Source organism: Anastrepha ludens, chromosome 6 (assembly GCF_028408465.1).
Source record: "Anastrepha ludens isolate Willacy chromosome 6, idAnaLude1.1, whole genome shotgun sequence".
Taxonomy (NCBI): Eukaryota; Metazoa; Arthropoda; class Insecta; order Diptera; family Tephritidae; genus Anastrepha; species Anastrepha ludens.
Genome location: NC_071502.1, coordinates 17868445 through 18012623, shown reverse-complemented (window position 1 = coordinate 18012623; position 144179 = coordinate 17868445). Strand labels below are relative to the sequence as shown.

The window sequence follows — 144179 nt, the reverse complement described above, 5'->3', positions numbered from 1 at the left end:
ATTAATAATAAAAAAAGTTTTCTATCATTTAATGTTTCATACATTAAGTTTTAATTTCATTTTCGACATTAACCTCATAGTAATGTCAAATAAACCAAGATGACTACGAGGGCCGCTAATCCTAAACGTTAAGCCGAGCAAAGATAATCCGCCTCATCAAAGCCCTCTACGAGAACTCCGAACTGGCAGTGCTTCACAAAGGTGATATCAGCGATCCATTCACTAGCAACGCAGGCGTAAGGCAAGGTTGTCCCCTGTCGTCCCTTCTCTTCGCCATCGTCCTTGATGGCGTCATGAGCCAACTGACCCTGCACAAAAAAGGCATCGTATGGAGTTTCACCAGACATCTTGAGGGCCTGGACTCCACCGATGACATCTGCCTCTTCTCCCACAGAGTATCTGACACGCAAGCGAAGGGGAACAAACTAGTCGCTCTAGCACTCACTGTTGGACTGGAGGTCAACATCGCTAAGACAAAGGGTATGAGATGCCCGATGGAATTTGTCGTAAACGGTAGATGGTGGAGCAGATGAAGATGTCAACTGCAGGCTAAACAAAGGAAGAGCGACGTTCGGCCGAATGCATACAGTGTGGGGGAATTCGCACATCTCCAGGCGTTCTAAACTGCGAATATTCAGCTCATGGGTGAAATCCGTATCGCTGTAGAGAAGCGAAACATGGCTGGTTTCTAGCACCATCACACAGAGGCTACAATCCTTCATCAACAAATGCTTCCGCATCAGCTGCAGAATATTCTGACAAACACCATCAGTAACGACGCACTGTGGAGACCAACCAACGAGGAACCCACCCTTAAGCAAATCGAGCACAGAAAGTGGCGATGGATAGGTCACACATTGAGAAAACCACCTGATAGCATCACGAGAGTGGCACTGAACTACTCCCCGCAAGGGAGTAGAGGTCGCGGTCGACCGAAAAATACTTGGAGAAGGTCGATGTTGCGCGAACTAGCCGACATCTCATGGGACGTTGCAAAACCAGCAGCACAGACCCGTGTACGATGGCAGAGTCTTGTTGAGGCCCTCCCGAGAGGAGTGAACAAGAAAAAAAAAAAGCCGAGCCTCGCTGTTGTTGTGTGGATATTAAAAGCGAGTAGTTCATAAGCAATGAAAAAAACACTCGATACTTTGTGATACGAGAATAACTCTACTTTAACTATTTTAAATGTAATTAAAAAATACAATTTTTTAACAAATTCTAAATCGCCTTCCTAAATCAACATTAGGAAAAAATATTGAAAATCAATTGGGATCAACGTACGAGAAGCTTGACACTGTGCTCTTCATAGTTCACTATGCTCTCTGTATTTCTTGCGCAACAACAGAAGCTATTTCAGCAACCGTATCCTACAGAACGACACTGATAATGGGCCAAAAAAGTTACTGGTGGAGTCCCTCAGGGATCGTTCCTGAAGCCAGCACTTTGGAAGGTAATGTACGACGGGATCTTAAAATTGAAACTTCCCGATAAGGTAGAGATCGTAGGATATGCTGATGATATTGTAGACAAGCGGCTAGATCAGCTGGAAGCAAAATGTCACGATGGAGCAGCGACAGTACAGCGATGGCTCGGTAATGCGAGCTTGGAGCTGGCGGCCCAGAAAACAGAGGCAGTGCTTATAAGCGCACGGAAGCAAAAAAGGATTATGAGGATTGGCGAACAAGAAATATTCTCACAGGAAGCGATTAAGTATCTCGGAGTCACACTCGAAGCGAGACTAAGCTGGCGCACTCACAAGAATCCTGCCTAACATAGGTGGCCCGCAAGGAGAGAGGAGACAACTCTTATCGACTGTGCTGGACTCTATCGTATTACATGCAGCGCCGATAAGGGCTGAGGCAAAACATAGCCATATGCGTGAGGTAACTTGCACCCACAGATGCAGCGCACTAAGTACTGCATGCGCTTATAGAACGGTATCAGACGACGCAGTATGCATTGTTACTAGAAAGATACCTATCGCCTATATGGAGTAAAAAGAGTGAAGCCGACGGCAGCAGAAAAGACGCTAGAGAGAACGCGATCGATTGTCGAAGGACAAAAAAGATGGCCGGTGGATTTGCAAACTCATACCAAATCTTGAAGGGTGGATAAATAGAAAGCATGGCGATATTGATTACTACCTAACTCAGATACTCACCGGACATGGCTGCTTCTTTGAATATCTACACAGTTTCCCGCTGGCCGACAGCCCTTCTTGCCCGAGTTGCTCGAATACAGTCGGAAGCGCAGAATATGTGGTCTTTCACTGCAAACGTTTTAGTGAAGAACAAGCAAAGCTGGCGAAGGCATTCGAATACCCGCCATCCCACACTAGATTTGTCAGGGATATGTGGTCGAACATCACTAAATGCGGCGCCGAAAAACGTTCGCGGCTACAATCGTGGCGAGGCTCAACTCATTGAGTGGGAGAGGAAAGCCGAGAAAAGAAAGCAGCAGTTGCAACTGCAGCAACAACAGCGACAGCAGCAGTAGAAGCAGAAAGATAGATTAACAATTAAATATTATTAAAATATTTAATTAATTAGTACTTAATCCAGCTGACTCATAGTTCGGCAGTTTTTAAGAAAAAAGGAAAAGAAAACAAAGAACAATCTTATAAATAATACAGTTTATATATAGTCTATTCGCTTATCAGTAAGATTTTGCACCTTTTCTAATAGGTGGACAGTGGAGATCAACTGTTTTAGACAAACCGACGACAGGTACACAGACGCTTGAGTCAAACACTGACAACCGTACCAAACAGAAGACAAGAAAATAGTTTGTGAGTATCGGGCTATTGCACATTGTCCGATGTTTCAGTTCCTCCACAGTGGCCTGAAATGTCAGGGAGGAGTGAATACTATCGATGGCGCAAAATCTCCATACGCCCACAAGAGCGAAACCTAGACGAAGGAAACTGTTGTGACAATTGACATAGACGCGGCTCCACCTTGAAGATATGTATGTTAACGCGGTCTCTGGGTGGAAATCAACGGAGGAGGAAGAATGTTATTGTGTTAGTGGGAGCTTGCTCCACATACCATTGGTGTGTCGGCATCTTTGATGCTGTTTCTGACATTTTGATTTACACCTCCTGATGAAACAAAAAAAAAAACCAAAACAAAAAAGTGCTCTGTATTAATGAGAGCCATTTTGCAGCACCGACACCTGCAAAACAACCAACTATTTCCTGAAAAGGCCAGACAGAGTGGTAGCAAAATTCTTTCTTAGACAGACGAGCACTGACAAGACTAATTACGAGGTGATTACTAATTACAGTCACCACAGATGGACAGTGCACTGCATACATCTTGTTCGGAGGTCGAAGATGGCACAGAATATTTTCCTTGCCACTGCCTGGTCTTCGCTTTCAGATCGAGTGTATTGAAAATGGATGAGCTGAATTCTCTTTCCCTCGACAAACTGCTAAGGTACATAAAAAATCTGGGAAGTTTCTGGGAAGCAGTGAGTTCTCATTTCAGCTATATTTCATTAGCCTGGAAATCATACTTATAGACACTAAATATAATGGGTAATATTGGCTGAGTGCTCAGAACGTTCCCGCCATCTACAATTCCATATCAGTTCATTCCATAGTTATAATTTTTCTATTAGCTTTTCTTCTGCCCAAAACGCATTTTCAGAAAAAAAAATCTTATATTTTGTGCCGTTTATTTTTCCTTATTCACTCCTCTCGTGAGCATAGGGCCTCGACAAGACTTGTCTTGCGTTGGCTTCGTTAATCTATTTGCTTTCTGAAAGGGTACCGCTACCAGTCCTATGTGGTGGAAATGCCCACCTGTCGTTGCTTACAACGCCTTCTTTACTGCTTAGAGCGCCATCTGGGTTTCACATTTTTCTGCAGAAGGATCGCACAGGGGGTTGAGGACTTCGCTGAATTCCAAGTGTCTGCGCTATTGCCGCGGTTGTCCGGTTCCTCTTACTGGCGCCACTGATGCAAGGTGTAACTGTGTGTTTTTCTTTTTCTTTTGCTTATTTTATAGCAGCCACAATGCAAATAATGCGCTGACTATTGTGCGGGAGTAAGGATGGAAAAGATAAGGTTTTTGGGGTTGAGGAATGAGATTTTTTGTTTTTTTGTTCATTTGTTTAGAAACTGGGAAGGAAGGTAAATTTGGAGAAGTGCGAAGATCGTGTTTTACGTGGGATTCGAACCCACAACTCCTGAGATGGCAGGCTAGTGCACTTAGACTAAACTACCGAGGCCGCTTACAGTGGTGTTATTCCTGGAACAACATTCGGAATGTTTGTTTATCATCGCATGCAGTGAGTATAAATGGGCGTGGCCGAATGCGTTGGTGCGTGACTACCATTCGGGAGAGCATAGGTACGAATCTCTGCGCATGAACATCAATTAATAGCAAAAGCTTGTTCTAATAGCGGTCGCCCCTCGGCAGGCAATTGTAAACCTCCGATTGTATATCTGTCACGAAAAAGCTCTCCATAAAAACCATTCGGATTCGGCTTGAAACTGTAGGTTCCTCCATTTGCAGCACAAATAGGAAAAGAAACTCGGAAAAATACGGACAAATACAATTATTTATTTTATTAATTTTTATACTAATAAGAAACTCCTTTCCAAAGATTACACCTGCTTCCTCACCAATTCCGTTGGTCTATCATTTACTCTAACTTTGAATTAGAATTCAGTTAATCTTTTAGCATTTTCCAGCGTTTCCGACATTTATAACTTATCCCCGCTATTAGTCATTTTAATTAAAGCACTGCTAAAGGCTTTCCATGAACGCAATACGTCTGAGCAACCATAAGGCTACAGCGTGCGATTATTGTCACAACTAAAATAATGTCGTTGCCACATCTTGCGAGTGTTAGTGTAGAGAAATAATGCCAAACGCAAAGTATCAGCGGCAGCAGTGCCAAGAACAGCAAAACCGGCAGCCACAACCCCAAAACAATTCATAGCAAAACAAGCCAAGCCAAACCAAGCCAAGCCGGGTCAGTCAAGCAAAGCCAAGCCGCCAACCCAGGCACTGTGGCGTATACGTAACCTCAGTTTTCTTGTGGAATTTTCGTTGCTGTCACTGACACATGCTTTTGCGTCAAGAAATCTGCCAGCACAAGTGTTCAAGCGCACACATTCAGCCACATACATACATACATACATACATACGTGCGTACATATACATACAATCGCATAGTTGGCGGCAGTAGGCGACCAAAGAAAAACACAACAGACATTCCCTACTTGAGCCGTGAAAGATGAGCAGTTGTGCTGCGCGCCATTTGTTGCAGCTGTCGTTGCTGCGAAAAGCTGTTGCCGTTGTTATTGTGGTTTGCTATTGTGGTACATGTATGTGTGAAACTTTCTTGCGAGTATGTGCGCCAGTATCAGCATGAGGTCATTGGGTCGACCAGAAATGTCATCATACTTGTCACACATGTGTTTTTACATATTCCTACATTTGTATGTACGTCTGTAGATATATGAGATATAAGTATACGTAAAGCAGCATTGTGTGCACATTCATACACTGATAGTCTTTAAAAGTGTCAGCAACAAGGTGCGTGGCTTAACGTCAAACCTGTCTGCAGGGGAGATGAGGTTTTGTTTGGATTTTATGAAGCTGCCGCGAGGCACGCTTGTTGCTCTCTCCTTTGCCTTTACACGCACACTTGCAACTCTCATATTGGCATACTGTGCTTGTTGCTTTTCATTTCATGCTGGATAGTCTTGTTAAAGCCAAAGTGGTGCTTGAACTTGCATAAGATTTAAATTAAATATATTTTGTACGAAAATTCGTTGTGTATTGCGTAGATTATAATGCCGCGATTTAGATATTTTTGATTATCTGATGTGCAAATCAAAATGATTACATTCATAACTGATGATGAAGAATATACAATTTTTTTCGAGCCCCAACGAAATTACTTCTAAGCATTATTATCTACAAGTAGACGTGATGATCGAGCAGCAGAAGGATATTTTTTTTATTTTGCATTCATAAAAAACCCGGAAAAATGCGATCAAATGTTCACAGATCGACATTATTTAAGCTTCTCTTGCAAACCTAACCTCTACTGATGTGCTTATTGTAGCTTCAGGCTCTATAAAGATGCGAAACGAAATGCGTCAGATGAATGCCACTAAAGGTGTGGTTAAAAAAATGGTTTAAATGTCCAAGAACCTATTATGGGGTTAGATGTAGTCAGAGGGCCGAAAAAATTATGATTTTCAATATTTTTTTTTGCTAGTCACTTGCTTTATTTTACAAAAATAAAAACATATCAGCAATACATCAAAATTTCAAAAAAAAAAACAAGTATTATAATAATTGTAAAAGTTATAGCTGTTTGTGTGGAGTCCGTTCCTCCACAAGTCAATCAATCGGACAAGAGAAATTAGTTTTACTAATAGATAATCTTGTGTCTGATCGAAGCTTTTTTTCAAAAGTAACGATATGGCGGCCCCAGGAAATATTTTTCAGATTTTCGAGAAAAAACCCCGAGAATTAATTGTTAAAAAAAATTGAAATTTTGAAAAAAAAAATCCTTCGATCAGACATGAGTTTTTGATGTTTTTCAAAAGCACTATAAATTTTATCCAAATCTACCAAGTAGTTGTTTAAGTTACAGTGATCACCAGTTTAAAAAACATAGTTTTGAGCCAAAGAGCCAAAAGTAAGCTATCGCTTACTGTCGCGGCCGGAGCGCCCGATTGCCCTTTGTTAATTGTTGAGTAACTCGAAAAGTACTTGTCGGATTCACTTCAAATTTTCACACAATATTTTTAGGATATTACACTTTAAAAAAAGCAAAAAAATCTAATTTGTTGAAAATACTGACTACCCCAAACCCCATAAAAACATCGGTATCTCATCAACCAATGACTCCAAGCGAAAATTTGAGAGTGGTTTCAAAAATAGGAATAAATTCTCTGCGATTTGATCATCGCTTTTGGGAAAACAAAAATTTTTTTCATCCTTGCTATGAATTTAAAAAAGGAAGAACAAAAGTGCTTTTGATGATATGTTGGAAATATAATGAGCTGAAATAAAAATAAGTATTGATAACTTAGGCGGCCGCCGTAGCCGAATGGGTTGGTGTGTGATTACCATTCGGAATTCCCAGAGAGGTCATTGGTTCGAATCTCCATGAAAGCAAAATTAATAAAAACATTTTTCTAATAGCGCTCGCCCCTCGGCAGGCAATGGCAAACCTCCGAGTGTATTTCTGCCATGAAAAAGCTCCTCATAAAAATATATGCCGTTCGGAGTCGGCTTGAAACTGTAGGTCCCTCCATTTGTGGAACAACATCAAGACGCACACCACAAATAGGAGGAGGAGCTCGGCCAAACACCTAACGGAAGTGTACGCGTCAATTATTTATTTATTTATTTTATTAATAACTTGAGAAATGTTAAGTAGATTATAGAGAGTTTTAATATGCCTTTTATGTGGACTTTAATGTGCCTACAAAATTCGCACAGAGTTTCGCCTTCAAGCATTCAGAAATTCTGTTGCTTATTTGAACAAATTTTTGAAAAAAATTAAAAATTAAAATTTAAAAATTTCTTACCTTAAACATTTATTTTTTTGGAAAATTTTTGTTTTCTTTTTGAAGTGAAACTTTCCTGGCGCCGTTGGACGAGCGAGAATAGAGAGCAAAAAATTTCAAGACCATGCAAAGGCTTGGGCATTTACGTTCCGCGAGAGAGAAAAAAGATGTAACGTTGAGGAAAAAGAGAGAGAGAGCCATACCTTATATATATCTTAGAAACACTTTAGGCTATTTTTCCTGAGTTTTTTCTTGTGGTTGATAATTTCTAGCGAGAAATAACACTGCTTACTTTGTGGCGCTTGTTTGTTGGTGCAAACTTGTAGGAAATATATTTTTGGTACCTACATTTTGGCGTTATATTTCCTTGGTGCCTACTGTTTGGGGTTTTTTTGGGTCCCAATTTTTTTGGAGTTTTTTTTGGTGCCTACTTTTTGGCGCTTATTTCCGTTTCCTGGCTAGTGGTTGTGCGTACTATAAAGTGCTGTCCATTCCGGCGTCGGATTTATTGGTATTGCCTTGCGGTAATTTGTACCGTTTGCTGCGGTCCTGGAATTGCTGCGTTTGTGTGGGTAATAAACGCTCGGAGTAGTGCGCGTTGTTGCCACGGTTCATGTCCAGCGTTTACCTACACCGGTCGACCCTTCTCAATTTTTTGTAAATCTTGTCTATTTGTATTCTCTGCAAGTGTTGTGAATTTATTGAGATATATTCTCTTTCTCACTCTCTCTCTCTCATTTTCTCTCGGGTCTCTCCCTCTTTCTTTGTCTGCCTTGAAAGTTTCACTTCTGTTATGTGTACTACGCTACACGCACTTTTTTGTAATATAATATATTATTTTTTTATAATATTTTTTTGTAATAGAAAATTTTTTTTTGAATAAACACAATTTCTTAAATAATACATTTTTTTAACATTTCAAAAATAAAAAATAAAAATGCTTAAATAAAACATTGTTTTCCTATTAACTGCAAGAAAAGAAAATAACATTAACGCTCACATTGGAGTAACCCAATGCGTACCACGTAGGGTATGTGGAGAAGCAATTTTTTTGTTTTTTTTTTTTTTGATTAACGCTCCTTGCACATCTTTTAATTTTTTTCTCCATTATTTTTGTAGTGAAATTTAACGAGGCGCAATGTAAGGAATTAACTCCCAAGAAAGGGTAGTTTTACTCCCTTTTTTTTAAATAAAAAAATATTTTATTGAGATATCGCTAGAAGTCTTAAATGTTCTAGAGAATTATTTCCCAGAAAAATCCACATCGGATATTTATTTAAATTTACAATCGATTTCCAAAGAAACTTTACTTTACAGAAACTTAAGTACCAAATTGTTGCCTTAAAAGTAAACAATATAAGAATACAATTAAATAAAACCGTCTTTAATTGACATTTAAATTGGGAATGAACAGAGCTGCTACCTTATTTTATATTAGTTGTTATTTCAAGGAATGCATTTGTTATTTTTTTATTTTATTTAAACGCTCTTCGAATATTTCTTCTGAGAAAACTCGCAATGAAATTTTCCAATGAATAATTCCCTACAATAGTTTTACCCTCTAGCTTGCAGGTCGCTATAAAGCTTTTTTTAGACATTTCCCAAAAAAAATAAAGCGATGAGTGATAAGAAAATGGCTCGCTCTCAAATTTTCTTATAACTATTCTTTCTATTCTTATAACTTCACATGTTCCCCAGGATACAATAGCATCAAGAAGCGCCGACAAATTTGTACCACTAATTTGGTATTCCAAATGCCCAAAATGCATGAAATAATTAACAGTTTTTATTTCTTAGAATTAAAATTATTAAAAATGACGAGACATAGTCAGGAGTTTCTTAAAAATGAAACAAAATTATAATTCGTTTTTTTTTCTTTTTTTTTCTATTACGAAATGCCTGACTGTCCACAGAAACACATCTGTTTATTTTGAAACACACTTACTTAAGGTTTTCCATATCATCTACATCGTCACCACAATAGCCACATCACAAAAATGTTTCCAACAATCTACTGCTGACGGAGATCTCGAATCGTTTATCATTTATTAAAAGAAAACCGTCCAGTTGTCAGTTTAATGAAAAACCGCCTGAATAGCGACCGTGGCATCCATCTGGCAATGCTCATCAAATAATAAAAATAACCTGTAACAACAAATTTTTTCAAAGCACCCAAATCGCTATAAAGTACGAAGAACTAATTTAATTTAAAATCAAGTGATCCGTGGTATATAAAACTTGGTATAGTAGCTTTCAGATTTCAATATAACAGAAGATTGTGTTTTTAGTGTACAAACTCGACTGAAACTCACTACTCGTGGATTGCTAATTAAGGGGGGAAGCCTGATGTAAAAGCCTCAAAATCGATCATTCTTTAAACATATTTTTATATAATTACAATATATTATTTTAAGGCTTTAACACAACTTTATTTAATCTTTCGAGAGTACAAAAAAAATTTTTTTTCAGTTTTTTTTTTCAAAATGGCGGCTCAGGATCATTTCTTGTCCGCTGCCTACAGCGCAAGGTCCCATACTGATCTATTTATTACTCTTAATCTACCGATCTGAAACAAAAAAGTGAAATTGTTTTTTTTATGACATATTAACGGAAAGGATGAAAGTACAAAATTAAAAAACAAGTATAAAATTAATTATAAAATAAGCCTTTGAAAAAAAAAGTCAGAAATTAGGGCTATTTTATTCACATTTTTAACCCTTAAAAAGTGGTTTATCAACGCGAAATATCTGAAATTTTAGATTTATCCTTCCAATAGTAATGTACAGAAAGGCCTCACCAAACTTCAAAAACACGATCGATAACTTTTTGAGTTACAACACGAGCACTTTTTAAAAATACAGTTTCGAGTTAATTCAGTTTAAAGTTTGAGGTACAGGAGCGCGCGGACCGCTCCCTACCTAGTTAGTAGGCTGTAGAAGCTATAATATTGAGAACTTCGGCTTGAAAATTTCACAGTGTATTCTTAAGATACTATATTTTTCTCAGATTCTTGAAGAAAAATCGATTTTTTGAGGTTTCTACATGATTCTCCCCCTTTAATAAAATACTCATGCTTTTTGAACTAGTCTGGGTGAACAACTAGTTGAGTCTATTTTGAGGCTATGAAATAAAAAGAAAATCGATTTTTTCTAATTCTTCCACTCAGCAATCTTCTTAACTCGATTCAACTTGATCTCGCATCAATTCCATTTTATTCATTAGTGCTTAAAAATTATAAATTTATTGTTTCAACTTTCCACGAATATACTTTCGATGAAATTGAAAATCAAGCTTATCAAACTTATTCCCGTTTACTTGTTTTGGACATTGAAATCATGGCATTCACTGCACATCTGAATGTCACGTTGTCACTTAATAAACACTTATGCAGCCAGAATAACTCAAAAGACGCTGCTCACTGTCGACCATAGTTAACTTAGTTACTGCCACAGCATACAACTATCGAAGTGTGCACTGCTTGTTGGAAATATTTATTCTCAATACTTGAAATTTCATCGACCACAGCTGTGGCTGTCAACAATTTGCGACATCTGTCCCCACATCGATGTGACTTGAAACGACTCATTCAGCCCACGGCACACACTTTCAATCACTTCCATGTACAAGTAAATTTACGCTGGGATGGATATTCGCAGCAGTTATGCCCAGCTGTCACCAGACTTTGATTTTCCACATTCTTTTGGCTCACCGCAATGGTAAATCATTGAATGTCAAAGCAATGTTATTGATTGCAAGACTTGCTTCAAAGTTGTTGTTTCTGGGAATTGATTTATTTAATGCCTCTTTTATGCTACAAAAAATCAGTAAAAGCAAATACTTTTAGAGCTATTTTTATTATTCCTATTCTTATTCTTATTCTTATTCTTATTCTTATTCTTATTCTTATTCTTATTCTTATTCTTATTCTTATTCTTATTCTTATTCTTATTCTTATTCTTATTCTTATTCTTATTCTTATTCTTATTCTTATTCTTATTCTTATTCTTATTCTTATTCTTATTCTTATTCTTGTTCTTATTCTTATTCTTATTCTTATTCTTATTCTTATTCTTATTCTTATTCTTATCCTTATCCTTATCCTTATCCTTATCCTTGTCCTTATCCTTATCTTTATCTTTATCTTTATCCTTATCCTTATCCTTTTCCTTATCCTTATCCTTATCCTTATCCTTATCCTTATCCTTATCCTTATCCTTATCCTTATCCTTATCCTTATCCTTATCCTTGTCCTTATTCTTCTTCTTATTTTTATTTCAAATTCGCACTCGTATTTGTATTCCCATTACAACCCATTAACTTTTCTTTGATGAAAATTACCCTCCCTTACTGAAATAAACCCACCACAACTCAACTCTCCTCCAACTCAGAACTTAAGCCGTTTTGGCTTTCTCTTAAAACTAAAATGCCATCCTTAGCGTTGCTAAGTGCCGCCAGTGCCCTTAGCGTTCGCTCGTACAGTGCACACTCCAAATGACCGAAAGCTTAAAAGTCAAAATTGAATGTCAACATGCAAAACATTTTAAAACTTTAACACTTCAGTTGCTGCTAAAAGCAAGAAAAAACACCAAAAACCACGTTGAAAACGAAATCCCGCAAATAAGACCTTTCTCCGCAAAACAGAAAAACCAGCAAAAGTATCAGAAGGTCACAGCGAGTGAAACAAGTGTCTACCATTTTGAAAATTCAAAAGAACTAATCACTTTATTGAAAAGTTTTATTGTTCGAGCATGTCACAAACAAGTTCATAAACAAGCACAAAAACACTCACACATACATGCACCAGGTTATCTTACAAGCGAAGACACAGAGCAGCGTTGAATACCTAAATGAGAAAGGGCGTAAAAATTGAAGCAAAATCAGAGAGTGTGAGTAGAAGCGTGGAGCGTCATGTAGTGCAAAGAATGGAACTGCAATGGATTACAGCAACTGATAAAGAGTACTCGTTCCTGAGTGTAGAGTGCAAAGTGCAAGCAACAACAAACTGCAATTACAATTTTTTTTCTCAGCATACTTTTTTCAGCTCTGCTATATAAAAGTTCAAAGTTTTCTGTGTTTTTATTATCGTGGCTCTTTGTTTTTGTTATTTAGACATACATATCATGCTTGTTTCCTGTTTTTTTTGTTTTTTTTTTTTGGGAAAATATAGTTCAGACTACAGCATAAGCCGTATAAAGCATATCTTCAAATATGGCGTTCTACAAAATTCTCCATATATGAGAGTGGTGGCTGTCTAACAAACCCAACCACCAGCTTAGCGTTACTATGATTGCTGAGAGTACATTAAATACTTGTAGAAATGAGTCTCCCTCTAATTGAGTGAATGCATATTCTCGGATGTAGATAATTTCTTTAACCTTACTTTACGTACCCAACTCCAATGGAAATCGATTTTTGGAAAAATTCTGTCTTTCTCACTTTTTCAGAACAACTCAAAGAGTTAACTGTTGCGCAAAGTTTAGTATGATAATAATATTTACTATAGGCCTACAGAATCGATCCCACACACAGCTCGTGATGACAAAGGAACACGAAAAGAGAGAGTTTTGACAAAAAAAATCTAATGTTAAATGTCGTAGTTCTGAAGCAAGAATGATAGAAATAAGGTTGCGCCACCAGTGTTGCCAACCATTTGCTCTTCGCAATAAATTTTGTGCTTTTATATACCCATAATGCGAAAATTTTTAATTTTGGTGTTTGTTTCTTATTTTTAATTTAAAGCTACCGAAACTGTGAGTTATTAAACAAAAGAAAGTTAAAATATAGTAAGTCACTCTGAGAAGATTTTACTGCTAATGAAAATTTGTTAATTCTTATAAAATTTAATACTTTGAAAGTGGAACTTTATTTTTTTGCTCCTTTTAAGGTTATGCAAGAATATTAAATTTTCTTCTCTCAACTCTTCTTACCATTAGAAACCTTTTTACACATTTTAAAAAGCGTTTGAATTTATTGAATATGGCGTAATCATTTCTTCCGGTCCTTAATTCTTAATAGGACATAGAGCATCAAGAGAGGTATTCATAGTAAAAATAAACAAAAAAATACTGGAGAAACCATAATGACATTTTTACAAAAAGGACCTTCTCTTGTCACATAACCTGAAATATAATTAGTTAAAAAAAAACTCATAAATTAAATTGAACATAAGCATAACACATTTATTAAAAACAAAAACGCACATTCTAAAGACAGTTTGTCACGCATACAGTTTGTCACGCATACAAAGTTCTTTAAGTGCTTCAATAAAAATTTGGTGTTTAATTTTCTTTAAATGGGCATTTAAGTGCGTTTTTATATCCAAAGCTAGGGAACACTGCAGTAGCGAGAGAGAGATTAGACTGCTGAGAGGAGAAGAACACCAACAACACCTGCAAGCGCGGACAATGCCACCAGATGTTAAAAAAAGTAAAGCTAAATAAAACTGAGTGAATTATTTAACTAATTATTGAAAAATGTATATTTTACAAAATTATTAACATTACATTTTAATAAGAACAGGCTAGAAAAATGTCATGAAGAAAGAACTAAAACTCCGAGAGTAAATAACAAAAAAAAGCTAAATCAAAACGGTAATCTGACCATACTGACGCTATTACGACGTCACTCATTGTCAAAATCGCTGAGAGCAAAGCAACGGTACCGCGATAGGCGCCGTCTCATTATTCTTTCCATCATGTGAAATAAAAATTATGTATAAATGATGACTCCAGTCTAAAGAAGCTTATAGAGCAACTAAGACATTCTGGATTATCAATATACATAAACTATGTAAATTGAGAGCGGTGGGAGAATCATAGTACGTTATGTAATTCAATAAGCCTCTAAATTTACTTGGAAACTGAATTGAAACTGCAAAGAAAAAAATGCAAAAATTGTGTGGTCTTCTACATTCAATTTTCAGGAAGGTTAACTTCGACGCCATTTTTAAAATTATTAAAATTAAAAAAAACATTTCATTTTTATATGTAAAAGAAGTGAAACAAAAAGCCTAAAAAATTTAAAAATCGTTTTTCATTTTTTTTATTGTATGATAAAAAGAAATTCCTGAAAATACCCTAAATTTTCGTGTACTAGACAACCGGGAACCCCTAAACGTAGTCTAAACACACTAATTTTCTGATAACGAGGCACTTTTTAACATGCAGATACGTACAGAAGTTAGGCGCGCAGTTACCTGAATTCTGCCGAAACTATCAAGATGAAGCAGAGTAAGAGACTACTGTGTCACTGTCCTGCGCCAGTCAGGCTGTATTCGGACGAAGACTCGTTATTTTACGCAAAGGAAACCAGTGATCATCTAAAACTTTTGATCAGTTTACATAACTTTTCTGCTACTAGAACTCCAGCAAGCAGCCGCAAATTATTTTCCTTCACAATGAAATATATAAAAAGTAATACGAGCAATCGAGTAAATTTCACAAAAACTTTCAAATTTGTTAAAAATCAGTAAAAATATTTATTATTTAAACTAGCGAATACTCCAACTCATTCTAGCATTTAAGATGCTCTCAACACTGGACTGACCCTTTTCAAATGCTCAATCGTCCTTGCCGCAAAAGCCAAAGGCATTGCTTACATTACACGATCTCTCTCCCCATTGCTACTCCCCTGTACTTTCTATACAAACGTACTTTTTGTCATTTACTTGACACACAAAAAACAACAACAAAAAACGCACGACCCAAACAAAACAAAACAAAATGTAGCACTTGCGATAAACACACAAAAGCTTACAAGCATGGGCCAACAAAAGCCCGCGGCTATCGTCATGTTTTGCATTGTTTGTTGGAAACATATTTTTCACTCTGAAAATTAAAACTAACACATGCCGAAGCATACACACACACACACACACACTGGTGGCCACATACGCTGGTCACAGCGCAGCGCAGCGAGATAGGTGCGGAGGTCAATCGAGATAGGAATTTGTGTGTGATTGTGTGTGTGTGGCACGCGTCGATGTGGCACAGCTGATGCTGATGACGGACGTGACAGTTACACAATGAACCGAAATGAAAGCTCAACTTATTGCACCGGCCAACGCAAGCGCCGACAAACCGTCCATCCAGCAGCCGACTGGCTGAATAGTGCGCAAATGCTTTGGAAGTGTGTGCTGCTGTGTGAGCAGCTGATGGCAGGCGAGCGGGAGAGGAACAGTCAGTTGCCAGTGGCAGTTAAACAAATGATTTTATTTAAATGTGACACACTACTTTCGCTGTGTGCGCCGAAAACTATGTTGGCGCGCTAGTGTGCGTGGCTGTGTGCGGCAGCTTCTAGGGGCCTGAAGTAAGTTGGTTGCACATTGCTTTATATTTTCATTTACCGTTAGCTTACTTTGACTGTCCACATTTCACTGTGCTTTCACCGCTGCTGACATTTCGTTATGTTTTGCGAGTTTTTTGTGTTTTTTTTTTTGGTTTTTTTTGTTTATTTGCTCTTGTATGCATAACTTTAGGCGCGTATGCAACACATTTGGCGAAATTTAACTTTTTGCCTGCCACTGCTACACTGGTGTATGGTTTTGTTTGTTTGCAGTCTTTCGTTCTTTGAATATTTTTATTTAATTTTTTTTTCGTATTTTTTTATTATTTTTTTTTATTTTTTGGTGTTTTTATATTTCCCTTTTTTTGTGATTTTTTTTTTTGTTCTGCCCAATGCAAAGACCACAGGTGGTCATGGCGAAATGATGTCAAGAATTACAATTACCGAAAATCAAGACCGTGCAGTGGAAATTAATGAAAACGGCACATGAGCTCACAGCCCATGATTAATGAAAAACCGGCAGCAGTGGGCGGCAAGCAGGCGAGTGTAGTATGTACAGACATATGGGCTTATGGACACATGACAAGTCGTGCAAGGCAAATCAAATTCTTGTTTATAAAGGGCAAACAAAAAAAATGTGGCAAATGTGTGTTTGGGTTTGGCAGCGGCATTTGCCTAATGACATTAAAATATGTTTCGTTAGGTCAGCAGAAGTGGGCAAAAAGTGGGAAAACGTACAAATAACAAAGGCTGTGGCCTTAAGACTCACTACAGCTATTAATTTTACCTGGTTTAGTTTTTTGCGATTTTTTATAATTTTTTTTTTTTTGTTTTTTTTCTTGTACGCTCAGTGCTGCATGACTTTTTAATTGCATGGACTCGCAGTGAGTACATTCAAATGACTTTAATGGCATTTTAAACTGACCAACGAAGTCATTTAATTCTCGTAATGTGTAAAACATTTAAATTTCTTTTTAAACGAGCGCCATCTGTTTGTAGGAAAACTTACAGCGCAATATAGCGTCAGCTGCAGTCGCACATCTAGAATACAGAATTTCCTTTTTATATTTATTTCAAATTTTTTTTTTGTATACGGAGTTGATGCTATTCACCAGGAAATACAAGCCTCCGCCTTTTAAGCTTCCAAGACTAAACAACCAGTGTCTTACACTCGCATCGGCAGTCAGGTATCTTGGTGTAATACTTGACCACAAGCTCCGCTGGAAGCTGCACATAGAAAATCGAGTTAAGAAGGCCTGTAACTCTATGCTCGGCAAAAATGGGGTCTCAAGCCACGTGTCGTACTTTGGATGTACAACTTAGTGGTTCTGCCAATTTTGACATATGGTTGCCTAGTTTGGTGGGTAGCTCTTCAGAAGGACTACAACACCACTAAACTAGAGAGAGTGCAGAGAACTGCATGTGTGGGCATCACTGGTGCTTGTAGAATATGTCCCACTGCTGCGCTCAACGTTATTCTGCACTTACTTCCTGTGGATCTGCAGGTTAAATCCGTTGCTGCTCTGAGCGCTATCAGGTTGAAGGAGCTTGGCCTCGGGAGACAATTTCCTGTAGGACATAGTAGCATTTTGAAGTAGATCTCCCCTTCCTTTTCTGTTCCTCGCACTGATCTCTCCATCCGCAAACTGTGCTTTGAGGGTTGTGCTAGGGCTACGGATATAGCTACCTCTATTTTCACTGACGTATCCAAGATGGAGTATGGAGTGGGAGCGGAGGTTTTCTCTAAATCAGCCAGCATTTTGGTCTCCTTCAAGCTGCCGTGCGCCCTGTCTTAGGAATATTTTATTGTTTCTCCACGCTGAGCGATCACTAATGACCACTTTTAATTTCTTGGAAATTGTAGTTTCCTTTCCATTTGTCGTTAACTGTCAGGCAAGGAGAGTTCCGGATTGAACCCAGAATCCTTACATGTCCTGTAAGATTGTTTTTTTTTTTTGAGATGGAGTAGATTAGGAAGCCTTAGAGTTGCACTGATTGCCATCTCTTTGACTACACGATATAATGGAATGAGTCCAGTGACCATTCTTAAAGCCGCTGTGGGGCATTTTCGCATTGCTCCCGTAACGCTTAGGCAGGCTATTCTGTATACCTTGTTAAGTCGTCTCAGATACTTAAGGGTATTGTTATTTAGGTCATTTCTGATTAGTTTGGTTATATGACATGAGTAGTAGACACACTTGATGCCGCTATTGCAAAAAATCTATACGGCTTTCGTCGTAATCACCCGTTTATTGATTATATCAGTTCGCATCATCGTCGAACAATCTGCCGAGCTCAACGGAAGATGACCTACAAGGTGAAGTCCAAAGTAAACAAAACTGATAACTTCAAGTTTATTTATTCAAAATAGTCGCCTCTGACCTCGATATACTGTTTCGCGCGATCTAAAAGCTTTTCGAGAGAGTGTTTCAAGTCATTGACCGGAATGGCCTTCAGGAGGTAGGTAGAACCCTTTTAAATGGCCTGTACGGGCGCAAAAGGTTTTCCTTTCACGCCCAAAACCAATTTTCCGAATAGGTAGACGTCACAGGGAGCCATTCCAGGCGAATGCGGTGAGTGATTGATGGTTAAAATGTGGTTTCTAATCAACAAATCAGTCACAAGAGGGGATCGATGCGACGGTGCATTATCATGCAATAAGTGCCAGCTTTCTCCCTCACGGTATTCAGGGCGAATTCGATGAATGCGATGCAACAAACGCTCCAAAACGCCAAAATAGAAAATTAAGCTGACGATTTGGCCCGTTGGCACGAACTCTTCGTAAAAACAAATTAGCATCGACTTGATTTTTGATTTCTCCAAACGCGATTTTTGGTTGGGGGCTCGTCTTGGGCCTTCCATTCGGCACTTTGAAGCTTAGTTTCAGGTTCACGTTGGAAACACCACGTAACGGAAGTTCTCGCCTTTTCTCGCCTCTTTAATGAGGTCTTTCGAATGTTGAATTCTGAGCAATTTTTGGTCCTCAGTTAATTTGTGCGGAATGAATCGAGTACAGACCTTTCGTAAGCCCAAATGATCAGTTAAAGTGCGATAAATCGATGTTTTGGAGATGAGTTGAATCTCCGATTTCATGAATTTCAACAATGATTTCGGTTCCTTTTTAATAAATTTACGAACGATTTCGATGGAGTTTTCGGTAATTACTTATTTTGGGCGGCCCGAATGTCATTGTTATTTATGCCCTCACAACCATTTCTGAAACGTGTGAGCGACTCAGGAACTCTGAGACGAGATAACGAGATAGAAAATCGTCGCCGTCAACTTTTTTCATCAATTCAAATGTTTCGGTAATCTTTTAATCTTTGCCCAGCTTGTGAGGAGGAAGATGAGACGGCGGACCACTTCCTGTGTGTCTGCCCAGTCTTCGCTCGAATCAGGTTTGAGGTCTTTGGCACTGATGTGTTAAGAAGCGACCACCTTGGCTCCTTGGCACCACAAGATCTACTCAGATTTCTTCGGAGATCGGGTAGATTTAAAGAAAATTAAAAGGGAATCCAAGTGTAGTACAATGGACTTAATTAATGTCTGAATGCTGCACTTGCTAGTTGTTCTGACAAAAAACAAAATCTTTTGCAGATTATAAAACAAAATTTGATATTAGCTCTTTATTCGAAACTCATTTTCGTACCGATGACTCAAACATACTGACACTTTAGACGCAATAACTTCCCTTCCACAAATGACAATCGAATGTCACCAAACTTTCACTGGAAGTCCGCTCGGGATGTAACTTCCAGCGCGCTAACTCATTAGAAAGATGGCACCATCAAAAACATTTTTATGACACCAGTCCTGTTTATTTTGGACTTCACCTTGTACATCGACTATATTAAAGCCTTTGGTGCGGCAAGGAGAGACGCGTTATGGGCCACACCTGAAGCTCGCAGTATCCAACCAAAGCTAGCTAATATAATGAAAAGCTCATGCAATGGAGCCACCAGTAGGGTACTCCACTCTGGAGAGCTGAGCCAACCCTTTCAGAGAGTTTCCGGTGTTAAGTAGGGCTGCGTGCTTCTTCGTTTTTATCTACTGTCAGTTTCGACATGACCTTCGAAAGTTGCGATTTCGCCAAACGTGATATAGAATAGCAACTAAATGAGAAGCTTAGAAAGTTAGCTTACGCCGACGACGTAATTCTGTTCGCCGCTAACTACAATGAAGTGCAAAGCATATTAAACGCCATATCCGCTGTTTCCCACAAAGTTGGGCTAAAAATCAATATACAGCAATTGAAAACAATGCGCTCTAACACTCAAAATGTGCAACCTTTGCTTATTGATAACGACACTCTTGACGATGTGGAGGACTTCGAGTGTCTAGAAGATACCTCGACGGATGTAAATAACCGGCTTAGCAAGGCAAAGCGGGCTTACGCTTCTCATTCGCATGTATGAATTTTTAATCAAAGGCTATGGGAAATCACGAAGCAAAAATGCATAGATAACGACATTAAGTGCAAGAAATACGGATGGATCGGTCACACCCGGTCGGTACTAGAAGCAGAGGGCGTCGAAAATCTACGTGGAGGTGTACAATTAATAAGGAAACATCCAAATTGTTTAGCGAATTACGATACAAGGCTCGTTACAGAGGAGGCTGGAAATGAGGTTTGATAACTCCTAAAATACTCAGGCTAAACAGCCCATTGCATTTAAAACTCTGGAAAGTGAAAGGGTAGATAGTCAAGGAGGAAAGAAGAGAAGTAGCAGAAGGTAAAAGATATAATAGAATAAAAAAACAGATGTAGTTAGACCTGTGAAAATTTTCCAGATTCGTTGACAAATCTGAAAATATCCTCCAGTTTGATAGAACGAATTTGACTTGTTCGCATTACATAGGAACCCAAAATTCGTAGCCTTGCTCTACCAAAGGCAGAACACTCACAGGGAAAATACTCAGTGCCATCCGCGTCCTCCAAGCAAAACAGGCAAATCGAGTTCTCAATAATTCCAATGGTGGTCATGTGTTGAGCCTATCGATTGGGTACTGTAATAATGCCGACTATCAACCGAATGTCTTCTCTTCCAAGTTTTAGAAGAAAGTTCAACAGTTTTCTGTTCGGGCTTGCCGCAAAGCGTTTTTCAGTCCTGCAGCGTTCAATATCGGATCATCGCTCTTTATGCAAATTGCGTACATAATCGCTGATCCACTTCTTGATTCCTGCAAAACTTATTCCGATTATTGGATCTGGTCGCTGTGGGGGAGCCGCTGATTCACAGTTTGCCAAATCATTAACTTGAACCTCCCAGCGTCCTGGAACCCATATAAGCGTGTGCTTATTCTGTCTTTCAACAGGGGTAAGCTTCTTGTTATATTCTTGAACAATCTTTGAGATTTGCTTTGCGTTATTCAGGGCCTTGTGTAGCCTGACTGTCACTGAAAACTCCAATCTGTTTCCCGCTCCATCTCCTCTGGATTATCGATTCGCGTACTTTCAGAATAACAAAAATTTCCGTTCAAAAAACAGTTGCTACTCCTCCCATAGCACAGGAATACTTATTAATATAGTTTCAGTACCATCCGGCTCCAGACCCTATTTCATTCTTGGACCCATCGGTAAAGAAAATATCCGTCAACCCACCCTGCATGCATTCTGGATTGCTCCATTGCTCACACAATGGAAATCTGACATCAAATTTCCTTCAAAATGAAACTCTGGATATCAGGTCGTGTTTAGGTGCCAAACACAGTGGATACTGCTCAGATAGCAACTTAGAGATTTCTTTGTGTCCCCAAGTTCCATCTTCGTGCCAGGAGCCATATTTATGGAGTCTACACATTGCTTTTATTGCCTCCTGTTGTATCTTAAGATCCAGGGGCGCAAATCAAGCATAGCATTTAGGGCATCACCAGAGGTTGTACACATGGCACCCGTGATGCACAAACATATACTTCTTTGTAGCCTGTATAGTTCCCGAAGTGAGGACCTAACCATAGTCCATCTCCACCAAACCACAGAAGCATAAGTGATGATTGGTCTGATAAGTGCTGGTCTATATCCACCAAACCACAGTTTCAGACCCCAGGTTTTGCGTGCGATGGAATTTGTCTATAAAACACAACAAATAAAGTTTCCTGCATAATTTGCTTATCGAACTTCAGAATAGTCGCCTTTTAACTCTGGTCTAATCCTTTCGTCGACTTCAAAACTGCATTCGACAGTACGAAAAGAAGTTACCTATATGCTGCAATGCTGCATTTGGTATCCTCGCAAAACTAATACGGCTATGCAAGATGACGTTGCTTAATACCAGCAGCGCCATCAGAAGTGGGGAGGACCTCTCCGAGCCGTTTGATACCAAACCAGGTTTCAGACAGGGTGACTCGCTGTCGTGAGACTTCTTTAACCTGATGTTGGAAAAGATCGTGCGCGCTGCAGAATTTAACAACCGCGCTGTTAGTTCTGTCTTTTCTAAACTGGATAAAGAGGCAAAGCGAATGAGTCTGATGGTGAACGAGGACAAACCAAAGTAACTCCTGTCATCAAACCCACGCCACTGTTGACAATTATGATTTCGGGTTTGTAAAAGGCTTCGTTTATTTAGGAGCCAGCATTAGAACCTATAACAATGTCAGCCTTGAAATCCAACGTAGAATCTCTCTTGCCAACAAGTGCTACTTTGAACTAAGTAGGCAATTGAGCAGTAAAGTCCTCTCTCGTCGAACAAAACTAACACTCAACAAGGCTCTCATCATGCCCATCCTAACGTATGGCGCCGAAGCTTGGACGATGACAACATCCGATGAGGCCACGTTTGGAGTGTTTGAGAGAAAGATTCTGCGAAAGATTTTTGAACCTTTGCACGTTGGCGACGGCGAATATCGCAAGCGATGGAACAATGAACTGTATGAGCTTTACGACAACATAGACGTAGCGCAGCGAATAAAGATCCAACGGCTTCATTGGCTGGGTCATGTCGTCCGAATGAATACAAACGCCCCGGCTTTGAAAGTATTCGATGCGGTACCAGCTGATGGTAGTAGAGAAAGAGGAAGAAAGGCCTTCTCTGCGTTAGAAAGATCAGGTGGAGAAGGGATTGGCTTCACGTCGACGACTGGCGCGCTTTGTTAAACTCGACCAAAATCACGTAAGTGGTTATCGAACCAACGTTGAAGATGAAGAAAAACTCTAGTCTAATTCTAAATATTCTAAATATTTTAACTCTACCTACATCAATTGGAACCATACTTGGTAATCCTGCAAAATTAACCCCTGTATTAATTTCACTAATATTGACCGCCATATTCTAATTTTTTTTCTTCAAAATACAGATCAAAAAATCTTTGTGTCTCGCCTTATAACTGAATATAAAGGGTCTTCCAATACCAGGTGTTACAGGTGTATGGATTGCGCTATCAATTTTTTATGGCCTCAATAGGATAGTATTGATCTGGACAACGTTTATTTTCAACAAGACGACGCTACGTGCCACACAAGCAATGAAATCATTGATCTTTTACGGGAAAAGTTTCCGGACTGTGTTATCTCTCGGAGAGGTGATCACAATTGGTCACAGATATCTTGTGATTTAACACCTTGTGACTTTTTTCGTTGGGCCCACGTGAAAGAGAAGGTCTACGCCAACAACCAACAGCCCAGGGTCGATTCAAGATCTCAAAGATGGAATTCGTGAAGCTATCGAGGACACAGGGCAGCCACTTTGCAATTCGGTTATGGAAAATTTCATGAAAAGGATATTGTCTTGTAAGCGTGGTCGTGGTGGTCATTTGCCTGATGTTGTTTTGCACTATTAACGGCAAACCTTCCTCTTTATAATGAAATAAACATGCGGTCATTTAAATTAAAAATTGCATTTTTCTTTGAATATCAAAATAACACCTCTTATTAAAAACCACTTTAGTTATAATGAGTTTCAATAGGAGGTTAGGAGATTTGAGCAGCCTACGTGTCCTGTTACACAGCTGTATGTATGTAAGAGTATGCAATATTATGCAGGGCATATAAGAAGAAAAGTTGTATTTAATTTTTATATCTACCAGCCCATACAAACTACACTAAAACTATTCCATGATATTTCAGTTGGTAGCAGAATTTTTTTCTTTTCTATCTAAATTGATGCCACCAACGTCACACCTTCTCACCTTCACCTCGATTCATAGACAATGGCTACCTCTTCTGTATTTGCTTTCATAGAATTTTCAATTCAAAATTTCAAAATTCCAACAAAATTCGAACTAATCTACGAGTACTATGCCATCTTGCTACTAAATCCACTTACACTTTTTTGCGTAGTTTACCGTATTGAAAAATAACTCATAAGACCAGCTGATAACACATTAAATTCAAATTAGTTTGTGAGCAAAGCAACAAAAACCAATATTTTTTTCTCCATTAGAAAATAGAATAAATATTTGCATATCCTCGTGCAAGTATTTAATAAAAAAAAATTAAAAAAAAAAAATGATTTATGCCTAAACAAAAATTTTTCGAAAAATATGTTTCGGCGCAAAATATGTATGTGGGCGTTAGATGATGCGAAAGTATATGTGCATGTGTGCGTATGTAGTTGCATTTGTTATTTAAACTACCACAAAGCCGATTATTTAGATTGATTACACAATTATTTACGAAATATACTAAATCTGTGAATTTTTCATTGATTTACACAAATACGCAGAGAAAGATGCCTTTGTTCGCCCATAAAAATACAAAAAGAGATCGAAAGTAAAATGTGTGGCTTAAGGGGGGGGTAGGGTTAATTCCACTAAAAATATGCACTTATTTATAAATTTTTTTTGGAAAGATGATTCATGTAAATTTATTTATTCAATTAGTATACTGTAAACTCATATTTCAAAAATATTTTCAAAAATTTTCACAAGAAAATATACAAAATTGAGCCATTGACAGCAGATTTACGCAGACGTCTCGAAAAAAAGGCAATTTGCCGTGGACAGTTTTTCTCAGCATTGGATCATCTGAAATCAAAAAATCAAAGAGTTTTCATTAGGTAATCAATTGTCAATTGTAATTATGTAGAGAAAGTGTGTACAAAATTCCAGGAAGATCGGCCGAGTAGATTCAGAGAAAAAGTGTCCACCGGCTTGAAAAACGTCGTTTTCCAGAAAATCGATTTAAAGTTCGACCATAGCAGGTAGCCGAGTCGGAGCGGCCAACGGTTATAATGCTCTAACTTTGTGAGTTTTGCACCGATTGACTTAAAATTTGGACACAACATTCTTGAAATTATGTACATTCATTTTCTCAAATAAACCAAAATCGATTTTTTTTACCCTAAAAACCCTGCCCCCCCCCCCCCCCCCCTTAAATGATTGGAATTATATTTTTTTTATACATTTTTCTTTTTTTTTACTCTCACAACTAATACCAGATTCTGGATCTGAATAACTAATAAATATAATCACGACAGGTGAATATTCTGAAACAAAAGTTTTCGATGGGCGAGTTTATTAAAATAGAAGTGAACGAACGTTGGAGATATTAGGAAGTATTACTGAACATAATAAGCTATTGTAATATTTAAGACTTTCCGATGGGCAAATTTCTCTGATGGGAGCTAATCTCGATTTTCGGAGTTACTTCTCCCTCAAATAAGTAAAAATTTAGATTATTGAGATATGTGAAAAATTACACCTTTAAATCTCTCATGGCTGTCATTTGAGAATTAAAATTTTCAAGGGTTCTGAAACCGGTGTTGGCTTCTGTTGAAAATGGAGATTGCCTATGCCTGTGTGTAGCAGTCGCCGTAGCCGAATGGGTTGATGCGTAATTATTATTCCTATATTTTTCGAATCTTTTGAAATCGATGAAACACGAAGATAAAGAAAAAGTTTTTTTTAATGGTCGTCCATCGGCAGGCAATGGCAAGCCTCCGAGTGTATTTCTGCCATGAAAAAGCTCCTCATAAAAAAATATCCGCCGCTCGGAGTCGACTTAAAAATGTAGGTTCCTCCATTTGTGGAACAACAACAAGACGCACGCCACAAATAGGAGAAGGAACTCGGCCAAACACTTAAAGAAGGGGGCCAATTATTCCATCAGCCAATAAAAGAAATTATTCGAGTGGTTTCTTCGCTGCAGATGCGGCAATTTTATTTGTTGACAACACCTTCGATAGGATTTGGTGGGAGGTCAAGGTATTATTCCTCCCAAAGGGAGGCAATAGGCTTCCTGAATCTCCCAAATCCTATAGGATAATCAGTCTTACGTCTTTCATGTTGAAAACCATCGGAAAGCTACTGGACTGTTAGCTAAGGGAGGAAGTTATATCTATAATCCAAAGGAGTGGTATTTGCAATTTGCATATCAAAAAGCGAAATCCACAGTTACAGCACTACACACAATTGTTCGCGATATAGAAAAGACCCTTGACCTAAAAGAAATAGCCCTCTGTACTTTTATGGGCATTGAGGGTGCATTTGACAATGTGAACTTTCAAGCAATAGAACTGGAACTCTCCAATAGTGGAGCCGACCCATCAATTGTTAAATAGGTAACCAACATGCTAAACCTAAAGGACAATCACAGCCTGTCTGCGGCAAGTTACCCTCAGTGTTATAGCCGCGAAAGGATGGCCACAAATGGGGGGGTGAGGTGTGGCTACTATCGCCATTGCTCTGGTCTATCCTGACTGACGATTTGGTACAAACCCTTAACAATAAAGGGTATAAAACAATAGGGTATGCAGATGACATTTCTGTAACAATTAAAGGCAACCACGAAAGGACCATAACGGACTTAATGCAGGATGCCTTAAATATTACCTGCAAGCGGTGTAGAAAAGAGGGATATCAATCAACCCTTCCACAATCAGCATGAAGGTTTTGCAAAAAAACTTCTCAATAGAACGTTCAGCTTTTGGTCTACCAATCCTTTTTTATTCTCGGCAGAACCAGTTTCTTGAAGTTTTTCCACCACCCTTGGAATTGCTGCCTCATTTGGATGACAATATCGTCTTGGATCATTACACTCTTACAGCCAAAAAGACGGTGCTATGGTGACTGACATCCCGGGTGTACTTAAATTATGAAGGGAAGACTTCTCGGACCTGTTAAAAAGTAATAGCTGCGCATTTTACAGAGAATGTGAAGATCCCGATACCCCAATCGTTAACGATGGAATTGTCGTTCCGCTGCCCGATCATGACGAGGTGAGAATAACGATAAGACAGCGAAAGAAGAAGCATGGCGACGAAAAGCTGGTAAGGTGTGTGCATCAGTACCTATGCAAAATATGGTCGAACGAATTTAAGTGTGCTCTGCCCAATCCATAAGAGGGGCGATCCTGCAATCTGTGCCAATTACCGCGGGTAACTAGTCTTCTAAATATCGCCTATAAGGTTCTAGCGAGCGTATTGTGTGAAAGGCTGAAGCCCACCGTCAACCAACTGATTGGACCTTATCAGTGTGGCTTCAGACCTGGAAAATCCACAATCGACCAAATATATATCACTATACGCCAAGTCTTGGAAAAGACCTCATGGGTTTAGGGAGAATCGAGACACACCAGATTTTTGTTGATTTTAAAGCTGCATTCGGCAGCACGAAAAGGAGTTGCCTATATGTCGCGTTGTCTGAATTTGGTATCTCCGTAAAACGAATACAGCTCTGCGAAATGTCTTTGCTCAATATTTATACCTAAAGTGAGTGTAAAAATTGTTGAATTGTCAGTTTTTCCACTTCTTTTTGAGTTTTTTACTTAATGAAAATGTTTAATAAGACAGAGTTATGGACGAAAAAACGCTTGTACAAAATTTTAATGCACAGAATATTAATTTTACACTGTTTTGAGTTTACAGAATTTTAAAACTACAGAATCTATATACATATATAAAAGAAAGTCATGATAGTTACACTATTTATAACTCGAGAACGGCTGAACCGATTTGGCTGAAAATTGGTGGAGAGGTAGCTTAGAACCAGGAGACGGGCATAGGATACTTTTTATCCCATTCGAACACGTTTCCGTGAAGTCACTATAAAATGTGGTATAACAAAAACGCATATGATATGGAATAGCAAAACGCAAATGACAGATAAAAGTGATTTTGTCTATGGCTAAGTAGAAAATTTGATAATATAAATTTTGTCAGAAATATATAGTCACAGTAATTTGTATTCTCTTTGAATCATCATTATAAATTCCGCGACCAAGACGATCATATCTTTCCCGACAAAGCCGTAATGCAAAAAGGATACGAAACATTGCGAATGAAACGAAGGAATTGCCCGTGAAGAGCGCCGCGTTAGTACGGCTCGACTTCGTGCTTCTCAATCACAAGAGCAAAGCGAGGCAGCCCGTAAGGCAGTAGATCATTTTCGACGCACAAGAAGAGAATTATCAAGTGCTGATTTGAATCGAGCAGCGTTTCGATATGATTGCAACACTGATTACTGCTTGCATCCTAGCGTTGCATTGGGCCAATGAACGCTGTTTGCGAGTATTTTGGCGTATTGAAGTTTTCCGGAGAAACGCCCGGATTGTGCTGCCATAGTGGAAGAGTGAAATTGCCATTATTGACTTTTTTGGAGGCGCAATGATTTTACTGGCTAGCGACTTCCGTCAAACACTGCCAGTAATTCCAAGATCAACGGCTGCTGACGAAATAAATGCTTGCCTCAAATCATCGAATCTATTGCGCTATGTGAAGAAACTTCAGCTGACAACAAACATGAGAGTTCCATTACTTAATGATACATCTACTGAAGATTTCTCTGAGCAATCACTGACTATCAGTAATGGTCGAGTACCTATCGACGAATCGAGCGGATTGATTTCATTTCCTCAGAATTTCTGTAACTTTGTCTCATCGAAAGACGAACATATCAATAAACTATTCCCAAACATCATTAATAACTACAAAAATAATGAATGGTTGAGTGAGCGAGCAATTTTAGCGGCTAAGAATAAAGATGTATGTAGATGACCTAAACTACATAATTCAAAATGATATCATTGGAAAAATGCACTCTTTCAAATCCATTGACTGTGTAACAAATGAAGATGAAGCCACCAACTATCCAATTGAATTTTTAAACTCCTTGGATGTACTCCTTGGATGTACCATCGCACAATTTACGCCTAAAAGTTGGCTCCGTAGTAATGATGTTTCGAAACATAAGCCCACCAAAACTTTGCAATGGTACGCGTTTGGTGGTAAATAAATTGATGAACAATGTGATTTATGCGACGATACTCAAAGGAAAAATCGAAGGTGAAGAAGTTCTCATTCCGAGGATCCCGATGATCCCAACCGATCTTCCGTTTGAGTTTAAAGACTTCAGTTTCCGAACCGTCTTGCATTCGCCATGACCATTAACGAATCACAAGACCAATCCTTGAAAGTTTTTGGTCTGAATCTAGAAAACAATGTTTCTCACATGGTCAATTATATGTGGCATGTTCACAGGTCGGAAAACCACCTGCGTTGTTTTTCTTGCACCTGATAATAAAACAAAAAATGTCGTGTATCACAAGGTGCTTAACTGAAGAGTGCAATCTATTAAAGCTTCATTGAAATACTTGATTAATAAAAAATTTAGCTTAATAAAATCTAAAATCTGTTTTTTTATTGCCACTAGGGTGGAACATAGATCGCCGAGTCAGCTAGTAATGGAATAAAATAAATTTGTCTACAGAATTTGAATATTAGCAGAATATTAGTTTTACATAGCCCATCGGAATTTGGGCTGTTTAAAACTTGTTTCACATTTTCCAGAATTTTCAGCGAAAAAAATATTGGAATGCAGAACTTAAGAGCACTCCATAATGCGTAGATTTTATGGCATATAGCACCTCTAGGAGCATTGAATTTCACTTTGCATAACCTTTACTTCAAACATTCAATTTTTTTTTCTAAAATTATAGATTGTAAAAATATTTCTGAGACAAACCTTGTACTTCCTACCTGCAAGTCCTTGTAAGCGTAGATTTAACTAAATAAAAGTGATGAAATTAACTGGCCGTTTTACCTTAGAACAATATTTTGAAAGAAAAGTGCCACTTTCTGCCATAACAAGAAAGTGCACTGCGATAAAGAAAACTATAACAGGAGACTGACGTTAATGCAAGAGCAAAAGCGACTGGCCAACATTCAATATTTTCACATATTTTTCTTTAATGGCTTTGTGCGATTTAACCTTCAAATCATTTTGAATGAATTCTCAATTTATCTTGTTTAATGCCATTATTTTCGTTTTATTTTTGCATTTGCACTGACCCACTTTTCTTGCATACCCGACAACACACTTACGTACATGACTGCTTGCATATTTGCACATAGATGTGAATGCGTATTGAACTTTTTGGTGAAATGTTAAATTCCTTTTGCCTTAAAATTTGCCAGATAAATTTGTAGAAAAAAATGTGCAAACGTTTTGTTTTTCGTATGTATATTTTTCTGCTTTTGCTTCATCTCCACTTGTGGGGTGAACTTCATATTTTATGGCAATGTGTGGATTCTAAAATAATGGGGTGCCCATTTGCCGCACTGCAGCCATTACTTTACTGTATGTATATAGCCGTTATGTGTGTGGAGTGGTTAGCTTTGGTATTAAAAATTTTACTAACCTGATGTGCAAAACAAATTCGAACACAAATATTTCACTTCAGTAACCACAAATCGCTTGAGCGGAGAAATTTGGCAGAGTCTATAATGGAAATACATAAATGTTCAACAGTGGCAGCTAAAACTCCAGACTATTAGGTTGAATAAAATTAATGCTGCTAAAGCTATTGTAGATTGGAAAAAACGCAGTTATTGAGAATAAATTTGCTTTTTTTTTCTTTACTGCTTCGGCTGTGGGTGCGTCAAAATAAAATGAAATGTAATTCAGATTAAAGGTAGGAGGAAGAAGAAGACAAGTATATTTATTAGCTTTAACCCTTTCAGACGCTGATGCAGAGTAGAGTTGAGTAGTAAACTTTCTATTTTCAGGTTATTTTTTAATTCAGAATAATAGGAAGAGGAAGAAAAATAAGAATATGTTTTTTAGGCTTTAACCCTTTCACATCCTAATGCATCAATAGAGCTGAATTAGAAAATTTCTGTATTCAGGTATTGTAAATTATAAATTATAAAGATATATAAATAAAAGCCTTGCCTCAAAAATATTTTTAAAAGCTATAATTTTAGAAAAAAATTTATGTATTGGAGGTTGAATTAGTTTTAAAGGTTTTTTTCGAAGATTTGGGGCTTTATTGTGAAAAAACGGTACAAAATATTTTATTCGAAGTATTGGCCATCGCTAGCTACAACTTTCGCCCATCTTTCGGGCAATTTCCGGATGCCGTTTCTCCAAAATTCTGGCCGCTGCTTGGCTATCCATGACTCAACCCATATTTTGGTAGCCTCGTACGAGGAGAACCGCTGGTCCGCCAAATCGAGACTCATATGCCGGAACAAATGATAATCGGAGGGAGCTATGTCTGGACTATACGGCGGGTGGGGTAACACTTCCCAGCCAAGCATTCCAAGGTATTTTTTGACGGGTTGAGCAACATGCGGCCGAGCGTTGTCATGTTGCAAAATAACCTTGTCGTGCCTTTTTACCGTTTCCGGCCGTTTTTCTTTCAATGCCCGGCTTAAACGCATCAATTGCAGTCGGTAACGATCCCCCGTGATTGTTTCGCCCGGTTGGAGCAGCTCAAAATATACGACGCGGACCTGATCCCACCAAATGCAGAGCATGATTTTCTTGCCGTGAATATTCTGCTTGGCCGTCGACGTTGATGCGTGGCCGGGCAAACCCCATAATTTTTTGCGTTTTGGGTTATCGTAGTGGATCCATTTTTCGTCGCCAGTCACCACCCGATGCAAAAAACCCTTCCGATTTTGTCGATAGATCAGCAATTCGCACGTAAAAAATCGCCGTTCGACGTCGCGCAGCTTCAACTCGTACGGGACCCAATGTCCTTGCTTTTGGATCATTCCCATCGCTTTTAGACGCTTGCAAACGGTTGATTTATCAACGCCCAATGATTCAGCAAGCTCTTCTTGGGTTTGGCACGAGTCCTCGTTTACCAATTCCCCCAATTCCGCGTCCTCGAACTTTTTGGGCTGGCCAAGACGCTCCTTGTCTTCGGTGTGAAAATCACCACTTTTGAATCGTCGAAACCAGTACTCACATGTTGAAATCGACGGAGTATGGTCTGGGTAGGCCTCCTGCAGCAATTCACGGGCTTGGGCTGTTTTTTTTTTTCAAATTGAAGCAGAAAAGCAAAGCTTCTCGCAAATTGCGTTTCGACGGCACGAAAGTTGACATACTCGGAGCACGAAAACACTGCGTTGTTTATACTTCAGCGAAATGACAGATACTGATAAACAAAGCCTAGGGATGAGGCTTTGTCATGAATATATATTCAGTATTGCCAACGCGATAAAGTGATAAATAGCGCCATCTGTGTGTCACCTTTAAAACTAATTCAACCTCCAATATAAAAAAAGGGAATGCAAAGTGCAATTCAATGCTCCTGGAGGTACCATAGCGCAAAATGGTAATAGATGCCATAAAAGCTACGCATTATGGAGCCAAGTAGAGTGTTCTTAAGTTCTGCATTCAAATATTATTTTCGCTGAAAATTCTGAAAAAATATGAAACAAGTTCTAAACAGCCTAGATTCCGATGGGCTATATAAAATTCATATTCTGTAATATTCAAATTCAGTGCACAAATTTATTTTAGTCTATAATTGCGTATTTTTAAAACTCTGTGAATACAAGATAATGTAAAATTAGTTTTCTGTGCATTAAAATTCAGTACAAACTTGTTTTCGTTCATAACTCTGTATTATTACAGTACCGTCAAGCAAATATATTTGTTATGTTTTTATTAAAAATTTTGATTAAGTAAAAAACTCAAAAAGAAGTGGAAAAACTGACAATTCAACAATTTTTACACTCACTTTAGGTATAAATATTGAGCAAAGACATTTCGCAGAGCTGTATTCGTTTTACGGAGATACCAAATTCAGACAACGCGACATATAGGCAACTCCTTTTCGTGCTGCCGAATGCAGCTTTAAAATCAACAAAAATCTGGTGTGTCTCGATTCTCCCTAAACCCATGAGGTCTTTTCCAAGACTTGGCGGATAGTGATATATATTTGGTCGATTGTGGATTTTCCAGGTCTAAAGCCACACTGGTAGGGTCCAATCACCTTATAGGTGATATTTAGAAGACTAGTTACCCGCGGTAATTGGCACAAATTGCAGGATCACCCTTCTTATGGATTGAGCAGAGCACACTTAAATTCCTATCGGCAGGCATGCTTTTATCCGACCATATTTTGCATAGGAGCTGATTCATGTACCTTACCAGCTCCTCGCCGCCATGTTTGAATAGCTCAGCCGGCAGTCCGTCGGCGCCCGCGGTTTTGTTGTTATTTAGATGCGCTACCGCTATTCTCATGCGCAGCTGTCACTGTTTAAGGGGGAGCCTGGTTTATAAGGTCAAAAAAATCAATTTTTTTTTTTTTTTTGTTTTAAGCGATTCCTAATATATTTCAGAATATTCACACAAAGTTACAGAGCCTAATTCTCAATATTTCCGTAGACACAAAGCCAAAGGTAGGCGAGCGTTAGGTAGTTACGCTGTGACCGGACAGCTATAGTACAAACTTTTTTCTTCTTTTCTCGACTTTTCATTTTTATGATTTCTTTGAATTGGCGTACATGAATGAAAAAAAACGAATGAACCTTTTGAAATGAATCAATGCTTGTTCCCTTCAGTATTAAATTCTCTTCTATTTGAACTAACAAAATAGATAAAAGAAAATTTTTCAAGATTTTTATACCAAATTGAAGTGAATTTTTTTTATAGAAAGGCATTTTTTTCTTTAAAGCCTCCAAAAAGTTGAAATTTTGGAATTCTCTCAGTTTTCTTAGTTCATCTAGAATAAAAAATCGTGATAATTAGAAATCCATTTGAATTTTTTGCTTTAGATAATAATTACGAGCTGTATCTTGTACGCCAGTTGGAAACTCCAGCGTTGCAGCGCTCTACTAATTGCTATGTTCAACATTTTTTTCAACTTATTTTCACCAGTACAAAAATTTTTTATACTTTTTAAATGTTCATTAAAAGATAGAAAAAACTTTGCAGTGCTAAATTAATTTTTTCCTTAAAAAAAAATCGCAAAGAGATGCAATTTTTAGACCTCATAAAACAGGCTCCCCCCTTAAGAGGTTCCAGAAGTGTTCCCTCCATAATTTAAGTACGCTCTGTACGTCAGTCACCAGTGCACCGTCTTTGTTCTTACAGGAAAACGCCCCGGTCTTAAAACCTTCTGTAAGCTGCCGAGCTTTCTGATAGAATTTTCGGGCATTGTTCCTATTGGCCAGCATCTCAAGCTCCTCGCACTTATGTATTTCGGCCTCTCGTTTCTTCTTTCGGATAATGCGAAAAAAAAGAACACCCTTCACAAAATAGAACTCATTCACTTTCTCTTTAACATACAAAACACAGAAACAATTCATTATAAAAATTAAACCATAAATTCAAAGGTATGCCACTTTAATGATTTATTCGCCCCCCAGCATCAGTAAAACCAACCGAGTGATTAATAGTTTGTGTTTGAACATTTTTATTTTTTTTTTAATTTCTTCTTTCAAATAATTATATTTTATTTATGTAGTGTGAAAAATACAAAAAAAATATAAAACGCACTCTTAATTGTATCAATAAAATCATGAATTATTTAATATTAAATTATGCAATAAAACGAATTAATTTACGCAAAATACATACATACAAACAATAGTTTTGTTCCTTTTGAAGTAGCAAAAATCATTGCTTATCTCATTTATAATTAATAAACAATAAAATTAAATTAAATTCGCGCGTTATGCACGCACACACATACGAATGCCCCTATCGGCTATACAAATACATGCAAATATTATTTATTTAAACAAATTTTTGGCACATAACTATGACTATGATTGATATTTTGTTGAAATTTCGTCAATGATTTTTACAAAAGAATTTATTCACAAATGTTTACAAATTGCAATTCACAAACTCGTGGCATAATTTTTAAAATTACCCAGAATTCATCAGCACAAACACAATAACTTTCGCTGTTTGTTTTAAATTCAAGTATTTTAGCCTTTGCCTAAATTTTTTACATAGTAAAAATGGCAAAGACACGCAAAATGCACAAAACCACCACGCGACTAATGGATGGCATAGATTTTTGGTATGCAGTGATTGGCAATTCTAATTTGGTGCTGCGCATTTTCTGCATACCACAAATACGTGACATTTTTTTCAAGTAAAAAAAATTTGAAAATTCAATTTGCACTTTATTATAGAAGGTGGCGAAAATTAATCATCCATTTTTTTTAATAACTTTCTTATTAAATAACAAAAATATGTATTTGGAGTGATAGACATTTTTATTTTGAACGTCATGCACTCCATTGCATTTCTATTCGCAGAAACGCTTGCCGACTTGGGTGTCAATGGAGAACTCATTCGGTTGGTAATGCCAACTCTGACTAACACTACTGGAAGAGTAGTTGTACAACAAACAGAGCCGAAGCCCTTTAAAATTTCCTGTATCGTAAAGCAAGACAACTCGCTTTCTACAACTGCCTTTAATCTCCTTCTTCCCTATGCGATAAGAAATGAAGACAAGTTTGGCATCCTTCTTAGCCGCTTAGGTCCGCCTATGCGGACAATATCGCAATAGTGGCAAGGCACAAAAGATATCTCTTTGAAACCTGGTGCAACATTGAAAGTCGCGCCATAGCTGAAGGCCTTCGAATAAATGATCATGGCTGAGATTTTGGAAAGATCACTGGCAGTACTCAGTCGCTGCGCTATCACTTGTGGTCAACTCTGACAAAACGGAGCTGGTGCTATTTACCAGAAAATATGAACCTCCGCACTTTCGACTTTCCAAATTAAACATCCACGTTCTCCCGCTCTCATCGGAAATTGGGTATCTTGGAGTGCGACTTGACTCCAAACACCATGGGAAGCAACACATTGAAAATCGGGTAAAGAAGGCCAGTATAGCCTTCTACTCTTGCAAATCTATGTTGGGTAAAAAATGGGAACTCAAGCTAAAGGTCGTGCTGTGGATGTACAACTCAGTGGTTTTGCCAATTTTAACGTATGGATGCCTGGTTTGAAACTGGGGAAACTCTTAGGGAGGGCTATAATATCACTAAACTGGGGAGGGTGCAAAGGACTACATGCATTGGCATCACCGGAGCATCTAAAACTTGCTCCAGTGCTGCCCTGAATGTCGTTTTGCACTTACTTTTCGTCGACTTTTACGTTCTTTCCGTCGCAGCTCAAAGTGCAATCAGGTTAAAGGCAGTTGGTCACTGAAGGCAATCTCTAAAAGGGCATGATAGTATTTTCGGGTAGTTAACATCGTACGCCACCGAGCTTCGGACAGATCCCTCTATCCGCAAACTGGAGTTTGAGGGTCGTGCTAGGGCAATCTTTCCAAATAGGTAGGATTGGATCGAGGGAAAATCTGCACCAAAGCTTGCACCTCTGTTTTCACTGACGGTTCCAAGATGGAATCGGGAACCGGAGCGGGGGTTTTCTCTAAATCAGCCAATTTATCTATCTCATTTAAACTGCCGAATACTGCTAGTGTTTTTCAAGCTGAACTCTTTGCGATCCTGCAGGCATGCAAAATGCTGAGGGAACGCGGAAACGAGAGAGATATTGACATTTTCTCCGGTAGTCAAGCCGCGATCATGGCTCTGACGACGCCATGATGCAGAACGAAACTGTTCAACTTCTGTATAGGAGATCAAATCTCTTGGGTGTACAGGTAACATTTCTCTGATCTGGGTGCCAGGACATAGGAACGTAAAGGGAAATGAAATTGCTGATGAGCTTTCCAGAAAGAGGACTGAATTGGCCTCAGAGACCTCCTATCCGGGTATCAGCATCTCCCTGACAGTTATTAAATGCGAACTGCACAAATTATTTCTCAGAAAAGCGCAGAAAAAATGGAGCTTCATTTCTTCATGTGCTATTTCGAAACCCTTTGGCCCCAGTAAAATAAACAGACATGGGCTCGTCGTCATTCAATTTAGCGATCACTAAACAATCGGCGCACGCGCGGAAAAGCTAGTGTTACCATTGAACCCCCATTGCAGAAGCTGTGGGGACCTTTCAGAGAAGGAGACTGTTGAGCACTTTCTCTGTAAATGTCCGGGTTTGGCAGCTAGACGATTAAAATCACTGGTTGCTCCTTTCTTTTACAACCTGGGGCAGTGCGCCAATCTAAATTCCATCAATCTTCTCCATTATATCGACGGCTCTGGCTGGCTGTAGATATCTACCTATTGGAGGTCTTATAATGGTATCAAAACGGCGCTTTACTGCCACTGGAGGAGTGCCAGACTGGCACTTCAACCATTTCACCTACCTATCTATCTGGACAATGACAAGCAAAGACGCTTGAGAAGCTTAAGAGTATTGGAGCGATATGTGCTCCGAAGAGTGTTTGGCTCCATATGCTGCAACGATGAGTTGCTGAGCTTATGCTGGGGAAAATATGTCGTTAAACACATAAAATCCCAAAGTCTGCAATGGTTAGGACACACTGTTCGCATGAAGGATAGACGCCATCAAAATGCCCTTTTTAACAACATACTCTCTAACGACCCAGGCCCGCGCACGTCCAAGGTTAACCTGGCTTGACCAAGTCAAAACCGACCTGGCAAATGCAACAAGCTAGAAGCTCCAAGTCTATTGCTATGAACCTTGCAGATTGTAAGAGAATTGTGAACGAAGCTGAAGCTCAGACTCAACCGTAATCGCTGATGATAATGACTGCTTGTCTGCGATGATGATAATGACTGCTTGTCTGCTCACAACTGTCTACTTCCCGAGTGTCGAATATGGACGACGTGCGACGCCATTCACACATTGAGAAAACCACCAAATAGCATCACAAATCCGCAAGGGAGCAGAGGTCGCGGTCGACCAAAAAACACTTGGAGATGGTCAATGCTGCGCGAACTAGCAGATGCCAACATCTCATGGGACCGTGCAAGAACGACAAGCACAGAACGGTGTACGATGGAAGAGTCTTGTCGAAACGCAATGCTCTCGCGAGGAGTGAACAAGGAAGCAAAAGACGACGCCATTTGCAAAAATTATAAAACTTCCGTTAGGGTGATTAATTTTGCGCCACCTTGTAATAGCATTTAACAAGCTACAAAAGTGTAAACCAAACATTTTGCTACAAATTCTAGCTGAAAACCGTGAAAGCGGATTTTTTCTAATTTTTGTATAAAATTTCAAATTTAAATTTGTATGGGTTTTTTTATACAATACAATGAGCTCTAACTAAAAAAAAATTATCGAGATTGAAAAAAACACAACACTAAAGCGAAAACTGCTCAAAATTTGGATATGCCATCATTTGTCGCGGGCTGTGTACAAAAACAAAATCACTTCCCACCACCGCCAATTCAATGATTATTTACAATTTTTGTTTAGGTCGTTGCTATTGACGCAAACACGTGCGACACATCACTTACGCTACAACTACAAAACCTTCGCTTACATCTGCAAATCGATGAGGCACGCACGATTGCCTTCACAATGTGTCTGAGTAGAGTTATTCACGGATGATTATATTAACCACCGCCGTCCAACGACCGAAGCGCCAACAACTTAGTTAATCCTTAGAAAAGGAAAAACAAAAAAAAAAAAAAAAAACAAGAAGCTGCCTTAGGCGCTTCAGCGCTCGACGCTCAGCAAACGGCACACAGCTGCAATTCGGTTGCATTCAGCCACTCAGACGAAACTCTCGTGACGCGTCAAATTGAATTTAAAATTACCACCGCTACCGACAATACCTCGCCCAGCAGCAGCAGCACTACCACCACCATTGCCAGCGGCAGTATTGGCCGTAAACATTGTCGCCTCACCACCTCCACCCACGGCCGCCTGCTCATGTTCGTTTGTCTGGGTCATTCCCGTTCCGTTAGCTTGTTGTACCTGCCTTTGCGCCTGTAGCAATTGGCGTGCCAAGGCCGAAATGTCTCTGCTATGGCTACCATCCAAAGACCATTGTTCGCCACCTGCGCCACCACCGCCGCTACCGCCAATAAGCATGGCCTGCCGGAAGAAGGCGGGCACACGATGCTGATCCAACAGTTCAATGCCCAGGCTGGACTCGTGCACCAAATGTGTCAACGTATGCAGAATCGCTTTGATGGTACGCCGCTGGGCGTCGCACTCTGCACGCGAATTGTAACTTTTATAGAATTCCGTTTGGTATGCGGACGTGATGAAATTTATGATGCTGCCGTTGGCCAAGTGACTGTGACACTTCTTGTTCACTGACATATTGTGTAACATCGCAACGATTTGTTCCTATAAAGAAGATAAGGAAAAAAAATTTATAAAAATAAAAGAAAATGGCATGGAATAGAATAAAAACAAAGAAAAGATAAAGTGAAATTAGAATGGGCATAGTATATAATAACAGTGCTGCGAATAAGTAAGCAGACACAAGCGCAAGTAAGTGCAAAAAACCTAAAGCCTCTGCCGGCTAAAAGCATGCCGAATTAAGCTGCGCCGCAAAACAAGATGAACAATTCTATGTTCTGCTAAAAGCGCACCGAAGATTGAAGAAAAATTGCCTTACAAATGCAGAAATAAATTTTGTGCGCTCACTCCAGACTTGGCAACCGGAAGAAAAGAGCCGTCAACAAGGCTCCTTACCACCACCCTCGCATCCGTTATTCATCGCCTTCGCAGCGCTTTTAAGCATTTTGTCGTTTTGCATCTTCACACGCGCACAGCGTAGCTGCTCATCGTTTCGTTTGCCTACGGCCCCGCACGTGGTGTCTGTCTGTCAGCGCTGTCCTTGTCTCTAAATAAAAATTGCGGTTATTTTCTTTGCCCAACCGCTTTGCTTTGATATACCGTTTGAGTTCATATTATTTGAAAAGCTTTCAATAAAATTAGAAATTGCATTTTTAGTAGCGCCTGACAAGTGATTTATGTGCTCGAGTCGACTGCTCCCAACTATTGAACGCCGACCAACTCCTATACTCGCACAATATTCGCACATATTTTCACATGAATGTATGTGGGCTCACAATCAGCTCAATAGTTCATTCATCAGTTGGATGTCCCCCAATCCCAGTTGGCTCCGACTGTTGGTCGGTCTACGATTTTCAATTTTGCTCTTATGTCGTTCCTTATTGTCATAGCTGTTATTTTCTTTCCTCTGCATACATTTTGTTGTCATTCGTATTTTGGGCCTCTTCGCTCAGCCTACCCTTATTAAGTGGCTTATAAAATACATGCACTCTAATAGGAAATTGATTTCATGGACATCCTTCGGCAATTTTATTTATTTTCTTGTTTAGAGTTGTTGTGTTGAGTTATGTATGTATGACGACATTTCCTGTTGAATTGGACGTTGTATTGCGTCACTAGCAAGACACAGCCACTGGGGGACAGTGGTCACGTAGTGATGAATGGAGCAAAGACAGAGGTTTTTTTCCAAGGACAAAAAAAAACTGTTTTATGAGAAAGACGAGGAATGAGCTTAATTGGCAGACCTCTTCAGAACTTGATGAATGACGGACTTTTTAAGCACTTTTTTCTAATCTCAGTAGTGGAACAAAGAGGACAAGGTGACTACACTGCGAGACTAAATAAGGAAGCATATAAGTAAATTCGAAGCATACAACTTCAGTGCTTTGCAACAAATTTGTTCGCTCGCAGAACATTCTTTATAGATGAGTAGACACATGCGGGGATTGAAGAACAAGACTCATGCGACTGTGAATAAGAAGACTCATGCGTACTTCATGTAATAAAGATTTCTTTGCAAAACTTCCCCGAAATAGAGAGGAAACTAAGCTCTCCATTCGCTACAGTCTGTCAAAAGAGCAGAAAATCCAAGGGATTCATAGCTGAAACTTGCAGTGTCACAAGAGCATCCATTCTGGTAAGGTGGGTGAAACATACGGTAGGCATTGGAGCATACACTCATACACTTTCGAAAACGACTATCAAACGGTTCAAGTATTTTGGACACTGTCGTGAATTTTTCTGAAAATTGGTTTAAATATATTATTTATAGGCTTGATAAGAAGTAAACTTGAAAAATTTTGGAAAAAAATGTAAAATAAAAAAAAAGAATTAATAGGACTACGAATAAGTTCGTGCGGTTTTACAACAGATGGCGTAACTTGATTATTATTCCATCGATCCACATTTCCAAACATTCATTGGAGAGCTACTGTCGTAAGGCACAAACGTCAGTATAAGTTTTTTATTTGAAGCGTAAACAACAATATTTTTACCACACTTGAAAATGTCGAATTTCGTGCCAAATAATGTGTTTTTGCGGGGAATTCTTCTTCATTGTTTTAATATGAAGAAAAAAGCAGCCGAAAGTCATCGTATCTTGGTGGAAGTTTATGGTGAGCATGCTCTATCTGAGCGAACGTGCCAGAAGTGGTTTGCACGCTTTAAAAGTGGTGATTTTGGCTTGGAAGACGAAGAACGCGAGGGTGCGCCGCCAAAGTTCATGGATACCGAATTGGAGGAATTGCTCGATCAAGATCCGGCTCAAACGCAAGAAGAGGTTGCAAAAACTTTGGGAGTTGATCAATCAACCATTTCCAAACGTTTAAAAGCCATGGGAATGATCCGAAAGGTAGGCCATTGGGTGCCGTATGAATTGAAGCCAAGAGACGTTGAACGCCGTTTTATGGCATGCGAACAACTGCTTCAACGGCACAAAAGAAAGGGTTTTTTGCATCGAATTGTGACTGGCGATGAAAAGTGGGTCCATTACGACAATCCAAAACGTCGGGCAACGTATGGATACCCTGGCCATGCTTCAACATCGACGTCGGCGCAGAATATTCATGGCCTGAAGGTTATGCTGTGTATCTGGTGGGACCAGCTGGGTGTTGTGTATTATGAGCTACTGAAACCGAATGAAACGATTACGGGGGATGTCTACCGATGACAATTGATGCGTTTGAGCCGAGCACTGCGAGAAAAACGGCCGCAATACGCCGATAGACACGACAAAGTTATTTTGCAACATGACAATGCTCGGCCACATGTTGCACAAGTGGTCAAAACATACTTAGAAACGCTCAAATGGGATGTCCTACCCCACCCGCCGTATAGTCCAGACCTTGCGCCATCCGATTACTATCTCTTCCGATCGATGCAACATGGCCTGGCTGACCAGCACTTCCGTAATTACGATGAAGTCAAAAAATGGATCGATTCGTGGATTGCGGCAAAACCGACCGAATTTTTCACAAAGGGAATCCGTGAATTGCCAGAAAGATGGGAAAAAGTAGTAGTAAGCGATGGACAATATTTTGAATATTAAATTTGTAACCATTTTACGTCAATAAAGTTTCAAATTTCGAAAAAAACCGCACGAACTTATTCATAGTCCCATTATAATTTTGAAATTCATTCAATGTTGAACATTTTGAGATCGACTTTTTTTGAAATCGAATGCTTTTGGTTCTTTTTAAAACTTCTCTCAGTTTTATGAAGTGAAGCTTCTTAGGCGTCGTTGGACGAGCGAGAATGGAGAGTAAAATTGCAAGCCCATGCAACGTTTTGGGCATTTTCGTTCTGCGAGAGAGAAAAAAGATATAACATAGAGGAAAAAGAGAGAGAGAGCTATACCTTATATATATCTTAGATACACTTTAGGCTATTTTTCTTGAGTTCTTCCTTGTAGTTGCTAATTTCTAGCGAGAAATAACACTGCCTACTTTTTGGCGTTGTTTATTGGTGCAAACTTGTAGAAAATATATTTTTGGTGCCTACTTTTTGGCACTTGTTTGTTGGTGCAAACTTGTTGGAAATATATTTTTGGTGCCTACTTTTTGGCGTTATATTTCCTTGGTGCCTACTGTTTGGGACGTTTTTTGGTTCCAACATTTTTGGCGTTTTGTTTTTGTGCCTACTTTTTGGCGCTTATTTCCGTTTGCTGGCGTTTCCGCCGAAGTATACATGATGGTCTTAGGCAGAGATAACAAATTTTCTGCTCCAACCCGATATTGATAGCAAACCTATGACCGATTATGGTAGAATAAATGGTTGCCCAAGTGAAGGGCCCACTTGGACAAAGAATCAAAATTCGTCTATTGTAATGCCATACAGAGGAAAAACCAGAGGCCATAGAACCAAAGAGGAGAAAGGAAGAATCATGAAGAAGAATCGGATTAGAAAATGACGAGCAAATGTTGACATTTGTATTAACCGTTTCAAGCTACTGATGAATCTCACCTGGTGTGATATTTAAACCCTCAGGCGTAGCAAAAAAGTGAGTGAGAAGTCTGAATCTTAGCGCGACGAGAGTAGGACAACTGAAAAGAAGGTGCTGAGAGGATTCCACCCCAGCTTTTGCAAAAAGGACTTGAAACAGTCCCAAGTCGCACCGCATGGATACCTAGCGGATAATTCCCGATAAGGATATCCATCAAATTCGAGAGCTGCGGCTTTGTTGAAGTTTGAAATTTGTAAAAAGCGAGCCAAGAAGCACAGATACGAGTAAATAGTCGAAGAGAAAAGCAGAGAAATGACAGAGAGAAAGGATAGAGACAGAGACAAAGGAAAAGATAGAGACAGAGACAGAGAGAAAGGATAGGATAGAGACAGAGACAGAGACAGAGAGAAAGGATAGGATAGAGACAGAGAAAGAGAAAGACAGAGAGAAAGGATAGGACAGAGACAGAGACAGAGGCAGAGACAGAGAGATAGGATAGGATAGAGACAGAGAGAAAGGATAGGATAGAGACAGAGAGTAAGGATAGGACAGAGACAGAGACAGTTGCAGAGAGAGAGAGAAAGGATAGGATAGAGACAGAGACAGTTGCAGAGACAGAGAGAAAGGATAGGATAGAGACAGAGACAGAGACAGAGAGAAAGGATAGGACAGAGGCAGAGAAAGAGACAGACAGAGAGAAAGGATAGGACAGAGACAGAGACAGAGACAGAGACAGAGACAGAGACAGAGACACAGAGACACAGACAGAGACAGAGACAAAGATAGCTAGTCCTGCGAGAATTTTCCACATTCATTGGTAAATTTAAAAATATCCTCCAGTTTGACAGAACGAATTTTACTAATTCTCATAACATCCGAACCCAAAATTCATAGCCTTGCTCTAGCAAAGTCAGAACACTCACAGAGAAAATGATCAGTGCTAACCGCCTCCTCTAAGCAAGGCAGGCAAATCGAGTCCTCAATGATTCCAATGGTAGTCATATGCTGACCCCATGGGGTGTGCCCTGCAATAATACCGACCATCAACCGAACGTCTTTTCTTCCAAGTTTGAGTAGAAAGTTTGACAGTTTTCTGTTCAGGCTTGTCACAAGTCAATACTTTGCAGCTCTATTTATGTAAATTGCATACATAATTGCTGAGTCAACTCATGATACTTGTAGAATGGATTCCTATTATTGGCTCTGGTCGCTGCGGGGTAACCGATGATCCGCAGTTGGTCAATGTATCGCAATGCAGCATGCGGCATGTTGGCCTTAGAAGTTCCCTCTAGCATCGGGGCGCTGCAGCATGATTTTAAGTAAGATGTGTCCAAAGTCTCTACTGCTTTCTAAATTTTACTTCGAGCTATAGAAAACCACGGCAGACTAATCACCTACCCTGCACGAAACCAGCGCAAGACTGAGTCCTGTCGAGGCTCCCGAGTGGAGTGAGCAAGGAAAAAAAATAGAGTACGACTATACTAAATCTCTCATGCAATCTTATTTCCCCTTGGGAATTCTCAGCCTTGGAATAACCTTAAATATTCAACTTGGCATAAAGGAGTCACTGATTTTTTTTTTTGTGATAAGCATGAGTTATCATCAAGGATAATTCTAAGTCCGTTCTTCATTCTGTTGCCTACTTCAGGAATGCTTCACCAACCGCCCTGCCGACTTTACCCTCTTTGTAGACCCTACACTCGTACTTCTAAATAAAAATCTAACTATATCTTAATATACTCACATATAGAAAAATGGATGCATCTGCTTCACGTCCCTGCACCACTTCGATCAACTTGAATATCGCCTCGTTCGACATTATCGAGTAGTGCGATGTCACCTCGATCCGGCTGAGGTTGTTCAGTGCTGCCGCACACAACAGCAACGTCTGCGCACAAGAAGTGCCCGTGATAAGCTGTGTTAGTCCCTCCACTATGATCTCTGCGCAAGCCTTGAGTCCGTCCACTCGATGTTCTGGTCCGTGCCAGGCTGCAGTGATTTGTGTTAACAACGAGACCGCCTCACGTCGCTCGATATCACCTCGCTTCAGCTCGCCTGTGCGCTCTTTGCCCGGAACCTGCACAATATCGCGTACAATCTCAATGCCACCACAGGCGCCCAACTGCGCAATCGCTGCCGGTGAGCAGCAAATGGTCGCAAGTGCACGCAATGCCAGCGCGCGCACAGATGATAACTTATTCTCGAGGCAAACGACGAGTAAGGCGCGCACTGCTTCGTTCTGCACGAATGCGTCAGTGAGTGAGGCGAAGCCTTCGTAATCGATATTCATCAGCGTAGCTATCATATTAATATTAGCGCGCAGCATCAAATCACATTGACCCTGCTCCACGCTCTGTACAATAATGCGCACCATTTTCTCAAACACTTGCCGCACGCTAATCAATAGGTAGCGCTTCAGCACGTGCACATCATCCAATAGTGACTCCAAATTCATGTAATGCTGACGTTCCAACGAGTAGCGCGTATCCTTTGTAATTATGCGTATCTGCTCGATATTCTCTTGAAAGCGCTTACGATCGAGCCTGGAGTCGTTAAAGAAAACAGCGCGGCGCTCAAGCACCTGCGTAAATTCTATCACATTCTCAACCAACTGTTCGGCGCTGGAAAGCGCTTCGTGTAGTGTGGCTTCTTGTGTGCCCAAGAGTATGCGCTCGACGCGTTCAAAATCCGATTGCGCACAAAGAGCGCGCTGCTGCAGCTGGCGTATTAATTTCGCCACCGTATTTGTGGTGATGGTCAGATTCTTGAAGGCTTCCTGTGCAATGGACTTTGTCTGCAGCGTAGACATCACTTCATGTTCGTATGACGAACGCAAGTCATGTAGCCAATGTTGCAAGTCAGGCGCGTGACCGTTCAATAGCGGATTATCGTACTCATGCGTGCTGCTGCTGTGACGAAAGGATATTTGCGACCAGGGACGCGCATCGCATGTAGAAGTTTTCGGAGTGCTCGTACTAGCCAAGTAACGTTGCTCATCCGTCTTCAACGGCGACATTGTCTCATTCAATTCGTCTAACTTAAGCGTGTTATTGTTGTCGTCCTCAATGACAGCATTTGTAATTTCACCACCGGCGCCCAAAATCACTGTTTCATTGTTGTACGGCTCACTGGCAGCAGTGGGAGTTGTTGTAACGCCTAGATAGACCGTTTCATTATTGTAGGCTGGCACAATGTGCAAACGCGTACGTGAGCGATTACGCTCCGCTGAACGCTCGAGCTCAACAAATGAATTACTTGTCACATCACTACCGGCGTCGCCGCCTTCTTGGTCGCTATTGTCGTCAGTCTCTTCCAGCAATGTGCGCCGCTTTGTGGGCGACAATGGCTTGGTTGGCTGACGAATAATGCGACGGCGACGTTTCGGTTGTTGCTTTTGCGCTTGTTGCGGTGCGGCAATTGCCTGCCCACCACCCGCATTCAAATCATCAAAATTCAATTTCTTCGCAGCGCTCACTGCCTCACTCATCAGCAGCTCGTCAGCAGCAGTCAAGCATTGCTGCATTTGTGTTGGTGAGTCACTTTTTAGATTACTGCCGGCAATGGCGGCATCTAGTGCGACCGTTGTGGCAGGTGAACCGGAAAATGATATGCGACGCGATACGCTCACCAATGGTGAATAGAATTCCGATTTGCCAACGCGTCGGATAACTGTGGGTGGCGTCGCCACCGTCACCGAACGCGCCGAATTCGGTGAACTAACTGCACTGCCTGTCGACTTTGCGCTGGGCGAGCTGGGTTTCGAAGAGCGGCAGCTGTGCGACTCATCATTGTCAGAGAAGCCGGAGTCCTGCAAATTGATTAAAAGGTGTACACACACAAAAGTTAGCAACAATATTCACAGCTTTTGCGGAAAGAATGCAAGCACTCTGAAGCGCAAGACAACAAAAGAATTATTATCGGTCGCCACATTGCATTGTCGCCACACTCACCTGACTACGCAGACTACCAGGACTATCACGTTTGCCCCACAACGATTTGGAATTGTTGTGCTCATCATCGACTTCCTGAATGCGCGACAAATTTCCGACATGCGATCGAAAGCTGCCCGAATCGAGTGAATGATAGCCGCCGCCACTGTGATTCTTGTAGTGAAAACGTTGCGCGTTAAGTTGCTGTTGTGTCAGTTGTGAGAAGTGAGAACCGTAATAGAATCCGCCGCTAGTAAAACTGGTGCCGTTGCCGATAGAGGATGCACCACCAGCCGCTGAGGACAATGCCAGTGATGAGGGTATTTGTTGATTATCGGAACCCCACCATACTTTGCTGTAGCTGCGTTGAAAAGCCATTTTTACTTTGGTATTGTTTGAGTCGAGATGAACGCTGGATAATTAGTGAATTGTCATTTAGCGACTGGGAGAAACCTGTAAGTAAGCGAGTAAAGGAGAGAAATTTAGGATTAGTAAACATGGAAAATAGATGCGCTTACAATATAATTTATTAGTTACATGCATACTTAACATACATATGCAAATTCAACGAATAATACACTGGTAAAACAGTGTAATCATCGCTTTTATTCGAACAAGCAAACAGGTCGAATAAATTGCTATCAGGCTCTTACACCTGAGTGCACGAAGAACTAAGCGAGTAAGAAGGTGCAAGTATAATAGGGTAGCTGCATATTTTTTTATGGTGTGAGGATTTCAGAGCTCTTTAATTCTAAAGTAGAAACTACAAACGAGAAGAAGCAGAGCACGAATGCAAAAGTGATGGAAAGAGTTAATTTCAAGTGTTGAGCTTCTGAGTTAAGCTTCAAGAGTTAATATGTGAGTGAACTACAAAGCAGGAAGCTCGCAGTAGGCTGGTAATTCATCGACGCCCAGTGTCGATAGTAGGTATTGATAATACAGGTCCACATTCCAAGACTACCAAGTAAAAAAAAAAATAAAAATAAATTCTAACGTTTTTCGATAGTTTAACGATGAGAGTCGTTGACTGTCGACCACTAACGATGGCCATTATCAATGATAGTTTCGGGCCTCTAACCGAAACTATCAAGCGCAAATAAATATTGCGTGGATTCTCACCGATTAATAAATAAATTCGAATAACAGACTCTAATTGATTAATGGTGATTCACAACAGGTAGTCTGCATCGATATTAAGGGTCCCCTAAGATGGTCTAGAAATTTCAAAAAAATCGATTTTTTGTTTTTTCGATATTTCGAAAGTATAGGTCCTTAAGAAGGATGGTTCCATGTGTAGAAGTCCACGCAAGTGGGGAAAGTTACTGATCGCCATTCACTTGGGAGTGGCCAGGACGATTCTTCTACATATGGTTCAAGCAGCTCACAACGGCCGGGATTAGCCCACGTATCCTCTGGGTAGCTTCCGAACACCCGTTCGGGAGTGAGCTAACGTGAGAAGGCGAAGCATTCCAGGATAGCTGGTTGTGCGCTGGGTTTGGGACCCGCCACTTAAAAATCCCCCCCAATGAAAAGAATTACAAAGCCTCGGATGAGAACTGCCTTTACTGATGACGACCCCTGCAAACGAAATAAGGAATATGATTTGAGGGCACGCACCTGGAATGTCCGGTCCCTTAATGGGGAAGGTGTCTCGGCCCGACTGGTTGATATCCTCGTGAGAGTAAAGGCTCACACCACTATCACTTAAGAGATGCGATGGACGGGGCAAGGTAAGAAAACCATAGGACCTTGCGACGTCTACTACAGCTGCCATGTAAAGGAGCGCAAATTCGGTGTCGGATTTGTTGTGGGAGAGAGACTTCGTCGCCAAGTACTGTCGTTCACTCCGGTGGACGAGCGTCTCGCAATAATCCGCATCAAAGCGCGTTTTTTTAACATCTCGCTAATTTGCGCCCACGCCCCGACGGAAGAGAAGGACGATGCGACCAAAGATTCCTTCTATGAGCGCTTGGAACGTTCCTATGAGCGCTGCCCCCGCCACGACATAAAAATCGTGCTTGGCGACTTCAACGCCAGGGTGGGCAAGGAGGGAATTTTTGGTCCCACAGTCGGAAAATTCAGCCTGCACAACGAAACATCCGGTAACGGACAGAGGCTGATCGACTTCGCCGGGGCCCGAAACATGGTAGTCTGCAGCACCAGATTCCAGCATAAAAAGATACATCAAGCTACCTGGCTGTCTCCTGATCGAAAAACGCGAAACCAGATCGATCATGTTGTGATAGATGGAAGACACGCTTCTAGTGTATTAGATGTACGTACGATCCGAGGGCCCAACATCGACTCGGATCATTACCTTGTTGCAGCCAAGCTGCGCACCCGCCTCTGTGCAGCAAAAAACGTACATCTACCTACGCAAAGAATGTTCGACATCGAAAAGCTGCAATCACAACAGACAGCCAGAAGATTCGCCACTCGACTCTCACTTCTGCTCTCGGAGAGCACTGCCCAACAAACCGGCATGCGCGAGCAATGGAGCAACATTTCTCGTTCACTACGTACCGCCGCCGAAGAAGAAATCGGATTCCGGCAAGCCCGAAAAAACAATTGGTACGACGAGGAATGTCATGCTGCCGCAGAAAGAAAGGATGCCGCCTATAGAGCCACGCTGCGATCGGGCGCAACGCGAGCCATGTGGGATCGCTACAGAGAGCTGAAAAAGGAAGAGAGACGTATTATCCGACAGAAGAAACGAGAGGCCGAAATACGTGAGTGCGAGGAGCTTGAGATGCTGGCCAACAGGAACAACGCCCGAAAATTTTACCAGAAAGTTCGGCGGCTTACAGAAGGTTTCAAGACCGGGGCGTTTTCCTGTAAGAACAAAGACGGCGATCTGGTGACTGACGTTCAGAGAAATCTTAAATTATGGAGGGAACACTTCTCGAACCTGTTAAACGGTGACAGCTGCGCATGTCATAGAGAATGTGAAGATCCCGATACCCCAATCGTTGACGACGGAATTGTCGTTCCGTTACCCGACCATGACGAGGTGAGAATAGCAATATCACGGCTAAAAAACAACAAAGCCGCGGGCGCCGACGGACTGCCGGCTGAGCTATTCAAACATGGCGGCGAGGAGCTGGTAAGGTGCATGCATCAGCTCCTATGCAAAATATGGTCGGATGAAAGCATGCCTGCCGATTGGAATTTAAGTGTGCTCTGCCCAATCCATAAGAAGGGCGATCCTGCAATTTGTGCCAATTACCGCGGGATTAGTCTTCTAAATATCGCCTATAAGGTTCTAGCGAGCGTATTGTGTGAAAGGCTGAAGCCCACCGTCAACCAACTGATTGGACCTTATCAGTGTGGCTTCAGACCTGGAAAGTCCACCATTGACCAAATATTCTCAATACGCCAAATCCTGGAAAAGACCCATGAAAGGAGAATCGACACACACCATCTTTTCGTCGACTTCAAAGCTGCATTCGACAGTACGGAAAGGAGTTACCTGTATGCCGCGATGTCTGAATTTGGTATCCCCGCAAAACTAATGCGGCTATGTAAGATGACGTTGCTCAACACCAGCAGCGCCGTCAGAATTGGGAAGGACCTCTCCGAGCCGTTTGATACCAAACGAGGTTTCAGACAGGGTGACTCGCTGTCGTGTGACTTCTTTAACCTGATGTTGGAGAGCATCTTACGAGCCGCAGAACTTAATCGCTCAGGCACAATATTTTATAAGAGCGTACAATTGTTGGCGTATGCCGATGATATTGATATCATCGGCCTTAACAACCGCGCTGTTAGTTCTGCCTTCTCCAAACTGGATAAAGAGGCAAAGCGAATGGGTTTGGTGGTGAACGAGGACAAAACGAAGTACCTCCTGTCTTCAAACAAACAGTCGGCGCACTCGCGTATCGGCACCCACGTCACTGTTGACAGTTATAATTTTGAGGTTGTAAAAAATTTCGTTTATTTAGGAACCAGCATTAACACCGATAACAATGTCAGCCTTGAAATCCAACGTAGAATCTCTCTTGCCAACAAGTGCTACTTTGGACTAAGTAGGCAATTGAGCAGTAAAGTCCTCTCTCGACGAACAAAACTAACACTCTACAAGACTCTCATCATGCCCGTCCTAACGTATGGCGCAGAAGCTTGGACGATGACAACATCCGATGAAGCGACGCTTGGAGTGTTCGAGAGAAAGATTCTGCGGAAGATTTTTGGACCTTTGCACGTTGGCAACGGCGAATATCGTAGACGATGGAACGATGAGCTGTATGAGCTTTACGACGACATAGACATAGCGCAGCGAATAAAGATCCAGCGGCTTCGTTGGCTGGGTCATGTCGTCCGAATGGATACAAACGCTCCGGCTTTGAAAGTATTCGATGCGGTACCAGCTGGTGGTAGCAGAGGAAGAGGAAGGCCTCCTCTGCGTTGGAAAGATCAGGTGGAGAAGGACTTGGCTTCACTTGGTGTGTCCAATTGGCGCCGGTTAGCACGAGAGAGAAACGACTGGCGCGCTTTGTTAATCTCGGCCAAAATCGCGTAAGCGGTTATCGCGCCAATTAAGAAGAAGAAGAGGTCCTTAAGAATATACTGTGAAATTTTCATGCTGAAATTCCCAATATCTCAGCTTCTACAGCCCATTAACTAGGTAGAGAGCGGTTCACGCGCTCCTGTACCTCAAATTTTAAACTCATTTATCTCTAAATGACTTTTTTCGACCTGGTGATATCAAAAAAAAAAAACAACTATTCAGCCGATTCATTTGCAGTTTTAATATTTTGTTCATAACATCAATGGCTATCGCCCGCACTACAATCATATTATTATTTCAATTATTTCGTCTTTTTTTTGATTAAAATATTGACAAAAAAAACCGATTTTTAGAGTGTCAAATTCAAAACTGCGCCATTTCTCTCTAGTAACGGGACATACTGATTAATAATTTTTTTGGTTTTTGTGTTTTAGATAAATAGAAGACAAAGTAAAGTAAAGAGAAGTAAATGGACAACGCCGTCCAGGTCCAATTTTTCGGGAGGTGGAACTTCTACGCCATTTTTTAAATTAAAAACATAATTTTTTTTTTTTTGTATGAAAAAGAAGTTAAATAAAAGGCTTAAAAAATTTAAATATCGTTTTTAATTTTTTTTATTGTAAAAAATAAAATTTCTGAAAATACCCTAAATTATCGGGCCCTAGACTACCAGGTCTCCTTAAGCACAGATATTTCGAGCCTGTATTCCCATCAAGTTGAAATGAATGTTTTTTGCAGTATTAGAGCTTTCTAAATAATTTCGAATTTTTTTCGAAGTTGAAGTGAATATTTTTTGCAGTGTAAGGGCTTTCTAAATAAACTCGAATTCAAATTTTTTTCGAAGTTGATATAAACAAATTCGATTTTTTTTTCGATGTTGGAGTGAATATTTTTTGCGGTATAATGACTTTCTATATAAACTCGATTTTTTTTTCGAAGTTGAAGTGAATATTTTTTGCAGTACTTTTTAAATAAACTCGAATATTTTTCGAAGTTGGAGTGAATATTTTTTGCAGTACTTTTTAAATAAATTCGAACTTTTTTCGATGGTGGAGTGAAAACTTTTTGCAGTGTAGGGATTTACTAAGTAAATTCGAACTTTTTTCGAAGTTGGTATAAATAAATTCGATTTTTCTTTGATGTTGGAGTGAATATTTTTTGCAGTGTTAAAATTTACTAAGTAAATTCGAACTTTTTTCGAAGTTGGTATAAATAAATTTGAATTTTTTTCGAAGCTGGAGTGGATATATTTTGCGCTTATAAAGACTTTCTAAATAAATTAGAATGTTTTTCGAAGCTGGAGTGAATATTTTTTACAGTGTAAGGAGTTTCTAAATAAATTCTAAGTGTTTTCGAAGATGGAGTGAATATTTTTTGCAATTTTTCAGCAATTGCAGACCTTTAATCTGAACTAACCGACTTAAATATGTAATTTTTAGTGTATCAGCGCTTAATAATAGCCTCTTTTGATATATCACAAAAACCATCGGTGCCTATCGATAACCATCGATAATTTCGCACTTCTACACGAAATATTTAGCTCAAATAAATAATGTTTGGTTCACAGTGCAGAATAACAAAATTGAAAAACAGTCGATATTTAAGGGGTTAGGGGTAGTCAGAATTTTCAAAAAATCGATTCTTTTTTTTGCATTTTCTTAAAGTATAATGTTTTAAAAATATTGTGTAAAAATTTGAAGTGAATCCGACAAATACTTTTCGAGTTATTCAACAATTAACAAAGGGCGCTCGGCCGCTCCGGAGCCGATAGCAAAACTTTAAATGCGTTTTTCTCAAAACTATGTTTTTCAAACTGGTGAACACTGTAACTTAAAAACCGCTACGTAGATTTCAATAAAATTGATACAGCTTTTGAAAAACATAAAAAACTTTTTTCAAAAATTTCGATTTTTTTTTAACAATTAACTGTTGGTTTTTTTTCTAAAATCTGGAAAAAATTTTCTGAGGCCGCCATTTTGTTCATTTTGAAAAAAACAAAAAGCTTCGATCCGGCTCGAGATTATCTATCAATAAAAATAATTTTTCTCATCCGATTGGTTTTAGATGAATCTGCAAGGACTTGCGATGTTCACCGCAAGGGACTTCTGGAGAAACGGGCTTCACACAAACAGCGATAACTTTTGCAATTATTAATTTTTTTTTTGAAATTTTGGTGAAGTCAAGTTAAAACATGATGTTTTTATGCTATGTTTTTATTTTTGTTAAATAAGTTAATTAAGTAGCAAAAAAAAATTCGTGAAAATCATCATTTTTTCGGGCCTCTGACTACCCCTAACCCCTTAATCGATTCTTGGTAAATAAATATCGGTCACTATCGATGGCCAATATCAGCAGCTGCCGAACACTATCAAGAAAAAAATAAACAAATACAGTAGATTGTGTTTTTATGTGGTTTTTTTATGCGGTTTTGAAATACTGCGTTTTTTTTTTTTAATTAAAAAATTCATGTCGATCTATCGGGAATTGTATAAACAAGATTCTAAACCAGCTAAGCAAAAACTCATCACAGATTACACCAGAAATGCTAACCCCACAAGTATGGAACTGCCTGCATCACCATCCAGATCAGACGTGTACATTTCCTCAAGTGACGAAAGTGATTTTACGCTAAATCCTAAACGAATGCGCAACATGCGGATATTGTCTGATTCTATTTCTGACGATGTAAATTTATTTTTCGATTCTGACGTTTCTTAAATAATTATATAATTTTGAAAAATACAATTTTTTGTGTATGCGATTTTATTTAATTATTTCAGATTTATGCGGTTCTTAGCACTTTTGAAACCTATCTATAGTTTTACTATAGAACTGGTTGCTTTTTTTAAGCAGTTTTCTTTTTATGCTGTTTCTTGTGGAACGTATATACCGCATAAAAACAGAATCTACTGTAAATAATTTTTGGCATCTCACCACTCAATGATCCAAATGACCGCCAATCAGGTCAACTGGTTAACTATCGATAGTCAGTTCGACGATGGGTACAAAATTAGTTATGGAGAGCCAAAGCTGTTATACTTTTTTTTATTTTTATTTTTTATTTATTTATTTATTTTTTTATTTATTTATTTTTTTTTCTTTTTATTTGATGAATTTGATGAATTATCAAAACCGCAAAAATATTATTTTTGGAGTCTCACCACTCAATGATCATCAAACTCGTTTAACCTATTGACTGCCAATCAGGTTAACTGGTTAACTAGCGATAGTTAGTTCAATGATGAGTACAAAAATAGTCATGGAGAGACACAGCTGTTATACTGATTGTCCAGACTTGAATCCTGAATTATCAAAACCGATTATTTTTGGAGTCTCACCATTCAATAAATACATTAGAATAGATTTCGATAGTTTATCGTTAGGCGGGCAAAAGCTAACTAGGAACTATCGATGGTTAGTACCGATAATTACAGGCCTTTAACCTAATGGTATATGAGCGCTCAATAAATACCAATAATAAAATCATTAAACAGCGACTTTAGCAATTTTTTTTTAAATATTACAATAGCATTTATGATAATTGTAGGGCATCTACTTATGCACATACATATATACCTTTGAGAATCTCAAAATTAACTCTATTCGGTATCTGATTTTAGTAATCCAATTAAATTTGAATTATAGGCGCACCCTAATGTTAATGTGTTACACGAATTGTTGCATAGCAATTTTCTTTCTGCTGCGACTAATTTCGTGAATGGCTACCAACTGTCTGAGCCCATTAAATAGGCGAAGAGTTTGCAGTAATTCTTTGTATGGTTTCCCCATTCAAGACATGAAGTGGCTGATTCAATAGGAGCACGACAGAAGAAAGCAATCAAAGGAAGGTGAGGCGAATGTTGGAAGAGCGCTAGGGAAAGCAGACAGCGGTTGCAAAGTAAGTACATATGTAGATATAAATATGTGGCTCACATACACATACACATACTCTTACACATGACTCACATACACATACATATGACTCACATATGTACATACGCACAAATATTGGTTAATACGAGTATGCAGTCATTTTTATGGCTTCGAAACGATATCTTTTCAGAGACGCAAATGAAAACCAGGTTCGTTCTTCTTGATATTTTATGAAAAATAAAATTTAAAAAAAATTGTTGAACTTACTTCCCATAAAGTAAGGCTACTAGGGCTACTAAGGCTAGAATCTACATTTGTTCAGGCGAAAAGAAAGCAACCAGTTTTTTGTTAGCTGGATAGGCCAGCTCGATCGATTTTCGCATTAATATCATGGGCTGGGTAAATATTTAAAATAATTTTTTGAAAAAGCTATCGTTTGAAACCTTAAAGTCCTTAAAAAAGAGGTGGTCTGTAAAGTCGGTTTACTGACGATAGTTTAACGTGATAACGTCATAAGAAAATACTGATTGAATGGTTGCATTTTTCAAAAGAAAATTTTAATTTTATTTGTTTGATAGATATTTTGTATGGATATAGAGAATGAGTTAACATTAACATAACATAAAATACTTTAACATAACATAACATAACACAACACAACACAACATAACACAACATAACATAACATAACATAACATAACATAACATAACAAAACATAACATAACATAACATAACATAACATAACATAACATAACATAACATAACATAACATAACATAACATAACATAACATAACATAACATAACATAACATAACATAACATAACATAACATAACATAACATAACATAACATAACATAACATAACATAACATAACATAACATAACATAACATAACATAACATAACATAACATAACATAACATAACATAACATAACATAACATAACATAACATAACATAACATAACATAACATAACATAACATAACATAACATAACATAACATAACATAACATAACATAACATAACATAACATAACATAACATAACATAGCATAGCATAACATAACATAACATAACATAACATAACATAACATAACATAACATAACATAACATAACATAACATAACATAACATAACATAACATAACATAACATAACATAACATAACATAACATAACATAACAAATTACCACGTATTAAAGCACTTATCAACAGCTTTCATTTGATACCCATATTGTACATACACAACCAAAGGTTACCCGGGTCCACGTTTTGATTTATATCTCGAGACCCCAGTCACGGAGCGGCATGAAAAATACTCTGTACTAAAGCATTCACCAACAGCTTTCATTTGATACCCATATTGTACATACACATCCGAAGGTTACCCGGGTCAACGTTTTGACCTATATCTCAAGACCCTATCTACCAATAGGTATCCAAACTATACGGAAATCATCTTCAATACCTACTTAACAATGTGTGTAAGTTTGGTTTAATTCGGTTCAAAGACACGGCGGGTCCACGTTTTGGCATATATTTCGAGACCCTAGTCATCAATAGGTATGAAAATTACCCCCTATTAAAGCACTTATCAACAGCTTTCATTTGATATCCATATTGTACAAACACATTCTAGGGTCCACGTTTTGGTCCCTATCTCGAGATCCTAGTCACGGAGCGGATGGAAAAACTCTGAACTAAATCATTCACCAACAGCTTCCATTTGATACCCATATCGTACATACACATCCGAAGGTTACCCGGGTCAACGTTTTGACCTATATCTCGAGACCCTATCTACCAATAGGTATTCAAACTATACGGAAATCATCTTCAATACCTACTTAACAATGTGTGTAAGTTTGGTTTAATTCGGTGCAAAGACACGGCGGGTCCACGTTTTGGCATATATTTCCAGACCCTAGTCATCAATAGGTATGAAAATTACCCCGTATTAAAGCACTTATCAACAGCTTTCATTTGATATCCATATTGTACAAACACATTCTAGGGTCCAGGTTTTGGTCTCTATCTCGAGACCCTAGTCACGGAGCGGATGGAAATACTCTGAACTAAAGCATTCACCAACAGCTTCCATTTGATACCCATATTGTACATACACATCCGAAGGTTACCCGGGTCAACGTTTTGACCTATATCTCGAGACCCTATCTACCAATAGGTATTCAAACTATACGGAAATCATCTTCAATACCTACTTAACAATGTGTGTAAGTTTGGTTTAATTCGGTTCAAAGACACGGCGGGTCCACGTTTTGGCATATATTTCGAGACCCTAGTCATCAATAGGTATGAAAATTACCCCGTATTAAAACACTTATCAACAGCTTTCATTTGATATCCATATTGTACAAACACATTCTAGGGTCCACGTTTTGGTCTCTATCTCGAGACCCTAGTCACGGAACGGATTGAAATACTCTGAACTAAAGCATTCACCAACAGCTTCCATTTGATACCCATATTGTACATACACATCCGAAGGTTACCCGGGTCAACGTTTTGACCTATATCTCGAGACCATATCTACCAATAGGTACCCAAACTATACGGAAACCATCTTCAATACCTCCTTAACAATGTGTGGAAGTTTGGTTTAATTCGGTGCAAAGACACGGCGGGTCCACGTTTTGGCATATATTTCCAGACCCTAGTCATCAATAGGTATGAAAATTACCCCGTATTAAAGCACTTATCAACAGCTTTCATTTGATACCCATATTGTACATACACATCCGAAGGTTACCCGGATCCACGTTTTGACCTATATCTCGAGCCCTATTTCCAAAATAAAATATAATCCATGTTACTCGTGATGTAGCTTTCGAATGGTGAAAGAATTTTTAAAATCGGTCCAGTAGTTTTTGAGCCTATTCATTACAACCAAACAAACAAAGTTTTCCTCTTTATAATATTAGTATAGATATGGTAAATATTACCATACATTTTTTCCTTCATATATAATAAAAAAATAATAATAATAACATTAAAACAACAGGTATTATTAACAAACTTGGTTTTATTTTAAATTCTTCAAGTGAATCAAATTAATAATAATCAATAAGAAGGCATATGCAAATACAAATACGTGAATTTATATATGTACATTTGCGCATATACATACATACATATATACGCCCACTTAAGTAGGAGAGAGCAAGATGTCGAACGTTGCCGTTCGTTTGCTTTGTTTGCTTTGTCGTTCGTTCCGCCCTTTCGCTTGCAGTTCATTCAATGCAATGAGCAAGGTAACGACACATTTTTTCGTGCGTGCAGCCTGTTAAATCGAATTATAAGACGTTATCACGTCAAAACTGTAATAGATAAAAAAATTAAAGGCTGAATATGCAAGAAAACTATCTAAAAAAATTCTGTAAGTGCTAAAAGCATTTTGAGTTGTTGTATGTACACGTTCATCTATAGTAACGTAGCACTCAACAACAATACATTTTTGAGAGCAATGTTGTATGCAAATATTCACCTGTGCTAACATAAAACCACAACGCAACATAATTTATAATAACAACTTATTAGTTATTTAATATGAGAAGCAACACTAACATTAACATTAACTTTTTATTGTTTCCGCATGCATTAACAGCAGTAGTGCGCTCTCATATGCGATTCGAAGGTGAGCAGCGCTGTAATGTGTGCGTGTATGTTAGATGCTATAGTAGCATTTCTATCTCGTAAGCGCTAAATTTGATGATTCTAATAAAGGGTGGTTAAGTTTCAAGGGTCGGTGTTAATTTTGAATAAAATAAAATTTTTTTGATGTGAAACATCTATAGGCTCACTTGTAAGCCGAATCGTTGGAGTGGCGACGCTTGCCGTGGTAGTATGAGAAGTGTAGTAGTATGAGAAGTGCTAAGCCAATTTCAAAGGAACAACTCACAAATGATGTGGGTTAAAGTGTGTTAGTATGTGTGCCATGTTAGAGAGACAAATGTAGAGTTGCTAAAGAGCGGCAAGTTGGATGCTCGAGAGTGCTTAGTAAATGTTGGTGCGTTATGTGTTTTTGAATGTGTTCGGTAATTTGCTATGTAGATAATAGGAATTCGATTACAGAGAATTCATGGGAAACTGGAAGGCTGGCTAGAGTGGGCACCTTTGAGGCGCGCTCTCTGTGCGAAGAAATGACGAAGGTCAGTGTTTGAGTTGAAAAATATCAAAAGGTCACAGAAAGCAGAGTCACAGCAGAAAGAAGTTTCATTACTCAATTATTTAAACCAAGTGGAACTATTTTGCAATGCCAAATTTATTGCTTTATTAATTCGAAATGAAAAGTGCAAACTTATTTAATAGCAAATTCGAGATATGCCAGCTCGTAATGAACAAAAGTTGAAATTGAATAAAAAGTTTAAGCCTATGGAGGAAGGGATATCTTAAAGACACATTTTGATTATCATATAAAGTTACACAAAATTAATCATGCTAGCGGATTATTTATATTTTTTACAAATAGTGCAGTACGTCAATCATAATTGAAATTTGTGAAGTGTAGAGCTGCTGTATAAAAACAGACAAGCAATGGCCGGCGTAAAGGTCAAAAGTCATCACTCAATATAATTTCTTTATTTATTAATTTTTTAATTTTATTTAATAATTTTCAAATACAAATCTGGATGATTAATTTTGCGCCACCTGAAAATTCAAAAAATTTCATCACTCAAAGTCATTTTTTTATTTAATTTTTTTCTATTGTAATTTTATTTAATAATTTTCAAATACAAAACTGGATGATTAATTTTGCGCCACCTGAAAATTCAAAAAATTTCATCACTCAAAGTCATTTTTTTATTTAATTTTTTTCTAATTTTATTTAATAATTTTCAAATACAAAACTGGATGATTAATTTTGCGCCACCTGAAAATTCAAAAAATTTCATCACTCAAAGTCATTTTTTTATTTAATTTTTTTCTAATTTTATTTAATAATTTTCAAATACAAAACTGGATGATTAATTTTGCGCCACCTGAAAATTTAAAAAATTTCAGCACTCAAAGCACACTTCAAAAAGAATTTCAATTGCAAATCAACAACAATCCAAGAGAATCTACTACCAAATATGGAACAACAATAGATGCTGTATTTGTGAGATATCTTGATAATATTTCATCCATCGTTGACATTTAGGTGTGGTTTACATTCAACATCGGCCTTTGAACTTTAACCACCCTTTATAATATAATATTTAAGCTATTAAATATCCATAGCTAACAAGCTATTTCAATAAAAGTGAAATTGAAAAATTTAAATTTGTTTATAAAACTTCAGAATTTATTCGTAAATATAAAGCAACATAAAGTCTGCTAAAGTCCAAATTTGTTGATTTATCAAAAACGCACAGTTGTGTATTCCAATATCAAGAAAATTCACTTTCCACTATTATATTTACTTTTCAATGATTGGCTGTAAAAAAATTGTATAGTAGTGTACCATTGAAATTTCAACAAGAAAAGAAGATGAATGTACGAGTAAGTACAAATTCTAGTCAAATAAAAATCGCATCAATTTTTAAGTCGTTTGTGAATTTATTATTTTATTACTATTGCTCACGAAGTACTCCAGAATATTTATATAAAAACAAAAAAATCTTCATTAATGATTACAAATGTGCTTCGCAGCAAATGCAATTCAATTGAAGCATGTGAAATATAACGTAAAGTGTAAAATTTACTACCCTCAATGAGAGTGTATTAACTATACACACAAATGCACATACACATATAGAATTACTCATACAAGCAGATATGTGATTGCGAGTGCGTTGAGTGTATTTACAAATACTGTCATTCCACCTGAATGACGATCTGAACTCTGCCGATAGGTATATATGTATGTATGTATGCATGCACGAGCCACAAGTGGAGACCCCACTTCCACTTCCACGTCCGCATCCGCTTCCACTTCCACTTTTGAAGTTGCAACAGTTTTACAAGCACTCCACACTGCACTCAACTTCAGTTCTACTCGAACTGCAGCAGCAGCAGCAACAGCAGCAGCAGCAGCAAAGCCAATTAAAGTTATTGGTCGAGTATTACTGCAAATATTGGTATTTTATTGGTTTCCCCCCTATACACAGCAACGCTTGCTTGCCTATGATGAGTATGAGCGATGAGGCTATAGGAAAAGAGGAAAATGGGGTGAGTAAAAGTTGATCTCCTTCAATCGCGCAACGCCAATATAACCACTAATGGCTGCGTCAAGCGTCTACATAAGTGTGTTTGAGTTTATGTATGTGTGCGTGTGCATGTGTGTGTGTGTGTGTATGTTCGTAAGAGCTATTTCGAATCGGACGAGCGACGTTGATTGCTGGCATTTACGAGCAGCTAAAATGGGTCAAATGAGGTGTTTGACTTCTAATGATGGAAGGAATGCCTGCAAGTGCATGCAGGAGTTGAAAGAGTTGGAGCACTCTCCAGTAGAATGCCAGTGGCGTGAGGGCTCTTATTGACCAATACAAATATAAGTACATTTTTCTTCGCAATTATAATTTGTTTTATATTTCCTTTTTACAAACATGTATAAGTTAGCTGGCATGCGGAATGCGGAAGTGATGTACTAGGTTGTTCAGCGAGTTTTGCGGTTCGATAAGAAAAATACAGTAGAGGCCAAATCTGATGAATACGGTGGGTGCGCCAAAAATCCGAACTTTAATTTATGGATTTTAGTCATTCTCAAAATGCTCCTATCCTGATGAAAAATTGTTTTTTTTTTTGTTCTTTTGCTAACTGGGTTTTTTGCACGAATTTTTTCCTTCCTAGGTTGTTCAATAGGTTTTGCGTTCCATCACAATAGGAACCAAATCTAGTGAATACGGTGGATAATCTAAAAATTGGTCCTTTAATTAATGGATTTTTGTCATTGTCAAAATGCTCCTGTGCTGATGAAAAACTGTTTTTTTTTTCTTTTGCAAACTGGGTCCTTTTTCACGAGATTTTTCCTTCAGCTACAGGAAAAAACGGTTCCGAATTTATTGTTTTACCAGCTTGCAGGTTCAATTCACAACCAAAACTCCTTTCGCATCCCCCAAATCTGATGCTAAACCCTTCTTTTCCGATTACTGGACACGAACTCGTTTCGGTGCCCAAGAACCAGGTTCAGACCACTCTTGCGCCTCTTGTTTGAATTTAGGATTAGGGTGTTATGCCCAAGTCTTATCCATAGTCATGAATCGATGCACAAAATCCACCTTATGCTTTCACTTAATGCTCTAAATGCTGCTGAGAAAGTCTCATTCGAATGCGTTTTTGTCCCATTGTTAGTTAAGGCGGCACCCATTGTGCACCCTGCTTTCTGAAACCAGATACTTTAGTCAAAATATTTCTCACACTGCCTACTAATTCGCTTCTACTAATTCGCTTTCAGTCACCAGTACGATATCCTGTATTTTTTCTACGATTTCTGGTATTGTTGCTGTGGCTGTTTTTTGGACGTCCTTGACGTGGTTTGTCTTCAAGACTTGTACGACCACGTTTAAATTCGCAACCCACCTTTCTACTTCAAAATTCGTTCATAAATTTGCTTTGCTATTAAACCTTCCAAAAATAACGATTCAGTCACTGTGCGGACTGGACCTACTAGGCTGTTCTCGGCCAAACATTTCACGCATCACTGCAACCCTTAAAGGTCATTGGAAAGTACGGGATCATGCAGCTAGACTCAATCCTATCTGCAGAAGCTGTCGAGCAGAAGGGGAGAAGGAAAGTCTTTTCCACTATTTATGTGAATGTCCGGGGCTAGCCAGGGTACAACTCCGCTCCTTCGGTAAGCCTTTCCTACTGTAAATTAAGGAGATCTCAGACATCGAGATAAAGGATTTGCTCTTATACTTGGACCTCACTAAATGGATCTGACTTCGAAACGAAAAAAAAAAACAAATACATAATCACACGAGATAGTGGCAGTAAAACGGTGCTAGTCACTAATTAGAGTATTTCAGTGGAAATGTTCGACCGCCTCAACAACAACAACAACACTGTACGGTAGTTGATGGATTCACAGGTTGAAATGAAACTTCACATACGTTCGGATGAAGAGTGTACCAAAACAGGTTGTTAGGTTAGGTTATAATGGTTGCCTAGAGAGTGGGCCCACTTGGACGAAAGAAGTTTGGTTCATCCTTTGTGATACCATTGCAAGGGGGGAAAGAGGTAAAGGAAAAAAAGATAGGACGAAAAGGAGAGGGGTAGGGAGGGTTGAGTATTTGTGGACTATGAACGGTGACTAATTTGCGATTGTGTTAGCCGTTTTATGCTGCTGATGAAGTTCATCAGATTTTTAATATCAAAACCTGATATGTCAGCAGGCGCAGAAAAGAAGTTAGAGCGAAGATGCGAGGAGGAGAGAAAGGACTCGAAGTAATTCCGAGTTTCACGGCATGTATACCCCGCGGATAGTGCCCCGTGAGGATGCCCACAAAATTTGAGAGGTAAGATTTTGTCATCTTCAGAATATCCCTCGAATGCCTCTGATCCAAACGTGGCCAGACGGATTTCGCGACCTTACACGTTCGTGTACTTGCCCAGCGCTCGCTGAGTTGGTGCAAAGCCCTTCTTACCAGGAGTAAAGCGCAGGTTGTCAAGGGGATTCCGATCCTCTCCTTTCGCGGGCACACTACCTCACAGGTCCCTTGTCTAGCGAACTCGTCGGTTTCGCAGTTTCCAGGATTGGCACTGTGACCAGCAATCGAAAGCGAGACCATGCATTCCCTGACCAGTTTCGAGTGCACCATAATAGAGCCTAGGGCCCTAATTTGCCGCTTGGCTATCGGAGTTAATATTTACCTTCTTAACGGTTATTAAGCAAGTAAGTAGCCAGTCAGCTGCTTCTTTGATCGCGGCCACCTCTGCTTGGAACACACTGCAGTGATCGGGTAACCTGAATTTAAGTTTGATAGGGAGCTCTTTGCAGAATACTCCTCCTCCAACCCGCCCAACTTCGAGCTATCCGTGAACAGGTTAACCAGGCCCTGTCTTCAGTCCTCCTTGATGAAATATGGGTGGAGAAAGTTCCGCTTGGACTAAGCGAGGGTATACACTGATCCGTCGACGGGGAGATGAACTCAAAGTTTCTGAGTATGCTTGAGTGCCCATTTGTGTGATTGAGCTTATGGCCCAAGCCCCTCAGCCTTGCGGTACGTGCAGCGACAGTTCTGCCTGCGATTTCTATAGGTACCAAATTTAACATTACAATCAGCGCTAATGTAGGAGTAGTTCGAAGCGCCCCACTGATTCCAATGAGTGCAGACCTTTGAACTCTCTTTTAACTGAAGTCATACTCTCCAGTGAATTCCACCCGACAACGACTCCATATAAAAAGATTGGCTTTATTATGGTATTATGGAGCCAAAATACCACTCTAGGCGAAAGGCCCCATCTTTTGCCAATCGCGCCCTTGTATCCATACAAGAGGATTGGTGCTTTCCTTACTCTCTCCTTAATGTTGGGCCTCCACGTTAGTTTGCTGTCAGGGATTAGACCTAGGCACTTCACCTTGTCAGAAAGCACCAACGGAACCTTGCCAGCCTTGGGCACGAAAACACAACCCTCATATCCCTCCAAGATCCCGGTGTCATCAGGACCAGGCGACTTGAAAGGCCCGAGGGAGCCAATGGCCCAAGCCAAGCAGTGTTTAATCAGCAGGCAGCCCCGGTTCTGAAAACAGATTGGTGTACTTCATAACAAACAAAAAATTGAGGCTTGTAGCAAAGATAGATTAATTGGCTGATTTAGAGAAAACCCCTGCTCCGACTCCCAATTCTATCTTGGCACCGTCAGTGAAGAAAGTGGAGCACGCTTCGATGTAGATTTTCCCCTCAAAACAATTCTGCCTATTTGGAAAGATTGCTCTAGCATGACCCTCAAACTCTAGTTTGCGGATAGAGAGATCTGTTCGAAGTTCGGAGAAATACAGCGTTAATGCTACCCGAAAATGCTACCACGTCTTATGAAAGGTTGTCTCCAGAGGCGGGAGGAAGTGCAAAACAACATTCAGGGCAGCACTGAGCCAAGTTTTAAATGCTCCGGTGATGCCAATGCATGCAGTCCTTTGCACTCTCCCCAATTTAGTGATATTATAGCCCTTCCGAAGAGCTCCCTCCAAACTGGGCATCCATACGTTAAAATTGGGAAAACCACTGCGTTCTATGATACATCCACTGCACGACCTGTGGCTTGAGTCCACATTTTTTACCGAACATAGATGTGCAGGAGTAGAAGGCCATACTGGCGATTTTCAATGTGCAGCGTCCAATGGAGTTTGGAGTCAAGTCGCATTCCAAGATACCTAACTTCCGATGAAAGCGAAAGGACACCTCTCTGCGGCGTCCCCCTGTGAACAAATCTCGTGGCCCTAGCCCCTCTTGCGACCGCATTTATTTCCCTGCAGCCAAGCAGGGCCGAGATCCAGAGACTTATAGGTCTTTCCACCTCTAGTCTATCTAACGTAGTGACAATTGATCTACGATATCGTGTAAGGCTCATTCCGTGTTGCGCTGGAGATAATTTGGATTTGATGTGCTCTCTGATATGATAATCAAACATTCTTTCAAACACTTTTAGAATAAATGAGGTAAGACTTATGGACCTAAAGTCGTTGGCCGAGTCGTGACCTCTCCTCTCTGTCTTGGGTATGAAAACAACCAGTTGGCGAGAACGTGATTAAGAGCGATACAAGCCAAGTAGATTTCTTGCAAGACAGGAACCACCGAGGTACTTGTTTTCTGAAGCATCACAGGCAAGATATCGTCAGAACCTGGAGATTTAAAAGGAGAAAAACTATTGTGATTCTGTCAACTGCCAGAATAGATTCCAGGGAAATATCAAGTAGCCCTAGGTGTCGACTCGTGTCGACAATGCCACGTTAGGTAATAGAATTTTGCGGAAAGTGATTATTTACCAGGATAGTAAAATATTCTTCTGCAGATTCATCCCACTCCCCGTCCTCTCTTTTTACAAGAGTTCTACTTGAGTTCTTGCTTAGCCTGGCAGAATCCTTCACGGATTCAATGAAACTTTGTTTGCTTTAATTTAATAATTTTTTTTTTAATTTTTGTTTTTTAATATTATACTCTTTTTTGTTAAGAAATGTTAACAAGAAGTAACCTAATGTTAAATTATTTTTTCCAATACGTTTCAAAAGTTGCATGCAAGTCTTTATGATAATCCCGCTTGAAATCATTTGGCTTAAGTTAAAAATAAAATAATAAATATGTATGTTCACAAAATTTTCCCCATTCACCGAATGATTTTTGTACTCTAGCAAACGTTTCAATTTCCGCAAGCCCGCACACTTTTGTGTATTCAATTTGAGGTTTCAAGCAAAGAGCAAAAAAAAAACCAACAAAAAAATTGAAAAATAATAAATAATAATGCTTCACACCAAGCAATTGCAATATCAAATTTTGTTCTTTTTACACGAGCACATATTTAAATATTTTCCAAGTGTCTAGGCAAAGGGCTTAGCGCATTTTTTCGCAACTCTTCCATTACATGTGCCATCAATATTCTTTTTAATTTGTAGTAGTTTAAACAACATTGAACGCAGCAACGTATAAATGCTCAACCACATACATAAATACACACTGGCCTCCTGTAGGCCTCCTGCAGGCGCACACAAATATGCTACGCTGCTCGGCATAACTCAACTATGTAGGGTCGGTAAGGGATGTAGCAGACTGAAAATGTGAATATTTCGATGAAATGCGAACTAGTTTGGTACCAATTGAATCTTTACCAATAGAAATGATATTAAAATATGTGTATGCTTGTATCATCGCTACAAAAATGAATTTCGAACAAAGAGCTAATATCAAATTTTGTTTTAACATCGGTAAAGCGTTTACCGAAACATTTGAATTGATGAAAAAAGTTAATGGCGATGATTGTCTATCTCGTGCCAGAGATCATGAGTGACTTACACGTTTCAGAGAGGGTTGTGAGGACATGAAAGACAACGAACATGTATGTGGGCCGCCCAAAATCAGTAATAACCGAAAACTCCATCGAAATTGTTCGTAAATTTATCAAAAATGAATCAAAATCATCGTTGAAACTCATGGAATCGGAGTTGAATATCTCCAAAACATCGACTTGTCACATTTTAACTGATTATTTGGGCTTACGAAAGGTCTGTACACATTTCATTCCACACAAGTTAACTGAGGACCAAAAATTGCTCAGAATTTAACATTCGAAAGACCTCATTAAAGAGGCGAGAAAAAATGAGAACTTCCTTTACAACGTGATAAAGCGTGGTGTTTCTAACGTGAACCTGAAACTAAGCGTCAAAGTGTCACAGACGAGCCACCAACGAAAAAATCGCGTTTGGAGAAGTCAAAAATCAAGTCGATGCTCATTTAGTTTTACGATTCCAAGGGAATTGTTCACCAGAAGTTCGTCCCAATGGACCAAACCGTCCATGCAATTTTCTAATTATCTTGGCGTTTTGAGGTGTTTGTTGCATCGCATTCGTCGAATTTGCGCTAAATACCGCGAAGGAGGAAGCTGGCGCTTATTTCATGATAATGCACCGTCTCATCGATTCACTCGTGTGACCGTTTTTTTTTGACTAGAAATCGCATTTTAACCATCACTCACCGTATTCGCCTGATATGGCTCCCCGTGAGTTCTAAATATTCGGAAAATTGCATTTGGCCATGAAAGGAAAACGTTTTGCGTCCGTAGAGGCCATCCAAAAGGCTTGTACCGACATTCTGAAGGACATTCCGGTCAATGACCTGACACACTCTTTCGCTGTTAGATCGCTCAAAACAGTGTTTTGAGGCCAGAGGAACTCGAAGTTATCAGAACAAAGCTCCTGTCGTGTCTATTTTAGCTCAGTCTTGTTTATTTTGGACTTCACCTTGTATTATTGCAGAGAGATAGCGTCGATCCTCTGTAGGACATTGTTCAATAAGGCATTGCTATCAGATATCGGCGCATTTTTTATTTTTGGTATTTTTGTTTCATACATTTTGCCTCTATATCGAGAGGGATTCTGCCTGCTATTACCCGAGCTACTTTATCAGATATGATCCTGTAGCCGCTAGTGGTTCTAATATTGCATAATCTGTACACCCGAGGTTTTTTAAAATTGAGTCTCCTGTCGTTTACCACCCCTAGGTATGTTATGGCATCCGCTGCTGTTTTTGTGACCATCAATCTTTATTTAAAAGTTTTTAACTTTTCGTCGAGAACTTTGTGAGAACGAATTCGGTTTTATGGTCTGCTATTCTTTGCTATTGGAAGACCCTATTCCACATTGACATACAAATTGTAAATACAATGCGCGTGCATCTCATAGTCTACACGCTTTTAATAGGCTTCAAAGCCCACAAACGTTACACAAAAGAGCACACAAGCATACATGAACCCACACATACATGCACACATACATACACACACACTCATACCCACATACATATAGGCAAGCATACAATTGAATATAAAGTGAAAACACAAATATTTATGTTGTATTGTACAACTCGCTGATCGTTGCCATATTGAAATATGATACAATTTTAATTTCCGCAACAAAAAATTAAATTTCCGCATAGTCGGTGCCATTTTTGTGCCTTCTACACATATAATATTAAGCGAATAAATAATAAAAAATTAAAGTGAATGCAATAAATGTGAAAAGTAGTGCATTGTGTGCGTTATAGAGAGAAAGCATTGAACAATGCGCTGAGGCATTATTTATTTTTTTTTTTTTCGTTGACGTCGTCGTGCCCCTTTTATGTGAATGAGAATAATAATTTCATATTTTTTGAAAAGGTTGCACGTGTTCAGTTTTTTTTTTTTTTTTGGTTTTTGTAGTTATTTATTTATTTACAGTCACAATAGCATACACACGTACACTCATGCATTTAAGAGCTCGCGGCCGCAACAGTTAGCCGTTAGTGTGGCAACTATTACATTAAATCTTTTTTTTTTTTTCAAACTATATGCAAACCGCAATACATGCATAGGTCAGCACATGTGCACATATTTTTCAAGGATTTGCTTATTTGCATTTAAGGAAAAATTTTCATGCAAATACAATACAATCACAAATATTTAATTATCATACGTCACGAAAAAAGCTTACTACACTTTTTCTACATTGATGATCTGCAGATTCTATGGGGAAACTTATGGAAAGCCTGATGCTCTTCACGGTCGCTGGGCGCAAAGGAAACAAAAGTGGTAATTTGGAAAAGTAATCAACAATGGTTAAGAAATACTGAAGCGTTTCCATGTCAAGTGATCCTGAATAGCTTGGAAATTGTCGGGAATTTTTCTGAAAATTTGTTTATTTGCAAAATCGAGCGTATTAAGAAGAGAAAGGAAAGGTTAGCTTAGTTGAACTGATTGGCTAGCAATCACGCATAGACCAATTCGGACCATAGCGATACCGAATGGAGTTCATTTGTTATGAGTTTTGAAATAGTCCATCCGCATGGTGCCTGTTTGTATTGCGAATTTAAGGGGGCATTTCCAAGCCAATTTTTGGAAATTTGGATTTTTTTAACGTTTTTAGAATTTTCTTTTAATAATAATACTATTTATTTAAAAAAAAAATAATTTTGGAAAAAAAAATTATTTTTTGGGGAAAATTGAAAAAAAAAATTTTTTTTTAAATCAATTTTTTTTTTGTGGAAAATGTGGAACTTTTCAACATTTAAAATTTTTTTATTTGTTGTAGTATAAAATAAACTTAAAAAAAAATTACCTTTTTTGCGCACAATTTTTGGAAATTTTTTGGATTTTTTTAACGTTTTCAAATTTTCTAATAATTTTATTATTTATTAAAAAAAAAATGTTGGGTAAAATTTAACTTTTTGGTTCAAACATTTTTTTTTTTGGAAAAATTTAATGTTTTTCTGGAAAATTTTGAGGATTTTTTTTTACTTTCGGAACTTATTAACATTTAAATTTTTTTTATGTGTAATACTAATAATAATATACCATGTAAAAAATTTTTTTTTTTTTTTGAAAAATATGTAATATTATAATTTTTAAAAGAAAAGTGTGTTCTGTTTTTTTATTGCAATTTTTATATTTTTTGTTTCTATTTTGTAGCCTAAACCATGATGTATACTTTTTTAAAAATATTACATTTTTTGCCCAAAATGTTTGGAATTTTTTTTTAATGTTTTTAAAATTTTCTTTTAATAATAAAACTATTTATTTAAAAAACATTTTGAAAAAATTTTAATTTTTTTGTTCAAAATTTTTTTTGGGAAAAATTAAATTTTTTTGTTCAAAATTTTTTTTGGAAAAAATTTAGTTTTTTGGAAATAAATTTTTTTTGGAATTTTTGAGTTTTTTGAAAAAACTTGTGAAAACAGGAAAAAAAATTGTTTTTAATTTAATTTTCTTTGAAAATATTTAATTTTTTTGTTCAAAATTATTATATATACTTTTTTTAATTTAATTTTTTTGTTCATTAATTTTTAATTTTTTTGTTGAGAACGGACAGTAGAGCCAACATATGGGGCAGCTAACAAGTCTGCATACGGTTTGATGAAAAAATATCATTTATTTGAAACAGCTGGGCGAAAGCCACTCATTGATGGAGGCATAGAATGCGTTTTCTACTAGATTAATTATGTCCCAGTTGGTGAAATTAAAAAAAAATTAAAAAAGAAATTAAAAGCATGAAATTACTGCCTTTACTTAAACGCTGCTTCACTTTAACGAGAACCCGATGACACTCCGTGTAACGGTTTTTTATAAAAAGAAAAAACAAATCTGTCATGAAGACTTCGAGTAAAGACGAAACTGAAGTCGGCAAACAAAATTCGAAGCCTTATGCTTGCATTATTTAAAATTTGTATTCACCACAAGGAGCTTCCTTATAGTTAGATCCCTTATAGATTAAATTAGGTAAAAATTTATGAGATGGTGTGAAAAAAGTCATTCGGCGGCCACCAATCCCTATTGTGGTGTCCAAGAAAGATTGCTCCAATCCTATCCCTATATGTCTTTACACCCTCTCGATCTTATGGCAAATTCAATGAGCTCTTCCAGCGAAAATATGCCTCAGCTGTGCAGATTTTCAAAGATGTACTGCCACTGAAAAGCGAAGGAAGCATTGAATGGACCCTACCTCTTCAACCTCTCTATGGCTATGTGAAGCTCTGAACCTGGCATCCATGCGCCCAATAGTTGACGTGAGCAGCCGTTGGGTTATTTTTAAAAATTTATTTAGAAAAAATTTTGAGAAAAATTTAAATTTTTGGTTCAAAATTTCTTTTCTGAAAAAAATTTAATTTTTTTCTGCAAAGTTTTGAGGATTTTTTTTTAATATGTATTAAAAAAAATTTTTTTGGAAAAATTTCTGTTTTTACAATCAATTAAAGATGCTGTTTTTTATACAAAATCGACTTTAATATTTACCAGTTGTGTCCAAAGCTTTTCATTTTATTCTAAATCGCTTGCCCAAAATATTTCAAAAATTTGGTTTCACTTCAACATTCTAACACCAAATTGAACAAACACATAAATTCAAAGAATCCAGCATACCTTCACTGCCTAAAATAACGTAAAATATTATATTCAGCCACTTCCAGCTCCAGCAAGCAGCGACGCGCCACTGCGTATACGTAACATTTAGGTAATATGCAATTTAGGATTTGCGATGTTTGTATTAAAAACCGACAAGTCGATGTTATTTTACATCTTGTGCAAATCTACATAAATAAGTCATCGCTACACACACACAGATTCGCATATTTCTAAATAAAACATTTGCACAAAATATATAAAGTTTTAATTTCCTAAATATTTATGTATTTGCCTACACTTATCTTGTTGCGAAGAAAATTTGATGTAGACTTCTGCAAGATATATTGTCTAAACATCTTATTTAATGTTATTATTTATTACAAATATAAAGTAGCCACAAACTCGAGAGGCACTCAATGAATTTAATCTAAGTCGGTGTAAAAAACAATAGTCGGCAAAATCAATATGGCTTACTAGTGGGAAATTTTAGCATAAGAATGTGCTATATATTAGGTGTAACAAATATTTATGTATATGAATGTATGTAAATAAATTTACGAAGGCTGATCGATAAGTCTAAGTGCTGACTCAGACTTTTTCCTTAAGTTGCATGTGGTGAAGAGGGTTGCCGTGGATTTAGTGGGGGGAGAGTTGTAAGTTCCTCGCAGTGAAGAAGCGAGAAAGGCAGGCGAGGTAATCGTTTACCTTGGCGCACAGGCCATCAATATCATTGCCCGACGCTATTATCCAGTCGTCGACGTATGAGACCAGGGAGACTCCCTCTGGTGGCTGGGGGAGTTTCGAGATATAGATATTGAAAAGCAAGGATGAAAAGACACTACCCTGCGGTACTCCTCGCGTGCTGTCTTTCGTCGACTTATCTATAATTGAAACACCCATCCACGAAGTACTTTTCTCTTCAACTTCAAACACAAAAGTTGAGCTTAAGCTGCATCTCAAGGCAAAGTATTTTCTTTTTTTGCTTATTTAAAATTTCTTTTATAGGGTATTTTAAGCTGGGATTTCTCTGTTTGGCAGTGCTTTGTTATGGCAGCTGCACATTTTGAAGTCAGAAAAGAAACTGGAGCTTGAAAGACCATGTATCATCTGGATTTTTTATTTCTTACAGGGTCTGTCAAGTTCGAAACTTTTTTTTGATAGTTAAAAATCTTTTATTCTTTCTGTCATCTGAAATTGTTTTTTTTTAAATTTCTCTGTACATAATAATATCTTATTTGTACAGGGTCTTTCAAGTTCTAGTTTCATTTTCTGGTAGTGTTTTGTTCTACCAGATGCAGAGTCTGAGTTCAGAAGGAAAAATGGAGCTTGAAAAGCCCTGTGTTTTTCAGTCATAAAATTTGTTTCTTACAGGGTCTCTCAAGTTTAAAAGTTTGTTTGTTCTACCAGATGCAGAGTCTAAAAGTTTGTTTGTTCTACCAGATGCAGAGTCTGAGTTCAGAAGGAAAAATGGAGCTTGAAAAGCCCTGTGTTTTTCAGTCATAAAATTTGTTTCTTACAGGGTCTCTCAAGTTTAAAAGTCTTACTCAAGCATTTTTTTTTCAGGCATCTGAAATTTTGTTTTTAATTTTTAAGCTTCATCTCACAATTTCCAACTCAAGTTCGAGCTCAATTCATTATGCATAAAAATCGCTCAAGTATCGGAACTTATTTCAAAAGCTTCACTCCTTTACTTGAGTGGCAGCTTTCAACGAAAGTTATTAGGAACTTGAGCTCAACAATACAAGCAGAGAAATGAGAGTAGACACCATTTTGTGATTCTAGCTACACAGTTTTTTGAGTCAGTATTTCTTAAGGGGGGAGCCTGCTTTAGAGGCTTCCAAAAATCAATTTCTTTTTTTTTTGCATAAATGTCTTCCCAAACTATCCAAGAATGTGTCCTCAAAATTTCAGAAGCAAATTCAAATATATTTATAAATATACGAGCGGCCGGATCGCTCGAAGTGCGATTTCTCGGTTTTTTATTTTTACGATTTTTCCTAATTGGCGGGAAAGATAGGGAAAAAGTTAAACGTCCTATCGAAACGAGATAACATTGATTGAATTCGGAATTAAATTCTCTTCCTGTTGAACCTAAAAAACCTTAAGAAAGCTATGATTAGCCCACTTTTTAAACAATCTAAAGTGAATTTGTTTTTCCAAAAAAATTAGTTTTTTTTTTAATTAGCGAAAAATTGTTGAATTTCTCACTTTTTGTTTAATTTCCTTGGTTTAACTAGAAGCTATATTATACTAAAATAAACATTTTTTTTGGGGGGTTTTTGGTTTCAGATGAAAATTGCGGCCTGCACCTTTCCCGCCGCACGACGCATGCACACTCGAGGCGCCTCGGCAAAATGCTTGTACCAGGCATAATGTGACATATATTTTAATAAAAAAATTGAGAAGACTGTTGAAATATTAAACAATAAAACCTGAAAGTTTCGTTTCAATCGAAAATTTCTTTCCTTACCAAAAAAATCCGAGAAAAAATCGATTTTTTGAAGCCTTTAAAGCAGGCTCCCTCCTTAAGCCAATTTCAAGTAAAAACGGTTGAATATACGAAGATAAAGAAATTAAAGCTATACGAAATTCGACGCGAACGCTTGGAGTGGGAACTTACAATTCTTTAGCGGTTCAACAAAGAAAATGAGTGGAGGAAAAATGAATTATAAGTAATAATTTTTTTTTTTACATAATTCACTGAAAATTCGGTCAAAAAATTGCTTCTAAATTTTTTCTTGCATTGCATTCATTTGCGCTGAAGCTAATTTTCGGTTTGTGATACTTTTTTTTTTTACTTTTCAATAGTTTTTAACGAACACAGCGAAGGTTAAGCAAACGCTTGAACTCAACAGATTGAGCTGTATTTTCCCTCTTCAACTCGGAGCTCAAAGTAATTTTTATGCATGAAATTATACTCGTACAGCCAGCAGAAAGGCAAATACGCTCAGCCCAGGCCAGCACCATCCTCGGTTTACTGAGAGAACTGGGTTTGTACGAGCTTATGTGATGATTAGAGAGCACAAAAGATATTTAGATCGAAGTGAAAACCTTTTTTTTATTTTATTTTCACTTTTCTATGCATCAGACCATCCCCATATCATGTGAAATCTTGCTTGGGACCTCAGACGGACATGCCTTTTACTTCCGGACAGCAATAATCTTGAAGCAGCTGGTAGCTGCTCACTTCTATTTGTTGAAGGTATCCTTTATCTACTCAGTTCAGCAGTACTTATTAGTTGACCCTCGTTTTTATATTTCATATGAGAGTTCACAGATTATTACGATTAAGGAGCATGCAAAACTTGGCTAGATGTACAGAATGTTGCCAGTTTCATACAATGCAAAATATGCAAACAGATTTATTTTGATTCGAGCAAATCAAATTAACGCCAACCATTCGAAAACATTTAATAGTTGCTTACAATATTCGAAAACACATCAGAATTTCGTACGAATGAAGTAGTTAAATTTTGTGTGCGTCTATGTGTCTGTATGTGTGTGTGTGTGTGTGTTTCGGAATGTGAGCAAATTTAATTTCGTTTTCAATTTGAGCTTACTTCTGGCCATTTATAGTCTACTTATTGGTCGAAGAAACTGATTTAAGTGCATAAGCATTTACCCACACGCACATACATACATACATATATGTATAGGAATCTGATGATCATTGCTTCTATGTAAATTTAGTTGTTGTTTTATTGTTTCTTTAATATTTGATTAGGCATAATGCGGCTTAACACATAAATTGTGTCATGTACTTGTAATTTGGGCCAATCGAATGGGAAATCTTCATAATTAATGTGAGCAGCGACCAATCAACATACAACTAAACACACTCACACATACATACACACACGCACACACACGTACATACGTGTATTATTTGTACAGGCACACAATTGTAGCTGATGCACAAAATTTAATTACGGTAAGGGCTTTTAATTATGCAGAAAAAGGAATACTAGCACATTTGTGTGTGTGTGTGCGTGTGTGTATACATACAACTACATGCAAAATTGTGTTTCTTGCTTTCATACGACTATTTATTTAGATTTGCATTAATATTTCACAATTCAACTTAAGGTGTTGTCTTTTCTAGCTAAAGGCAATATTAATAATTACAACAACACTACACTAGACGACAAATGTGCGAAAATTTGTTTTTGTTCCTCAGTTTAGATGTCACTATTCCATTTAAAGTATGCCTAAGTAGCTCATAAATGTCGAAATTTATAAAGAATAGCTTTGCAGTAGACAAAGTATTGTGCTCGTACAGGGTCTGTCATGTTCAAATTTATTGTTTGTGGAATATTTTGTGTGGGCAACTGTCAGAAATTGCATCTAAAAAATATACTCGAATTTGAAAGGAAAAGTATTTTTTTTGTTTATTTAAAATTTGTTTTACAGGGTCTTTCAGGCTGGGATTTCTCTTTTTGGCAGTGCTTTGTTCTGGCAGCTGCATAATTTAAGGTCAGAAAAAAAACTGGAGCTTGAAAGACCATATATCATCTGAATTATTTTTTTTTTTAACAGGATGTGTCAAATTCGAAATATTTACTTAAGGCTTTTTTCGAATAGTTAAAAATCTTTTATTCTTTCAGTCATCTGAAATTGTTTTTTTTTAATTTCTCTTTGCATAAGAGTATCTTATTTGTACAGGGTCTCTCAAGCTTGAATTTCTTTTTTTGGCAGTGCTTTGTTCTAATAGCTGAACAGTTTCAGTTCAGAAATTGGAGCTGAGAAGCACTGCGTTCTTTAGTCATCTAATTTTTTTTCTTACAGGGTCTGTCAAGTTCGAAGTTCCAACTTAAACATTGTTTTTTAATAATTTTTATTTATTTTTTTTCAGTCATCTGAAATTGTTTTTTTTTTTTAGCTCTAAGAGTATCTTATTTGTACAGGGTCCTTCAAGTTTGAAGTTCTTTTCTTTTGCAGTGTTTTGTTCCAACACCTGAACAGTTTAAAGTCAGAAAAGAAACTAGAACTTGAAAGGCCACCTGAATTCTTTTTTTCTTACAGGGTCTATCCAGTGCCAAATTTTTACTTAAGCATTGTTTTTAATCGTTAAAAATCTTTTATTTTTTCAGTCATCTGAAATGGATTTAATTTATCTTTACATAATAATATCTTATTTATACAGGGTCTGTCAAGTTCGAAACTCTTAAGCATTGTTTTTTTCAGTCATCGGAATCTCATTTAATTTCTCTGTACATAAAATTGTACAGGCTCTTTCTTGTACAGGTTCCTCCAAATTTGAATGTTTTTTGTTAGTGGTTTGTTGAATTTGTCACAGTTTCAATTCAAAAAATAAACTGGACCTTGAAAGACCCTGAGTTTTAGTCAATGGTTTTTACATGGCCTTTCTTATTCGAATTTTTTGCTAAAGTTTCAACAGCTGCTGCAATTAAAAAGCAAATTCGTACTTAAAAATCTTTTACTTTTTGGGTCATCTGACTTACTTTTTGTTTTTTATCTTTTTTTATTCAATAATAATAATTTTGTACGGGGTCTTTTAATTTCAAATTTTTTTAGCAGCGCTTTGTTCTGGTAGCTCGCATAATTAGTTTTTTGGTTTTAGTCGAAAGAAAATATACTCTCACTTTAAAATTTTGCTATTAAATCAAAGCTGGTGGCATTTAGCTCTAATGAGTTCCATTGATTTCCTAATCGCTGAAAGCTGCCAATTGAGCTATTTTTTTTTTTTTTTTTTTTTTTTTTTGTTATAAAAAGATTTGTAAAATCCTTCCTACAATTTTCAATGGTTTAGATAAGTCGAATTTTCAATATTTAAATTTCCCTTCTAACTTCTTTCTCACTTTTTTTGCCATACAAACGAATTCGCTTCAATAAAATGGTCCTTAAAAATAGCTATTTAGATTTACTGACGTACATAAGTGTTGGCAAAGTTTTCCTTTTTCTGTATTTAATTGAAGAAAATATATAAAAGAATGGGTACTGGTGGGATATTTTGTGAGAAGAGGTGGAAACTACTGACGACAGAGATTAAAATAATAAAGTATTTTCAATATCCTTTTAAGTTAGAACGCAGAGTTCATATATCGTGCGAGCTTTCAAGGGATTACCTGAAAATTAGTATGCCAACCTTTATGGCCGATTTGACTACTGACAAGGCTTTTCTTTGACCACAACCAGCTACAGCTGCATCGGGTATCGAAGCCGCTAACTGGAAAATCGTTAATATTTCACTCAGTGTTTAAAGGGGTGCGCATGGACAAAACTTATAACGCCTCCACTCACAAAAGGTCAAGCGAGATGTAGGTATTCTCTCACTAATCGGATGGAAAGTATAGTCCGGGAGCCAGGGGTCGATTTTGGACTGCGTTTTTATACCGTTAAAATCTTGACTATACTTGTGACTTAGCTTTCATGAATAACGAAAGTGAACGTCAGCTGGCACACTTGCGGTGGGTGTGATTGTGGGAGGGTACGAAGCGTGTCGAAAAAAAATTTCTACCAACTCATTTAATACCGGCTGAAATTGTTTTCATGTATTGTTGACAGTAGACTAAAAAAAAATAGTCAGCTGCGTCGTAGAGGGGGCAAAATACGTCAGCTGAACGCAATGATACATTCTTGCTTGGGCTGACGGTCTTCCCACCGCTATAAACGCTGCTGACCATCATTATTATATTTTCATATGTGTCCAAAATTATTTAAAAAAATATCAATCGGCCTAAAGTAGTTTTACTTTTTAATTTATTTTACAAGTTCGCCTGTTCAGCTGACGTATTTTCCCCCCTCTACGGCACAGCTGACTATTTTTTTTTTTTTTTTAATTCTACTAAATGTCAACAATACACAAAAAAAAATTCACCCGGTATTAAATGAGTTGTTCGAAATTTTTTCTCGACACGTTTCGCAGCATCCCACGCACGTACCCACCGCTACGGGACCAGCTGACGGTTGGTTTTGTCATCCATTGGATGGCGCCTGCCTTCAGCATTAAAATCAGTCGGCATGAAATGATGAGGTCAAAATGATCCCTGGCTCCCGGACTAGTATGCGATAAGCATACTCGTAGATGGGAACCCCCTTTATCATACCTCTCAAGAGAAGAAATATGTGCTGGAAAGTTGATATATCAGATTTCTAATACAGACGGATTGCAATACAAAATATGCGTATTTGCTATAATTTCCTCAGGGGGTTAGGGGTAGTCAGAATTTTCAAAAAATTGGATTTTTTTTTGCATTTTCTTAAAGTATAATATCTTTCAAATATTGTGTGAAAATTTGAAGTGAATCCGACAAATACTTTTCGAGTTATTCAACAATTAACAAAGGGCGCTCGGGCGCTCCGGAGAGTTCGCAAAACTTTAAACGGTTTTTTTTTCTCAAAACTATGTTTTTTGAATTGGCGATCACTGTACCTTAAAACCCGCTTGGTAGATGTCAATAAAATTTATACAGCTTTTTGAAAAACATAAAAAAACTCGTGCCTAATCGAAGGATTTTTTCTTTCAAAATTTCAATTCGAAAATCTATAAAATACTTCCTGAGGCCGCCATATTGTTAATTTTGAAAAAAAAGCTTCTATCAGGCACAGATTATCTATTAATAAAACTAATTTCTCTTACCCGATTGATTTTAGATGAATCTCCAAATACTTGTGATGACCACCGCAAGGAACTTGGAGAAACTGGCTTCACACAAACAGCGATAACTTTTACAATTAATAATTTTTTTTTTTTTTTGAAATTTTACTAAAATCAAGTCAAAACATGATGTATTAATGTTGTTTTCTTATTTTTGTAAAATAAGGCAATTAACCAGCAAAAAAAAATTATTTAAAATTATCGTTTTTTCGGGCCTCTGACTACCCTTAACCCCTTATCAAATTATTCAACATTTCAATTGCAGAGCAAAATCATTTAAATATCCTTAAGGCTTTTGTGGCAATTTAAATTTCAAGAGTCGAGTGAACAGTTTTTTTTTTTTTTTTTTTTTCTTGGAGTAAAATTAAATAAATTACATCGTATCCATGGCGAGAGCCACAATTAACGGCGAAAAGCATTGACATGTGATAACAGCACCACTGCCAATATAGAATTAACATAGTATCCTTTTTTCAGAATTTCAACGCCGAAAAACTTATTAATTTTTTCGGCAACTTAAACAAAAAATTCGCTTACAGAATTCCGCAGCAGTTAATCGTAATTGGAAAAAAAATTTGTGTGACATTGTTTCATACGGCCTAGCAAAGGGGGCAAAAGAATTATTAAAAAACATATGTGCCTTCGTACAATAAATAAATCTGCATGTGTGCAGACAGTTAAACGTTACGTGCAATTGGCGACACACACCGAAAAAACCAGAAAGCAACACACAAACAACAATCAAATTACGTTGCGCCTGTACAAAGGCAAACATTTATGCCACGGCTGAGTACAGAGTAAGTAAAAAATGCATTTGTTTATATATTTATTTACAATATTATGAGACTTCACCGGCTGTGCAGGTGCATGCGCGCACACAGACGCAATTATATACATACATACATACACACACACACGCAAGAGTAGCAGCAAACACTTTTTTACGGCCTAAATGTCAGCCTACATTCGCATTTAATTGACAGTTGAGGCTGAAAATATTGCCAACAACCAGCCAGCTAACGATTGTGTGAGGGGGAAAAAATTGGGACCAATCACTGCGATATCAATTTTTTTAGGCTTGACGTGTATTTGAATATTTTTTTTATTCAGGTGTTTTTTGTTATTTATTAACCCGTGGAGGCGCATATAACGACAATAAAGTAAATTGTAGTGAGAAAATAGGCATATGTCGCATCAGCGATTCGTAAGGATATACGCGCGTACAGGTGAGTGCTGGTGTGTAACTGCGTGCTCTGCGCTACATGCGCTACATGCGAGTGTGTGTGTGTGTGTGTGTATCGATTTTCGTATTTTTTTTTATTGCATGCTTTTGACATTTATGTGGCATTACTTTTCTTTTAACTTTATCTTGTAGCCAAAATTGTAGCGAAAAACGGGACTATTTTATGAGAATAATCAAGTTAACTACAGAGGTACGAATATTTGTAGTTGGTGCAGCGCATGTAGTCACGGCCACCAATTCAAATAAGGAATTGCAAATAATTGTAATTTTAATAGAAAAATTAAATTAAAAAAGAAATGAATATAGAAATTCAAAAGAAAAAAACATTTTTTCAATTTCAAGAAATACAGAAAAATTTTGGAAAACAGAGAAAGCAGAGTTTTCTAAAATTGCAAAATTAAATAAAAATAAAATAAATAAATTCAAATAAAAATTAAAAAACATAAAAACAAAAAAGCTAAAAAATATTAGAAACAGTTAAAACAACAAAAAAATCATTTGCATTCTTAATTTACAGTTGTTGTAAACAAGTATGTTTTTTAAGAACGGAGAAGCAGGGTTTGAAAGGAATTAAAAGAAATTTAATAATTATGTAATATTGACAAATTCAATTCAAAAATTTTTTAAATAAAAAGAGATTGTCTGTAAAGTCGGTTTACTGACGATAGTTTAACGTGACAACGTCATAAGAAAATATTGATGGAATGGTTGCAATTTTCAAAACAAAATTTTAATTTTATTTGTTTGATAGATATTTCGTATGGATATAGAGGAGGAGGTAAATGGAATTGCAATGGAATAGGTCAAGTTACATTTACATTTACAATTGACGAAACATTTATCAAATTCATGAGAGATATCTTCAATTTTGATTGTGCATCAGACGTTAATAAGTCCACAACACTAAGAGGCAATATCATCGATTTGCCTTTTTCAAGACACTTTACACTCGAAACACTCCCTTTCATTTCCTACTTTTTCTATCATCGTCCTATTCTCAACAGAGAAATGGTTCATTACCATGCACACAGCAAGAAGGCATATGCAAATACAAGTATGTGAATTTATATACAAATGCGCATATACATATGTACATATACATACAAATATATGCTCACTCAAGTAGGACAGAACCAGATGTCACACGTTGCCGAAGGCGGGGACCGATTGTGCTCTTTGTCGTTCGTTCCGCGCTCTCGCTTGCAGTTCAAGCACTTTAGCTTACATTTGCTTGCGTACGGAATAGATTCGTATATTTGATATGTCCATATGATTTGTATGCATCTTTACATATAGATTTGTTCGTTTTGAAAATTGCGCGCAATTGTATATGTATATGCATATTTATATACATAGATTAGTATACAACATATCTTATAAGGTATGTGGTAAATATTACCATACATTTTTTCTTTCATACATAATAAAAAAATTAATAATAATAACATTAAAACAACAGGTATTATTAACAAACTTGGTTTTATTTTAAATTCTTCAAGTAAATCAAATTAATAATAATCAATAAGAAGGCATATGCAAATACAAATACGTGAATTTATATATGTACATTTGCGCATATACATACATATATACGCTCACTTAAGTAGGAGAGAGCAAGATGTCGAACGTTGCTTTTCGTTTGCTTTGTTTGCTTTGTCGTTCGTTCCGCGCTTTCGCTTGCAGTTCATTCAAGGTAACGACAATAAGCAAGGTAACGACAAATGAGCAAGGTAACGACACATTTTCTCGCGCGTGCAGCCGGCTAAATCGAATTATAAGACGTTATCACGTCAAAAAAAGTAAAGCAAACATAAAAAATACAGAAAAGTTTTAAAAATAAAGAAATATTATAAAAAAATTTAAAAAATTATAAAAAAATTAAAAATGTTTGGAATAAATAAAGTGTTTATAAACAAAACTATTTTTTTTTTTAATAAAAAAATGAAGTTTTTATAAACAAAAATATTTTTTTTAAGAAAATATAAGAAGGACTTAAAAGGAATTAATATACAAGAAATTTAAAAAGAATTTCGAAAAAATATCAAAGCAGAGCTTTGTAAAATTGAAAAATTCACTTAAAAAAAATTTTTAAATAAAAAAGTAAAGATAATATTTATAAAAAAACAATTGAGAAAAAATTTGAAAAATAAAGATTTATTATAAAAAAATTTTAAAAATTAAAAAAAAAATTATAAAAATGTTTGGAATAAATAAAGTTTTTGTAAACAAAAATATTATAAAAAAAATGTTAAAATAAAAAAATTAAGCTTTTATAAACAAACCTTTTTTTAAAGAAAATATAAGAAGGGTTTGAAAGGAATTACAAGAAATTTAAAAATAATTTTGAAAAAAATAGAATGGATAGTTTTGTAAAATTGAAAAATTCACTTAAAAAAATGTTTAAATAAAAAAATAAAGAAAATATAAAAAAAATTAGAAAATTAAAAAAAAATAAGGAAATATTATAAAAAGAATTTTAAAATTAAAAACAAATGTTAGAAATAAATAAAGTTTTAAAAACAAAAATATTGTTTTAAGAAAAGAGAAGAAAGGTTTTTATACTTTACGCATAAAACTATATTATTTTTTTTTATATTTTTTATACTTTATACAATAATTATCAAGAGCTTTATTTTATAGTTTTCCTTTATATAATTTATAGTTTTTATAAACAAGAAGGTTTTTTTTTTTTAAGAAAAGAAGGGAAGGCTTCGAAAAATATATAAAAAAAATATTTTATTTTTGAGGGAAGCATTAAAAGAAATAAAAAAATTAATAGATAAAAAAAATTAAAAAAAAAAAATTATAATTTAAACTATATGTGAAAATATATTCTCATTTTAATTTTTTAATACTTGTATTTTTATATAAAGCTATTTAATTTAATCTATCTTCTATTCTTTTTACTTACTAAATTTATTAATTAAAAAATATTTTTATTTAAAAATTTATTAAATTTAAATTATAAAAAAAATATATTTCACATATAGTTTAAATTATAATTTTTTTTTTTTAATTTTTTTTACCTATTAATTTTTTTATTTCTTTTAATGCTTCCCTCAAAAATAAAATATTTTCTTAAAAGAAAGCAAGAAAGTTAAAATATTACTAAACAAACTTTTAGTTACGTTTTAGTTACATCTTTTTTTTTAGTTGTAGTTTTTTAGTAATTTTGTAACTTTCATCCTTTCTTTTAAGAAAATACAATAAAATATTGTTTTTAAGTGGTTTATAAATAGTTTCTATAAAAGGTTTTGTTTTTTTTTAAAGAAAAGGAGAACTATTTATTTCGTGAGATAGAATTCTTCCTAAAAGCTTGTAAAATATTTTTTTTTGTTCAATTTTTTTTTTTTTTGTGATTATAATTAAAATATCTTGCACCCTGTGGCTTCTTTCTATTGAATGAACTCAAAAAATCACCATGAAAACCCCAAGGCCCATTTAAGGTGGTGGGACTAGACAAACAACAATGTTCTATAAGTTTGATTGTCAAGGCAAAGTATTGGCAACTAGAGAGCAAATAATATATTCGCCTTATTTCATTCTGAGCTGACAGCCACATGGACACGGCGAAAGATAAAAAAAACAACTCAGCTGATTTACCAACACCACCTTCAATAGAGTCGCTTTGGACAAAGTCATTTTTAGGGTGGGAAAGCAATAAAGCAAAGATGCATACAACTAATTCTAAAATTCAAGTGCCAAAAAGTCTTCAACGCTGTCACAAGTGCAACGCAACCGAGGGAGACAACTTTGAAGTAGACAATTTGAACTTTGTAGATTAGGCGAATGCATAAATTTCTGCGTGAATGCATTCTGGTATAGCAGTATTTTTTCAAAATGAAATTAAATAATAGATAACTTTCTTTAGAATACAAGAATACAGATACCGCTGATAGTCACCTGTAGCGCGCAGTAGACCTGAAGGTGGAACTAAATGAACTATATATGAATGTACCTTATGATCAGAAAGTACCGTGAAGGTGATGTTGACTGGTTTCTTCGATTGCCAAGGCGTAGTGCACCATGAGTACCTTCCATCGGGCTAGACAGTCAATAAATAATATTATTTATCCATTTTGAAGCGTTTGAGAGATGCTGTACGTCGCAAACGGCCAGAAATGTGGGAAAATAATTGGATTTTGCATGATGATAACGCGCCATCGCACCGAGCCCAAATTGTGCTGGCTTATTTGACCAAAAAGCAAGTAAATACCATCCTGCAAGCACCGCACTCACCTGATATGACCCCGAGCGACTTCTTTTTGTTTCCCTAGTTGAAGTTACCACTTCGTGGAAGCAGATTTCAGTCTATAGAGGAAATCAAAGAGAATGCGACGAAGGAGCTGAAGGCCATCCCATTGTTGGCCTACCAGGGGTGCATGGAGGACTGGGTTAAACGTTGGCACAAGTGTGTTGCTTCAGGCGGGTAATATTTTGATGGAGATAAAATAAATTTGCCTGAAATTTAACTATCATACGGTATGTATATTACCTCAAAAATCATCTGTTTGAGTTGTCTTTGCTGAAAGGGAAATGTTTGAAATTTCTGTTACTTACCAGAACTCTTAAGGGGTTACATGGGATGCGTTGGTTCAAAAAATCGATGTATTTTTTTTTTGTCTATTAATTTCTACCACTTCTCTGGATTATTATGCAAAATTTTCAAGTCGATTCGAATAATAAATTCGTAGATACAGTCTTTGGAATGTGTGTGCTCTAAGCCACTTTTATTGTTACTCAAAACTTTAAACGCGTTTTTCTCGGTTACGTGTTTTCAAAGTCGGTTGTCAAATGTTCTCGAAAACTATTCAACCTATTTTGATGAAATTTTACACAGGTGTTCGAAATACAATTTACTCGTGCTTGAATGAGGGATTTTTTTTTTTTCAATTACAACTATTTAAAAAAAAAATGTCAAGCAAATTTGATCGAAATTTTAATTTTTTTGCAAAAATGTCTGCCAAAATTCCAATTTTTACTTTTTTTTTGTTTTCTTCGTTCAAGCACGAGTTTATGGTCTTAACTAAAGCACTTATTTTTGTTTTTTCATTTTTGATGAGCCTGTCAGGAGTTATGCTGACAACGCCGAGGTACTTTTTATCGAGGGGTCACCGAAAATGACGTCACAATGAAGGGGTTTTAATTTTTTTTTTTTTTTGAAAATTTCAGAAATTATTCTTTAAATATGTATCTATTAAACAGAAAAAAGTTTGAATTAAATAAATAATTTTTTACATAGAAAAAAAAAATATTGAAAATAGGCCTTTTTTTACCCGACGAAACCCATGTAAGCCCTTAACTGCTGCTAAGTTTCTCATTGTAATAGGCAGGCAGTAACTGAACTCACACCATCGCTAGTGTGCCTGTGTAACGAGCTTCTCAATTTTTTCTCAAGCCCTCTCGGCAGGCAGGCTAATCACCTAACCTGTCATAAACCAACGCAAGACTGAGGCTTGTCGAGCCCCTATGCTCCCGAGAGGAGTGAACAAGGAAAAAAATAAAAATAAAAAATCTCTTGCACAGACAGACCACCAAGCAATGGTAAATCTATTGCATTGGCCGCTTAATGCATTTACTTTGCTTGCTTTATTCACTTGGGACTCGCAAATAAATATTTCTCCAAAATGCTGCTTAATTTCCAAGAAATGCCTTCCAAAATAGGAATCTAAATATTTCTAACACAAAACTTCAATATTGAATACAAAATAAAAAATACCCAGGTTTGTTCTTTTACATTGCATAAGTTAATAAAAAAAATAAACAAATATAAAAAAATGTCACTATAGCAGTGAAAATTTTTATTTCAAATTTTTGTGCCTATTTTTTTATCTTTTTTATTCTTATTTTCGCCAATCAAATAAATATGACGAATATGTGTTATTCACCCAGTTTGAGCAGGAAATGCTTGGTTAACTTTTTTATTTCATCATTCAACAAAAATTGCTGACATACTTCAGCACAAATAAATGCAAATAACATAGCATAGCAGGTTATGTAGTTGAGTGTATTGCCGAATATCGGAATTTCTCATTTCTGCACACATATGGTTTTTTGTTTTTTTTGTTTTTTGCATATGTCAGTGTGCGTAAGCACTCATAAATGTTTACAAGTTTGCAAAAATATAAATATTTTCTACTAAGTGCGCTTTCCAATGTGCATTGTCGGAGAGAAATACAAGTTATTCAAGTATTGGTTACTTTTACTCTCTTTTGGCAAGCCGCAGTCAATAACAATACAATCAATGAACCATAGGTAAATATGCCATAATAGCTGGTTCTTGTTTAAAATGAGCTAAGTCCATATTTTATGGAAAATAGAACTTGTTTACCTTTGGAGAAAATCAATCAATTGCGACATCAGTTAATTCACAGTGCAGTGCAAAGTAAAGTAAGGTAAGCAAAGGGAAGGGATGAGGCTCAAACTAAAGAATGCATTCTGGTATTCACCGCTGATTACAGCTAAAAATAATTGTATGAAATCAATCAATTCGTAAGCAGACTGAATCTACGGTATAGGTATACCTACGAAATGAGACTTTCAGCTATTAGTACATAGATGTCGCTAGGAGTATTTTTAAACCTTCACAAATGTCTTGTTTTTTTCGCCTGTCATCTATCAACAATATTCAGTTCATTGTTTGTTACGTTTCATACAACAATGCATTTTTGTCGCTCTTAAAAATGTCGAATTTCGTGCCTTCAAACTACGATTTGCGGACATGGTTGATTTTATTTATTTATTTATTTATTTAATTAATTAATAGTCTAAAAATACAGTATTTCTTACAGACTATGAAAAACAGATTAATGCTGAATAAATTAATCAAAGTAAAATTAAACTTATAAATTAACTAGTTTCAATTGTAATGAGTGAAAGAAAAAGAATACATTTTTTAATATATAATTTACAGAAGAAGATTAGATTAATACTAAGAATTTAGTTCAACAATTCATTTAGAACCAATTTGAAGTGATTCTTTGTGGAACAGGAATCCAGGCCAGTATGATTTGAAAGCGAATTAAAATCACCCAGAGTTCTAGAAATCGGAGCATTGGAAGCATAATTAGCTCGTGCCATCCCTAACCGGAAAAAATCATGATTCCGTAAACTTCGCTGAGGAATATTGAAATTGATTTTCTCGAGTAGCGATGGGGAGTCAATAACCCCATTTATCAAATCGAAGAGGAAAGTAATGGAGAGAATAGTCCTTCTAATATCTAGTGATTTTAGATTTATAAGCAAGCACCGACTTTTATAGGATGGAATTGGATCAGTGAAATTTAAAGAACGCAATGCATAACGCACAAAAGCTTTCTGGACACGTTCAAGCCTACTAATATGACAAGCATAATATGGTATCCAAATAAAGACGGCATATTCCAACTTGGAACGCACCAGAGACGTATACAACAACTTTAGAGTATATGGATCAACAAAGTCTGAACTAAAACGTCGAATAAACGCAAGTACGGAATAAGACTTTGAAATAGTGTGATTAAAATGTTTTTGAAAAGAGAATTTAGAATCAAATACCACACCAAGATCAGTAATTTCACTTCGATGAGATAAGCTAGAACCACAAATGTGGTAGGAAGTGGGTATAAGAGAACAAGATTTAGAATAAGAAATATAAAAACACTTGCTTATATTTAAATCTAACTTATTTCTTTTACACCAAGAATCAACGTTATCTAGATCAGATTGAAGGTTTAAAGAGTCCACTGTACTTGCAATCCTCGAGTATATCTTTAAATCATCGGCATACAAGAGAAAATTTGCGTTATTAAAACAACTAGAAATGTCATTAATAAAAAGTATAAAAAGTAAGGGGCCCAGTATACTTCCCTGAGGTACACCAGAGGACGCAATGAAAGAAATAGATGACACACCATCAACATTAACAACACATTTCTGAGAGGAGAGATAGGATTTAATCCATTTTAAAAGAGTGGAATGGAATCCTATGGCACTCAATTTGGAAATTAAACCCCTGTGATTAACCTTATCAAATGCTTTTGAAAAGTCTGTGTACACAGCATCAACTTGAGTTTTTTTTTTAAACGATGATATACAATATTCAGAGAACACAGCAAGATTTGAAACAGTAGATCTACCTTTCATGAAGCCATGTTGGTCTACTGAAATATAACGACTAACTACGAAATAGATTTTATCTTTCACTATTAATTCAAATAATTTTGATACCGTGGATAATTTGGCAATTGGTCTATAATTAGCAATATTGTTTTTATTTCCACTTTTGAATACTGGATTAATGGTTGTTACTTTCCAGGCATCTATGAATTCTCCTCGATCAAGGGATTTGTTAAACATTAACAAAAGTGGATAGGCAATTGCAGAGCAGTTTTTAAGAAGATACGAAGATAGCCCATCTACATCAGTTTTTGTTGATGTTTTGAGTTGCCGAATTCCATCTTCGATATCCATCTTCGATTTTCTCTTATCAATTGAAGAAACCCGCTTCTCAAGCTCTTCAAATGCTTATAGAAGCTTTTGGTGGACATGCTCTAAGTAGAACACAGTGCTTCAGGTGGTTTGAAAAATTCCGAAGCGGTGATTTTAGCGTGGAGATCGAGAATCGTGGCCGGCCACCGAAAAAGTTTGAGGACGCCGAACTGCAAGCATTGTTGGATAAAGATGATAGCCAAACGCAAGAAATGATGGCAGAGCAGTTGGCAGTGACCCAAAAAACCAGTTCCAAATGTTTGAAAGGTATGGACATGATTTTAAAGGACGGAAGATGGGTGCCGCATGAACTGACTGAAAGGCAGCAAGACAACCGAAAAACCACTTGTGAAATGCTGCTCTCCCAGTTCAAAAGGAAGTCTTTTTTGCATCGAATCGTTACGGGTGATGAAAAATGGGTGTATTTCTCCAATCCCAAGCGTAAACGATCCTATGGTCCGCCCGGCCACAAGCCAAAAACAACGGCCAAACCAAATCGCTTCGGTCGCAAGGCAATGCTGTGTGTTTTCTGGGATCACCAGATCCGGAAGTGCTGGGAGAAGTAAGGCCCACAGGAGAGGAAGCTCCTATGGGCATGGAAATAGAATCCGTCACGTCGGAGGGTGACAATGCTGATGACGCCCGCTCTTTAGCGGGGTTCGTCATAAGCATCGGATCGTTCTTCGACACAGCGGAGGAAGAGAGGCTCCTGGCCTCGGAGAGCGAGGACGCTTGGGTCCTTGGGGTGATGGAGAGGATCTTGGAGGATGAATATTCTTCAGATAAATCTTCAGCAATCTAAGGCGGCGTCCGCCAACCTACTTATCCACCTTGAGCAAGGTGGAGCTGATATAGTCCCAATCCAGGAGCCGTGGCTGAGCAGCAACGGCATTTCTGGGCTCAGGACGAAAAGCTACAAACTGGTGGCGTATAGCAGGACAGGTAAACAAAGATCCTGTATACTCATCAGGAGGGAACTTAACAATGAAGACATTGTGACGGTGAGCCTCGAGGGCTACTTTGTGTTCAAGCGCCTCAAAAGCATGCAATTTTCAATATTTTTTTACTACAATTAGGTTCATACTCTTAGGAAATATGTTGTTAATAAAAAAAATTGCTGTTGATTTCAGAGAAAAATTGCAACTTCAGGAATTGCCACCAACAAGACACTCGGATGGCGATGGTCCATGGACAGCACGCTCTAACGCCACTATCTCCTGCGGAAATAGCTTCAAAAAAATTAAAAAAGTTTACCTAAAAAAATAAATAAAATATTCTCTAAACTTAAACAATTTCTGATTATTCCTTCTTTGTTCAAAAAATTATCGAAAAATACCAAAATTTTAGCCTCCTAAACCGGTTTTCCCCCTTAAGCTGGAGCATACAGCGCGGTTGCTTTTGGGCCTTATCTACAATACGCAATATGGCCTGAGTACTTGGAAAATTCGGGCCATCTACAATTTCAATTCAATTCAATTCATTCGAGTTTATCCCCCATTCCGTGAAAACCTCGCACTGAAGGAATTCGAAAGAATTGCATCGATTTGGAGTTGTTTAATTTATCAATTAAATTTTTGTCTTTTTTTTTTGTTTTTTGTTAAACCTACCAAGGAACACAAACATAAAGCCTTTAGTTGTACTAAGAAGAATAACTAAATGGAAAAAAGCGAAAAGCAATAAAACAACCAACAACCAAGGGAAGGCATATTGAATGCGCGCGTAGTCAATGGAGCATTTTATTGAACAAGAATGCGGCATACGTTGGAAGATTAATTAAGATTTCAACACCCTTATGGGCATACGTTAAATTGTATCCAAAATACAGAGCTGCATATATGTGTGTATGTATGAACAAGGATGTAGCGTAAGTGTGTATATGAATGTATGTGAATATGAATATGTATGGATGTACAGCAATGCAGGGACGCGCCAGTAGGCGCGCTTATTATTCGCGCTGAAGTACAATAAATAAGGCAGTGAGCGCATTGTTGCTACCACAAGCCACAAATATGCATGAATGTACGTGTGTGTGTGTGTGTCTGTGTATATGTATTGGTATGTACTTGAGTGGGAAGGCATAAATTGATATCAATGTGTGTATTATATTGTTGTTATGCGCTGGTTAACTGGTTGTATTGGTTAACAGCAGCAGTTGTTACTAGTAGTGGTATTGGTAATGGTAGTGGTATTGGTATTGATGTTGTTGTTGTTACTGATATTGATATCGGGCTTGTTGCGGCTATGGCGCCTATTAGTTCTGACCACTACTTTCAATACAACAATACACGAAGCCACTCATCAGCAGCCACCCATCAGCATCCACCACCCACCAGCCCGTACTGCTGTACAGCGCGCAAGCATAGCGGCAAGCATAGCCATAATAGCCACACCAGCATGTCGATGCACGCTGCGTTAGCAAATTATTACGGATTTTATTATCGAAGAAAAATTGAAGCAGGAAAAAAAGCTGCGCCTATACAAGAAAAGTAGGGAAGGAGAAAAGTAGGGAAGGAGAAAAGTAGTGAAGGTACTACGAAAGAAGGCCAGCTGTCAGCCAGGCCAACAGACAGCCACTATGCGCGCATGGCTGCTGTAGTTGTAGTTGTAGCTGTATGTGCAGTTGTTGCAGGCTTGCAATGGCAAGACTAGCATCAGCAGCAGCAGCACCGCCAACGTTAATATTATCGCTGTAACAACAACAACAACAACAACAACCAAAAGCAACAATACCACCTCAAATTCTTATCGCCAAGAACACAGCCACTTTCATTACTTTCTACTTTGGCGCTTTTCAATTAATATTTACCGCTCTATTATGCTTAATGATTATGGCGCGGCAGCAACCAGTCATACCAAAGTAATTTCAATCGACTCTCGCGCCAGCTTAATGCATAAATACATATGTGCACACATACATACGCACATACTTGCCAGCAATGGCGGCGGTTAATGTCGGAAACCCCATTAAATTTGTTGATTACTTACAGAAATCAGCACACATTATGCACCGCAAGATATGGAGTAGGTATGCGCATACATGTGAGTGAGTGAGTCCGTATGTGTGGGTGTGGGTGCGTGTGCAAATGTGTGGCATAAACATTTCGAGCGCGCGGTATCAACTCGCTGAAATTGTATCGCGATTGGGTCGTTCAACTGGGCGTATGAGTAATGTAATAAGTAATGCGCCGGCCTACACCAACACACACGCACACAAGCATGCACACACAAGCATGCACCCACACTCGTACATATATTTTCATAGCATTTTTCATTTCTCCCTTGAATTCCAATACAATAGTTTATATTATTGAATTTTCTCATTTAATACAAAGTAAATAAAAATGCAAAAAAAAATTTCAATGCAGGAGTTAAAAGGAAAATTAAATATGAGTGTAGTTGCATAAATGAGACCCAATTCACGCACACATATGTATATGCAAGTACGCTCACTGCTGCAGCGTGAACTGATACTACAACAACAACAACTGCACTTGCGTAATTTCTGCAATAATACAACCCAATAAGCTTCAAAAATGCATTTCTCAATATTTTCAAAACAACAAAAATAAGAATACAAAAACAAAAAAATAAATAAAAAACAACAAAATACATATATAGAAAACAAAAATTTTATAAACAAAAAAAGCAACAAAGAATAGAAAATAAGAACAAAATACAACAAAACATGTATACAAAAAGGAGCAAAAAAAAACAACAAAAACAGAAAACAACAGAAAATAAAAAAAACAAGAAACTGAAAAAAAGAAATAAAACACAACAAAAAATGTATAAAAGACTTCCAAAAAATACAAAAATTAAAAACAACAAAAAAATAGAAAATACCAAAAACCATTAATAAAAAAACAACAAAAAATTAAAAACAAAAGGTCAATAAACAACAACAAAAACTATATTAAATAAAATAAAAATTAAAGTAAATAAAAAAATTGTTAAATAAAATAAAAATAAAACAAATAAAATCAATAGAAAAAAATGAAATATATGAAAGAGTTGGCATAATTTTACAAAAATATACATAAATAAAAAAATTAAAATTAAAAAGCAAAATAAATTGTTTAACAAAAATTAAAATAAAATAAATACAAAACATGTTAATAAATAAAATAAAACAAAAATTAATAAATTCAACAAAAATTTAAATAAAGTAAATAACAAAATTCAAAAAGATGCATATGCATATGTAAAACATAAAGTAAATTATATTAAAAAAAATTATAAATATTAAAAAACAAAAAACAACGAAATAAATGAATAAAGACAAAATTAAAATAAAATAAATAAAAATAACTAAAAAAAAAAGAAAATAATTGAGTTAACACGTTGGCTGCCACGTCGCACGTTTTCATGCGACACCTAAATGTTACCCTGAGGCCACGTCGCACATTTTCATGCGACACGTAAATGTTACCCCGAGGCCACGTCACACATTTTTGTACATTTTAATATAGAATTTTACATAGAATTTGGATTCTCTGGCCTGTGGTGAACATTTTGGTGTATTTCCCATGGCCGTTGTGTATTTTTAATGGTATTTTTTTGGATAATAAAAAAGTTGCAAATTAAAATTTGTCTTTTTATTAATTCTTTTAAAAATTAATTCATTCATGAACAAAACAAATATAAAAATATATATGTATGTAAATTCAAATGGAAATCAGTAGAAAAACAATAAACTTAAAATTAAAAATTCAATTTTTTAATGGAGATCAGTGCAAAAATTAATTTAGGAATATTTAGGAAAACATTCTACACATAGTTGCGGTTTATTGTTTGTTTGTAGCCTTTTTATACATTATAAAGGCATTTACGACAGACATTCCTAGTAACAGTTCAAAAGGCACTTTGCGGTACCACTTAACACCTCTGTGGTGGCGTAGGCGGTCATTTGATCGGATATATCAACACCTAATTTGGCTTTGTTGTAATCAATAACAGCAAGAGGTTTTTTAAAAGCTTGTTGCCTTCGCTTCCTGGTGGAAAACTAAATAAAATAAACCAAAAATATCAAATACAACTCAAAAACTACAAAAAATGCGACGTGGCCCCACGACATGTTTTATGATCTCCCCGGCCATGTCGCACGAAAATGTGCGACACAAAAAAACCATTATAACTGCAAAATTAGCGACCAAAATAAAGTCGCGAGTAGTCAAAACTTATTTTTAGGCACTAAGAAACAAAAAAGAACATAAATAAGTTGTTGGCCTCAGGTGACCAAAATTGTTAAATGACACTGCTACTGAACGATCAAAATTCTAAAAAGGCTGTTAAAATAATTTAAAAAAATATAAATAAATAAAATAAAATAAAAAATGTAAATAAATAAAAATGAAAAAAACAAAAAAATTAGAATAAGGGCTGTCCCCTCTGCTCGCTCTACAGTGTCCTCATTGAACCAACCTGTGGCTTTAATATATCTAACAAGGCTTGTTATTTTTATATTGGCAACTTCTGCCAAGTTAATCAGGGAACTTTTTCCTAAAATATTGAGCCTACATCTATCCAGAGGCATGCACTCGCATAAAAAGTGTGGTCCATGTTCCATTCTGGCCACGTCATGGACACAGGTCAGGGGCTGAGTCCATAGCCTGTTGGTAGCTCTGATAGTGTGTTTGTCTGCTTATAAATGTCGATACATTCTTTTATCGTCTTCGAGTTAATATTAGGCGATTGTAATGCTTTCAGGGCCGATTGGCTATCTGAATATATAGGTATTTATATCTCTTGTGGTGAGGACACTTTTATTTAGGGCTAACAGGCCTTCCCTGATAGTCAGAATTTCAGCTTGAAATACACTACAATGATCCGGTAGCCGGAATGTGATGTTGGCATTCATTTCCTCAGAGTGGAAACCTCCGCCTACTAGTTCATTTAGTTTGGAACCATCACTATAGATACTGATTCCGCTCCTATTGTCCATTACCCCATTGTCCCAATCTTCTCTCGTTAGGGAAGTTGTGGTAGAGGATATGTTTAAATGCAACTCTACTGAGTTACAAAAATCTGTCGTTTGATATAAAAAGGTGTATTCGTCTAGTATTCTTGCGTGATCCATGTTTCCTCAATTGTTATGAATCGACGCAAAAACTTGCTTGGATTGCGGCGAAACAGCTCCAAACAATGCTCAGAATCCATTATTCGTTGTTGTTTTTGGTTCATTGTGAGAAAACGCGGCACCCATCTTCCGACTAGCTTTTTCACACCCAAATGTTCATGCAAAATCGTTCCTACTGACCCTTTCGATATGCTTACGGCCTCTGCTAACCCGCACACTTTCACTTTACGATCATTCAGAATGATACGATGGATATTTTTTGATGGTTTCTGGAACAACTGTTTCATTTGGACGTCCTGAACGCACTGCGTCCTCAGTGTCCGTACGACCGCATCTAAATTATCGTATCGTTCAACGTTTCCGATCGACGAAGCGGAGTCCGAATAATACTTCCGTAGCCATTGGTGTGTTTTCACATTGTTTTTTTTTTAATTAAAAAACAGTGTTTTATCAATACACGAAATTCTTTTGAATCCATTTTTTTCACAATACCAAAAGTAGCTTCACTTAAACGACTGTAACTCACAAACTAATCGGCAAAATGTAACGAAAATTTGACAAGTAGCTCCTAAAGGGCGGTTCTCACTAAATACCATATGCTTTTGATATTGCCGCCGCCATAAAGCCTCACCTTATGAACTTATTGGACCATGTAGTATCTCAAGTTCTACTTGACCGATCGCTTTGAAGTTTGATATGAATTTTTTTTTATACATCTGTCTATCGCGCCTGCCTCGGATTTTGAAAAATTTGAGTTTGAAGTATTTTTAAAAAAATTGAAAGGGTAAAAAAAAGAGGGTAAAAAATTTGTGAAATTTTTTTTCTTCTTTGATTTGGCGTAATCCGATAGCGACATCCTAACTAATGACGACTTTTTTAATTTGTTTGTTTTAAACCACTACAAGGATTGAAATCATGTCAACCATAGAGCACCGTTTTTTATGTAGTCCCCACTCCGCCGGCCTGTAATTCCACGATTTTTATATATTTTTTTTTTATGAATTTTTTTTTTATTAATTTTTTTTTTATTAATTTTTTTTTTATTATTTACTATTTTTTTATAAATTTTTTTTTTTTATTATTTACTATTTTTTTTATTAATTTTTTTTTTCATTATTTACTATTTTTTTATTAATTTTTTTTTTATACTTTTTCAATATTAATAAAAACTATTAAAAAATGGACAGTAAAAATTTGTTTCATTTTTTTTAATCACTCCGCCGGCCTGTAATTCCACGATTTTTCTATTTTTTTTTATTAATATAATTTTTTTGTATTTATTTTTTTTATTAATTTTTTTTGTATACTTTTGCAATATTAATAAAAACCATAAAAAAATTAATAGTAAAAAGGTTTTTCATTTGTTTTAATCACTCCGCCGGCCTGTAATTCCACGATTTTTTTTTTTTATTAATTTTTTTTTAATATTTAATTTTTTGTTATACTTTTCCAATATTAATAAAAACCATACAAAAAATGGATAGTAAAAATGTTTTTCATTTTTTTTTAATCTCTCCGCCGGCCTGTAGTTCCACGATTTTTTTTTTATTAATTTTTTTTTTTTAATATTTAATTTTTTTTATACTTTTCCAATATTAATAAAAACCATAAAAAAATGGATAGTAAAAATGTTTTTCATTTATCATCAAAAATACCTAAAATGAAGGCGTCTAGACCAGAATACCCCTTAACCGCCACCGAAATGTTTATTGGGCGTGCGGTTTCTACTACAAAACGCACGCCGCACTTACTTGCTTTCATTCATTGCAGTGCATAATTAAAAAACGTACAACCATTAAACGCCAGCAACGCTGCAGCCTTTCACTGCCCAATATAGGGATTTTGCAGGACACTCCGGCATGCCGGCTTGCGGGCGTGCGCTAATAATTTTTTAAATTTACTGCGTGAATTTCATAAGGAATAATGCAATGATAATAAAATTTTAACACAAACAATTGGCGAAAACAAACTACCGCGCACAATAACAGATGAAAGCCCAGTTGAGGAATCAATCGAGTCGATAACTCAGCCACACCAACAATAAAGAGAAAACATAACGGAAACACAGCAGCAAAGAGAAGAAGTGTAAGCACATAAAGGATGATTAATTTGCTTGTTTTTTTCGTTTTTTTTGCTTTTGTATGGAAAAATTACATTCATTTATTAGAGTTGGTTGTATATGTAGGTACATAAAAATATCGATAAATGTTGATTGTTGCTTATTTTGATTTGCTATTTAATACTATGTTTATAGTAGACTCTTAATATTTTTACAATCAGTAGGATACGTGTGCGCGTGTGTGTGCTTCTGTGTGTGTGTGTGTGCACTGTAAAGCTAGCATACTCACACGCATTTATAAATAATTATGCCGTTAAAAGTTAAATTTAATTTTTAATTTATTTATAATATCAGCTGTTAATTTTTAACAAACTACCCTATCGTTTTTGTTTTTCTCTTGCTTTTTTTCTTTGTTTTTTTTTCTCTTGTTTTTTTTTGTTTATTTTTTTTATTTTTGTATATCACTGCAAACTTTGCACAGTTTTTTTACTCACAGTTTAACTGCACTTTTCGGCAATTTTCAACTTTCTCCCAAAAATAGAACAATAATTAATAGAGTCGGTTCGCACAATCGGTTCGGTCAATTAAATAAAGAGGTTCTACAAAAAGGGAACTTTTAAATAATTAATTATAAATGATAGCTTCAAGTAAAATTATAAACTAAATAAAGCAGAATTGCAAATTAATACTCAAGCAAACAAAAAGTTTACAGTGTTAAGGGGTTACATGGGTTTCGTTGGGTAAAAAAAGGCCTATTTTCAATATTTTTTTTTCTGTATAAAAAATTATTTATTTAATTCAAACTTTCTTCTGTCTTATAGATACATACATATTTCAAGAAAAACTCCTAAATTAAAAAAAAAAAAAAAATTTTAACTCCTCCATTTTGACGTCATTTCCGGTGACCTCCCGAAAAAAGTTGCGTCCGCGTTGTCAGCATAACTCCTGACAGGCTCATCAAAAATGAAAAAACAAAAATAAGTGATTTAGTTAAGACCATAAACTCGTGTTTGATCGAAGGAAAGAAAATAAAAGTAAAAATTGGAATTTTGGCAGACATTTTTTCAAAAACATGAAAATTTCGGTAAAATTTGCTTGACATTTTTTTTTTAAATAGTTGTTATTGAAAAAAAAATCCTTCGTTCAAGCACGAGTAAATTGTATCTCGAACACCTGTGTAAAATTTCATCAGGATCAGTTGAGTAGTTTTCGAGAAAATTTGACAACCGACTTTGAATCCACAGTTCCGAGAAACACGCGTTTAAAGTTTTGAGTAACAATAAAAGTGGCTTGGAGCGCACACCCTCCATATCTCCGAAACTATTATTCAGATCGACTTGAAAATTTAGGATAATATTCTTGAGATGTTGTAGAAATTAATAAGCCAAAAATAAAATTCGATTTTTTAAAGCCACAAAACCTATGTAACCCTTAAATTAAAATTATTTATTTTTAAAGCAGTGGCCAAGCCACAGCAATACTTTCGTTACATCACACCAACCAATCCCTTTTGGGTAACCGGCATATCATTTTTTCCCCCAACAAAAGCCGCACGCTTTACATGAATTGGAAAAAAAACAAAAAAAAAGTGAGCGTGGCCCAATGTGTTGACCTTCACCGAGCTGTTAAGCAGCTACTCCTTAGTGAGCGCGTTTCGTTTATTAGCTATCATTAATTCTAATAAATAAGCGAATATATAAAGTAGTAATAAGCGCACTTTGTATACAAATGGCATAGGCTTTCCCTTTTGCTTTTAATACGTTGTCGACTTTTTTGTTAATACGCATACAACTAATTGTGCCAACTAACTGCCTGTTCGTTCAACTTTTCACATACTTATGCGTATTTTTATAGCCACATCCCTCGCGCCAGCTTTTCACACTTCCGTCGCCTGCCTAGAGAGCTCGGCCGGGTGCGTCCACTTCATCTCACATCGTTAAGCACCAATGTGGTTGTGTAGGTTTGTGATTGCACCGCCTTGACGACAGTCGTTTTTCGCGTGCCATTTGCATTGATCTCCTCGCTGCTACTCACCAATACGCCCATCTTACTATTGACCAAGCTGCCACTTTTGTCGCCATCGTCGTATACGTTCGCGGGTGGCGCATCTGCCACACCGCCGATGGTTGTCAACTGCACATCGCTCTTGGAGAGTCGTGGCGAGCGTGCTCGACGCATTGGCGAGCGTGCACCACCACTACTGGACGCTATCTCATCATCGTCGCTGTAGTCATCGGTGGCGCTACTAATAGCGCTGCGATTCGAACTCAGATAGGAGCGTTGTGGCGCTAAATGTGGTCGTTCGCTCGCACTCAAGGCCGAGCTGCGATACATGGCGCTCGTGGTGGATGGTGTGGCGGTAATGTCCTCTTCGGAGATGTCATCGAAGGCAGGTGGTGGCGTCGAGTAGCCAGACAACAGAGGCGGACGTGTGTGCGAGGCTAAATTCTGTGATGGCGTGCGCTGTGGTGTGCGCAACGTTGTCGAGCTCTTGCGCTTCGACGGGGAATGTTTCAGCGGAAAGGTCGGCGTCTTTTTGAACACAGTTTTACCCATGAAATTTTGGAAGCGCTGCGCATAGAAAGATGGCCGACACACCGATACAGTGTCACCATTGTAGATGATGCTCTTGAATGTGTGTTCGAGCTTCTTCTCCAAGCGATACGATTGCAATATGTCGATTATGCCAATGTACAATATTAGACGTTCATCGTTCTCGGAACGCGCTGGTATGCCACCGGCCGGCACATCTTCGTCCTCTTCCATGGGTATATCCATGTCGGCGGTAATCGATTCCAGTGCGGTCGAATGCGCCACCAGTCGCTGACGATTCATGCTGCGCGAGCGATTCAGTGCGGCGCCTGCTGATTGCAGTGCTGTGGTTGAGCCAGCATTCATCGACTGCTCGAATTCGGGTGGTTCCTGAGACTCGCGTACTTCTTCGGAACGTTGCAACTTTGCGCGCGCATTCCGTATACGTTCCTCACGTTTCTCCTTCTGCGCCAAGTCCAGATTGTGTATGCCTACTAGCAGAGAGTAGTCCATTATTTGAAAACTTTCCAACACCATGCAGTCTCGTTGGATTGTCTTGATAAGCGCATTATATTTGTCCGTTTCAAGAAATATACCATTCGGATGGTGATCCATGAAGTCTAAATCCTTGTAGGTGGGGCTGGCTTTTTGGCGTTCAGCTTTGGACGCTTTCCGGCGAAAGGTGGAGCCTTTCAGATCGTACTTGGCGTGCATCTTAATATCGGATGGCAACAGATTGTTCATCGCCACCAGACGCACGTTTTTTGCATTGTAATGAAAACAATACAGTCCGAAGAATTTTGGCAGTAAAGTGCGAGGATTTTGGGATAAATTCATATAGTAGCCCGGCAACAGTTTCTGCAAGAACTCGCATTCTTTCTTTTGCACCGTCTTTATTATGAACTCATCATCGTCGGTCAAGTAGAAAATCGAGCCAGATGCACCGGGATTGGAGAGTTGGCGCAATGGTGATGCACACATCGACATGAGGAAATCATCGGGCGCAATGCCAAACAAATCGCGAAAATAACGAAATGCAATTGGAGCGTAAACTTTGAAACGAAATTCACTATAATGATGCGCCGGCGTAATCGATGAGCCATCCGGTGGAAATGCAATCGTTTCCATTTCCCAGAAATCTTTCATGAGCAAATCGCGCTTAGGTTTGCTAGCCAAACTGCCCACCGTATGCTGAATGCCGAGCTGTATAGAGCCCATTATTTGTTTCGATTGAATACGTTTGTATGTCACTTCGCCACCTTCGTCAACGCGCCGATGGCCAATTTTCTTCTCATGCTTGCCCACCGAAGACGCCGTACGCGAAACACTGGCATCCAACGTCGAACTGGCGCTGCGCAGACGCTGCTGCTGCTGCTGTGCTGCATTCACTGCCATTTCAGCCTGCATCAGGCGCGCCGACTCACTACCGCCATGCGCCGCTGCTGCTTCGCTGTAAATGCTGCGTGATGTCGAAGGCATAGCCGTTAAAATACTATTCACAGCATTTGTGCTCGCGTGGACATCTTTTAATTGTGTCAAAGTTTCGTCAGCGTACAAATTTTTGTCGGTAGTGATAAGTGGCGCTATGGTAACGGTATTGACGAGCGTCTGCGGCGGCGGCGGCGACGGTGGTGTTATTGGCTTCGAAGTCGTTGGCGTAGTAACTTTAGTCAGATCACCTGTTGCAGGCGCCGATGTGGACGAAGATGATTGCCGATTAACCGCTTCCAGCTCTATGGAGTCAGCTACTTCACCCGTAGCCATGTTGAGGCAGATGCGTTTATGTTAACACACTGTGAGCTGTGCCTGTAGCTAGTAACTGCAAGCGGAGCAGAGTGTCAATAAAAAGTCTGGAAATTTGCAAAAGAAAATACAAAATTGGCAAACCTACTTTGCAATAAATACTAAAACAAGCTAAAAGTTGCAATATTTAAATTAAATTATTAAACTTTTTAACATTTTCAATTTCAGTTGTAGAGTGGCGTGCAGTAGTTCAATTTGGCGCGCATATTTACGTAGCAAATTTCGAATTTCCACAGAAAGTACTACTAATTCCGCCTTCTTTTCAACTTTTACTGCAATGGCGGAACTACTGGCCCAGAAGCCCCATAGCTTTAACAGCAATAGCTAACGGAAAGGTCACGTACGCAGCCAAGTGGAAGTGCAAGCAGCTGTAGCGGCTGCCGCTAGCGAATGGGATATTGTTGCAGCGCAAGCAATCATTTGTTGCGCATTCCTCCTTCAATTCTATATTGAATTGCATGGTGAGGAGGAATCAACGAAAATTGCGAAACCAAGCTTGCTTGCTACAGCCAATTGAAATGCCAGACGCGTACAAGTGCATTGTCAATGCACCGTCTATGGGTGTATGCCAAGGTGTGGTCGCAGCACTGTCAAGCTCATCATATATAGTACATACAGTGGCCGACATAACTATACATACCCTACCTAAGGGAAAATTCAATTCATTCAATTCAATTCATTCAATTACAAATTCATTCAGTTTCTGAAAAAATTCTGCTTTCTTTGAGCGGCAACTTGATCGATCGATTTCGTTCGTCTAAATATTGCCATAAGTGCTCGATAGGATTTAAGTCGTGGCTTTGAGCGTGCCATTCTAAAAGCTCTATTGAGTTTTGTCTAAAGTATTCCTTTGCTACGCCACTGGTATGTTTGGGGTCGTTGTCTTGTTGATAGATGCAATTGTGTTCAAGACCCATTCTTCGTGTCGAGCGCTCTAGGAATGTGCCCGAGCATATTGACGTAGGACTCCCCAGTCCATTTTCCTTCAATATGTACCAGATCTGATATACCGCTATAGGAAAAACAGCCCCAGATAAGCACACTTCCCCGCCAAACTTAATTGTGCTTTGCACGCACTTTGATTGGAGCCCCTCATTACTTTTTCGCCACACTTTTTCTCTTCTTTTTGTATTTTTAAACTCAAACTTACTCTCATCGCTCCATATAACCTTCTCCCAGAAACTCAATGGCATATTGAAGTACTTTTTGGCAAATGCTAGTCGCGCTTTCATGTTTTTATTGCTGATGAAAGGTTTCCTGATCTTGTAATGACTAGAAACCCCCTCTGCACGAATTCTCCGTTGAAGTGTTCGCTCGCTTACATTAATTTGAAGACTTTCTCTAATAAACCTTGCCGAAGTTGTGGGGTCTTTCTTAATTTCCCTTACTATTTGCGTGTAATCGCGAGAATTTGTTACCCTTGGCCGACCTGTTCTTGGAGTGCTCGCAAAGCCGGCATTTTTTTGAAACTTTTTATAACTCTCTGGATTGTTGACTTGCATCTATTATATTTTTTAGCAATTTTGCCCTACCCCATTCCATTTTTGTGGTCCTGAACAATTAGTTTTCTTAAATCAATGCTTATTTCCTTCGACTTAGGCATTACAATATGCTAAAAGTATACTTGTTGTAAAATACAAGGTAAAATAAACACCAAAAGATTGTCTCCATTACCATTTCACTACGAATTTGGGAAATATTTAAAACGAAGGACAACACACGCGGATAGTTTAGTGGTATGCACACTTTTGTCGAATCCGAAAAGCAACTGAGACGCAACTAGTGAAAATTGTTCTAGCATGTGAAAAGATAACGGCACATTTTTAACGGCGCTGGTTTGCTAGCTCACACTAAGAAAAATAATGTGTACAATCTTAAATTCGAGGAGCAGCTTACGGACTTATTTCCATAACAAAATATTTCTTCAAGGGGTATTCATAGTTATGTCGGCCACTGTAAATACATTCACCCACTACTGGCGGCGATACCACTGACGGATGAGCCGCTGTATAAGTTAGCAATGGAAATCGAGAATGTGTCACGACAGATAATAAAAAAGATTAAATAAGGCAGCTCAATATATGTATGCGTGTGTGCATGTATGTACACAAACTGCAGGTTGATGAGTACCCATGCCAGCACTTGGCATTACTCATAATTTTCAAGGTAAACATATCTATGTGTGCACCTTTTTAACTATGAATAAGATCGCATGAAAGATTTATATTTATTTCATAAGCAAACAAATGAATGCAGCTTCAACTAAAGCTGTTTACAAAAACAAATTACAAAACAACGAAGTCGCCATTATAATGACACTGAAGTGAAATCGCTTGAAAAGGGTTCACTGTGGACGCATGCAGCAAGGCAACTTAGGAGAAAGTGAGACTCAAACTAGTTTAGCTTTGCAAAGAGCACACTCAATTAGCAATATATTTATTTACACACTTTTTTTTAACTATCCAGCTATCTCACGGAAAAATAGTATATCTTATGTAGACTTTGTTCTCCTAAACAATTATTCGCACAATGCTGCGAGCTTTTTAATTACATATGGCTGCGCATATTTTATTAGTGTACTAAGTTCTTAAGTAAATACAACGAAAATATTCCATGAAAGAGCGCAAACTAAAAATTGAGTAACAACGGCAAATTTAAACGAAAGCCGAGCGGCGCTTTGCCTTGATGTTTGATGAAAAACAACAACAAACATTTGAGAACGCAAGATGGAATTAAGGCAGCGGCGTATTTTGTTAAACAAAATATAAATTGAGTGCTCAGTTTGACGGATCAATTTTAAAATTTATCGGTTTGAAAAACTTTGAAGTTGTACAACTTCATAGAATTGGACTTTTGTACTTCAATAAACGACTACTTGTACGACTTGGTATTTGAAGTATGTTAAATTTAAAATTGATCTCGGTAGAACCAAGCATAGGCGGCGTACAAAAACACTTCCACGCATTTTATAACCACATCCACTTGCGAATATACATACATACTAGTAGATATGTACGTGTGTATATAAAACTGAGCGCGCTCATAGATGTACAATAGAGCGTAAAAAAGCGAAAGCATAAAGTAATCGCAGGCGTTTTTCTACTAATGGTGATATACATATGTACACATATACATATGTATGGCAATACTACAGCAAAAAAAGTGTATGCAAATATGTAAATGAGCGCACCAATGACATTTTTTTTTTCTATGCAGGCGCGCTCATCAGCACCAAACATGTTTGGTTTTGGAGAGTACAAAAGTATTTTAAATATGAATTTAAAATGTGTATAGACAAAAGCAAAAACGCCGACAATACAATCACAAACACTCGTCGCTACATATGTACATATGTATATTATTTGCCTGTAGCTATTTTTACGCACAGTTGCCAAAACAAAAAACAATGTTCAAAGTAAAGCGACTAGCAGCTACGTAGATTTCCTGTGTATCTCAGATGGAGAATTTTATGATATTATATAAACTAATAAAGCAAAGCAATAATTGTAAATTGGCTAGCTGGCAGATATTTATGCAACACACATGCAAATGCCATTATCAATTAAAGTAGAAAATTCATTGCCGGCAATTAGCGCCACAGTTCTGAATATATCGCATGGAAATTTTCTTCCCTACATAACTAAAAAAAAAAGTACCCACTTTTGTGCTAGTAGTGTAATTATAGTGCAAATTCTTATCAACTCAAGCCGCAGCGTAATGTAGCTACGTTCGTTGAAACTCACCACTATAATTTATCTTGCTCCCGGCTTTGTTAGTGTGTTATGCCGACTACTACGCTGAATGCCGTCTTATCTCTATTAACTGATGCTTATCTCGGCATATGGCATGCGTCGTCAAAGCATCATATCAACAATAGCGAAATGTGTTTATGAGCACTTATACTTGCATGCTTTTTAAGTTAAATTTAAAATAATTAGTAAAAACCCACACACATACTACTACATAGAAAACCTCGTAACCGGGCTTCTATCTATGCTTTTGTGCAGTAATTATTGGCTAAGCTCTCGGAGAACTCGTTTTGAGCATTTAAAATTAGAGTACATTGGCATTGGAAGCATGTCGTCATTCCGTTTTATTTTTGTATGGAATTCTCAAGTGATCACCTTGAATAGCGCATAGATATGTATGCATGTAGCTGTCAAAATAACGCAACAAACAGCTGATATGTTCTCTCACAAGTAATTGGCAATTGTACTTTGTTCCACTTCAATGTAAAAGCCAATTGGAATTTAGATTAATCATAACACGAGAAAAAGTATTATTTGCCAAGATGAGTAAATATTGCAATTTTTAGCTTCTTTGCGTCGAATACTTACGAATGGTGAGCGCACTCAGTGCATATACGACAAAGTTTAGTGATATTAACGCAGCAATATATATATATTTTGCAGTAAATAGCAGCACACAAATAAAGTTATACGCCTACAAATCAACCATATTGAGCGCACGAACTGTAGAATAATATCCAATAGATTTTCGGCTAATTAGAATTACGTTTGCGTTAACTATGGAGGAAAACGATGAAAACGTCTGCATTATAGTTTAAGAACCAGCTGTTCCGACACGTACGCAGCGTTTTTGGTTGCTGGTGAACTCCAGTAGTAAGCCTATTTTACCACATTCTTCGCTTGTTTGATAATTCGCTTGCACGCAACAATTTTCATATTAATTTTTATAAAACCCAAAAAATAACAGAAAATCGTTTCCACACTCGCTTTTCTTACAAAATATCTCCGTGAAAACGCTACACCACTTTATCACACTACTTATTCTATTCAAAAGTCGTTTGAGTTGCTGAATTTTCATTGAAATGTCAACGCGAACGGTTATCTATAGATGTGCAAGTGAAATAGCATGCGCCATCAAACAACATAAGATTGTATAGCTACAGAGGCAAAGCGCTGTGCAAATGAAAGAGCAAAAGCAAGCGCACTAAGCGCAATGACTCACATAACACACTACTGCACAACGCGGCCTCTACTGGTAGTAATATATGATCGCTCTAATTGGTATTGCCAATTAGGTGCGGGACTTTTTTTTTGATACTTGGTAATTCCTTAAACCAATTAGTGACTTATTCTATGTAAATTATTATTCGTTTAGTTAAGCGTATTAAATTATATATGAACATAGATACGCAAAGTGGGTATTTGTTAAGGTGCAAGAAAAATTATTTTCTTTTTCTTATAGCAAATTTTTACAAATTATATGGATCAGCTGAACGTATTTAAAATCTAACAGAATACAACCATAGTAAATCGAATGCAGTGGTAAATCAATGGCATCTGGGGACTAGCACAAGGGAGTGATAAATTTGTCATTATTATTTGTTGAAAGTAAATTATTATTTTAAAATTTGTGCATTTTTTTTTTTTAATTTGTCAAACATTTAGTTCGTTAATTTTAATATAGTAATTATTTAAATTGTATTATTTATTATACCATATTATAATAAATAAGGCCAACAACCTTTGCTCCTAGTTGCTTTAAGGGGGGAGCCTGCTTTAGAGGTTTCAAAAAAACGTTTTGTTTTTTTTTGCATAAATATCCTCCCAAACTATTCAAAGAATGTGTCCTCAAAATTTCAGAAGCAAATTCAAAATACTTTCGGAGTTACAGAAGAAATTGTGAGCAAGCGTCGAGCAGGTACGAGTATACGAGCGGCCGGATCGGTCGAAGTGCGATTTCTCGGTTTTTTATTTTTACGATTTTTCCTAATTGGCGTGAAAGATAGGGAAAAAGTTAAACGTCCTATCGAAACGAGATAACATTGATTGTATTCGGCATTAAATTCTCTTCTAGTTGAACCTAAAAAACCTTAAGAAAGTAATGATTAACCCACTTTTTAAACAATCTAAGGTGAACTTGTTTTTCCAAAAAAAATGTATTTTTTCTTTAATTAGCGAAAAATTGTTGAATTTCTCACTTTTTGTTGAATTTTCCTGGTTTAACTAGAAGCTATACTATACCAAAATAAAAACTTTTTGGGTTTTTGGTTTCAGATGAAAATTGCCACCTGCATCTTTCTCGCCGCACGACACATGCACACTCGAGGCGCCTCGGCAAAATGCTTGTACCAGGCATAATATGACATATTATTTAATGAAAAAATTTGAAAAGACTGTTGAAATATATAGCAACAAAACCTGAAAGTTTCGTTTTAAGCGAACATTTCTTTACTTCCCAAAAAAATCCACGAAAAAATCGATTTATTGAAGCCTCTAAAGCAGGCTCCCCCCTTAAGGGGTTATATACAGTTACAATAGAATTTTCAAAAAATCGATTTTTCTTTATTTTATTTTCTTAATGTACATAGATTTAAGAATACGCACAGAAAATTTAATTTTGTTCCGGTGAATATTTGCGAAGTTACACGCAAATTTGAAAGGACGTTGCAGAGTGCTTGAAAGTGCAAGGCCGGAGCAGCAGCGCGTTTTTCTCAAAATGGTATTTTATAGTCGGTGATCAACATCATTATCACAAATAGATTTCTAGCTGGAGGCGACTATAACGCGAAACACACTCAGTGGGGGTCCCGTCTCTCTACTCAAAAAGGTCGGCAACTCTTGGCCGCCATCTCAAAATTGTACCTCATCACAGCCTCCTTAGTAAACCGATTAGTCTCAAATATTAACACGAGTTTATTAAATATATTTTTTAGTAATTAATCGATGATCTTTTCTCACTGATTTTTTTTTTTTTTATAAACAATTTAAGGCCGAAATTTTGTTCAAAAATCGATTTTGTCTTTTGAGATACCGCCATTTTCTCAAAAAAAATTTTTTTTTGCTTATTCCTTTGATTAATTACTAGATATAACAATACTTTAACGAAATCTGTTTGTTTTTTTTAATTTCAGAGGATCCAGTTCAGATATATAAGGGTCACCGCAAAACGTCTTTTTTGAGTTTTTTGAGAGGAGTTACTGGAGATCAGCTGTAGCTCTTTTCCAAATAAATATTTTTACTAATACTAAGTCTTAAACTCCAATTAAAAGATAACATAAAATGTGTGAAAATTTTTAGATCTACAAAAGTTTTCTCAGAAAAATTCAGGAAAATTCGCTTTTTTCGGCCTTCTAACTGTTTATAACCCCTTAATTATGCAATATAATCATTTGTACTTATATTTCTTGTTTATAAGTAAATTAAATAAATATGTTTTATTACAAAATATTGAATCTTTTTATTTTAATAATTCTAATTCTCTTTTTTCACGAATTTGATTTAACACGAGTTAAAAAAAAATCTTTTTTTACACGAATTATTTTTTTTCACACTATTTTCTACATTTTAGGAATTTTTCTTGAATCTCATAGTGCAAATAGTGTGAGATTTTTCAACTCATGTGCGAAGCGTTTAAATTAGTCGCAGGAAAAGTTTCTGAGACTCGCTAGATTTTGCTCTCGCCGTTTAATGGTTTATTTTTTAAATATATTTAATGAATTCGAGTAATCACGAAATAAATCTTAAGTGAAGTTTAAAAAGAGTTTTTCAATATATTTTTCACGATAGATACGTTCCCAAAAAATTTGGGAATTTGGGAATTTTTGGGATTTTTTTGGGAACGTATCTATTGTGAAAAAAATATTCAAACATTTATTTTAAACTTCATTTAAGATTTATATCGTGAAAAAAATATTGAAAAATTCTTGAAAAAATTTGGGAATTTTTCGGAATTTCTTGGGAACGTATCTATAGTGAAAAAAAACTGAAAAATTCTTTTTAAATTTAATTTAAGATATATTTCATGCTTACACATTTTTATTTTTAATTTAAGAATTTTTCAATATTTTTTTCACGACGTTTTGAGTTCTTGGGAATTTTTTGGGAACGTATCTATCGTGAAAAAAATACTGAAAAATTTCTATTTAGACTTCATTTACGATTTATTTCGTGCTTACACATTTTAATTTTAATTTAAGAATTTTTCAATATTTTTTTCGCGATTTTTCGAATTTCTGGGAATTTTTTGGGAACGTATCTATCGTGAAAAAAATACTGAAAAATTCTTTTTATAGCTCACTTAAGATTTATTTCGTGCTTACACATTTTAATTCATAAAATATATTATAGGAAATAAATTTTTAAACTTAAAAAATTGCTAGATTTTTTTTCATCTAACTCTCTTTTTACACGATAGATATGTTCCCAAAAAATTTGGAATCTTTGGAATTGTTAATTTTTTTGGGAACGCATCTATCGTGTAAAACGAGAATTAGGTGAAAAAAATAAATATTTAAAAAATCTAGCAATTTTTTTACGTTCCCAAAAATTCCCACTTTTTTACATATTACTTTTCTTTCTGTTAGTAAATTTGTAATAACGGCTATTTTCTGTTACTCACAAATTTATTTATGCACGAAATTGCCCAGTCAAGTGTGGCAGCACTTCACTAACCAAGCTTAACGGAAGTTCCATCCAAATATCCTTTCCGTGCAAAGTGGCAACATCCTTTGTCAGTCATTTTTCAAACCAACAAGTTTTCAGTGTTTTCGCGGTGTTTTATTAAAAAACAAAAACGCCTTCAATACTAAAATTCACTTGATTTTTGTGTGCACTTATTCACCGTTCAGCTACCGCACAGCGCCTCTTCATATTTCAATTAGAAAATGGAGGAGAACTTATAAATTTACGCAGCACCGAACTGAGAATCCCATTGTAGTTCCCACTCGCTTATCCAATTTAACGCTTCTTTTTTTTTTGTTAGTCCAAGAAAGCATGGCATAAGTAAAAGAATAGCAAAAATAATTGGTAAATACGAAGGTGCCGAATGGCCTTTCTAAATTTCACGCGATATTGATGTCATTAGTAGCAGCACTTTTGTTGCGGTGTTTCCATTTGTGGTTTAATGGTTCATTGGCCATAAATAATACAGCTGTGCTGGGTAGTTAGTACTTGCGCCTAAAGACGCAACAAGGCAACATTCGCCACCACAACCGCCAACGGTGCAGTAACGCTATGAGGGAATACTAATTGGATATTGCCCAAGTACTTGAAGCGACATCGTTTGCGTCGCCCAACTTGATAATCCATAAAGCCGCAAAGGAACAGACGACCTAAATACGCTCAAGTATTGGCTTGACGACGAAGAAACTTCTTAATTAAAATTCAATAGACATGCGCATTAGGCAAATTGGTAATACTTTGTACTTAATTGTACTTGTGCGACGAAAAGTATTTTAATTGGTTTTCATAATTTTTTATTTTTAATTTTTATTTTTTTGTTTTTCATTTTGTTTTGCCTACTTTATTTCCACGGCTAAGTACTCAATAAATTATACAAGCGTGGCTACCTACTTTTGTCCAAAGACTCCGACAAATGACACTGATTTTGTTTGAATTGTTTACTTGCGCGTCCCTATTAAAATTGTTGCCATTGACCACGCCAAATTCGCGTCCACCGCATCTGCACGTAGCGTAAATAAAGTCGCAATTATAGTTAGCTAATTTGTAATTTTTTTGCAAAAAAACAAATTTATGATAATAATATGAATTTCAATTATTTTAGTTCCTCATTGCCGCCGCCGAGCGACATGAGAAACAGGTTCTATAAGAATAAGGGGCATCACGACGCGATGGAGCACAGCTCCGCTAATGTCGGTGGAGAGGCGGTGGTTGTGATGATTAAGCTAAGTTTAGTAGGAAGCACCTGGTCGGTACAAATGCAACAACGCAAACAACGAATCAGCTCAATATTGTTAGCCGAACTGTCAGCGGTGAAGACATACATACGCACAGCAGCTAAATGAGCGCATTCAATACACAGAGTGTGTCATCTCGCTGTAATTACTTCAGAAGCACACACACATACATATGTACATGCTTAAAATCTGTTCTATATGCATATATGATACTTGTATTTCGTCGCGTCGTCGATTGTCCTCACCTCCCAATCAAGCATCAGCGCTGCTTTAAATTCTTATTTCGTTCGCGTTCACTTGCCCATCCAGATTTCCAGATCACGTTTGCCGTAAGTATAGTAAAGCTATATATAGTTTGTATATTTATTTATTGCCTCAAAGTTTACTACTGGTGTTACAACTTTTGTTATTGTTATTATTGTTATCGCCTTTATGCACTTGTCCCCTCTACATTGCTATTTACGATGTACGTAAGAAAAAATGCTTACATAAATTGCGTTGCGCTTGAATGACTGAATTATACTAAGCTTTAATTGCGCTTCTATTGGAATTTTGTAAATTATTGTGAAAATTATTATTCAACATTCCGAGGAATGACATTATAACGATACATCTATAGAATAGCGTTACCTAGAAAACAAAAACAATACAACTAAACTCGGCAGCATTTCATGAGCCTCAGCTTTCAGCTTTGTATATTTACATATACTCGCATATCCCGTTAAAACAGCTCATTTGGAAATTAAAAAAAAAAATATAGTCTTCATATGATAATTTTTGATATTTTTTGCTAAAGTGAGCCGGAATGGAAGTTATGTATGAAGCTTGAAATAGAAAAGGGCCAAGAAGTCCGAAGAGATTAAGAAATAAAAAAAAATACCAGTCTAACGGTTAGACGCGATAGAAGTGAAACCTTCCGTAAAACAAACTGAGAGAGAATGAGACGAAAGCAGCATTAGTTTGTTGATTAGAAAATATTAAAGTACTTACGATGATCGTTTTCACTATTTTGCACAGTGGATGCATTGTTATGCACAATAGAAATACTAGGTTGCGCATTTCGTAATGTTTTTCGGCGTGCACGAAATTCACGGGCACGTTCTGTTCAAGTGTTTGCGGTTTTTTTAGTTTTATTTTCTTTTTGTTTTTTTTTTTCACATGCCCCACAAAGTCTGCGTTCACCCTACAATAACCTTTTAGTGAATGAAACACACAACCGGATTTTATAATTTTTATAAATTTGTATATATTTATATGTTTATTATATGTATACGTTTCAAAAACAAAAAGAAATTTCAAGATTCCTCGCATAAGTTTTTAGTTAACGGTGAATAATGGCTGTAACAAGTAAATAAAGCGACCATAAAGTCTGCGTTCAGTCTTAAAGTCTAATACAAAAACATGAAATGCTTTATGCAAAAATCAAATCTAATATTTAGTTGGATATCCACGTTGCTTCAGGACTTCACTCAGCCTATTTGGCATTGAACTTACTAGTTTCTCTGTGTCCTCTGCTGGTATCTTCCTCCATTCTGCCTGCATGACACTCCGCAAAACCTCTTTACTAGTAATCACTTGCGGACGAATTCTTTTTTCCAATAGATCCCACAGATGCTCGATGGGGTTAAGATCTGGGGACTGTGGCGGTATTTTAAGCTATTTTGGGGCGTTGTATAAGAGCCAAAGCTTAACGATCTCGGCTGTGTGCTTCGGGTCGTTATCTTGTTGAAACCAAAATGTTCTTGATAAGCCGAGATTTTCTGCACTTTGCTTTAAATTCCGTTTTAGTATATTCAAGTATCCCCATTTAACCATCGTCGAATCAATAAATTCTAACTGACCCACCCCATTTGCCGCCATGCAGCCCCAAACCATAACCCCGCCACCTCCGTGCTTAACCGTGCCAACAAGATTTTGCTTTTCAAGAGCAGTTCCAGGTTTTCGCCAAACAATTTGACGGCCTTTTATTCCGAATATACAAAATTTACTTTCGTCTGAAAATATTACTTTTTTCCAGAGCTCGGGAGGCTTATTTATGTACTCATTAGCAAACTGAATGCGTTTACGTCTGTTCACAAGAGAAATGAAAGGCTTTCTTCGGGCGACTCTACCATGGTATCCTACTTGACGTAGAACTTTTCTAGCAGTTTTAGCGAAAATACTTTTTTCAAATGTTTGACTTATGTTTTCAACTAATTTTGAGGATGTAAACCGGGTGTCAACCTTTGCCAAGTTGATTATAGAACGCTCTTCCTGGGTCGATAATTTTTTCGGACGCCCTGTCCTGGGCTTAGATGTAAAAATTCCAGTTTGCCGAAAATTTGTTACAACTCGCTGAATATAGGAATTCGTTCTCCCAATAGATTTACCAATATTTCGGAAACTTTTTCCGTCTTTCTACATTTTTATGATTATTTTCCTTTCAGAAACCCTTATTTCTTTTCCCTTTCCTTGCATGCTCTATAATTATCTCCAGTTATAAATAAAATGTTCAACAAAGCTTTGTTAACATTCAGTCGAAGTAATGCGCAATCAAAAATTAATATAAACAAGGAAAATTATCTTAAAATTAACGGTATCATTAAAATAAACAGGCTGAACGCAGACTTTTTGGTGCCACATTTACATGCTGCTGAAATTATTTTCCCGTTATCTAAAAAGTGAAGTGGGGAATCTTTTTTTTTTTTGTTTGCCCTTGAATGCTGGGAATGTAGTGGATAAACAAATTGGAAAGATTTCAATTTAATCATAATATTCTATTTTGTTTTTAATAAATTTAAGTAAGCTATTTGGATGAACGCAGACTTTGTGGGGCAAGTGTATGTAATATATGTATGCTATACTATGGCCTAGCCTATGTACGTACATACATATTTGTGTTCTGAACTTCCAGCAAAACAATGCTTATTAATATACACATATGCATCTACATACAACCGCACACACAGGCCACTCACTTTATTCCTGTAAATGCGTATGTCGTCCAAAGCTAAAATTCTATGCCTAGCGACTACAAGAACAAAATGCATTAATAGGCGCAGGCGTAGCGGCCATCATCCTAGTTGCCATAGCGCTGAACAGTCGCGGCGGCGCCGAACAGTTTCAACTATTGTACTGTGCAACAAAAACTCATCATCAAAAAATTGATTTATAAATTCGAGCTCATAGTTCTAAGAGCAAGTACTTTCATTCATAAAACGAGCCGCCCATATGCTAATTTTCTCGACAATTCGAAAATAATCAATATTGGAATATTTCGCGTAGAATTATTTGCCAATATGCAATTTTTGTCAAGTCGAGTGCCCGCGGCTCCGTAAATATGTTTGCACCCATATATGTATGTAAATATATGTTTCTAAATGCTCGACAACCGCAGCTGCCTGTTCAAGGTTACTGTACATTAGGCCGGGTCGATTTGTGGGAAGGCAAAAAAATCGCCCATTGCTCTGTGAAAATCATATTCTAGGGATCAGAATAAGAAATTTTGCCGAAGGAACCATACCTCTAAAACGATTTCTGATGTCCCCCAATATGGGTCGAACTTTTTAGTTTCTTTTCTATAACTCACATTCATTCATTTACATATGTTCTAACTAAATAAATTTCTTAAGAGAAAAAATAGATAATATTATAAATAAATAAAAATAAAGAAAAAACATAGCCATTTAGCTGATTTTTTCATGTAAAGGCCAAAAATGGTGATATTTTGAAATTGGGGGACATCAGAATTCGTTTTAGAGGTATGGTTCCTTCGGCAAAGTTTCTTATTTTGATCCCTAGAATACGATTTTCATAGAGCAATGAGCAATTTTTAAATGCACCCGCCCTACTGTACATGCAATGCTGTGCCTATGAATGTGCGCTGTGCCTATGAATGCGCTCTGGATTTCTTGAGAAATTTTACCGTATGTTTTGCTGTGGCGAGGCACATATGTACATACACACAACATATATACATATATCCGCATATATACATACATATATAAATTCACAAATTTAAATTTGCTTATGCCATCCTTCTGTATGCCTGGTAATGAAGCATTTTCTATACATACATATATGTATATACGTTTATCTTTTTTCTTCTTCTTTTTGGTGTCGCTTTTTCGTTTCATCGAGTCTCAAATCACTCCCAACGATTCTAAAGAAGTTTTCACTTCAAAAATAAATAATTGGCGCATACACTTCTGTGTATCGAGATAATAAATGCGATAAAGTCTCTATAAAACTGCAAAGCTCCCGGGTCCGATAACATCAACACGGAACTACTAAAAGCTGACCCCAAGATAAGCGCTCGGATTATTCTGCCCTTGTTGAAAAATATCTGGAACTCTGAAAGAATACCATCTGAGTCAAAAGAGCAAAGAACAAGCAGGCTTTCGTCCCCATTGATCTTGTGTTGATCATGTTAACTCCTTTAGAGTGATCGTGGAGCAGTCGGTTGAGTGGTGCTCGCCTCTTTACTTCTCCTTCATCAACTTCGAGGAAGCGTTGGACACTCTCAATCATGAAGCAATCTGGAAAGCTTTTGAATGCAAAGGAGTGACTGAGAAAATTTTCACCAGCATAAAAGAATTGTACTCGGGCGCTTCATACCGCATGGAATACGAAAATGCTCTAAGTGGTGGTATCAAAGTTCAAGGATATGTATTATCTCCACTCTTGCTCAATTTAGTCCTGGACCTAGCAATGCGTCAAACATGTGCGATCAGCAGGGGCATTTCCTGGGGTTTACGCGGCCGACTTGAAGACCTAGACTATGCGAACGACATTTGTTTACTATCGCACAGTTACTCAGATGCTTCAGCTAAACTTCTAGCGGTATGCCATGCAGTAGCACAAACAGGTCTATACTGTTTACTAGACAGGGCTAGTTTACTGGGGTGGCAGCCCTTGGTCGGGAAAAACCCGAGTCATTCCGGTAACGTAGAACCAGCTACCATGCGAATGGCTCTCTCTCTCTGGACCCAACCCGTCGAAACAGCATGTTTCCTGGGCCTACCCTTAGATGAGCTAGACGAAGACGACCAGTGATATGCCCGACACTGGCGGGGGCTACTATTACTGCTAACAAACAAACAAACAAGTCTAAAAATTAACATTGCAAAGGCCAAAGTAATGCGGATTAACACCACCGAAACGCAAGCCCTTCCAATTGCCGACACGCTGCTTGAAGATGTAGATGATCTTTGCTACCTTGGAAGCATAATTTCAAAAAACGGCGGATCAACAACTGACATACGCAATCGAATATCTAAGGGACGCGTTGCATTTGGCATTTGACACGTTGACAAGGTATGGAGATCAACCCACATTTCCAGGCATACAAAACTGAAAATATTTGATGCTAACGGGATGCCCGTACTTCTGTATGGATGTGAAACATGGTACTTAACAACAAGCATATCACAATCATTGCAATTCTTCCTAAACCGTTACCTACGAAAGGTAATGCGGATGTTCTGACCTGATATTATTAGCAACGATGATCTTTGGGCGACTGCCGGGCAAACACCAGTTCACATAGAAATTATGCGTCGCAAGTGGAAATGGATCGGACACACATTGCGCAAACCACGGGATGACATCGCAAGGACAGCGCTAGACTGGAATTCCCAAGAAAATCGTAGGTGCGGGAGACCAGCCAACACACGGAGGCGACAAATAGCAGCAGAGGCGGACAGAGCAGGCCCTTCCTGGAGGCAAATTAAAGATTCGGCCCCAAACAAACGAAATTATAACTTGTTTATTGAGGCCCTATGCTTCATCTAGGAACTATGGGAAAATATGTATACATATACCTATATACACTTCTATTAGGTGTTTGGTCGAGCTCCTCTTACTATTTGTCGTGTGGGTCTTGATGTTGTTCCACAAATGGAGGGACCTACAGTTTCAAGCCGACTCCGAACGGCAAATGGCTTATATGAGTTTATACGAGTATAATACTCTCAAAGGATTGGCATTGCCTGCCGAGGGGGGACCGCTATTAGAAGAAACTATTTGTATCATTTTTTTGTTGCATGCAAGAAGATTCGAATCTACGCACACTCGAATCTTCGCACTCCCATCGTATTCAAAGCTCTGGAAAGTAAAACGATAGATAATAATAATAATAATTTATCCTAGTAGGTGGTCCAATGACCGACACTGCGACCTAAAAGATCTTTTGTGTCAAGCTACCTAATTTAATATGGATGATCCTTCTGATCATCCGCGAAAGTTACCCGACCACTACATCAGGTTCTAGTTTGCCTAGTTGTTCTCTGCCTTTGGAAAGGAGTTGGTTGAAAGCCATGTTCTTCCAACAATTTTTCTGCTATACGTATTAACCTTAGTATATCTGTAATAGGAGCTTTCTTTATTTCTTCTGGATCCAGTTGATCACGGTGGAAAATTTGCATTCTGGTTCTAGCCAGTGCAACGCACTCGCACAATAAGTGCTCCGTTGTTTCATCATCCTCAAAACAGAGTCTACACTCAGTGTCCCTGAGAAGTTGAATTCTGTTAAGATGATAGTTTAGATAGTAGTGACCCGTAAGAAAGCCTACTATTTTCCTGATATCTACTTTCCGTAAGTTAATCAGTTCCTTTTTGTAGGTAAAAGGTCTAACCAACCTCTTGGCTTGACGAAGTTTCAGATTATCTTCCCAGTAAGCTATTCTGAGAGTATGTTCCCACTGGTCTACCCTAGATTTAGCTTCCGCCCAGTTGATACCACAATATGGTTCTGGTCCTATAAGGTCTGATGTCGATCCAGCCCTTGCCAGTTCATCAGCAATTTCGTTACCCTCGATTCCAGAGTGACCTGGAACCCAGCAAAGTACAACCGTATTTTTTGTACTTAATTCTTGAAGATTGTTTACACATTCTTCCACTAGTCTCGACTCCAAAGAATGAGACATTAGTGCTTTCAGTGCCGCTTGGCTGTCCGAATATATAGTTATGTGGGCCCCTTTGATACCCCTTTTTAGATTTGTCAGTGCACAGATCGAAATCGCTTGGATTTCGGCCTGGAAGACACTGGGCCATTTGCCCATGGGTTCTGAAATTTTTGTGTTGGGTCCAAAGATCCCGGCACCAACTCCAGTATTTGTTTTTGAACCATCAGTGAACCATTTCAGACTTTTTGGGTTAACCCAAGGTCCTCCAATTTCCCATTCATCACGGTCTGAGATAATTATCTCATAATTTCTATTGAAGACCCGTTTCGGAATCATGTAGTCTGTTACTGAACAGCTAATATCCCTATCCGGTATTTTTCTTAGAATACTCATATGACCAAAGTCACTGTATTCCTTATTTGACAAGATTTGCATTTTTAGTGCATTTCTAGCTGCACATTTCCATATGAATATATGCAGTGGGGATAATCCTACTATCGCTTCAATTGCAGTTGTAGGACAACTTCGCATGGCACCTGTTATAGACAAACAGGCCTGCCTTTGAAGACTTGCCAGTAATTTCTTGGCTGTTTCTTGTGTGGTTTTGGGCCACCAAACAAGGGACGCATAGGTACTGATTGGTCGAATCATCATTGTATACATCCAATGAATCATTTTGGAGTCAATACCCCATGTTCTCCCCAGGAGACTGCGACATGCCCACATGGCTCTGGTGACTTTATCTATCACCGATTTAAGGTGAGAGTTCCAATTTAATCTTTTATCCAGAACAACTCCTAAATATTTGACCTCATTGGAATAGTTTATATTTGTTCCTTCGACAGTAATTGAACCAAGGTCCAACTTGTATCTGTTTGTGAAAGGTACAATAATAGTCTTGCTGGGATTTATAGAAAGTCCTTCTGCACGACACCAGTTTAGAATGAAATTTAATGTTTGATTCATAATGCTGGATATTGTTCTGTCGAATTTGCCAGGAATAATCACTGCAATATCGTCAGCATAGCCAATTACCTCCAAGCCTAACTCACTTAGTTTGACTAGGAGGTCGTCAATAACCAAGGACCATAATAAAGGTGACAAAACACCACCTTGGGGGCATCCTTTTAATGCTTTGACTGAGACTGATACATCTCCTAGAGATGAGCTGATTTCTCTGCTTTCCAGCATTGCCTTTACCCACCCTATGGTCGGCTTGTTAATGTTTTTATTTTGTAATGCTCTATCAATCGAGCGATAATCTGTATTATCAAATGCACCCTCGATATCTAAAAATGCGCATAAGGCGATTTCCTTAGAATAATGAGCTTTCTCTATCTTTGATACGAGAAAGTGAAGAGCTCCTTCTGTAGATTTCCCTTTATTATATGCGTATTGCGATTTATGCAAGGGTGTGTTCTTTTCTAGATTTTCTCTAATGTGAAGATTCACCAATCTTTCCATTGTTTTTAGGAGAAACGAAGTTAAACTAATAGGTCTATATGACTTTGGAAGTGCCCGTTTTTGGAATAAATATCACGTTGACCTTACGCCAAACGTTTGGTATGTATTCCATACTAAAGCTATTCCTAAAAATGGCAACAAGTGGTTTTATTAGTATTTCTATCCCTCGTAAGAGGAGGGCTGGAAAAATACCGTCTACCCCTGATGCTTTAAATGATTGGAAGGACCCAACGGCCCACCGTACTTTGTTTGGGGTAAAGATACGTCCTGACAGACTCCAGGATTTTTTGTTAGCCACGACCCCTTGGTCCGGTGTTAACTGATCATCCCTCACTGTCGATGACGTATCTATAGATCCCGGGAAGTGTACTTGAAGCATATATTCCAAAGTATCTTTCCGATTTTTTGTATACGACCCATCTGGTCTTTTTAAAGTTGTATCACCGTTTGAGTGTTCCTTGCACAAAGATTTATGGAGCCTGGCGCCCTCTGGCGCCTCGATAATACTTTCACAGTATCTTCTCCATGACTCGCGTTTAGACTTTCTCAATTCTTTGTTGTAATTTGTTAGAGCAACCCTGTAGTCGTCCCATACCTTTGTATGTTTACAACGATTGATAGTCAAGGACGAAAGGAGAGAAGTAACAGAAAGAAAGAGATAGGATAGAATAGAGCCAGAGATAGAGATAGGTAGACCTGTGTGAAGTTTGAAGATTCTTTGGCAAATCTCAAAATATCCTCCAGTTTACTTCTCATGACAGCTGAAACCCAAAATTCATAGCATTGCTCTAGGAAAGGCAGTACACTCACAGAGAAAATATTCAGTGCTATCCGCCACCTCTAAGCAAGACCGGCAAATCGAAACCTCAATTATTCAAATGGTGGTCATACGAGTATGATGATCCCATGGTTTGTGTTTTGTAATAATACCGACCATCAACCGAATATCTTTTCTTCGAAGTTTTAGAAGAAATTTCCACAATTTTCTGTTCGAGCTTATCACAAAACACTTTCCAGTTCTGCAGCATTCTAGGCTAGTATGAAGCTTAATGTTCGACTAAGTCCGGTGCCGGTTAGCATGAGAGAGAAGCTTTGTTAAACTCGGCCAAAATCACTTAAGCGGTTATCGCACCAATCAAGCAGAAGAAGCAGAAGAATGCTGAGCTCGGGACGTTGGTTGTTTTACTTAAATTTCAAAAGACATTTTAACCCAATTTTGAAACCCTGATTCTATGCCAACTTTGAGTCATCACAAGAGTGTTGAATCTACTCTATCAGGGAAGGCCACTCGTGTGATGTCAGGGATTCCCTATCCACCACGTGAGACGCGCCCGATGGGAGATCAGACAACTCCTCGTGGGTTCGAAACTCATACTTCAGTTCAAAACTTATTCTTGTGTCAATAAAAAACCCACAGCAGAAAATCTCACAAGTCAAACTGTGCTCATAATCATTTAATCGAATAATACACAACATCATTTTGGAGCTAATTCACATCGTCACATCGTCGCGGTGCAAAATAACAACATCTTCAGGCTGTCTGCGTAAAAAATTCACAATTTTCCAGGACAGACAATTTGTGTCTATTCTCCATTGTCTAGTGAGAGCAATGCTGTATGGCCATTCTAGGGGCCAGTTGCTTCATCTACTCGCCACTTGCTAATGCAATCTTATTTTAAAAACCCACAAAAGTAAACCGGCTATTAGAACGCCCTAAAGCTACTGCATGGGTATTTATAGTATAACAAATGAAGTCGTGATGTACCGTTAAATTCAAGGTAAATATTCTAATGCATTTGATTTACTTTTTTGTACAAATACTCCAGGTTGAAAGGGTTTGGGGCCGACCACGAATTGTACTATTCTTAACAAAAGAACAAAGGGCGTCAAAGAGGGGTGATTAATTTCATTGCATGTGCACATAGTGATGAGTGTGTAAGTATGCGTACAAATGCATGTGTTCGGAAATGGGAATGCTTTAGTGGAAAGCACAGTTGCAACATAAAAGCATGTCTTCAGCGAAGGCAGTTAAGCTGAAAATACGTAAAATAAAGAGAAATAAAAAGAAAAAACAAATCGAAATAAAAGGTAAAAATCGAAGTGAAAAGAAAAAACAGCCGAAATAAAAAGAAAACTAATCGAAATAAAAGAAAGAAAAAAGAAAAAAAAATCGAACTAAAAAGAAAAAAATCGAAATAAAAAGAAAAAATCGAACTAAAAAGTGTGCTTTGTATGAACAAAACTTGCTTCACTCCCAAGCATTACCCTATGTGACTTCAAACTCGGTCTATGGGGCAAATGCAGCTCACACAAAATAAGAGTAAGAGCTAAGAGTTGAATGCAACACATAATTTAACGGTGAGATAAAGCTCGCTTTTGTGCATAAGGCCCAAAGGGTATGCCATATGACACATAATACGTGAGTACCCATGCAGCTGCAGTTTCAGAAAAATAGCAACCAGCAATAAAGTTCGTTGAATTTACTACCAAAACTTCATATTGAAATTTTTCATATGTATGGAGACATTAATTCGGAAGAGAAGGCCAGCATGTCAAATTGTCGCGATTCACATATTTGGAAAAAGTTAAATTAAGCTCAAAAAATAAATCTTTCACCCGACATGTAAGATGATTTAGACTTTCGAAATCATTTTTTCCTACACATCGTCAGCGTAATCGAGTAAACAGGAGATAGATTTCTTCATTTGCAACTCTTTACAACTACAGTAATACTTTCCAAAAGACACGCTTATGCCACGCTCCTCATCACCATCCGAGAAGAATAGTTTCACTTGGTGTGTCCAACTGGGGCCGGTTACCACGAGAAAGAAACGACCAGAGTGCTTTGTTAAACTCCAAAATCGCGTAAACAGTTATTGTGCCAATCGAGAAGAAGAAATTCGGTGCGACTTCTTGCTATTCAGTGAACTAAAATACCGCTCCGTAAATATTGTTTCGAGTCCATAGAATTATATGAGTTGAAGTCCATTTGGGAAAATCTTGCGTGAATGGCAAAAAAGGTTGCGTGAGTTGAAAAATGTCAGACGTGACTACTTTGATTGGAACGAAGTAGATTTGACAATAAAGTTGCTCCAATCAGTACTAAGCTCCATGAAAAACTCCTACACTGGCACGGTAATGTAATGAGAAGTCCAGAGGAACACGAAGTGAGGCAAGTGTTGCAGGTAGAGGTAGCAAAAAGAAGACCAGACAGACCACCAAAAACCTAGAAAAACACTATTGAAAACGACATGCGATGCAGAAACGTCAGCGAAGAAACGACTCAGGACCGCGTCACCTGGAAATTTCGCACAAGTAGAGCCGACCCGAAATAGGATAAGACTAGATTAAAGAAGAGGAAGATAAACAGAGTTTATTAGTAGTATTAGTAGTAGTATTTGCTTTTTTTTATCGAGACCGACTAGCAAATACAGCACTCAGACAACATTAAGTCCATTGAACTGTACTCGGGATCCCTTATTAAGTTTCTTTAAATCTACCCGACCCCCGAAGAAATCTGCGTAGATCTTGTGGTGCCAAGGAGCCAAGGTGACCGCTTCTTAACACATCAGTGCCCAAGAACTCGAGCCTAATTCGAGCGAAGGCCGGGCAGATGCACAGAAAGTGTTCCACCGTCTCATCCTCCTCTCCACATGCGGGGCAAGGTGCACTGTCTGGGATGCCTACTTTTGCCATGTGCTTCGCCCATCGAAATTGGCCCATCATCAGTGCATCCAACTGCTTAACCCCTTCTGCTTAATTGCAGGAGAATCTGCGACAGTTGGTCGGACATGACAGGTAGCATCAGTTTTGCCCATTTGCAGCCTCACTCAGCTTGCTAGGCTCACTTGTGGGTTAGAGTAACCCGTTTGCTAGCCGTGGCTTTGATGGCTGCAGAAGAGAGTGGCAGAATGGGCTCCGGACCAGAGAAGTTGGTCTCTCTGGGCTAATCTAAGCTAAAGAGTCAGAGATCTCGTTACCCGCAATACCCACGTGTCCCGGGACCCATGTTAGCATCAAGCTATTATAATATGTAGTACTATAATTTGATAAGTAGTATGTTGACAGCATTTTTCCCATACACTTTAATTCCAGCTGGGCAGGCGGTTATGTGCAAACGAGTACAGTGGAACCCCTACTAGGATAGGTTTATGTTAGACTTGGCAACCGCATCGCACATAGGAACAGCGATGCCAGTAAGTCCACGAAATGGGTACGTTGTGAGCCGCAGAGGCTGGGTTACATTTTCCCTGCCGTATTGAACCATCCTGAGCTTTTGACAAAGCGTAAAAGTATATATATTACCTATATTCATTAAGAAGTAGGACCTTAAATATCAGTTCCTGCTTCTGGCTAGAGCCGGGCATGTACAAAAAAGGTGTTGAATTGTTTCCAACTCCTCCTCATCTCTGCAGCTACGACAGAAATCATGCATGTAAACACCTAATCTCCTTGCATGATTGCCTATGAGACAATGTCCTGTGAGGGCCCCTACTAAGGTCCTAAGTAAGGAACCCCTACTGACGAACATCTTTATTAGATGGACACTTACTTCGGGCTGGCATTTTTTTTTTCTATACCAAGTCTTGGGTATCGGAGCGAATTACGCTCCCTTAAGCGAACAACAATTTGCTGTTGGTGAGTACCAGTCCCAACGAGGTTTCACTGTGTATTCGCTAGGTAGCGCGTAGTGATCGCAATAATATTTTTTTTGTGAATTTTTAGTTTTATCATAGTCCATGTGGCATAAAGTCCACTGCTGCCTTTGTGAAACATATTGGCCAGTAAATGACGACTGAAATGGATACGCAAATATTTTTATTCGAAATGGTTTCGACTTTTAGCCTACAGCAATTTTAGACAATCAGTTAAGGCACGACAGTGCCATTTGCAAAAAAACTAACAGAGCAATTAGTTTATTTCCAGATAACTAAAAAATACACATTTCAAAATACGAAAATTGGAGCGATAAATTGGACGAGGCACACTTGTATTTTAAGCAAAGCGAGATAAATGGCGGAAACCGGACTGAACTATGCAGACACATAATAAAATGGCAAATAAACAAAAGTTACACGCAGAAGCGAATTATTAGAGCACTCGTGGATGTAAAGTACAAAAAAGCACTTGTCGCGCCCGTTAGGTCATTGACTTCAAGTGCCACTTTGCTGACAGTTCAATATTCAAGTCGCAGAGAAAAAAAAGCAAAGAGCAAAAAGCACAAGTAATCCGAACTATCAACTATGTGCATATGTGTGTGTATGTAGATGTACACGAGCTTGTGCCGATTGGTGGCACTGACCGCGCCGTCCATCGACTGACGACAGCTACACTTAGCTTACCTTTGCGCTCAGTTGTGTGCATGTGTAGGTCACTTGTACTTTGAACATTCACACATACATACACACATCCGTATATAGTATAGGTATGCCATTATGCCAATTATAAGTTAACTGTTCCACTTTTATACATAATAGCGCTAATCAGAATGACAATAGCTCGTCAAAGCGATGATAAAATGCTATTGAAATGGATGTTGGCGGCTGTCAAGCAGCAGCGATTGCCGATTATACTGGGTGCATTGATGACACACAACAACGTGTGATAATAAAAATTTGTTACCAAAGCATTAATGCAAGACTCTGCACATGAAAAGCTCGCGCGATTTGACTTCTTTAGTTAGTGGGGGAGGAAAAAAAAACCAACCAACAAAACACGTTTTCCACACAAAATCCCACGAATGCTTGGACATTGCAATCCAACTGGTGTTAGTTGTGGGAGAAAACAAAAAAGTGCACTGGGATGGGAAAAAAATCAGTCAGTGACCAGCGTGGCGAATTGGGTGACGGCTATGTTGCCCATTGGCATCAACACTCTTCGAAGTGTATGGCAGTGGCATGGCAGTGACTTGTAATTCCATAAATATGACCAACAGTGACAGTTATTGCCAATCGTCACTGCAATTGTCGTAAATGCGCGCGCGTCAACGAACACACAATTGGCAATTAAGTTTAGTTACAGCAATAAGTCTAATTGAATTGAAATGACGTTTGCACTTGGAAATCAGCAAAATGATCGCTAGTTTGCTGTTGAATTTCGCCATAAATGATCCATAGACGGGTATGCATGTATGTGTGTATGCACTTTTATGTACATATATGTAAAGGGTTTTCCAATAAACTCATATTGTATTAAGTCCGAAAATGTTCGACGGAGCAGGGAGGCCATAGAAAGGCTAGCCGCAATCAGTAGGCTGCATATCTACTGGGTACCTGGTCCCAAATGAGATAGCAAAAACTGCTGTTAGACTACCTTTTGACCAAGAGAACGACATACAAAAACCGCTAAATACAATATACAATGAAATGGACGACTACATGAAAAGGCGAGTGGAAGCTCGGTGGACTAATCTGACCAGATGCAAAACAGCAAAAGTTATGTGTAGAACTAACGACAAAAAACTGACTCAATTCGTACTTACGCTCTCGCGAAAAGACTGCAGTACTATCATAGGTATGCTAGCAGGTCATAATCTACTGGCTGCACATGCTTACAAGATAGAGATTGATAACACGGACAAATGCAGGAAATACAGAGAGCATGTTGAGGAAACTTTAAAACACCTTCTGTGCGTTTGTCCGACTAAGATGGCTGGGAGCCCCACTGTTTGAGGGGCGTCTCAAAAGCGGAGCTCTCAGCTCTACTTAGATTCGCTAAAAGCGCTGACATCCTACATGATGTCTACTTTCAGTACTCATACAGGTCGGTCTCCATCTGGTATCGCTAGGGACCAAAAGGTCTATGCGTGGCTTATTGCCAACCAGGCTAACCTAACCTAACCTAAAGGGGTTTCCAATAAGAGATGTTATTTTGAATAGCTCGCTATTTCGGTATAAACTGAGCTCTGTTGGCTTTCACTCGATTTTCCTTTTATGATTAAAATCTTACCTAAGTGGAAGGAATTGTCTTGTTACAACTGAGGGTAAATTTTCTGCTCCTTTCATTGCTACTTCTGGGGTACCTCAAGCTAGTATTCTGCGCCCCCTACTACTCGTCTTATTTATAAATTATATTAGTGAATGTTTTTCATTTGCCAGGCACCTATTAAAGGAGTATCCAATAACAGGCGGATGTCACTTTTGAAGCTACTTTGTTTTTTGATATTTGACAAGTAGAAACTACGCCATTAATAAAAATGGAACGATACTAGTACACGCATTAAACAACGCATTGAAATTATTAAAATTCACTATAAAAATGGTGAAAATTTGGCAGAGACGGTTCGAAAAACTCAAACATTTTTGGGTCATGGGTCATAGTGAAGCACCTTGTAGGACCGCATTACAGAAATGGGTGAACAAATTCGAGCTATTGGGACAAGTTAGTGATGTGAAGAATAAAAGCCGTGCACGCGGCTCAAGAACTGCCGAAAATATTGCTGTTGTAGCCGAAAGTGTTGAAGAAAACCCAGGTTTGTCCATTCCTCGTCGTTCTTTGGAATAAGGCAGCCATTCCACAAACGTCATTACACCGTAGTTTGCATAAAGATTCGGGTCCTAAGGCTTATAAAGTCCAGTTAACACAAGAACTCAAGCCGGCCGAGCATCAAAAACGCCCTGTCTGTGCTGATTAGGTCGTTGAAATGCATGAAAATGTTCCGGAATTCCATCGAAATATCATCTTGAGTGATGAGGCCCATTTCCACCTCGGTGGCTTCGACAACAAGCAAAATTGTCGGAGCTAGGGCTCAGAAAATCCAAAAGTTATTGTTGAAAAGCCTCTCTATCCTCAACTGTTTGGTGCAGTTTATGGTCCGGCGGAGTCATTGGAACTTACTTTTTCGAAAATGAGGCTGGAGCAACAGTTACGGTGAATCGATTGCATTGCATTTCATGGCATTGATCTGGACAACGTTTATTTTCAACAAGAGGCGCTACACGCCACACAAGCCACGAAACCATTCTTTGAATATCAAAATAACACCTCTTATTGGAAAACCCTTTATATGTGTGCATGTAGACATGTACGTAATGCCAACGCTGCCGCATTGAACTTGCCACATTTCACACTATTCAAAGAAAACCAAATTTATATGGGGTTTTCATTTTTTTTTTTATTTATTTTATTTTTTTTCAATTTTTATTTTTATGCGTGCAGGAAATGTATAGAGTTGTTGTTGTAATTTGTTAAAGCTATTTAATGTTTGACATTGCGCTTTTTGTTGCCGCACTAACTAGTGAAATGAGCACTGCCATGCTTTTATGTACATACATACATACATACATACATACATACATACATGCATACATCCAACATCACTACAACTGTTTGCATTGATTGCGCAGCGTGTCAATGATCAACACTTTCCTCGTAATTTACAAATACTTTTATGTGTTTGCAAGTGGCACATTCGAGTATTGTTCACATTATTATTTATAAAATTTTGCTTTCATTCATTTAAATATTCTCATAATTTCACGCCATGGTGAGTTATTCGCGCTGTGCATTTTATTTCGATAATTAAGCAAAAATTATCAGTTACTGTGCGATATCACAACGTTTCGGTGGTTATAATTCATGCCAAATGCCTCACCAATTAATTATTAAAGTAAATTGTTATTTTCACAGTCAATTGGGTTTATTAAAAAAATCACTCGTAAATGCATTTAAGTAACACCCACGAACAATTCCGTATGTGGATGGATGAGTGGAACAGTACGAATTTTTTTGAAGCATACTAATAGGGGTTTGCTTTGCTGGTAACTGCAATATGTGTTTTGGTCTTCAATCAAACTTTGCGCCTAGGCTAAAATCATGCGCAAAACTGACGAAAATGGTTTTAAAAAAATGTTGACAAATTTCTTCCACAGAAATTATGGAGATGGCGGAAATCAAAAAAGTCGCTAACAAGAGGCATTAAAATCTTCTATAAGGGGGGATTCCCATTCCCCGGCTTAAAAAAATTGATTTTTTACAGATTCTTGTTTATTATACTTTCAAAGAACTCTGTGCAAAATTTCATGACAAAATTCATTAAATTGACGAAGTTATGCGTGATCAATGAACGCGCAAGCAATAGCCGAGCGTCGGTTTTTATTCCGAGAATTACTTCTGCCCTTGTCGAATTTTACGTCGGGGTCAGCAAATGGTACAAAATCAATTTTTTGAAGAGGAATAGGGAGTACTATATGGTCCTGGATTAGCTGATTAACACGAAAATGCTGTGAGTCTTAAATATATACCTTTTTTCACATAAATATTTGAATGTGTTTTTCTCAAAACAGCATTTTTCTATACGGCCGCCATGATATCTCTAGAACTATTCGGTCGATTGCTGTCAAATTTGACACGAATCTCGAAATAATATCTGTCTCTATCATAAACTACGGAAAATAAGATACGTACAGGCATGACTTTATTTTTATAAATAAAAATCCGAGGAAAAAATTGCGAAAAAACAAACTTTGTCTTCAGTCATCGCAGTTATATTAATTTTCGGAAACATTTTTTTTCAATATCTCATACTGAAACTGTATTCATAAGGAGTAAAATGCCATTTGAATTTTTCCTTTCAAACAACATGGAGCTGAGTTATCGTGGCGGCCAGCGACCAGGAATTTTCATAGAAATTTCACCACGAGCGTTGTCAAAACCACAATTTTCCAGAAAATCGACTAAAAATTGAAGCTGATTTTATATAATGTATAATAATAAATATGGCTGTAAGTTTTCCAAAAGATTCAACTGATAGTTTTCCCAATAAAATTTCGTAAAAAACCGTACTTTTTGGCGTTTGAAATGGGAATCCCCCCATAAGTAAAATTGTGCTGATAAATAGAGCATCGTTGGAAAGGTTACAAATCAGCGGGAAGTTTAGTTTGAGTATCTTAAAAATTTGTTTCACGAAATAATTTTTTACAAGGCAATTTTTTTTTTCTTTCTTATGTTCAAAAACTTTGTGTCACATTCCCAAACATTTTTCGAATAAACTATAATCAATAAGCCTCCATTGGACACCTTTTTTAAAGTCACGGTTGGCCACACGGAACTGGCCAGACCCCTATGTATTTACATAGATTTACATTCATAATTAATTTTTAAGTATCGCAGGTACATATTTTGAATTTCTTCACTTTTTCGTTGGTTTTGGCAGACATTGAGCTCCCTACAGTAGAAAAAATAATCGCTGAAATTATTTTGGTTTGTGAAAAAAAAAAAAAAATGTTTGTCTTTGTTCCTTATTTTGACTCATTTCGAAGAAGGTTGAAGAAAAAGTAGTTGATTACAATGAAATTTATGGTAAAATATGAAATGATGGATCGTATGGATTCGGTGGAAGGCAAGCAAAACATGTATAAGAGATTTTTGAGTGCAGTTGCCATACTGGATTCTTGCCTACAATAAAATAGATATCAGTTTTTCGTCGAAGCTTTTCGCCTCCTTGTAGCCAAAGACGACAATCTCTCGCTTCGCTGTTCCGGTTGGTTGGCTGACTTCAACATTCCCAGAGATAGTAATTGGTTTGAAAAATGATTCCATAGCCAAACCAGTAGTGAATTGGGAAATAACGGCTGAATTATACATACAATTTTCGATGTTTGCAAGGCCCAATGTGCTCGTTAAAGTCGTCAAAAAATTTCTTCTCGCATCACTTTTTCGGAGCACATCAACTTCCTTGCAACTACAAAGTGTAACTTTTTAAATACTTTTTTTTCGTCCCGTTCGAGGATCCTTTTTAAAAGGTTATATCCGTAAATCCATAGAAAATTAAATTTTAGGAAGCTACCTTAAAGCTCAAGTCGTTACCTGTAATAAAAATATGTTAAGTTCACGTCCAAAGTCGAAAAAGGTCTGGCCAGACCTGAGTGGACAACGGAGGGTTCCAAACATTGAAAAATTACCCTTCAAATAAGATATTTTTCAATGTAGCTATGTAGTCTCAAAGGCTTCAGAAATTGTGACTATTTGAAGACACATTTTCAACCAAAAACTAAAAAAAAAATCGGAAAATAATTGCCCAAGAAAATGTAACTCTACCAAATTTTGATATGAGGGTTTAAAAAGGATTTTTTTGCGCTTGTGCTAGTCTAAAATTACTGCAAAGTGTAAAGTCGATTGTAAAATAAAGCAACTGACTAGCAAACGAAAAAAATTATTGAAAATCATCATTTTATCGAACCTCTGACTAGTATTAACTCCTTATATGGTTTTTGTAGTGGAAAAACGAATTAAAATTAAAAAATAAATAGTCAAAACTTGTCAATATTCGGTGTACACTTTCCTTTGACGCTGCCAGTATGTATGTACATATTTTTAACAAGTAGTTTAGTTTTGTCAAAGCAGAATTTTTATTTTTTTTAATTCCATTTCTATAGGGACTGATTTTTTTAGAGCAATAAAGGCAATGCGGTCTAGAAGTTGGCCTCTACAAAGAAAGCGAGGTAGAACAATTTTTATCTGATTTGAATGATAAAATAATTGATTTTGATGACGATGATAGTGTCCTAGACTTGTCGAAAATGGTGTACACTTTCTTTTGACGTGCACCGTTTAGGCAAAAAAAAGTACGTGAACTACACACTGGGGTAAGTTTCACCCAATCACGTTTTTACATCTGCATAAATTCGGTGAACATCAACTACTGAGGGTTTATGTTGCTCACATTGCAATCGGCATTGCTGAAATACAGCTAACGGTATATTTCCAAATGTTAGAAATAAACAAACCACAACCCAATCAAACATTTTATGGAGGTACTCACACTCCAGTGGGTCTTCCGAAGGTTAATAATTAGTAAGAATCTTAAATTTTTCAAATTGTATCGAACTACTCATATGCATACATACACACACTCATACACACATATTTGATTACGCATTAGATTCATTCACCATTTCTGATTAACTGTAATCCAAAACATATACAGAATGACTTCTTCATAATTCCTCTCAGTTTTTTTTATTGTTTTCATGTACGCGTTGTGTAAAATCCAAACGTCTGGAGAACCCTCAAGCAGCTGTGCTAATGTCGTATTTTTTCCAGCGAACTCCCGAGTGAGTCACAAGCATTTTTCCAGCCAAGAAACATTGAAAAAACAAACTACCCACATCGGTGACATGAAAGCGAGAGCAACGTTACACTTACGCACACATGCACCCATACACTCACACACGGGATACAAAAAAAAAACATTCGCGCATATACTTGCCAACAATTATTTGTAGCATTGAAATATGATTGTCGCCAATCTCAAGTAAGTAGAGCAAATACTCATTGTTGTTGTTATTGCATTTTGATAAATTGACGATATTATGCAATAAATTATGGTCAAGCGTTTAACTAAGCAGCAGCGAGGAAGCTAAATACATTTGAAGGTTTTTTGTTTTTAGAATTTCATTAATTTATTGCGCGCTTAATGAATTATTTGCACAACTTTCCCATTCGCTTTCTTTTCTTTGTTTTTTGTGCACTTGAACCGAAGAGTAAGATAAGCAAATTATAGTTTTAAACAAAAGACTTACGGTTTATGGCGACAAATTGATAAGATTTAGAAGTGCTTATAGAAAATTTGGTTTTAAGTGCAGAAATTATAATTTAAACTGGCCACTATAAAAATGCGGGAATGTGGCAGGCAGGCTTGATAGTGCAAAAAAATATGCAAGGAAGACTTGCGTACCCCAATTCTGGGCAGTAGATTTGATTGTCTGCTAAAATGGTGCCCTTAAAACAAAAATTACGCAATAATCAGATCGAAAACTACGAGAATGATGCGTGTGAGAAATTACCTTAAAGCAAAGATTTGGTTTTTACTCGCAAGTTCTGAGAAGACTTTTGCTATGAAGAATAGTAAAGTAGCGTCAATCATAGGGCTTTTTTGAGCGAATTTTGAACACTAGCATATCCAGGTACACACATTTCGGGAGTGTTAGTAATATTAGAATAGACAAATCATTCTATGAATTTTATCAACTATCGATTTTAGCAATCATTTTTTGTTAATTAAGACAAATGTAAGATTATTGCAAATGATTCAGCTGCTAAGATACACTACTTAACCTACGGTTAGTTTAGATGGGACGGCCTACTCTTCATGGAGGAGCTCACTTGGTGGCCAATTGAGGTGGCTGCAGTGCCCAATCGAGGTGCCTGGTAAAGATTTCCCCAGTCCTAACACTAAACTCTTCTAGCGAAACTCCACATCGTCGAAAAGTGGCTCCCCAGAAATCTATAGCGTATACCTCAAAGTGAGGGATATTCGCACAGGAAGTGCTGAATAAACTTCATCTCAACTCCTACAGAAATCGTTATGTGGGGCTTCAAATCTGGTAGTCATATGACCAATATTATAGTGATGGCGGCTGCCGTACCCGAATGAGTTGGTGTAAAATCATAGAAAAAGTTTTTTCCGATAGCGGTCGTCCCTCGCCAGACAATGTCAAATTTCCGAATGTTTTTCTGCCATGAAAAGCTTCTCATAGCATCTTTGCCGTTCGGAGACGACTTGAAACTGTAGGTCCCTCTATGTTGTTCCATATTTATTGAAGTTTGAAGACTTGGACCAGTCCAAACCTCCGCTAAGGTGAACACTTAAAACGGCGTGCTAATAGAACCACGGAAATTGGTGAAAAGGTCTAGAGAAAATGAGTCACAATCTTAACTAAAAAAACTATTACACTAGTGACACATACATATATACATACGTACATACATATCTTGGAACTATCAAATTGACTCTCATTGGTTTTCGTTGGCTTTTCAAGATTGTTAGAACGCACTGCACTTTTTCTAGATGAAGTACTTATATAGCAAATGCATTTTTGAAGCGGTAAATACTAACATTTTTTAGTTGTCCGAATTTTTTAGTCATCACTATACCCTCTTGGCTCAGACAAATATCTCATTTGATAATTGAAATTTGTAATTATTATCGAGCAAAAGTAAGCGCTTGAAAATTACTAAAAAAACGTAATTTCTTAGTTGACCGATTTTTTTTTGTACTCACTGTAACACCTACTATTACTTGCTATAATACCATGAGTTGTCCGATTTTTTTTATACACACTGTTATATGCTTCGAAATATAGGAACTGTAATGCCAATGTTATTTATTTAATACCAGTGTATTATATATTAATTTTAAGCAATCATGTGGTTTCGAAAAGAATACTCTTTAATTTCTAGGCTGCTCGAATTTTTTTAGCATTATAAATAACTCTATTAACGGTAATACTGAAGGGGTAGTAAGGGTTTCAGCGAAAAAACAAAACACTATTTTTGGGAATTTTTTTCTTAAATATGGGTTGAGAAAATTTATTAAAACCTTTTAAACAAATTATTAAGCATACTTTTAAATATATTCTGTAATTTTTTCATGCGGAAATTCTTAAAAATAAGCCGGTGACAGATCATGTCCGGGAACGTCTTGAAAAAAAATAACATTTTGCAGTGATCACTGTATCTCGGTCGGAAATTATCTGAGACCAAAAGCAATTTAAATTTAGTCAAAGTATCATTAAATCTTCCCCCCAACGTTGTCTGCTTATTTTTTTCCTCGTTTAAAAATTTTTGGCGGCGGTCTAAAGTGGTTTTCACTATTTCTATTTTCAACGAAAATTTTCGTCATTTTGTGGGCGGGAAACCCCCTTCATGTCAAAAAAAAAAAAAAATTAGCTAAACGTTGGGGGGAGGCATTTTATATGAAGAAAATGTGCGCCAAGTTTGGAATGAATCGGTCAAGTAGTTTTTAAATGGCAGTGAACACCGACATTCGAAAAGTAGTTTTGAGAAAAACGCGTTTAAAAGTTTGAGAGCCCGAACGCTCGCACCTGTCAGAGCTAAGATGCGAGACTAATTGAAGAATAACTTGAAAAGTTTTGCTCAGATCGGCTTAAAATTTTGGGAATATATTCCTGAAATGTTAAACAATAATATAAGAGAAAAAAAGTCGATTTTTTGAAAGTGCAACACACCAACACTAATCAAAAACATTATCTTGAAAAGAAAAATCTGCAATTTTGTGGTGGTTTGGTATTGGGAAATAATTTTTTTTCCGGTTTTTTTTTAGTCGCCACTGTAACATCTGAATACATTAACTGCCTGTATTGCCTTGGAAAGCAAAAACTATGATTTTTTATAGGTCCGATTTTTTGTAGCCGTCACTGTAACATCTAGATCCACTATATAAGCAAAGGCATTGCCTGGAAAAGCAAAAACTATGATTTTTTATTGGTCCGACTTTTTTAGCGGCCACTGCAACAGCTGGATACACCAACTTTAAGCAAATGCATTGCTTTGATAAGCAAAACTATGATTTTTTGTTGGTCCGATGTTTTTTAGTCGCCACTGTAACCACTGGATACACCAACTTTAAGCAAATGCATTGCTTTAAAAAGCAAAAACTATGATTTTTTATTAGTCCGATGCTTTTTAGTCGCCACTGTAAAATCTGGTGACACTAACTTTAAGCAATGGTACTGCCTTGCAAAACAAAAATAATGATTTTTTTATTGTTCCATTTTTTTAGCGGCCACTGTAACATTTACATACTTTAACTTTAAGCAAATTTATTGCCTTGGAATGCAAAAGTTGTGATTTTTTATTGGTCCGATGTTTTTTAGTCGCCACTGTAACAACTGGATACACCAACTTGGAGCAAATGCATTGCTTTGATAAGCAGAAACTATGATTTTTTATTGGTCCGATGTTTTTTAGTCGGCACTGTAACATTTACATACCCTTCTTCTTTAAAATGTTATTCACATTGAATAAAAAAGGATGCTTTGCTAGATTTTTCCCAAAACCAACTTGCTTTTTAGCTGATCGTTTGAGCAAGTAATTGCGTTTGCCAATTAACCCATTATCAGCCAGCGTAACGCTTATGCTTACTTACCTAAATATGTATCTTCAACGGCCGTTCCAATACTATGGAAGTAAACCAAGGAAATGTTTGCGCGTAATCCAAATATGATGCGATTTATAGTCCACAGAAGGAAGCGCGTATCCGGCAAAAATATTACAGCGCAAAGTTGTTGGCTATGGTGGGTAAATCACAGTAGAACACTTGAAGAATGTATGTTGATACAAAAAATATATAGGTTTTTGTTTTCGCTTTTGGTCACTTTGGTTTGTTCGCTTTTTGTTGACTTATTTTTCTATTCGAACACTTCTTATTGTTAGGCGTCGTAAATATTTTGCCTTTGTCTTCTTCGTACGTTTTTTTGCTTTCACATTCAAAACACGCACCAGACAACAAATTGGAAATGCAGACGATTGTTTTTGTTATTTTTGGTTACTTTTATAATAATTAAGCTTTCGGTGTGCCACTACTGTTTGTTAGCAACTGGTACTTGCTCAGAACTTTAGCAAGCGCGACAATATTTTTTTAACTTTTTTTTAATTTTCCAATTCTGTTGTAGAACAAAGTGCGCTTTTCAGTGTGGATAGTGTTAATTATTTTCAAAAATTATGTAAACACCGTTATACGATATGTATATATGTATATGTATATTGACACTTTACACAAACACTTTGTTTATTAAATTTTTTATAAATTTGCTGCTGTTGCTTATGGAAATTTTTTTAAGTTCACGTTTCATTTGTATATTTTTATTTATTTATTTCGTTGTTCCCCATACGACTGTTCGCGCCCTTTTACACCCAACGTCTTTCACGTCTTAGCCGCTACGATCATTTCGTATCTCTTTACCGTTTCGTCGTACGACTTGCCGACTTACTTAGTAACACTCGTATGCACACACGTCTTCGTTGTAGTGCGAGTGAATCGCATTTGTTGTCAAAACCACCAAAAGACGCCCAACACCCGTCCGACAGCTTCAGGTAAACTACTCAATTCTCTCACGCTGAGCTCAACCTCTTGAGCTGAAACCGGTGGAATGAGTGAATGAATAGCGCAAATGAGGCACCAAGAATTTCCTCGCAAATGAATGACGCATAGGGCGCTTTCAGTGACTAAACGGGCAGCATGACAGTTGACATTCCTAAGCCTAACACACAAACACATACACATGCACTCACTCACTTGGCTCAGCGATAGATTTGCTTGTAATTATTACTCAAAGCAGCCACTCAAGTTATCATAGCAACTACTTTGAGTGCCGGCTTTATCAGCAAAGGCGTCTAACTACATACACGCATACATACATATGTACACGTACACACATCCACACATACCTAAGGTTCCACTAAGGCATTGAGTCAGTCGAAACAGCTGTTTATGGGTAGAAGAAAGAAGCCTAAAAAACAATAATATTGCACACCAGTCGCTCTGGTTGGGCTACGAGTAAAGCGTCGTTGGCTTGTTGTTGGTAGGTACCGTGCGGTGAGCATTACTGGTTTGTGTCGTGTGTTCAGAGTCGTGCAGCTGTCGTTAATGCCGCTGTCAAATGTTAATGCGCTTCCACTCTGCGCGCTCTTCCGCTCTTCAACCCCCACACCAATCCAGATCCACTTTCGTTTTGTACTATTCGTATTGATGTTGTTGGGCTACATTATTACTATTAATTTTGTTGTTGTTGTTGTCGTCATTCTACATTTGCCCATAAGTGACTCGTTTCACATAATGCACCACATTGTTGTTTCATGTTATATTTATTATGTGCTTACACACACACACGCGCACACAGTCATTCGCTCGCATAGTGTAATATCTGTAAGTATTTTTATTGCTCTTTCATCAGAGTGTTTTCGTGTATGTTGTTGGCTGATATTACCGCGCAGTAGCACCAAAACAAAATATAATACAACTGCCGTTTTACGCTTATTTGTTGTTGATATTGCGCACGCGCGCTCTTCTCAAACATCCCTCTTTGTGGCACCCATCATAGAGTGACACCTTTGGCTGCGCAGCGCAGTGTATTATGTATGGATAGCGGCGCTTATTCACATCTGCTGTAAACGGTAACGTTCACCAGATGATCGGCATGCACACACCGCCATACACACACGCGGCGAAGTCACTATCACCAATTGCTCATACCAAATGATAGCCACCGGCGCGCATGCGTCATTACCATTACTTTGTTGTCTGGTTTACTTGCTTGTTGACAAGGGAGGAAGCGGATAGCGAAGAATGCGCTGTGAAGCCAACGGTGGGCGCTAGCGTCGAAGGGTGCTTTATAAATAACGTTTATTTTATCTTTGTGGCAACGCAGACGAGTATGCGGTCGCCGTAATCCAATTGTTGCTGTCGCAACGGCTCAGCTCAGCTGCTGGAAATGTGCGATATACACACATACATACATAGTTATCATAATTTGAAGTGAAACTTCTTAGGCGTCGATGGACGAGCGTTAATGGAGAGTAAAATTTCAAGGCCATGCAACGTTTTGGGCATTTTCGTTCCGCGAGAGAGAAAAAAGATATAATGTAGAGGAAAAGGAGCGTTAGATGGGAAAGTGATGCGAACAATATAGGCACTCCTCTCCAAAGGGCAACCTCTACCCAAGACTTGATGTCCTGCACTTGGTACTACCTGTTTTCGCTAACGAGACTCTGTCGACCGGTGACAAGGCGCTATAACCTTGTCAGCACTTTAAGCTAAGGTGTCGAAGTACCCGTGCCGAAAGCTGCATGGCTGGTAGTGTCTAAATAACCAGTCTTTAACGGTCCCCTCCGATGCCCAGGCAAGGTCGGTTGTATCAAGTGCCTTACCGCGGTATGCCGGTTCTGCCGTGGCGGACCACCCCTTCCGTGCCTACTCGTGGGACCAAATAGCAAATGGATTCTAATACAAATAAAAGTAAAGAAGGAATAAATAATAAAACTGAGAGTGTGCTGTGCACGCTCTATGAGGACGATCTACTGTTGTGAATTTATTTAGATATATATTCTTTCTCTCTCTCTCTCTCTCTCATTCTCTCTCGGGTATCTCCCTCTTTCTTTGTCTGCCTTGAAAGTTTCACCTCTGTAATGTGTACTACGCTACACGCACTGTTCTTTTTAGTAACAAATACACAAATCAATAGAAATTTTCACGCATATGGGCAGTGCCATGCCCTCCTGCCTAAGTCCACTTTCATGTAACCGTTCATAGAACCGGGTTTTTGTGGCAATATAATGCATCTTTTTTCAATTAAAAACTGGCATATTCAACTGGGAGTTCATGATTGAGCCCATTTTTCCTTATTTTCCCATGCATTTTATATGGGAAGAGAAAGTGGGCATTACTGGATGCCTATGAATAGCTCTACTTAGCCGAACTAGAACTCAGGTTTTTGCTGATTGACAATAATACATTTTAGAAGGCTCAACGATGTAGTCATTTTTACACTCAGTCACCCTATTAATCCATACAAAGGTGGGTAAAAGAAAAATTATTGGGCATGGGAATAAGTTTCCGTCATTTCTTAGCCAAAGTTACGAATTATTTAAACCATTAAATATTGCATGATATTCTGTGCAGTATGTGCCATTGAAGCTAGAACTTTAGTCCATCTTTCAGGCAGCATACGGATTCCTCTGACGAAAACTTCGAGTTCTTTTGACTGGATACATTCATTCAGCCAGTTTGCGATGCTTTCGTAAGAAGTAAACCGCCTCACGCGGCGGACCTCCAATAAGGGATGCCTCCATAGATCGGAACAGATAGTAATTCGAAGTTGTAATGGATGGGGAAATACGGCGAGTGGGTAAGATTTCTCAATTCAGTATCTTTAAATATTTCTGAGCTGATTTAGCAACGTGTGGCTTGGCGTTGTCACGCAGCGAAATCACTTTGTCATGTCTACCGTCCAATTCCGGCCTTTTTCGCTTTTCTTTGAGAGCTCGATTCAAACGCACTAGCTGCAGTCGGTAACGATCACCAGTGATGGTTTCAGATGATTTAAGGAGTTCATAATAGATGCAATCCTTCCGATCCCACCAGATGCTCAACATAACCTTTGAAGCATGAATAACTTTTTTTCGCTGTCAATGGATCTGCTTTACTTGGCAGGCTCCAACAGCTCCAATATTTTCGACGCTTAGATACATTTTTCATCGCCAGTGACGATGCCATGCGGAAAACCTTTTCTTTTCTTTTCTGCCGGTCATTTCCACGTCACCGAACGTCTTTCGATATCTCGATATCCCTCTCCTTCAGTTGATGTGGCACCCAATTACTTACTTTCTGGACCATTCCCATCGCGTGCAAACATTTACCAACGGTTCATCTGCCAACACCCAACTCTTTAGACATATCATCACGTATTCGACATGAGTCTTTATCCAATAATTGTTGTAGTTGAGTAACTTCGAAATTTCTCGGTGCCCCTTCGCGATCTTTATCATCCACATCGAAATTGCCGCTTTACAAGCGTCGAAACCACTCTTTAGAAGTTGTATTTGATGTAGTGTGATTACCGTAAATCTTGATCAATATGCGACACGTTTCAGCTGCACTTTTTAGGTGCCTTTAAAAGGTAAGAATGATGTATGACTTCCCGCAAATGTTGTTTTTTCGGAACGAACGTAGACATTTTTGACGTCAGATAAAAAAGGATCTTTCCGCTTCCAACGAATGTGAACTGCTGCGATCGAGACCTCGCATATACACCTTTAAATCTCCAGTATACTACGAGGGCGAACACAAAAATAGTATCAGCAGCGACAGCTCTTTTACAATGGCGGAAACTTATTCCCATAGTCAATATAATTTTCTACCTTAAAAGTTATAAATATTTACTATCACTCTGCATTAACAAAATGTATTAACTATTTCGTATTAGTATACAAATTTTGAAAATAAAAGATGTATGCTGTATGTATAAAAAATGTTTCGCTGTATGCCAAACTTCGCTAAGTGGGAACAAGCAAGAAAAGGGAAGGTGATCAGTTACATTTTTTCAACTTACATAAAAACTTCCTTTCTTATCTATCATATTTTGTAGCATAGCACACAGTTTGGCACTGACCTAAAATGCAACCCCTTCCCATCGATTATGCCATTCAAATAACTAACAGTTTTTGGGCGGGTTCGTCGCTAGCTAATACATTTTTGGTGACGTTGCCTCATCACCGCAATGGAATTTCGTTTTAATGCATTTTTTTCCTCAAGAAGATAAGAAACTTGTTTGAGTAACCAACACTTGTGTAAATAAATGTCGGATATGCGAGTGCTGGTACAAATATTAAATGTAAGTTTGCATTGCGATAAGATAAACTCCATTCAATAGTGCGAGGGGTGCATGAAAGCTTCGATGTTTTTAGTTTTGCTTTGAGGGAAAGATCGGCATCGATAAGTGAGGTGTTTTTCACGATTTGCCAATGGGAAATTTATTTATAGAGGTCTACATATGACTGCACACAAATAATTGCTCAATCAAGTCGCGTGTAGGAAAGCCAATGAATTTTGGTGTGAACGTCGGTGATGGCCTATAAAGCGTTTATCAATGATTGATAAGCAATTTCTAGTTTAAATACTAGGGAAACTTTTTTTGAGGTACTGAAAAAAGTGTGAAATTGAATTGAGTAACTATTTTTACATGCATACATACATACATACATATATTAATCAAAAATAGTAAGTTAAGGGGTTAGGGGCAGTGAGAGTTTTCAAAAAATTGGATTTTGTTCTTTGCATTCTCTTAAAGTATAATATCTTAAGAATATACTATGATTTTTTTATGTGGAAATTCCCAATATTATAGCTTCTACAGCCCATTAACTAGGTAGAGGCGGCGCTCCTGTACCTCAAACTTTAAACTCGTTTTTCTCGAAACTAAATACAATAGTTTTTCCCTCACGGTCTGCATGATAACTCATAGAGTTTTTAATATTCTTTGATGCGGTTTCTTTTTTAATATTCGAAAGTGTTTTCTCTATAGATTTGATTTTTGATATTTTTATTTAAAAATTTTATAAACATAATTGAAGCGGGACATTTATTACGTAAAACACATACTTTTTTTGTAAAATGCCGTAAATTGCAAAATAATTCAAAAATCCGGCTCGACAGACTGTAACTATCATACAACTTGATTTTACAAGAATTTTTGTACCTTTTACAGATCCATCAACATTTCAAGGAGAAATGTTGTAGACCGTAGAACAATTTTGTTTTTCATTGTACTTTAGTCACGTGATTTTTTATATACTAATTTTTGTAAAGAAAAATTAAAATATTTTTTGTTTTTATAAAGTTTAAGTACTAATAAACAATGTTTGAAATTTTTTATATTGTATATATTTCTCTTCTTATCCCTTCTAGTTTTTATCCCTACAGTTTTTCTTTTAGCGAATTTTTGGCGCTGCTGAACGTATGTAACCCCTTAAGGGGTTAGGGTAGTGAGAATTTTTACAAATTTGGATTGTTTTTTTTGCATTTTCTTAAAGAATAATATTATGTGAAAATTTGAAGTGAATCGGGCAAATACCATTCGAGTTATTCAACAATTAACAAAGGGCGCTCGGGACCTCCGGAGTAGATAGCAAAACTTTAAATGCCTTTTTCTCAAAACTATGTTTTTTGAACTGGTGATCAGTGTTACTTAAAAGCCGCTTGGTAGATTTCAATAAAATTTAAACTGCTTTTGAAAAAACATAAAAAACTTGTGCCTAATCTAAGAATTTTTTTTTCAAAATTTCGATTTTTTCTCGAATATTGTTAATTAAAAAAAAAAGCTTCGATCAGGCACAATATTGTCTTTTAATAAATCTAATTTCTCCTGTCCGATTGAGTTTAGATGAATCTGCAAGGAATTGTGATGATCACCGCAAAGGACTTCAGGAGAAACGAGCTCCACACAAACAGCGATAACTTTTACAATTATACAGTTTTTTTTTTTTGAAATTTTGCCAAGTTCAGTTTGTGTTTTTATTTTTGTAAAATAAAACAATTCACTAGTAAAAAAAATTATTGAAAATCAACATTTTTTCGGGCCTCTGACTACCCTTAACCACTTAACAAAAATTTATGAAAGAAAATTGTACTACTATACCCTTTTTTATAACTCAGTTCATATAGAGATTTGCGCGTAAAGGTGGTAGTCCGGTGTAACGACCGAAATTTCGAAATTTTTTCATGAATCTTTTTTAAAAAGAAAATAAATGCGATCGTTTTAAGGTTTTTACATGTTTTTATTGGTGTTTTGATATATAAAAATTTTTTTTTTAAGTTAAATTTATATTAATTTGTTTAAAATTTTTGACGTCAAAGTGGAGTCATTAAAAAAAGATGAGTTGGTTCGGGGAAACACACAGCCTTCCAAAGTCATCTGAAATAAAAAATTCAAGGAGATTATTATTATGTAGACTTTATTTTTAGATCCCGAACCTAAAATATACTTAAAAATAAAAAATAAAATAAATGGTGGACTTGTGAAAAACGTTCTCAAAATCGATTTTTTTTCTTCATAAATTGTCTAAATTAAATCGTGTATTATTAAAAAATTAAATGTTTTAAAGGTCCGGGATCTAAATATGTGTGTTTAGAATAACGGGTTAAATTTTTAGTCAAATCGGTTGAATAGTTTTGAGTCAGTGATTCCCCGAAATTTCGAAAACATGGTTTTGAGAAAAATGCGTTTAAAGTTTCGACAACAGTTGCTGCTGGCGTGTCACACGCTTTCATATACACTACGGCGCGCTCTCTTATTTTAGCTATAACTTTAAAAATAATTAAAATTTCTGTCTGAAATTTTTATAGTATATTTTTGAACCCGTCACACCGGGCTACTACCTAAATACAAACTTTACTAGCTTGTTTTAATTGAAAGTCATAAATTTGTACTATGAAATATTATTTTCCAAGATATGCAAAGTGTACCCAGCCGCCGACACAAGCACACTGGGTTTGTGAATACAAAAAGTTAGTTTACTACTTAAAACAAACTAAATATTGAATGGTGTTTTTGAGGTGTTTCTTTAAAAGCGTGTAAAACGGAAACGAAAAAGGGTTTCTTATTTTTTTACTCAAAAGTATTTAATTTTTTTGATCTATTATAAAAAAATAAAAAATTTTTTTTGGCCATACAAGGTTCGTTCAAAAAGTTGGTAGCCTTCAAAAAATGGTCTTAAAATGCATAATGGACATCGATATAGCCGCTCCTACTGAACCGATTTTGATGAAATAAAATTGAAGGGGGAACGCCACTGTAAAAATTCAAAAAAATTGATTTTTTTTACATAAATTGTTAGTATAACTACTCAAGAAAATGTGGTAAAAATTTTAAAGTGAAATTCGCTTTATTCCCAATTCTATGTGCACTTAAGTAAACGCCCGTCGGTTCGGCCCCGTAGCGCTTACGATACGATGCTTTATTTCAAACGCGTTTTTCTCGAAACGACTTCTTTTTAAACGGTGGCAACGATTTCTCGAAGACTAATTAACCGATTTTAATTTCCTTTTTTTCAAAATTTTTGTGATCGCATTGGCTATCGTTTTACGTAGCCGATTTTCAAATTTTTGAAAATAACTATTTTTGTGGGCCTGTTGAAAATCAAAAAACTGGTGAAAAAC

At 37.3% G+C, this 144179-nt stretch overlaps 2 protein-coding genes across 3 annotated transcripts; both read right to left on the bottom strand.

Moving 5' to 3' along the window:
* Positions 1–38155: 38155 nt before the first annotated feature.
* Positions 38156–136644, bottom strand: LOC128868034 (uncharacterized). The gene is made up of 4 exons (XM_054109750.1): positions 135615–136644; positions 47036–47467; positions 44830–46893; positions 38156–39190 (listed from the first exon to the last, which is right to left on the bottom strand). Exons 2-4 carry the CDS (start codon positions 47390–47392, stop codon positions 38609–38611), a joined length of 3003 nt encoding a protein of 1000 aa, XP_053965725.1. The 5' UTR covers positions 47393–47467; positions 135615–136644; the 3' UTR covers positions 38156–38608.
* Positions 97807–106631, bottom strand: LOC128868035 (phosphatidylinositol 4-phosphate 5-kinase type-1 alpha). Of its 2 annotated transcripts, none has more exons than XM_054109751.1 (2): positions 106051–106631; positions 97807–101760 (listed from the first exon to the last, which is right to left on the bottom strand). In XM_054109751.1, the coding sequence occupies exon 2, from the start codon at positions 101672–101674 to the stop codon at positions 99302–99304; it is 2373 nt and encodes a 790-aa protein (XP_053965726.1). In that variant the 5' UTR covers positions 101675–101760; positions 106051–106631; the 3' UTR covers positions 97807–99301. The 2 variants fall into 2 exon arrangements, with proteins under 2 accessions (XP_053965726.1, XP_053965727.1); XM_054109752.1 differs by having other exon boundaries at positions 97807–101729.
* Positions 136645–144179: the final 7535 nt, after the last annotated feature.

Coding starts and splice junctions, on each gene's coding strand:
- LOC128868034 (XM_054109750.1), bottom strand. CDS start 47,392: ATGGCTTTTCAACGCAGCTACAGCAAAGTATGGTGGGGTTCCGATAAT. Junction 46,894..47,035: donor CTGGTAGTCTGCGTAGTCAG/GTGAGTGTGGCG, acceptor ATCAATTTGCAG/GACTCCGGCTTCTCTGACAA. Junction 39,191..44,829: donor ATGCATCCATTTTTCTATAT/GTGAGTATATTA, acceptor TCTTCTTTATAG/GAACAAATCGTTGCGATGTT.
- LOC128868035 (XM_054109751.1), bottom strand. CDS start 101,674: ATGGCTACGGGTGAAGTAGCTGACTCCATAGAGCTGGAAGCGGTTAAT.